General features: G+C 43.0%; 3 protein-coding genes, 1 long non-coding RNA gene and 1 other non-coding gene across 20 annotated transcripts in view; 4 read left to right on the top strand and 1 right to left on the bottom strand.

Annotated features, from left to right (window-relative positions):
- The window catches only part of LOC120093601 (uncharacterized), a 13,292-nt gene extending 11,299 nt beyond the window's left edge, over positions 1-1,993 (top strand). Inside the window, exons 2-3 of the long non-coding RNA XR_010053309.1 lie at positions 567-633; positions 816-1,993. This is a non-coding gene — a long non-coding RNA (uncharacterized LOC120093601). The remainder of the gene's footprint in view (positions 1-566; positions 634-815) is intronic.
- Positions 1,994-31,203: 29,210 nt separating this feature from the next.
- Positions 31,204-120,463, top strand: Cpsf6 (cleavage and polyadenylation specific factor 6). 14 transcript variants are annotated; one of them, XM_063263234.1, is made up of 13 exons: positions 31,204-31,470; positions 33,163-33,301; positions 43,978-44,344; positions 53,290-53,499; positions 55,002-55,105; positions 57,643-57,788; positions 58,576-58,749; positions 58,876-58,986; positions 59,414-59,918; positions 60,216-60,331; positions 61,429-61,582; positions 64,347-64,539; positions 70,989-75,807. In XM_063263234.1, the coding sequence occupies exons 4-12, from the start codon at positions 53,386-53,388 to the stop codon at positions 64,534-64,536; spliced, it is 1,614 nt and encodes a 537-aa protein (XP_063119304.1). In that variant the 5' UTR covers positions 31,204-31,470; positions 33,163-33,301; positions 43,978-44,344; positions 53,290-53,385; the 3' UTR covers positions 64,537-64,539; positions 70,989-75,807. The 14 variants fall into 14 exon arrangements, with proteins under 14 accessions (XP_063119304.1, XP_063119303.1, XP_063119305.1 ...); XM_063263235.1 differs by having other exon boundaries at positions 31,232-31,470; positions 33,167-33,301; XM_063263233.1 differs by lacking the exon at positions 33,163-33,301 and having other exon boundaries at positions 31,214-31,470.
- LOC120093975 (small nucleolar RNA SNORA48) lies at positions 102,736-102,877 on the top strand. The gene has a single exon (XR_005487683.1). It is a non-coding gene; the product is annotated as a small nucleolar RNA SNORA48 (small nucleolar RNA).
- Positions 120,464-120,854: 391 nt separating the features above from the next.
- On the top strand, positions 120,855-126,200 carry Lyz2 (lysozyme 2). 2 transcript variants are annotated; one of them, XM_039078440.2, is made up of 5 exons: positions 120,855-121,069; positions 122,598-122,762; positions 123,376-123,507; positions 124,604-124,682; positions 125,420-126,200. In XM_039078440.2, exons 1-5 carry the CDS (start codon positions 120,934-120,936, stop codon positions 125,484-125,486), a joined length of 579 nt encoding a protein of 192 aa, XP_038934368.1. In that variant the 5' UTR covers positions 120,855-120,933; the 3' UTR covers positions 125,487-126,200.
- Positions 126,201-138,562: 12,362 nt separating this feature from the next.
- Lyc2 (lysozyme C type 2) overlaps positions 138,563-143,808 on the bottom strand; it is a 7,344-nt gene continuing 2,098 nt past the window's right edge. Inside the window, exons 2-5 of one of the 2 annotated variants that reach the window (NR_172125.1) lie at positions 142,021-142,185; positions 141,276-141,426; positions 140,082-140,160; positions 138,563-139,345 (exon numbers count right to left, since the gene is read on the bottom strand). Coding sequence is in view for 1 of the 2 variants with exons in the window: in NM_001394393.1 (NP_001381322.1) it covers positions 139,279-139,345; positions 140,082-140,160; positions 142,021-142,185 (311 nt within the window). In the remaining variant the exon portion in view is untranslated. The remainder of the gene's footprint in view (positions 139,346-140,081; positions 140,161-141,275; positions 141,427-142,020; positions 142,186-143,808) is intronic. The other variant, NM_001394393.1, reaches the window with a different exon arrangement.

Genomic DNA, 143,808 nt, shown 5'->3' with positions numbered 1-143,808 from the left:
GCAAAGATAAGGTTTTACAATTTCTAAGTTACTCAAAAATTTCATTCTGCTGGGTGCAGTGGTGCATACCTTTCATTCCAGTGCCCAGGAGGCAGCAGAGGCAATCAGATCTCTGTGAATTTAAGACCAGCCTGGTTGGTATGTAATGAGACCCAGGCTAACCAGGGCTATACAGTCTCTCAAAAGACAAAAAATAAAAAATTTAAAAAAAAAGAAAAGGGGAAGAAAAATATTTTGTCATTGAATTAATTATGCCTTTACAAAACAATTAAAAATTACAGATGTGTGGGGTTGGGGATTTAGCTCAGTGGTAGAGCGCTTGCCTAGCAAGTGCAAGGCCCTGGGTTTGGTTCCCAGCTCAAAAAAAAAAAAAAAAAATTACAGATGTGGATCAATGAAGCCAAAGGCTACCTGGAGTCATTTTTCTCTTGATCAATAGAATACTATGTAGACAGTGATTTGTTTCCAATTCCTTAAAGTCTCCTATACCACACTCCCCTCCCAACACACACACACACACACACACACATCAAACCACAAAATGGAACATGTCTTTCTTCTGATAGGATCCTGGTGTGGTGGGAATGCGGCTGGCAGCATGTCATGTGACCTGGAGCATCGGAGTGAATCCAGGTATTTCTCTGAACTTGCCACCTTGCTCCATTTAAAGCCTTCCCTAAGACAGGAATAGTCATCTCTCTGATCCATTGCCACCTGCCCTGACGCTTTGCCACCTGTACCTCTGCCATGTGACTGAGCCCCCATTAGATTCCCAAAGACAGCTGTGTTAGTATTTTCACCATGATGTCCTACAGGAGCAAGCGAAAGATACCAGGAGCAAAGCACAGAAGCCAATCCAGGTGACAACCATCACGAACCAGACTCCGGGATGGACTGAATAACTAACACACTCAGATGCTGCTGATCCCAAGTCAGACAGGCAGGGGCAGCCCAGAAGTCACTGGCAACGATCAGTCTGCACCTGGGTGGTTCCTAACCATGAGAAAAACAGCTTTGCTGTTTAAGGAGATGATCTTGGATCTTCCATTGACCAACTGGGTAATTCCCCACAGGGTGTATTCAATTCCTCTGAAGTAGGTCCCCATTTGCAGGAATAAATAAGCCCCACTCCCTACCTCCCACCCCTCACCCAGTGCTAAGTAAGACAGGAGTGGTTCACCTTTCCTGCACCTCTTGGGATCAAGCCCTGACAAATGCATTCCTCTGAATTCTTGCTGCGGTCACAAATCCAGGGGCCCTCCGCGCTCCCCAGCCTCTCCCTCGTTCTGTTTTTCGTCGTTGGACTAGCACACCATCTGTCGTAGTCAGACATTCCACGCACCTTATGGGTTGCTATTAGGCTCTCAGTGTTGAGCGAAGTGGGCGTGTCCATCACTCCCATGAAATTTGCAAGTCAAATTAGAGAAACAAATAGCCAATAAAAACACTGTTAATGAATACTGTTAATGAATAAGCTGGAGAAGACGCTATGGAAAAGAAACACCAGCCCTACTGCAATCAACACCCGAAGCATAGTGCTAAAAATGAGAAGTTAAGTAGATAAAGGGAATGTGAAGAAGAGGGATGTAGGGAACTGAGAGAAAGCCTGAGGAACCCGTTAGTGTACAGACTATTTGGGGGGGATTTGGACTCTGAATTAGAAGAATGAGAAATCACTGAAGGGCTGTTGTGATGATCGTTTGTATATGCTTGGCTCAGGAAGTGGCCCTGTTAGGAGGTGTGGCCTTGTTGGAGTAGGTGTGGCTTTGTTGGAGTAGGTGGGGCCTTGTTGGAGTAGGCGTGTCACTGTGGGTGTGGGCTTAAGACCCTCACCCTAGTTGCCCGGAGTCAATCTTCCACTAGCAGCCTTCAGATGAAGATGTAGAACTCTCAGCTCTTTCTGTCTAGTGTTGCCATGTTCCTACCTTGATGGTAATAGACTGAACCCCTGAACCAGTAAGCCAGCCCCAATTAAATGTTGTCCTTTATAAGAGTTGCCTTGGTCATGGTGTCTCTTCACAGCAGTAAAACCCTAACTGAGAAGCTGTAGATAATAAAAGTGGGCTTGAATTTTAACCCGGGCACACATCCCAGCACAGCACCACCCCTTCCCCAGCTGCCACACTTCACCCCTGCAAGCTTAGGGGCAACACATTGCACTGGTGAAGGAGTAGAAATGGAGTAAATGGCAGGAAGCCTATGGGCAGGGTAGGGGCACGTGACCTCCTGAACTGGGCCAATGAGCACAGTATGCTGTACTGAGCGCTGCGATGACAGGCTGAGCAAGATGGATTCAGTCTCTACCTCAGTCCAGCATGTGAGAAAGTTTGTAAGTCAGCCGTCCAGACAGGGATACATACAATGGGAGTGGAGATGCCCTGGCTGTCCCAAAACTCATTCTGTAGAGCAGGCTGTCCTGGAACTCAGAGATCGGCCTGCCTCCACCTTCCGAGTGCTGAGATTAAAGGTGAGCTCCACAGCATCTGCCAGGGACTGGAGTTCCCTGAGTTTATTCTAAACAAGAGTTGTAAAATACCCATGCGGTATTCTATCCTTTTCTGGGCTGGAGCCTGGCCCTACACAGCCCTTTCAGATAAGCCTTGCTCCTTGAATCCCAGCTTAGAGGCTTAGGGATCTCACCTCAATGCTAACTGTATTTCAGAGTACCTCTTTGGGAGATTTTAACTTCTTTGAAAAGAAGAAATGGGCACCTGCTTAGCTCTACAATTCCGGTCTGTACCTTGCTTCTCTTCTTTGCAAAAGAACCCACTGACTGCTCAAGCATGCCAATTAGGAAAACCTGTGATAACGGCAGGTTCAACCAGGCTAGCATCACAGCACCTGACTCACCCAGTGAGGGCTCCCTAGCATCCCCAGCACCACGTCCACCAGGAGAGGGGTGGTTTCCACACATCCCCAGAACCGATTCACCCACCAGGCCAGTAGAGGGTGTTCGAGGCTCCTGCTGAGTCCCATTGGCTCCAACCTAAAGACAGGAGCACCCTTCCTTGACCTATGATGGGAGACGCATTTTCACTAAAAACCTTCCCTTTCCAACTTCTGGAAAATAGGGAATTATATGTTCTTGTGGTAGTAGACTAATGATTGGTTTGCTGAATCATTTTTACCATGGTGAAACTGTCTTAATACTTTAATTAATGTACAAGGAGGCAGAGGGAGCTAGCACTTTCAAGGGCTCTCACATCAAAACCACATTGACACTCTTTTCTGAGATAGGTGTCTGTCTTAGTCAGGGTTCCTATTCCTGCACAAACATCATGACCAAGAAGCTAGTTGGGGAGGAAAGGGTTTATTCAGCTTACACTTCCACATTGCTGTTCATCACCAAAGGAAGTCAGGACAGGAACTCACGCAGGTCAGGAAGCAGGAGCTGATGCAGAGGCTACGGAGGGATGTTACTTACTGGCTTGCTTCCCCTGGCTTGTTCAGCTTGCTTTCTTATAGAACCCAAGACTACCAACCCAAGGATGGCTCCACCCACAATGGGCTGGGCCCTCCCACCCTTGATCACTCATTGAGAAAATGCCTTACTGCTGGGTCTCATGGAGGCATTTCCTCAAGGGAGGCTCCTTTCTCTGTGATAACTCCAGCTTTTGTCAAGTTGACACACAAAACCAGCCCTTACAGTGACTTTCTGGAAAGGACAGAGCTCCCATGGTTGTCACATTAGGTTTCAGAGCACGAAAAGGAAAGGTCAGCCTGTTAAAACTCCAGGGATCATGAATGTAAGCTAGAATAGAGAAAGAAAAAAAGATGAAATTCTACAATAAGTAGCAAACAGATTTTCTGTGCGTGCGTGTGTGTGTGTGTGTGTGTGTGTGTGTGAATAGATTCACATGATAGGCTGCATGGTAAAAAAAAAAAAAGAAAAAGAAAAACCTCTCTGAGTATTTAATGTGTATTGCTGAATGATAATTTACACCAGTGATGTCTGTGTACTCGGCAATTCATGCAAACTTAATAATGAGAAGCTTGAGGAGAAAATAAGACTCTGGCTCACTTAGAATAATGATTAATTCCCAACTGTAATTAGCACCTCAGAAGGTCTCAACAGAGATGCTAGCTGGGTATGCAGTGGTGACGTAACTCAACTGACTATGTCTGAGCCATATTGATGATGTTGGGAGCAGGGTACAGACTGTCTCTTTCTTTAAAAACATATTGATTCATTTTGTGTACACATATTGGAAAGAAGCAAACTCATGGAGGTCAGAATATAACTTGTGACACTCGGTTCTCTCCTACCATGTGGATCCTGCTCGAGGCTCAGACTCAGGTTGTCAAGCTTGATGGCAGGCGTGTTTACACACTGAATCATCTCACCAGCCCTGCTGATGCTGTGTCATGGTTGCCCATGTGTATGGGTATTTTGCCAGCATGTGTGTCTGTCCACCGATACATTATGCCTGGGGAGGACGGTGGGTCCCCTGGAACTATATTGACTTGCAAGCTGCCATGTGGGTGCTGGGAACCAAACCTGGGTCTTCTTGAAGAGCACTTGGCAAGTGCTCTTAACTGTTTAGCCATCTCTCTAGGCCTCTCTCTATTCCTTTGTTTTATTTTTTTTAAGGATGACAGGCCCAGCAACTGGTCCATGGCTTCCATACTGACAGATCAAGAACCAATTGGGGAACAGGACCTTAACATCAGCACTGCCCCTACGCAAGGGTTCAAACACTCTCCAACTCTTTTTGAAGAGGTCTTTGAGTACTTACCTTCTGACTTTCTGACTGGAGTATCTGTGCTTTCCTGTTATTGGGGTGCACTGCTACTGGGACGAGAAGTGGTTGTCCTCCCCATAGCTTCAGAAACAGAGGAGAAATGTCAGAGGCCTATAACAAGGCCTAGGTTATCGGGTTGCCTCCAAGAAGGCCTGACTGTGTGTATGCCATAGCAAACACTGTCCCAGAGCCTTAAACCCATCTGCCATCTGGATGGTAGGCAAGCACCACCACTCCCAGTCTTCATTCTTTTAATTTCAAGTGTGTTGAATAACAGTGAAGATCTATATTGGCTGTATGGAGAATATAGAACTGGGCAAGAGCAAGACCAGGCTGAAGTCAGGCTTTTAGAAGGATGGGCTGAGACGCCCAACACCTGGGGCTGATGGATATAAAGAGCAGGCAGTGCTTCCCAACCGTAGGTACCCCAGACTTGGTTAGAGAAGACGGTGATCTGTGGTCAGTAACAACTAAGCTGTCAGGAACTCTTTAAGAACATGGTAGCCAGAGAGAATGCCACAACTAGAGAAATAGATGCTGCTGGTCGGGATCCTGAGCTAAGGAACAGAAAAAGAAAGGACTCTCAATTCTAGCTGCACATTAACCACACTGGGTGCTTTGGTTCATGGTTGGTTTTGAGACGGTATCTGTATGTAGGCTGGCTTGGTCTTGAACTCGCAGAGAGACACCTGCCTCTGCCTCCAGGTGCTAGGATTAAAGCTTTATGCTACCTTGACCTGATGAGATTTAAAAAATTCAACAACAAAAAACATGTGAGACTCTCATGACATAAATTCTGATTTAGACTTAATTGATTTGAATGGAGTCCTAATCACTTGGAAGTGTGTGTGTGTGTGTGTGTGTGTGTGTGTGTGTGTGTGTGTGTGCACGCGTGCACTGCCATATTTTTCTCAGGTTGACAAATGTGATGGCACAGACATTTAATTTTAGTGCCCGGGAAGTTGAAGTAGGAGAATTACAAGTTTGAGGCTAGCCTGGGCTAAGCAGTGAGTTTGAGATCAGCTGGGATATATGAATTGAGACTGTCAGAGGGAGGGGGCAAGAAGAACCAAGACCCAGAGACCTCAAACACACTTTTAAACCTGCTAAAACTAGAAATGAATATCTACTTTGAAGAGACAGGATCTCGGCATGTAACCCAGGATGACCTTAAACTCACTGTATGGCTCAGACTGTTCTTAGCCTCTTAGTGCTGGAATTACAGACTGCGTCAGCGCCAAATTCATTTCTATTTCTTTTTTTTTAAAGATTTATTTATTGTATATAAGTACACTGTCGCTGTCTTCAGACACACCAGAAGAGGGCATCAGATCCCACTGTAGATAGTTTTGAGCCACTATGTGGTTACTGGGAATTGAACTCAGGACCTCTGGAAGAGCAGTCAGTGCTCTTAACCACTGAGCCATCTCTCCAGACACATTTCTACTTTTTTATTCACTTATTTATTTGTTAAATTATTGCCTTAGACACAGGGTTTCACATCATTCTTCTGGTTGACCTAGAATCATTGTGTAGACCAGGCTGGCCTGAAACTCATATAGATCTCCCTACCTCTGCCTCCCAAGTGCAGGGATTGAACGTACAACACCACCCCCCACCATTTGTTATTGTTTTAGATGGGGTTCCCAACTGCTAGTCTGATGGTCTGCATTGACCAGTGGTAGATATCCAGTAGAAGGCAGATTCTCTCCATGGTTTATCCATATCAGTGAAGGATTCATGAGAACTGTCCTGACCAATAGGAGCTTCTGGTTTTACTGCTCTCTGAAAAAAAAAAAAATAACGGTGGAGTTGTTGACAGGAGGAAGGATTCAGTAAACATTCAGTGGGTGCCAGACTTAGTACAAATGTCCTCTTGGACATCATGCAGAGGACAAGGAAATTAGTTATTTTTTTTCTATATAGGAACTGTCCCCACAGGACCTCAGTCTTCTCAGTGCTGATACCTGAAGGTTGCATGGTGTTTAAATGATTCTTTTTAAACTGATACAAAATTTCTATTACTTTGTCAAGGACTCTGGTGAACTATATAGACAGCTAAATTTTTTTTTTATTGATCCGTTATGAGACAGATTCCACTCACTCCGGGACTTCAGACCAACATTGCCATAAGCTGACATCAATTCAAATATGATTTTATTATGGTTTCCAAGCGTGACTTCCGAGGCTCTAGAAGCAAATGTACTGTTTCCCCCACTCCCTATGGGTTTAAGCAAGAGAGGCTGTCTCAGGTGGGACCGCTTAATTGGTAACCTAATATCTGTTTACAAAAATTGGATGTGCAAGACACTTTGCTTGCCCAAGTCACCCCACAGAGAGGTTTGACCTTAACTGGCTTCCAAATCTCGGTTTTTGCAGACAAAAGGTTAATTAGCACGCACCATGAAATGAAGTGGTGTGAGAGGATGAATGCTGCCTCTCTGAGACCTTAGGCAAGTGTGATTGATGTGTTAACTGTCAACCTGACAGCATCGGGAACCACTTGGGAACTTCACCTCCAGGTGCACAGCTAAGGGGATATTTGGACTCTGGGCGTGCCTCCAGTGACTATGTTAATCAGGTTCATAGAGCTAGGATGACACTAAAAGTAGGGGGGCACCATTCCCTGACTTGGGTTCCAGACTATGTTGAAAAGGAGAAAGCCACCAAGTCCATGCGTCCCTATCTGCTTCCTGGTGCAGATGCAGTAAGACCGAGATCCGGTGACTTCCCCACAATGACTGACATAGTAGGACTGTGACCTGGAATAAACCCCTTCCTTCCTAAATCACTTTCCCACAGCAACAGGAAAAAAAACTAAGACAGCAAGTTATGAAACGTGGTTTGTTCTTGACCCGCCTTGTCTGGGTCACTGAGGAAAGGGGTAGAATCCTGCTGGTAAGGCATCCAGCAGTTTCCAAGAAAGAGAAGGTAGGTAACTTACCAGTGCCGCTCTTTCTCTCTACCCTTACTCCTGCTGTCTCTTTCCACACCCTGAGAACATTTCTAGAGATGATCCCATGGCCAAACAGCTTGAAGAAGCATCACTATGTCTCAGTGGCTCCCTAACCTCACCAAGAAAGTGTAAAGTGGGGGCTGGGGATTTAGCTCAGTGGTAGAGCGCTTACCTAGGAAGCGCAAGGCCCTGGGTTCGGTCCCCAGCTCCGAAAAAAAAGAACAAAAAAAAAAAAAAAGTGTAAAGTGAAAATTCACACTAATTTGATTCCAGGTTTTGTTTGTCCCACATCAACTGTTCTCCTTCGTGTGATTATGAAGTGTGACAGCCCTTCTCACACCTTACTTCCTCTGCCTAAAACTTCCTTAGGGCAAAGGAATCTATGCCCGTGCCACTAAAAATCATACGTTGGCCCCTTATGCCTCGGTGTGATAGGGTTAGTGGTGGAGACGCCAATTCATGCCGGATTTGAATATATTGAAGGCAGATTTATTGTGAAACTGCTCTGGCAGCACTGAGTTCACTAGCCCCAAGGACTGAGGGCCGGGAGTCGTGATGGAGCTGGTGGGTTGTGGGGAGGGAAGAAAGGACTTCCGAGCAGAGAGAGAAGATAGGAGGAAGAGGAGGCAGAGGGTGGAGGGTGGGGGGCGGGGGGGGGAGAGGGAGAGGATGTCTGATTTACACAGGGAAGAGCCTGAAGGGGAAGGGCAGCCCAACCCCTGAGCTGGAGAGCTCAGGGTTGGGGGCAGGGGATGCCAGGTAGGGACTGAGGGATGCCGGGAGATCCTGGAGGCCAGGCCGGCTTCGTTGTGTACAATATGCATCTCAGTCCCTTGTCCCAGAACGAAAACCACTTCATGAGAACAGAGCCTTCTGCATGGCTTTAGTGCCCTTATGAAAGGGCTCCAGAAAACTCTGCTGCTGCTGTTTGAACCATAGGACTACACGCTGAGCTAATGACAATCTGAACTAGGAAGTTTGCTCAGCCACTGGGATGACTACCCTCCCCCCCACCCCCATTGCATCCAGCGGCCTGTAGGTATGTCCCCTTATTTTCAATTGTCAATGGCTGAGCAGAGCAGAGAATTAAAGTGCTGGCAGAATGTTTGGTATTGTCCTCTTACCATTACCAGCTTTCTATATGCAAATGTTTGTCCTTACTCAACCTGCCCAAAGGAAGCTTCTCCGAGATTTTCAAGTTAAAAAGCAAACTGTTGGCATTTAGTCCAGGTTCCACCCCACAGTTACCTGGCAACAGCCTTGTTTGCCTGACACACAATAAAAGGGACTGCTTGCCCCCTTCGCCCCCTTCTCTCTGTTGCTCTCTTGCTCTTTCTCCTCCTCTCTCCCCATTCCCCCTCCCCCCTCTCCACCCCTCTCCACGTGCTCACAGCTGGTCTCTCTCTCTCTCTCTCTCTCTCTCCCCACCCTGCCCGTCTTTCAACTCCCCTCCCCATGCCCTGAATAAACTCTATTCTATACGATACCATATATAGTATAGTATATATGGTTCTCAGGGGGAAAGGATGCCTCATCATGGGCCTACAGAGGCGCCCCCCACATCATACTGTGCGTCCACCAAACATATCCCTGGCTTCTCTTTCTGGAATGTGGCTTTGTGGAGAGTGAAGAGCTGGCAGCCTGGGGTGGGGTGGGGGAACTGAGATGAAGGGACAGGACAGAAGGAGAGAAACAGGGAGAGACACAGGAATTGGAGTTAAGGTGATAGCCTAGATTCTGCTTCAGCAAAGGCTGACAGCCTTAGTATTTAAATGTCTCCAAGTTTTTATTATTAAACCTCAAGCAGGATCGCAGAAAGTCCCCACAATACTCAGCAGTCACTTCCAGGTTCCAGAACTCAAAGAACTAAATGTTTACTAAGTTTAAACCACTCAGTTCATACTAGTTTCTTATAGTCTCTGGAAAAACACTAGGGTTAAAAACTTCTTGGTAACTGTTCATCATACATAGTTGGAAGCCACTAGATAAAAATAAATAAATAAAAAACAAAAAGTAGAGGAGACTAGGTAGATATAACAAGAAAATTAAGATAAATATAGTGTTAGGACTTGTAGGGCTAGCTATTCGTTGGGTGGACAGGGAGGCAGAAGATTTATAATTGCATTTTAGAGTGTCCTAAAGTATTTTTGTATATGTATTAATTTTACTATACTATTTTTAACTCATTAATAAGTAGTGTATCAGGGGTTGGGGATTTAGCTCAGTGGTAGAGCACTTGCCTAGCATGTGCAAGGCCCTGGGTTCGGTCCCCAGCTCTGAAAAAAAAAGAAGAAAAAAAAAAAAAGAAATAAGTAGTGTATCTCAGAGATACCTGAGGTCTCTAGGAAGAAAGCAAAGTACTATTGTGAGCATGGCTGGCAGCTGTATCAATTAACCCCAAGATGTCTAAGAGCCCAAACACTATAGACATTCATTTTTCACTGTCAGAGCGACAGCCACACAGCTCTAGGTGAGTCGGAGCTGGAGGAATGAGGGGAGGGAAGAGCCCCTGTTCTACACAGTCACTTACGAACCAAGGTGGGTTGGTTTTCCATCTTTAGCTTGTGGTTCTGAAGGTCACCATCCAGAAGGCAGGAAAAGAAAGAACTCGGGGGAACCATCCAGAAGAGCGTTATTAGGAGACTCACATCAGGCTGTGCACTTCTGCCCACAGCCGTAAAACTCAATCTCTCGACCCCACTCAACTACAAGGAAGCCTGGGCCATACGGTCCCCATGCATTCTCTATGAAAGGGAGTGCTGGATGGTCAGCAGCTATGGGTTACCATGGATCCTTCTTGAAAGACTCCAGAGACAAGAAGAGAAGATGGGTTGGGTGCCTCTCTTGACTGCCTTTTACTTCTGTAGAAATGCAACAGCCCTAAGTTCACCAACCGACAACACTGTGCCTTGAGTGGCCAGTACCTGAGCTTGTTTCTGAAGTCATGGGATTGAGAGGTAGACATAGACCCAGTTTGTCTCCGTTTAAGGACCAGGCCTGATTTAGAAAAGAAGGTCATAAGACACCAGCTCCAGGAACAGACCATAAAAAAACCCAGGACAAGATCATAAAACCCCCTCCCAAAGACCAGCCTGGGGATAACCACAAGAATGGGGAAATATCTTATCTCAGAATGGGCCATCTGTGTCTAGAAGCCCTATCTCATCCTATGGCTAAACATTCATGACATAAGAATGCAGACCACGGGGTTGGGGATTTAGCTCAGTGGTAGAGAGCTTGCCTAGCAAGTGCAAAGCCCTGGGTTCGATCCTCAGCTGGGGGGGTGGTGGTGCAGACCAAGACCTCCTCCTGTGACCCCCTCACACCCAGCAATGCAATTTTAGATAACCTAGTCCTTTTAGAGATTTTCCCCAGTTGCCTATTATTTTTATTTGATGTATATGAGTACACTGTAGCTAGCTGTCTTCAGATATACCCCACTACAGATGGTTATGAGCCAACATGTGGTTGCTGGGAATTGAACTCACAACCTTTGCAAGAGCAATCAGTGCTCTTAACTGCTGAGCCATCTCTCCAGCACACACACACACACACACACACACACACACACACACACACACACCTGCCCCAGTTCTCTATAAGAAGGTCTGTGTGCCTTTATCTGGGGTCACCATTTCAAAGAATAGTGCCCTCTTTCAAAGACCAGCCCTCTTGTGCTGGTTGTTTCTGCAGAATAAAAGTTCTTTGCCTTTGCCCATACTCTCTGAGTCTGAGGTCTCCCTTCAGTGATTTTTCAGACCCTTACAGGGATATAGGCAAGATATCTCAAGAGTACAAAGAGATGAACGCCTCACAAACAAAGTCGAAGGTGGAGCGGACCTGGCAGGTAAGAGGCCTCCCCACAGGCAAATAGCTCAATATATTGTAGTATATTTATAAAGTTGAGATAGTACACAGCAACAAAGCAGGAAAATGAAAATATATTGGTACAAGTAACACATAGGCTGCATACATATTAAGTTGATTAAAAATTAAATTTAAAAAACCATCTATACCTGTACGCCATTTAATTTCACAGGAATAGACAAAACCAATCAGTGGTGACCAGGCATGGTAGCACACACCCGGGACCCCAGCACCTGGGAGGTGGAGGTCATCTTTAGCTACAGAGCAAGTTTGAATTGAATGTGTGGTATGTAAGACCCTGCATTTTTAATGGCCCAGTGGACAATCTATAAAACCATATGTCCACTTTAACTGAGTTTATCAAGAATATATCAAGCTGGACTGGAGAGATGGCTCAGCGGTTAAGAGCACTGACTGTTCTTCCAGAGGTCCTGAGTTCAATTCCCAGCAACCACATGGTGGCTCACAACCATCTGTAATGGGGTCTGATGCCCTCTTCTGGTGTGTCTGAAGACAGCAACAGTGTACTCATACATAAAATAAATCTTTTTTTTTTTTTTTTCCGAGCTGGGGACCGAACCCAGGGCCTTGTGCTTGCTAGGCAAGCACTCTACCACTGAGCTAAATCCCCAACCCCAAAATAAATCTTTTTTAAAAGAATTTTTAAAAAAAGAATATATCATGCTGAAGGAAAAGAATAAACAGCAGGTACAAGACAGACAGATAGCAAGGACTCATCAAATTGGGTAGTCGAAGCATTTAGCAGGGGCTGGAGAGATGGCTCAGTGGTTAAGAGCACTGGCTGCTCTATCACAAGTCCCAGGGTTTGAATCCCAGCACCAGCACGGTGACTCACAACCATCTGTAACTCAACCATCAGTTCCAAGAGATCTGAGGCCCTCTCCTAGCTTCCAAGGGTACTACATGCTTGTAGGGCACACATACACATAAAATAGAACAATTAGCAAACATCAACGAAAGCCCCACTGAGGCAGTCAGCTGGAGTTCCTACTGTAGAGAGTCCCCAGCAAAGCAGAGTGTCCCTTTGGGTAAAGGTTTGAAGTTAAAGGATAATAAGAAATAGAAATGACATCGAGTCCGGTGCTCACAGGGTCCTGCAGAAGAGCAGGCCGATCCTGATTGATGTTCGTCTCCACAGAGAGTTTCGCACGAATGGCGGAACACCTGGGTTCTCTCAGCACAGGTATTTTTGTATTGTGGGATACACAATAGTAATTTCTGTTGGAAATGGTCTGTGCTCTAGTTATCTTCAATAATGTTATTGGAGGTTTTGATGATTTGATTGTTTTTGAGACAGGGTCTCACTATGTAGCCCTGACTCACTGTAGGCCTGGAACTCACTTGGTAGAACAGGCTGGTTTCAAACTCACAGGGATCTGCCCACTTCTGCCTCTTGAGTTCTGAGATTATAGGTGGGTACCACCACAGCTGGCCAAACATAGTTTTACTCTTATGATATTGTTTTCTACTTTCCATGTCAGCATTAAGGGAGCCACCCATCCCCACACAAGGGGCCTAGGAGAACGTAACGGAAAATATTTTAAAAAATGAATGTACCATCCACGTTAGCACAGCCTTCTCTGGCCCCAGCAGTGGCCTCACCGTCTCCATGGCTAGCCCCAACAGCAACCATCCATCTCGATAAGTTCCCGGGGTGGGTTGTGTGCCACACTGGCCCTATACAAAGACTGCCCATCTCCTGGTTAGCTGTCACAAATCCCTGTAACCTGGCAAAATCAAAACTCAAAATCAAAACAGAGGCTTGCAATTTATCAATCAGCTTTATATCAGTAAATTCCCACTCCCCAAAAGTCCACACAATGAACTCAGAGCCAATTGATATTGGTATAAACTGCCCACCTAGGTAAGACAAATTGTCCTGTAATTATCCATCCCTTATAAGATATTCTATTTAAAGCCACACGGATCAGGGTCATCCTTCTCTTCCTCCATCTTCTTCCTTCCTTCTCCCCTCTCCATACTCTCTGTCTCTAAAATCCTCAGCCCACCTTTCTTTTTCACTGCCCAACCACAGGCCTTGCCTTATCTTGTGCCTGCCCTCACCTGCCGATAGACATCAACTCATAGGAGAACACTTTGAGACGAACTGATAGCCAGGGCTCCATGATCTGTCCCAGCTAAAACAAACACAAACAAGAGAACTATAATCCACTATCCAATAAAAAAAGAAAGGAAAAGGAAAGAAATCTAAATCCTTATCAATGGTAGCAGCCATTCGACTAATGCTTCACTCCCAGTGGGGGTGGGGGACAGACTGAGAAGCAAAATGAATCCGTGTGCTGACGGCACAAGTGTGTGCAAGGTGCATGGAATCATTCCTTAACCGACTCAGGGTCGTGTTTTATAAAAAAGAAAGAAAGAACCAGGATATGTTTGGCAGAAGCGGTATGGTGAGGTGGAAGGAGGTGTCTCTGTGGGCCCATGCTGAGGTATCCCTTCCCGCTGAGTGACCAGCCATACGACAAAGTATGGAATAGAGGTTATTTAGGACATGGGGAGGGGAGTTGAGGAGGGAGATAGAGAAAGGCAGAGAGGGAGAGGAAGAGAGAGGAAAAGAGAGAGAGAGAGGGAAGGAGGGAGAGTGAGAGAGGGAGGGAGGGAGGGAGGAGCCCTCGGCTAGGAACACTTGGAGAAAGGGGGCAGGGGAATGGGGAGAGAAGGGACAGAGAGCGTAAGAGGGTAAGAGAGAGAGGGGAGGGGGCAAGCAGCCCAGGGACAAGTGCCCGGGAGTCACGCACAATTGGCTGTTGCCAGGTAACAGTGGGGCGGAGCCTAGAAGGAATGAACGCTAACACTCCTGATTGCGGCTTTTGCTGCCTGTATATTGTCCCTCTCTGTATACATTTTAAAATGTTGACAGTTGTACTGTCACGGAATGTTTGGAGAATGAGGGGACCACCTTTGCCGCAAGCCTCGGGGAGCTGAAAACAGAAGGTGTGGGGGTTGCAAAGCACTTCCCATCCTCACGGACCACACCCTGCCTAGCCTCTCGGGGTGCAGGGCCTTGGTGTGCTCTCAGGACACCTGACTGGAAAGCTGGTGGAGTTGAGGTCCTGGAAGCTCAGGATTCTGTCAAACACCCCTCTGATCATTCTTGGCTCCTTTGGTGACATAGGAAAGGAACAATGTAGACTCAGAACTCCTGGGATTTAGAGCTAAGATCCAGTTTCATGGTTGTGATACAGGGTTGGAGTTTTAATTGCAGCGGCCAGTAGTGGAGATCTGGGATGCAGTTAACTGTGAGCACAACTAAGTCCGGACCGGAAGAGACAACTAAGTCCGGACCGGAAGAGACAAGCAGGCGGCCTTCCCCTCCCTTTGGCTACAGCATCCTAAGACTACACTGAAATTTGTGGTGACCCTGGGGGTCCTCAATGAAGGGTGGGGCCCAGAGCACCCCTGAAGCATTTCATTTATTGAGGAGCCTCGATTTAAATGAAGCAACAGGTGAAGTCTTTCTGACGCCACCACTTTTATTCAAAGTCTAAATAAATTCTTCTATAATGTAGCACCGTGAAATCACTGAACTAGACAGCTCCTTAGGTAGGAAAAAAGGTTTATTGGGGTTCAAAGTTGCCAAGGTCATGGGGTGGGGGCAGACAGATGAACAAATGATGGGAACGCAAGCAGGGTTTATATGACAACGGGTGGAGTCCTTGAGCTGATGCAGGCTGAGAGTCAGACACCCTTGCTCAATGTAGTAGACCTTTGGGGTGGTTTAAGGGGCCTGCCTGGTAAACAGAAACCGACCGTTAGGCCCCTGTTTACTCAGTAACAGTCATCCCGTTAACCCAGCCAAAGTCCTTCTGTTTAGGACGTTGTCACCAGCACTGCCATTTGGGTGCTTCCAGCCACTGTCCAACTGCAGCTGCATGAACAACCCGGACTGAACTACCTTACTGAGCCCCAGCCACCAGCCACACCGCCATGAGCTCTCAGCACACTAACAACAGATGTTTCCAAGAGCGGATCATCCATCCCGAAGACGTTTTTTGGTGCCTAACTCGTTTTCCCTTCAAAACTCCTAAAAGAAATTTCATTTGATAGCTAAACCACACACTAACTAGCACCTAGCAACACTATAAAACAACCATGCTTCCCACCTTAGCAGAAAATATATATGATCTGTTTCCCACCCATATTAAATCTTCCATTTCATCCGCACTTTGAAAGTTTCCAACTCAGCAGTATTTCCTTGGTGGCTAATAAATTGCTTCCAGTGAGCTATGAAGCTCATGCTAAGCCGAGTTCTCTACCTGTGGGTAGAGACCCCCAGGGGGGCATCGAGTGACCCTTTCATAGGGGTCAGTATGTCAGATATCCTGCACATCAGATCTTTACATCACAACTCATGGCAGTAGCAGAATTACACTTATGAAGCAGCAACAGAAATAATTTGAGAGTTGGGGGTCAGCGCAGCACGAGGAACTGTATACTTCAGGAAGGCTGAGAACCAGCTATGCTAGAGGTTCCTACTACAGCACGGAGCTGTGAGAAAGCTCTTTGGAATTCGCTGTAGAATAGTATCCAGGGCTGTTTACCATCTCCCCATAATGTTCCAAGAATAAAGCAGCAGATCTTAAAGTTAATTTCCTCTACATCTTAAGCTTTTGTAGTCAAGATAACCATGCTTGGCTTCCGTTTCTTTCAGCAGAAAACCAAGTACCAATTTGCAGCTGGGCTTAGATAATTAGGTGTTGTCTTATTGCTTGCGTATTTCATTCCATTCAGCTAGCTAACTTCTGTTTGCCGAATGTACGTGTCTCCTGATGCTGGCTTTATTTATTATTTATATTTCCTATTTGGTACATGTTTTATTACAAGCTTTCTCAAATCCCCGTGGAGGAAGACATAATAATTATAAGGCAAGAAGCAGACGAATATATAAGTAAATCAGTCTTTTGAGACCTCGCCAAATTATAGGCTTCCTATACGCCTGATTTAATGATTCCTTCATTTGCTTCCAGACGTGGATTAAGCATCTATTATGTCTAGGCAAATTATCACAGCCGCAGCTGAAAGAAAGCTTGAACCGGTTGTCCTTGCCCTTAGCAAAACAGAATGCCTGAGGGATGTCCAAAAGCTTGAGGTCCAGTGGCAGCAGCTGGTGATTTCAAATGGTGCCATCTCTGAGGTTCCATAGTTGTCATGAAGCCAGACCTCTCGATCTTTTCAAAAATAAGCTAGGGAGATGGTAGGCACGAGGTGATTCCCAGCCGGGAACGTCTACAAGTTTGAATTTGTTTAGTTCAAATTTTTTAAGCATTTGAATAGTTCAGTTCCTCTAGTTCTGGAAAAAGTGTCGGTAAAGTCGGTACCTCGGAAAGCCTTGCTGTTTCTACACTGACGATTCATTTATCCTCTACCGGCAGCAGTTCTCAACCTGTGGGTCGCGACCCCCTTTAGAGGTCAATGACCCTTTCACAGGGGTCTCCTAAAACCATTTTTAAAAATCAGATATTTATACAACGATTCATAACAGTAGCAAAATTACATTTATGAAGTAGTAACCAAAATAATTTTATGGTTGGGGGGGGGGGTCATCACAACATGAGGAACTGTATTGAAGAGTCTCAGCTTTAAGAAGGTTGGGAACCACTGATCTACCAAGGCTGACTCTTGCACCACTCTGGCTTTGACTTGGCCACTAGCTTCACTTTCACACACATTTTTGCTTCTTATTTAAGTCACCTGCAGCCTTCATTTACACATCTGTCTTTGGGGCGTGCTAGACCCTCCAACCATGGAAACCCCCAGCTTATCTTCCTGAAGATTATATGATAAATACAAACTTCCCTGTAACTTTTGTCCTCCTATTCTGGGTACATCATTCTAGACGTTGTGCTGACCTTTGCTAGTCTTTGCCAGCAGGGGGCGCTCTACGCTTGTTGCCGGGAATGCCTTTTACTTCCTGGGATTCCCCCCTCCCCGCACCCCCCCCCCCCGAGGGATCGTTCTTCACTAGTAACATCTCTGGCAAATGGGATTAATACTCCCCATTCCTTGGAATCTAGATAACAAAGATGTTTGATTTGCTAATGTAAAATAAAACCATGCCCAAGCAACGCTAGCCCACAACTTCAGCACCACCCTGAAGACAGATCTCTGAGCTTCTCCTCAAGTTCTCCACACACACCATCTACCTTCCTTCCCCAACATTTCCTTAGCAAAATATCCACGTGTAAGAACTATCTGCACCTATCTGCACCAATAGCTGGTTGGTTGTTGTCATTTAGTTTCTGTGCATGAGTGTTTTGCCAGCATACATGACTGTATCGCCCATGTGCCTGGTACCTTCAGGGACCAGAAGAGGTCACAGGACCAGTTCTGACTGGAGTCAGATGGTTGTGAGCAGCCATATGGGTGCTGGAGATCAAACCCGGTTCCTCTGGAAAAGCAAGCAATGTTCTTTTAAAAAAATTTTTTTTTAATTTATTACATATGTAAGCACACTGTAGCTGTCTTCAGACACACCAGAAGAGGGCATCAGATCTCATTACAGATGGTTGTGAGCCACCATGTGGTTGCTGGGATTTGAACTTGGGACCTCTAGAAGAGCAATCAGTGCTCTTAAGCACTGAGCCATCTCTCCAGCCCACAACCAATGGGTACCCATTGAAGAAGTTAGAGAAAGGATTGAAGGAGCTGAAGGGGTTTGCAACCCCATAAGAACAACAATACCAACCAACCAGAGCTCCCAGGGACTAAAGCACCATCCAAAGAGTACACATGGACAGACCCCTGGCTCCAGCTGCATATGTAGCAGAGGATGGCCTTGCTGGGCCCCAATGGGAGGAGAAGTCCTGCCAAAGCTGGACCCCCCAGTGTAGGGGAATGTCAGGGAGGGAGGTGGGAAGGGGTGGGTGGATGGGTAGGGGACACCCTCATAGAAGAAGGGAAGGATGAGATAGGGGATTTATGGATGGGAAACTGGGAAAGGGGATAACATTTGAAATGTAAATTTAAAAAATCCAGTTTTAAAAAAAAAGAGAGAGAGAGGCTTAGAACGGCAGCACAAACCACGTTGTGGCGGAGAAAACAAGGTTTACTGGCATCTCACTACTCCGATGGCCTTGGCTTTAGTTCCACCATCGAATATTGCCCAGGCCGGTGCAGGTTTTTGAGGAATCCACAAGCTTTTCCAGAAACCCTAGAAGACATCCTTTTGGGACACAGCTACAACCAAAATGCAGGAGCAGCCACCAACACATAGGGACACCCAGCAAATGAGTTTGGAGCTGAGAGTGGTTGTCTCAGTGAAAGTCGGCATGAGAAATGGAGTCTGGTGAAACGGGAACACTATCCACTCTACTCTCCTACCCGACACGCGTATCTTATCTCCCAGAACTCCCTGCTTTGCCTGACCCTTTGCTTTGTGGTATTTCTGTTTTCAACCAAGGGAAACACTTTCCCTGGATGATCTCTTCTACTGTCAAAGGCTTAGAAGCCCTCCATGTGAGGGTGCCCCGCAGAAGAGGTGATGTGAACTGGAGAGATGGCTCAACAGTTAAGAACACTGGCTGCCCTTCCAGAGGACACAGATTCAATCCCGGACACCCACACAGTGGCTCACAGTTCCAGGACTTCTGTGTCCTCTTCTAGACTTTGAGGACACCATGCATACACGTGTTATGTAGACGTACATGCTGTCAAAATACCCATACACATAATATTGGAAAATAAATTTTAAAAAGTGATATTTGGAATTTGTTTCATAATAGTCTAATGGAGAGGTCCAGTTGCCTCTGCCTCCCAAGTGTTGGGGTCACGGTGTGGGCCACACCAGTCTCTATATGAATTGTCTTAAACTCAATCTATGCAAATTAAGATAAAGAATCGAGATGTATGGTACCGGATTGATGTAAAACTCTGGGGGCCCAAGTCCCTTCTACTTCGGCAGTACCAGGAAGCAGATGGCTCATATTGTTGGTATCAGGAACTGCTTCTGTCTCCAGCAGTGACCTTACCTGGTCAACGCTGCATCTGTTGCCATGGTAACAGCCACATATTCCCAGCATACCTTTGGTTCAGTTCCTACCTTCACCCTGGAGCATTACATGGCATATGTCAAATAAAAGGCAGAACTTTCCTGTCCCCTCTCTCTTCTCTCTTCTCTCTTTTCTTCCTCTCTTACCCCCTCCATCCCTCTGTCTCCGCCATCCCAATAAACCTCCTCCCTGTGAGAGCGTGTTGGCCCGGTTTGTCCCAACGTGAGCCTCGATTTCGAGTGTTTTGCCTACATATATGTACCATGTGCATGTCTGAACCCCAAGGAAGTCAGAAGAGAGCGTTGAATCCCCTGGAACTGGAGCTGTAGATGGTTGTGAGCCACCATGTGGGTGCTGATAACTGAACCCGAGTCCCCTGCAAAAGCAAGAAGACAATAGTTGACATTTTGACCAGAATGAAAGAAGAAAGGGAGAAAAAATACTACTGCCGTTAAGGATGCCATCTAGATGTTATGAACATGAATTCAACTCAGAAATTAATCCCATAACCACATAATTTAGTTGCAAACAAAGCCAGGTTCTTTCCCCACAGCAATGCAGCAAGCTAAGTTTTTTTGTTTTTTGTTTTTTTTTTTTTAAAGATGGAGTGTTGTGTTTTATAAAACAGAAAAAGAAGCCAGGGGTATGTTTGGTGGAGGCGCGGTATGGTGTGGAGGAATGGGGTGCCTATGCCCGCCCATGCTGAGGCCTCTCTTCTTCCTGAGGTATCAGCCATACATCAGATATAGTATGGAATAGATAGAGTGTGTTTAAGGCACGGGGTGGGGAGTTGAGAGCGTAATAGAGACAGAGAAAGGTGGGGGAGGAGCCGTAGAGAGGGAGAAGGGGAGGGGAGGCAAGCCATGAGCAGGGTTAGGGACTGGAGAGAGAAGGGACAGAAAGGGTAAAGGGTAAGAGAGTTGGAGAAGACAAAGCGAGAGGAGAGAGAGAGGAGAGAGAGAGAGAGAGAGAGAGAGGAGAGAGAGAGAGGAGAGAGAGAGAGAGAGAGAGAGAGAGAGAGAGAGAGAGAGAGAGAGAGAGAGAGAGAGCACGGAGGGGACAAGCAGCCCCTTTTACAGTCAGGCACACCTGGCTGTTGCTAGGTAACTGTGGGGTGGAGCCTCGAGGAAATGCCAACATGAAGTACCACTATGCTGCCCACGCTGGTCTCAGACTTATGGGGCTCAAGGGATCCTCTAAACTCAGCCAGGAGTCCAAGTGCAACTAGAGGCAAATACCACTGTACCTGTTTTTTGAAGTTGTTTCTATACTAAGAAGAAAGGGATGGACCGTGACAACTGATAGTCCCTGGCTTGTTTTTGTGATTCTCTTCGCCCAAATATCCATTTCTTCCCACACTTTTTTTACTCTTTGTAAACTCTCATCCAGTTTCTGAGTCTAGACTATCGCTTTTGGTTGTTAGAATTTAGATTTTTTTTTTTTTTTTCGGAGCTGTGGACCGAACCCAGGGCCTTGCACTTGCTAGGCAAGCGCTCTACCACTGAACTAAATCCCCAACCTGGAAACAGGGTCTTATATTGCCTCTGCTAGCTTTTTTTTTTTTTTTTTTTTTTTTTGTTCTTTTTTTCGGAGCTGGGGACTGAACCCAGGGCCTTGCGCTTCCTAGGTAAGCGTTCTACCACTGAGCTAAATCCCCAGACCCGCCTCTGCTAGCTTTATGGTCAGAATTTAGCCCAGGTAGGCCTTTAATCCACAATGCTTCTGGGTCAGTATCCCTAGTGATGGGATTAGAAACATATGCCACCACGTCTGCATGTTTCCATCTTCCCGCCCAGCTTTAGGTCAACTTGACACAGCAGAGAGGAGCGATCCTCGACTGAGAAAATGTCTCTGCAAGATAAAGCTATAGGCAAGCATGTTAGTCACTTTTTTTTTTTTTTTTTTTTTTTGGTTCCTTTTTTCGGAGCTGGGGACCGAACCCAGGGCCTTGCGCTTCCTAAACAAGCGCTCTACCACTGAGCTAAATCCCCAACCCCGTTAGTCACTTTCTTCCTCCGGAGCTGAGGATCGAACCCAGGGCCTTGCGCTTCCTAGGCAAGCGCTCTACCACTGAGCTAAATCCCCAACCCCGTTAGTCACTTTCTTCCTCCGGAGCTGAGGATCGAACCCAGGGCCTTGCGCTTCCTAGGCAAGCGCTCTACCACTGAGCTAAATCCCCAACCCCGTTAGTCACTTTCTTCCTCCGGAGCTGAGGATCGAACCCAGGGCCTTGCGCTTCCTAGGCAAGCGCTCTACCACTGAGCTAAATCCCCAACCCCGTTAGTCACTTTCTTAATCAGTGAGTGGGTGTTTCTATCCCTGGGCTGGTGGTCCCAGATTCCATAAGAGAACAGGTTGAGCAAGGAACAGGGAGCAAGGCAGAAAGCAGCATCCCTTCATGGCCTCTGCATCAGCTCCTGCCTTCAGGTTCCTGCCCTGTTTTTCTTCAGTGATGTACAGAGAGATATAGCAACTTAAAATCCTTTACTCCTCAAGCTTCTTTAGTTATGGTCTTTTATCACAGCAGTAGCAACACTAACACAGCATCTTAAATATACCCTGTATGGTCATGAAGCCTTTTGTCCCCGATACAGCAAGTGTTCATTCAGAGGGACCTGCGGGCGGTGAGCACACCCTGAGAACTCAAACATCATCAATGATTGGTCCAATGACCGGTTCATAGCTTAGCGAAGTCCCGCCCTTACAGGGGAGGGGCAACAGGAAGTGTAGTAGGCGAGGCCCAGTTGGAGAACACTCCGGTTTCCGGTTTCCGCGTCTTACAACCCTTCCTTCTCTGCTGCTTTGCTAGCATGAGCTAAGTAAGCAATTTTGCTCCAGGATGCTCCTAACTGTGCTGTTCTGCCTCCTCACTGGCCTAAAAGCAACGGAACCAGCGTGCCATCGACTGAAAGTTCTGGAAACATGAGCCCAAACATCCTCTTTGTCCTTTACATGGATTTAATTTTAGGGGTCGTGTCGTAGCCATTGGAAGTGAGCACACTTACTATTTCTTTTTTCTTTATATATGATTCCTCGAGACCTGGAAACTTAGAATTTGGATGGTGAGTCATCTGCCTCCAGCGAATTTTCCTAAGTTAAAAAGAAGAAATAGGGCTTTTTTCCCCTCAAGTTTCACATGTGGCCTAGGCTCATCTCAAACTTCTGGGTCCAAACAATTCTCACCTCTCAGTCCTTCTACCTCAGTCTATCGGGTAGCTAAAACTAGAAGCAGTCATCCATCGTTGTGGGGAGCTAGAGAGGCCTTATGTGAGCGTGTGTGAGTGTGTTAAGAGTGGCATGTCCTGGGGGCTGGAGAGATGGCTCAGCAGTTAAGAGCACTGACTGCCCTTCCAGAGGTCCTGAGTTCAATTCCCAGCAACCACATGGTGGCTCACAACCATCTATAATGAGATCTGATGCCCTCTTCTGGTGTGTCTGAAGACAGCTACAGTGTACTTATATATGTGAAATAAATAAATCTTTAAAAAAAAAATGAAGAGTGGCATGTCCTGATCAAATGTGTATTGTTTGACATGGGCACAGCCATGTCTAGAAACAAATACTCAGACCCACAGACAGGGAAAAGGCCCGCCCTCACTCACAGGATAAAGTTGAGAGGAATTTCAAACCCAGCCTTTGGACCAAGAGCAAATGTATCCTAAGAGTGTTTACAAAAAACTAGGGGCTGGGGATTTAGCTCAGTGGTAGAGCGCTTACCTAGGAAGCGCAAGGCCCTGGGTTCGGTCCCCAGCTCCGAAAAAAAAAAAAAAGAACCAAAAAAAAAAAAAAAACAAAAAAAAAAAAAACAAAAAAAAAAAAAAAAACTATCTTCCTTCTTTCAGCGTTTTCAACCTGAGACTGTTCCCATGCACAGACCTACAGAAGCAAGCTAACTCCTCCCTCCAGTGCTATCCACAATAAAAACATCCAGGTTCCAGGTTGCTGCAGTAGTAGGTGTCACTCCATTAGAGTGCACACCCATGTGGCCCCTGCGAGTATCTGGGTGTCTTTTCTTTCTTTATTTCCCCCACCCCCAGTCAGGGGTCCCAGAGCAAGCTGCGTAGGAAGTGGTACACCATAGAACTCTGCTGCTGCTGCTGCTAGTATCACTTGCTGTTTAAAAAGAGCATTAAGAAGTGCAGGGCTGCGTTGGGGATTTAGCTCAGTGGTAGAGCGCTTGCCTAGCAAGCACAAGGCCCTGGGTTCGGTCCCCAGCTCCGGAAAAAAAAGAAAAGGAAAAAAAAAAAAGAAGTGCAGGGCTGCTTTTGATTTCTTACAGTCCTCGAGTTCCACAGCATGATTACTGCGCTGACTTCTGCTCTGGTAATGGAATAAGTTTCTGGTTCTCCCACTTAGAATGTCACGCAGACTTATTTCCATTCGGTTTAACTCTTTCTGGCTGCCTCCAGTGAGACAGCCGCACTCACACAACTGGCTGAGCTTGAGGCTTCTTTGAAAACACCTTTAGAGCTAAGCTGCCAATCTACCTTTTCTGCTGCGCACAGATGTGCTCCTCCAGACACTCCACCACCCCACCCACCCCAACCCCGCTCCTCCCAGTTTCTCCTGCTCTGCCGCTCCTTTTGATGAACCACATCCTGTACAGAAATCCGATAGCCTAGATGCTTCCTATTTCTATATTTTACAGAGCTGTTCCCGAAAGGTGACCTCCAAGGCCATGACTACGTTATTCTTCTGAATGTCAAAGAAATAATGGTGCTGTTAAACGATGCCTTCTCCACGTCTAGTCCCGTCCTGGATCATTTGATGGTCACTGCTCTCATTCTAGTTGAGCAATTTTTGCTCACGGAGTATTTATTTTGTTTTATTTATTTTTATTTTTTAACTTTTTCACTTTACGTCCTGCCCCCTCACGGTCAGCCCTTGCCACAATATTTAACTGTTCCCCTTCTCCTCTGAGCTGGTGGGAGCTCCCCGGGTATCTCCTCACCCTGGCACTTCAAACCTCTGTGAGGCTAGGTACTTCCTCTCCCACTGAGGCTGGCACCATATATTTTAATGACATAGACCATTAACCCATTATCAATACGGTAGAGAAGGCCTCTGGGGTAATCACACAGAATTTTTTTGCATGGAAAATACAAGATAAGCCTACTTTCAAGCACAAAAATACAATACTATAAAAAACATTGTCAGGGACTGGAGAAGTGGCTCAGCGGTTAAGAGCACTGACTGCTCTTCCAGAGGTCCTGAGTTCAAATCCCAGCAACCACATGGTGGCTCACAACCATCTGTAATGGAATCCTCTCTCCTTGTGTGTTGAAGACAGTGACAGTGTACTCATAAAATAAATAAACAGATCTTTTAAAAAACATTGTCAGGCAGTGGCATACACCTTTCAATCCCAGCACTCAGGAGGCTGAGGCAGGCAGATCTCTGTAGGTCAGAGGCCAGCAGGATCTACAGAGTAAGTTCCAGGACTGCCAGGATTACACTGAGAAGCCCTGTCTTTCTTAAAAAAAAAATCAGAATAGATAATATATGCATTAGACTGATGAAAAATTTCTCGATGTAGAAAAACATTTATATGCTTGGGTGGAAAAAAGGATGCTTATTATGATGCCATTTAGACACATTTTATTATTGGATATTAAGTATATAAAATAATGGGTCTAGTGCTCTTTCAGACATGCATATACTTTGAGCATAACAACCTCCATCACCTTCTGACGTCTCCCTGTCACTCCCAGTCTCTTCCTTTAGGGGTCCCTCTATTTCCACACAGCCCACACTCAGATTGAGAGAAAACACACAAGGCCTGTCTTTCTCAGTCTACTGCTCTTTTCGGTGTCTTTGTTTTCTGGGGAGTCTAAGGTAAGACAGGGATTCTCTGTGTAGCTCAAGCTGACTACAAGCTGACTACAAGCTTGCCATCCTCCTGTCTCAGCTTCTTACAGGCTGGGGTTCTGAGCATGCGCCACAGTATCTGGCTAGGATACACTTTCACAAAAACACAATGCACATTTATGTGTGTTCAATAAAGTGCCTGGAAGGATAGATATGAAGTTGTCTTAGTGTCTTACTGCTGTGAACAGACACCATGACCAAGGCAACTCTTTTTTTTTTTTTTTTTTTTTTTTTTTTTTGGGAGCTGGGGACCAAACCCAGGGCCTTGCGCTTCCTAGGCAAGCGCTCTACCACTGAGCTAAATCCCCAACCCTGACCAAGGCAACTCTTATAAAGGACGACGTTTAATTGGGGCTGGCTTACAGCAGTTCAGTCCATTATCATCAAGGCAGGAGCATGGCAGCATCCAGGCAGGCATGGTGCAGGAAGAGCCAAGCGTTCTCTATCTTCATCCGAAGGAAGCCAGGAACAGACTGAGCATCCTCAGGCAGCTAGGAGGAGGGTCTCCAAGTCCACCCCCAAAGTGACACACTTCCTCCAACAAGGCCACACCTTCTAATAGTGCCACTCCCTAGGCCAAGCATATGCAAACCATCACAGAAGTGTTATTTATAATGCTGTCTTCCCTTCTGCTTTTAGCCCACGCATCTCTATAATTATTGCATATCAGTTTTCTATAGAACATAAATGGACACAAAGTTATTTCCAGTGAGTGGAAGAGTAAAAGGAGATAAATACTCAAGAAGATACACATGTTAATACTAGTTATTGTACACAATGACTTTTTTAAAGAGTTATTTATTAATTTTATGTTTATAAGTACACTGTAGCTGTCTTCAGACACACCAGAAGAGGGAATCAGGTCTCATTACAGATGATTGTGATGTGGTTGCTAGGATTTGAACTCAGGACCTCTGGAAGAGGAGTCAGTGCTCTTAACCACTGAGCCATCTCTGCGGCCCAGAATGAGCTCTTTCATGTGCTCAAACAGTTCTTTGAGAAAGATACACCGGTGGCTTCATTCGTATTTGTGATTTTGTCTCCTAAATTCTCTCTGACTTACTGTTAATGTAGCTGCACTATTTCCATTTTGCCTGGTGTGTGCTTCCCTTACCTTGCTTGTATCCAGCCCGTCCCCCTTTAGTGTTGAAATGAAGTTCTGGCATGCTATCTAGGCTGGCTTGTAGGATTTCTTGCACCAGCCCTCTAAGTGACCGAGAACAACAGTGTGCCACTGGGCCCCGGGAGCTTTTTTTGAATGTGTGTTTTGGTTTTGGTTCTAGTTTTTTGAGTTAGGATTTCTTTGTGTAGTCCTGGGTGTTCTAGAACTCACTGTGTAGACCAGGCTGGCCTCGAACCCCCCAGAGATGTACCTGCCTCTACCTCCCAAGTGCTGGGATTAAAGGCATGTGCCACCACCAGCCAGCTATCACCCCTGTCCTTATTGATGTCAAGTCTATATATTATGTCTGTAACAGAACCAGTGTATAGGTTATTTCTATTTATCCTACCATGTTTTGTTATATGATTCTATAACTCTATTGTGTAACATTTATATTCAAGGCAGTAAAAGAGGATTGAGGAGATTAAAGGTTTTATCTCGATATATTAAAACAATAAAAATAGTCTCTGAGCCAGGGAGAAGGTGGTACATGCCTTTACTCTCACCACTCAGAAGGCAGAGGCAGGTGAATCTCTGGGCGTTCAAGGTCATCCTGGTCTACATAGTGAGTTCCAGGGCAGCAAGGGTTACATGGAGAAACCCTGTGTCAAAAACCAAAAGAGAAAAAGAACGAAACGACAACGACGACGACAACAACAACAACAACACAGCAAAAATATTCTCAGTGTGCTCCTAGCAGAATTCCAAGCGGGATGCGCTCCTTTCCAGCTATTGAAGTGCTTTGGTAGTGCCCCACCCCCAACTCCCCTCCATCCCCTGCTTCCTCAGCTTCCTGAGCCTTGTAAGTTTGGTCGCTATCCTGAATTTCCTAACTTTAGCATCTGAGTATCAGCAGCCTCCCTCCTCCCTCAAGCAGCCAACCTTTCAACTCAGAGGAAACAGGATTTAAGGTCAATCAGGAGCAGAGTGGTACAGGAATTTTACTCCTTAGGCTCTCCGCGTCGTCGTCGTAAAGGCTCAGTTGGGTCATGTGACCCCTTCCTTGCAACACCCCCTCGCTCCCTCCATTCCCCCTTTCTCTCCTCACAGTTACTGCTAACTTTTTGACTCTCTCCCGGCAGGCGGCTCCTTGGTGGTTGCTTGTCCTATAGCGTTTCATCATCTTTCGTTACTTTCTTTTAGACCTGACATATACCCTCATAAGTGGTTACTTCATCAAGGTCTCCTCTATTTCACCCACAGGGAATGCCACTTGCTTCCTGCCCGGTTTTTGGCTGACACAAATTCCGAGGGATTTTCAAAGTAACAGCTCCACTCCGCTCACGGATTATCAGTTCTCTGAACACATAGCTCGTAATTTGAGTTGATGCTTGCGAAGCAATTACCTCAGGGACTGGTATAAATTGCTTTGTACTCAATAATTGTTGGCTCTTTTCCATCCCCTTGTCACCAATAAATGTTCCACTTGAGGGAAGTGTTATTATCTCTCTCTATTTTTTTCTCTTTCGAACAGGTCAACTGCGGTTAAGCAGCTCTTGCTTAAAGCAGTTCAGCTGGGAAGTGCGGTGGTGGCTCATGCCTGTAGCCTTAGGTCGTTGGCTGAAAAAGAACTGCTTCAGCCCAAGAGTTAGAAATCAGTCTGGAAAACACAGTGAGACCTGCTTCCAAAAATAAATAAAGGAAAACAAGACAATACCTGCCCTCCAGGAAGAGCGGCAGCGTAGGACCTCAAAGCGAGATGGACCACACATCTTTCCACACTGTCTCCCACTATGTCAGGATGGAATCTTCTTGACATGGTGGTCCAGACTAAGCTAACGTTACAGTTAAAAAAAAAAATTTTTTTTTTTGGTTCTTTTTTTCGGAGCTGGGGACCGAACCCAGGGCCTTGTGCTTCCTAGGTAAGCGCTCTACCACTGAGCTAAATCCCCAGCCCCACAGTTAAAATATTTTACGGAGTAGTAAAGTGAATACATTCTTTTGTTATTTCTATGTGCTTTTAGTTATTATATGTGTTGAGGGGAAAATATACAGTATGGTTTTGTCTGAGGGTTTCATTGCTGTGAACAGACATCATGACCAAGGCAACTCTGAGGAAGGACACCATTTAATTGGGGCTGGCTTACAGGTTCAGAGGTTCAGTCCATTGTCATCAAGGCAGGAACATGGCAGCATCCAGGCAGGCCTGGTGCAGGAGAGGGCGCTGAGAGTTCTACACCTAGATCTACAGACAGCAGGAAGAGAGACACACACTAGGCCTGCCTTAACTTCTGAAACCTCAAAGCCCACACCAGTGACACACTTCCTCCAACAAGGCCACACCTCCTAACAGTGCCACTCCCTGTGAACCTATGAGGAACCATTTTCATTCAAGCCACCCAGAGTGTTTATGGATGTTGTAAAGATGTTTCTGCCTAGGATAATAGTTCTGTAGTTTGCCATTTTGCTAAGTCCACTTTCCTCTGCTGTGCTGTGTCGTGGGCCCCCTCCTCCGGCTGTTCTCCCTTTTCTCCCAGGTAACCCTGGCCGTGTCCAGTCTGCTTTTTTTTATCCCCCTCTCTTCTCTGGACTCTTCCAGTTGCTTCTGGATATTTTCTCTCTTGTAGACAACATCTTGCCCTCCCCCTCATCATGGAGCAGCCATTTTGGCCGTTTCCTTACCACATCTGTCACATACAACAATTAAGCTAGTTTTTTACAGAATAGTATTTGTAACCGCTCCCTTATGTTTTAAGCACTTTCTGTTCCTCACATCCCTAGTGCCTAGGACAACTGAGCAGGTTTAGATCTCACTACGTCTCTGTTCCTCCGATCAAAAAGGTCTCCATTTCTCTCAGCATTTGTGTCTGACTGCCTGTCAGAGCCTTATCAGGAGTGACCCATGGACTATTTACATTCCCTCGGACAAGGGGGAGGGGAAGGGCCACTGGACTCTCACCTGAGACTCCAACCACTCCTCTCATCTGTTTGAATGTGATTCCACTTTAGGGTCTCAGGAGGTGCTGCAGTGGTTCTCAACCTGGGGGCCCTGACAGCTTTGGGGGTTGAATCCTTCCACAGGAGTTGAACATCAGAGATCCCACATATCAGATATTTACATTCTGATTCATAACAGTAGAAAAATTACAGCTATGACACAGCAATGAAAATAATTTTACAGTTGGTGTCATCACCACCACGCGAGGAGCTGTATTAAAGAGGGGCAGCATTAGGGAGGGTGAGAACCACAGTGCTACCATATATAAGTCCCAGGAGGTTGGTTGAAAGGGTCCTAGAGGGTTGGGGATTCAGCTCGGTGGTAGAGCGCTTGCCCAGCTCCGGAAAAAAAAAAAAAAGAAAGAAAAAAAAAAAGAAAGGGTCCTAGCATGGCTTGTAGAGCTAAGGGGAAACTATCATCCTTGCTAGGTCAGGACTTTTCCAGTGCCTCTACTTTAGGGTCACTTTCACTACTGCCAGTATTCCCTTACTCATGCTCTGTGAGTAGCCCCAACAAACTTATTGGTTCCCCAGGCTGAACATCACTGAATTGTACTTTGGTTTGTCGGTGGGACCTTATGAAGGGTAAATGTTGTCTATACCTTCTCGGGGAAGAAATTCTCACAGCAAACATCCTTTGGATCCAAACTAAATGTTCAACATATTCATATTGCACTCAGATCGCTACATAAGATGACGTCATAGATGGGAAAGAGAGATGGAAACAATTGTCTCAAGCAAATTGTGGAAGCTACCGGTGGAAATGAAGGTGCTTTAATCAATAACTCCCTTAGCTTCCTAGTAATCCATGCTATAGAGATAGGTTCTACAATATTGAATATTAAGGAGATTCTTTTAAAAAATGTTTGTTTAAAGATTATTTTATTTATTTATTTATTTAAATATTTGTGCTCCATCAACATGTACACCTGTAAGCCAAAGAGGGCATCAGTTCCCCTTGCAGATCCTGAGCTGCCCCGTGGTTGCTGGGAATTAAACTCAGGACCTCTGGAAAAGCAACCAGTGCTCTGAACCGGAGTCTCCAGCCCCTTAGGGAGACTTTTTCATGTAGGCCTATCATTGTAGCATCTGGAAGAGTCTAGAGCAGTGAGAGAGAAAGAAGTAGACTGAGGAGCTGGAGACATGGCTCAGTGGTTAAGACCACTGACTGCTCTTCCAGAGGCTCTGAGTTCAATTCCCAGCAACCGCATGGTGGCTCACAACCATCTACAATGGAATCTGTTGCCCTCTTCTGGTGTGTCTGAAGACAGCGACAGTGTACTCACATACATAAATAAATACATCTAAAAAAAAGTAGACTGAACATGGTGAGGGTTAGGAGAGGAGGAGGAGAAGGAGGAGGGAGAGAGAGAGAGAGAGAGAGAGAGGATATCAAGAGCAGTCAATCAGAGTAGGTGACAGAGAGTAGACGCCTAAGAGAGGAGAGAAGAATAGCCTGATAATGAGAGGAGCAGCTGGAGGGTTTGAGGTGGAGGAGGAGGTACGAGAGCTAGGACGCTAGTGTGGACTCTGAATGTGTAACAGGTACCTGTGCTGCTGAGGGAGCCTAGAGGCCAGCGTTCACCTTGAAACGCTGAGTGATGTCACAAACGCTAAGTGATGTCACAAACGATAAGTGATGTCACAGGGAGCCATTTGTCCCTTCCTCCAGAGGTAACAGAAATGACTCCGTTTGGCAGATGGGAACCAGTTTCGTAAATTCCTGAGGAACTCTGGCTTTTATCTAACCACCAGAAATCCTACAGTCCAGTTTAAGATCTGGATACGGATTTAATATTTCTGGACATTTGGACGACCCACGAGACCTAAGAACAATAAACTGAACGTATAGTGGATCATGTACGATACACAGGATGGCCCTATCAAAGGACAATAATCACAGTAAAGGTTTGTGGACTGTAACTGTTGCAGCATAAAATACCCAAGGGATTTTGGGTTGGTTGATTGGTTGGTTTGGTTTTGTCTGAGACAGGGTCTTACTGTGTGGCTCTGACTGGCCTGGAACCCGATTTGTAGACCAGGCTGGCCTTGAATTCACAGGGGTCTATCTGCTCCTGAATACTGGATTTAAGATCTGCCCATGTGTTGCTCTTAAACTCCTAAAACCTATTATTTTTATTGTTATAGCTAATATCAATAACAAAGGTAAAAAAAAATAAAAGGGCTGAGGTATCCTTGTGAAGAGGTGCTGAAGCACTGAGTGGATGTGTAGGCTTTGGATTAGCACACCCATCAGAGCTGCAGGCAGTCATGATGGGGCCTTGAAGCTGGGAGAGCAAACCTTCAGGTTAAGAGGAACCTCATTAGAAGAGACAGCAGCTGGGGTTGGGGATTTAGCTCAGTGGTAGAGCGCTTACCTAGCAAGTGCAAGGCCCTGGGTTCGGTCCCCAGCTCCGGAAAAAAAAGAAGAGACAGCAACCATGCACAGCGTTATTGGGGGTGGGGTGTCCTGGAGGGAATTCAATTCCTGTCCAATTCCTTTAGTTCCAAGGAATGAAGAGTTTATTGCTCCTACAGATTTGAAGGGAGGAAGTTTGCACACTCTACTGGCTGCTTTTATGTGTCACCTTGATATCACAGAAAAGTAGCCTCAGTTGTGGAAATGCCTCCATGAGATCCAGCTGTGAGGCATTTTCTCAATTAGTGATCAAGGGAGGAGGGCCCAGCCCATTGTGGGTGGTGCCATCCCTGGGCTGGTGGTCCTGGGTTCTCTAAGAAAGCAAGCTGAGCAAGCTGAGCAAGCCTGGGGAAGCAAGCCAGTAAGTAACATCCCTCCATGGCCTCTGCATCAGCTCCTGCTTCCTGCCCTGTGTGAGTTCCTGTCCTGACTTCCTTTGGTGATGAACAGCAATGTGGAAGTGTAAGCTGAATAAACCCTTTCCTCCCCAGCTTGCTTTTGGTCATGATGTTTGTGCAGGAATAGGAACCCTGACTAAGACACACACCTTGGGACCTAACCTAGGTGCCAGAAGTCACAAGGCAGAAAGGCACTAGGTAAAAATAAAGTTATATAATTTGCCAGGCAGTGGTAGTACACACCTTCAGTACTCACACCTAGGAGGCAGAGGCAAGTGGATCTCTTGGGTTCAAAGCCAGCCTGGTCTATAGAGTGAGTTCCAGGACAGCCAGGGCTACACAGAAAAACCCTGTCTGAAAAAAACAAAAATAAAGTTATAATTCAATGTTGTCTTGGGTCTGGAAGTTCTGGAAACCAATTGACTTTAGCTTCAGGAACTATCCAAGTTTGACTAACATGGAAAAGAATATTACACGGTGGTGTGACCATGGCTGACAGGAAGTTAACCTAAGGAGGAACTGTAAGAATTAGAAGAGTGGGGGGCTGGAGAGATGGCCCAGCAGTTAAGAGCACCGACTGCTCTTCCAGAGGTCCTGAGTTCAATTCCCAGCAACCACATGGTGGCTCACAACCATCTGTAATGGGATCTGATGCCCTCTTCTGGTGTGTCTGAAGACAGTGACAGTGTGCTCATATACATAAATAAATAATCTTTTTTAAAAAAGTTTTTTTTTTCAAAAGAAGAGGAAGAGTGTAAGTAACAAAGAACATTTATTCCAAAGACAGAAATATCTGGAAATTATGAAAGAAATGAAAGGATGGGCTGGTGAAAAGCAGAGAGAAACCGAAAGGTAACATGAAGAAAAGTAGCAGGGAGCTCAGTGCTGTAGGAAGGGAGAGGAAGCCAAAACCAAGTACAAGGTGAGTCAGACGTCCCTGGAGAAGAGACCGGCATTCCTAACCAAAGGGCAACACAAGACTTACATCTCGGGAGGTGATTTGCTGTCACGGTGGCTTCTCCTATGTGGCAAGTGAACATTGGAGGGGACATCCATTTGTACAACCTTTGTTCTGGAGTACTACAATCAGATGCCGGGGGTGGGGGGGCGGTTGTTTGAGACTGAGCTGCTCTGGAGAGTGAGAACGGTTGCAACTCTGAGAATCTGGGTGTCAAACCTGGCTGGGCCACAGGACGAGATTGTAAATACATATGCACCAAATGTTGGTCCGGCCAAATTCATAAAATGATCGCTACTGGGTATAAAAGGACAGACTGGTCCAGATACCACGATAGGGGGAGACGACAATACCTCATCTCCACATCTAAATCATCCAGCTAAAAATTAATAGCCGTCAGCTGAACCACACCACAGATCAAAGCGTTAAAACAGACACCCACAGAATATTCTAAGAGCTATGGCTTACAAATTCTTCTCAGAACTTCATGGAACTTTATTCATATAACATTCTAGGTTATAAAGGAAGTTTTAACAAATACAAAGGAATAATGTCTTTTTTATTTTGCGTGCGTGCGTGTGTCTGTGTGTGTGTGTGTGCGCATGCGTGCGTGCATGTGTGTGTGTGTGTGTGTGTGCGTGTGTCTGTGTGTGTGTGTGTGCGTGTGTCTGTGTGTGTGTGTGCGTGTGTCTGTGTGTGTGTGTGTGTGTCTGTGTGCGTGTGTCTGTGAGCGTGTGTCTGTGTGCTTGGAGACATGTTCTCACTGTGTGGCCTCGTTGGCCTGAAACTCCCAGAGCTGCCTGCCTGTCTCTGCCTCCTGAGTGCTTGGATTAGAGGCATGCATGATTTTTACTATCTTATTAGATGATAATAGAATAAAAATGAAAGCAAATAGCAAAAGAAATAACAGGATACATACAAAGACATGGACATTGAGCAGTACACCTTTCATACCAAAAAGTTTTGGAATACAGTAAACCATTTTTTTTTAAAACAAGATCTTTCTATGATGTACTTAGAGAGTCTATGTAGCCCTCGCTGTACTGGAGCTCACATAGCAGACCTGACTGGCCTTGAACTCAGGAAGGTCCATTTACTTCTTTTTTTTTTTTTTTTTTTTTGGTTCTTTTTTTCGGAGCTGGGGACCGAACCCAGGGCCTTGCGCTTCCTAGGTAAGCGCTCTACCACTGAGCTAAATCCCCAGCCCCGGTCCATTTACTTCTGCCTCTCAAGTGCTAGGATTAAAGGTATGTGCAGTCACATCCAGCAACAGTAAGCCATTCTTTTATTTTTAAAATTTATTTTGTGTGCACTGGTGTTTTGCCTGCATGTAGGTCTGTATTAGTCAGGGTTTTCTAGTGTCACAGAACTATGGGTAGTCTCTATATAGTAAGAGAATTGGTTGATGACTTACAGTCTGTAGTCCAACTCCCCAACCATGGTCAGCAGCAGCTGTGAATGGAAGCCCAAGATGTAGCGGTGGCTCAGTCCCACAAGGCAAGGAAGTGAAGAAGAGAGTCTTCCTTCTTCCAAAGTCTTTATGTAGGTCTCCAGCAGAAGGTGTGACCCAGATTAAAGGTGTGTGCCACCACGCCTGTATCTGGGACTTGCTTTGTCCCAGATGACCTTGAACTCAGATCTTCTTGCCTTAGTCTCCTGGGATTCCTAGCCACTTTGCCTCAAGATCTCCATGCCAAGATCCAGGTCAGAAACTTGCATCTCCCAGCCTCAAGATCAGGATCACAGATGAGCCTTCCTGTTCTGAATTGTAGTTGATTCCAGACATAGTCAGGTTGACAACCAGGACTAGTCACTACAAGGTCTATGTGAGGGTGTCGGATCCCCTGGAACTGTAGTTGGAGTCACAGACAGTTGTGAGCTGCCACACAGAGGCTGGGAATTGAACTTGGGTCCTCTAGGAAGAGCAGCCCAGTACTCTTTTTTTTTTTAAAGATTTATTCATTTATTATATATGAGTACACTGTAGCTGTCTTCAGACACACCAGAAGAGGGCATCGGATCCCATTACAGATGGTTGTGAGCCACCATGTGGTTGCTGGGAATTGAACTCAGGACCTCTGGAAGAGCAGTCGGTGCTTTTAACTGCTGAGCCATCTCTCCAGCCCCTAGTAGGTCATACCTGTGAGCTTATTTTAGAAAAATCATAGAGAACTGAAGTAAATCATGTAGTGTTGCATCCGTGGTAAAAAAGTAAAGGCAAACTCCAAAGTGGTAGAAAGAGACTGGTGAGATGGCTCAGCGGTTAAGAGCACTGACTGCTCTTCCAGACATTCTGAGTTCAATTCTCAGCAACCACATGAGATTATCTGTGATGGGATCTGATTCCCTCCTCTGGTGTGTCTGAAGATATCTACAGTGTACTCCTGTGCATAAAATATATAAGTAATTTAATAATAAGGGGGGAGCATGGTAGCCCATGCCTTTAATTCCAACACTGGGGAGGCAGGCAAATCTCTGAGTTTGAGGCCAACCTGGTCCAGAGAGCAAGTTCCTGGATAGCCAGGATTACACAGAGAAGCCATGTCTTGAAAAACAAAACAAAACTAACTAACTAACTAACTAACTAATATGAGGATATAAATAAATAGGAGATTAAAGCATTAATTTCCCAACAAAGAAAAGCACAGAACCAGCTGGATTAATCGCTGAATTTTACCAGAATATTAAAGAATTGCTAATGTCAATGTTCCTCTAATGATCTCATATTTTCTTTTCCTTTTTTAAAGAGATTATTTTATGTATGTGAGTACAGTGTAGCTGTCTTCAGGCACACCCTCAAAGGGCATCAGATCTCATTACAGATGTTTGTAAGCCACACGTGGTTGTTGGGAATTGAACCTAGGACCTCTGGAAGAGCAGTCAGTGCTCTTAACTGTTGAGCCATCTCTCCAGCCCTCATATTTTCATAAAGGGGAAAGACCCATTTCCAAACACACTGTATGAAGCCAACATTATTCTGATACCAAAGAATAGGCAATGGTTAGTCAACAGCACAAAAAGAAGACTAGGTTCAGTCTCCCCATGAGTACAGGTATAAAGGTTCCTGGTGTAATATACTTTCAAACAGAATTCAACAGCATATTAAAAAGACCCCAAACCATGATCGTGTTGGTTTCCTTCCAGGAATGCAAGGATAGTTCAACAGTCAATAAGTGAAACTCAGTACATCAGTAGTTGCAGGGACGGAAATCACATGATCTTGTCAAAAGGCACAGAAAAGGCCTTTTGCAAAGTTCAACATCCCTTCATGATGGAAAGTCTTGAAGTAATGAATACAAGTAAGCACAATAAAAAGTTATATATGGGGGCTGGGGACTTAGCTCAGTGGTAGAGCACTTACCTAGGAAGCGCAAGGCCCTGGGTTCGGTCCCCAGCTCCGAAAAAAAGAACCAGAAAAAAAAAAGTTATATATGATAAGCCTATAGTCAACGTTATGGTAATTGGGGAAAAAAGGGGATGTGTTCCCTCTAAAATCAGGAATGAGACAAGAGTGCCCCTGCTATTGATGGTCATTGAATATACTACTTGAAGTCTTTTCTTTTCTTTTTCTTTTTCTTTTTTTCGGAGCTGGGGACCGAACCCAGGGCCTTGTGCTTCCTAGGCAAGCGCTCTACCACTGAGCTAAATCCCCAACCCCTACTACTTGAAGTCTTAGCCAGGGGAATGAAGCAACAGAAATTAAACTGATACAAAAAGGAAAGGAAGAGATGAAATTATTCTCATTTGAGGATATGATCCCACACTTAAAAGATCCTAAAGATCCTACCAGAACACTTTTATCTTTGTTAAACATTTTCAGAAAAAAGCAGCCTATAAAAATCAAAATACAAAATCGATAGCTTTAAAAATATTTGTCTGTCTGTCTGTCTGTCTCTCTCTTTCTCTCTCTGTATGTGTGTGTGTGTGTATTTGTGTGTGTGTGTGTGTGTGTGTGTGTGTGTGTGTGTGTGTGTGTGCATATGGAAGTGCCATAGTGCACACATAGAGGTCAGAGAACAACTTGTAGGAACAGGTGGTCTCCTTCTAGATCCATTGTCAGGGTCAGTGCTATCTGGCCAGCCCCCAAATCATAGCGGCTGCTGCTACTGCTGTTGCTGCTGCTGTTGTTGTTGCTGCTGCTGCTGCTTCTGCTCTTCCTCCTCCTCTTCCTCCTCTTCTTCCCCCTCCTTCTTCTTGCCAATAACAAACATGTTGAGAAAGAAGTTGGAAAATGGTTCTATTTATAATTGCTATACAAATCCAAAAAAAAAAATTTTAAAAAAGAAAGAAGAAAAGAAAAAGCCCTTAGGAATAAACACAACCAAGGAGACAAAAGACATTTGCAATGTAAAAAAGTAAACACTGATAAAAATGGAAGACACTGCTGGGTCGTGCGAGGTGGTCCAAACGGTTAGACCCAGCACTCAGAGAGATCTGCTTGCCTCTGCCTCTTGAGTCACTACCACAGGGCTAGTTTATTTAATAATTTTTTTTTAATGGAGGCCGCGAAGCACGCGACATGACAGGTGCAGAAGACAGGACAACTTGTGGGAGTTGGCCCTCTACTTTTACCATGTGGGCTTAAGGAACGGCAGTCGGGAGATCAGGTGCTTGGCTGGAGACACTGTCACTCACTGAGCCAACTCACTGGACTGACGCATAGGAAAGGTACAGCCCAATGTTCTGACTGAAACCCAGGCCATATTCTGGCCCAGAGTAGAGACCTGAAGAGTCATTGACCTGCAAGCATCCTCAAGAAAGCCTCATAGACAGGACTGACTGGGATTCCCAGCTGCTTCAGATGCTGGTCAGGGAGGAGCTGCTTGTAACACTCCACAGTTGCTAGCTTAATAAACCACTGTCTTAGTAACAGTTTCCATTGCTGCAATGAAACACCATGACCAAAAAGCAAGCTGTGGAGAAAAGGGTTTATTTGACTTCTTCTTCTATATCCCTGTTCATCACCAAAGTCAGGACAGAAACCTGGAGGCAGGAGCTGATGCAGAGGCCATGGATTGGTTCTGCTTACTGGCTTGCTCCCCATGGCTTGCTCAGCCTGCTCTCTTATAGAACCCAGGACCACCAGCCCAGGGATGGCCCCACCCACGATGGCCTGGGCTCTCTCTCGTTGATCACTAAAGAAGAAAGTGCCTTACAACTGGATCTCCTGGAGGCACTTTCTCATTTCAGGTTTCCTCTTTCAGATAACTCTAGTTTGTGTCAAGTTGACAGAAGACCAGCCAGCATAGCCACCTTCTTCAAGGTGCTGATCTGTTTTTTCAGACAGAGTTCTCAGTAAGGGCTTAGGAGGGCCAGCCACACTGCTGGTTCTTGCTGCCTCAGTTGCTGGGTGATTTACATCTTCTGTGGAGTGGGTGACCTCAGAAATAGAAGCTGAGGGTAGAAACAGATTTCTGCAACCCTCTCTTGGAGGAGCCAAGTCTTACTTGTATCCCATTTCTCAGGTCTCAGTGAAGGACATGTTACTGGACAGACACACACACACACACACACACACACACACACACACACACACACACACACAAACCAGGTCCTTGAATAATGAAGACCACTCCCAAAGGTGGAAGATGGGATAAAGGTGGAGATACAATAGCAAAACCAAGCCATCTGATGCCGACAAAGGTGTCAAAAAACATACAGTGGAGAAAAGGCAGATTTGTCACCAAACCGTCCTCGGATAAACAAACACCCACCTACGGAAGAGGACAATTAGATCCCTGTCTTATACCTCACAGGAGAGTCGATTCCAAACAGATTTGAGGCCTTAGTTTAAGTTCAGCCTGAACCTACAAAAGCACTCGAGGAAGACACCTCGAGATGCAGGGTTTGAAAAGACCTTCTGAAAAGGACTCTCATCCCTGGAATAAAAGCAAGAATAACAACTGGGCTCGCATAAAAAAAAAAAAAAAAAGCGTTTGTGCAGTAAATGAGAGAGCCAAGTGCAGACGAAGAGGCAGCTGGCAGAATGGGAGACAAACCTCCCTAGTCCTTTTATCTTCCTTGGAATTAATATTTAGAATACATAAAGAATTCATAAAACTAAAGAATATACAAGTAGTCAATGAATATGTGAAAAAAAATGCTCAGTATCTTTAGCCATTAGGGAATTGCAAATTCAAGTCACATTTTGGGAGGTTGGCAAGTTATCCCAGTAGGTTAAAATACTCGCCGCCAAGGCTAACAGACTGAGTTCGATCCCTGGACCCCCAAGGTGAAAGGGGTGAGCCAGCCCCTCTGCTGCTGTCATGCTGCTGCCTCTGAGCACACTCCACCTTCCCCAGATGGACTGACGGAAGCTTTAAAAACTACATAGCAATTCTATTTCACACCTGTCAGGATGGCTGATCAAGAAATCAAACAACAGCAAATACTGACAGAGGGGCAGCAGGATATCCCTACTCACAACAGCTAAGTTTTGGCGTCAGCCTAAGTAACCCCGACAGATGAAAGGATAGAGAAAATATAATGAACACAAAATGGAGTTTCATTTGGCCATAAGGAAGAGTGAAAATTATGTCATTTGCAGGAAAACAGTTGTAGGTCACATTAATAAAAAATTAAGCCAGATTTATAAATCAAATATTCTGTTTCTGCTCATATCATATGTGGAATCTATCTAGATTAAAAAGATGTAAAAGACACCAGCGTAGAAGGGAGACTACTTGGGAGGGGGAAGAGGACCAGCGGAATGAGGAAGGGATGTACAAGAGTGGATAACAGGAGTGTGTGGAAACAGTTAAAGTATATGATATTTACGTATGAAGATGTCAGAATCAAATCTCTTAGCTTTCACGATGAATAGTCCTACTTTTTAAAAAATGAGGCAATTAGTTACTCTCTCCTTAGGTTTGTAACTGGGACTAAGGCAGCTGCCTGTTTTCTTGCACGGTCATTATCCCTGAATTGAGGTAGCTTTGTGGTATGACGTATAGATGAAAAAGGAAGGGCTGGAGAGATGACTCAATGGTGAAGAGCACTGGGGGCTGGGGATTTAGCTCAGTGGTAGAGCGCTTGCCTAGGAAGCACAAGGCCCTGGGTTCGGTCCCCAGCTCCGAAAAAAAAAAAAAAAAAAAAAAAAAGAACCAAAAAAAAAAAAAATGGTGAAGAGCACTGACTGCTCTTCCAGAGGTCCTGAGTTCAATTCCCAGCAACCACATGGTGACTCACAACCATCTGTAATGGGATCCGATGCCCTCTTCTGGTGTGTCTGAAGACAGCTATAGTGTACTCCTATGCATAAATAATTCTTTAAAAAAAACGAAAGAAAGAAAATAGGTAGATGCATCACAGAACATTGGGACTATCTTTCTACTTCTTTCTGACTCTCTAAAGTATTTTGGTAAGCCTTTGATTGCTTAGTTTTTGTCAACTTGACACAAGTTTGCATTACTTGGAAAAGGGGACCTTCTATTGAGGAGTTGCCTGCTAAGATTGGTCAGTGGCTAGGTTCATGAGAGACTATCTTTTTAAAAAAAATATTTATTTTATGTATATGAGTGTCTGTCTTCATACACACACCAGAAGAGGGCATCAGATCCTATTACAGATGGCTGTGAGCTAGCATGTGGGTGCTGGGAATTGAACTCAGGACATCTGGAAGAGCAGTCAATGTTCTTTTTTTTTTTTTTTTTTTTTTTTTTTGGTTCTTTTTTTTCGGAGCTGGGGACCGAAACCAGGGCCTTGCGCTTCCTAGGCAAGCGCTCTACCACTGAGCTAAATCCCCAACCCCGCAGTCAATGTTCTTAACCACTGAGCATTCTCTCCAACCCCGGTGAGGGACTATCTTGATGACAAATAATGTATGTGTTGGGGAGTCGTCCAGCCTACTTTGAGAGGCACCATTCCTAGGCAGCTGGACCTGACCTGTATAAAAACAGACAGACAAAAAAGTGTAATACAAATAAACCCTCTGTGCTGGCTGCTCTGAGTTGTCACCTCTGTGATGGCTATTCTTGGTTGTCATGCTGACTCCATCTGGATTTAACTAAAACCCTAAAATATCATCCCACACCTGTGACAGACCTTTTATTAAATGGAAGTGGAAAGATCCACTTCTTATCCAGATATTTGAGGGAGGAAGACTCAACTTTAATCCAAAGATAGGAAGACCCACCTCTAATCTGGGCCACACCTTCTGACGGAAACCTATATAAGAACACAGAGAAAGGAAGTTTTTGCCTTTGCCTGCTTGCTTTGCAAATGGATAGCAGTCCATTCCTACTTCTTCAGGATTCTAGTATGTATTGAAGACCAGCTGAGACATCCAGTCTAATCTGGATTCTCAGACCCTCCATTTATAGGAAGCCATTGTTAGATTAGTCTGTAGCCATTGTTAGACAGTCTGTATAGTAGGTTCTACTAAATCTCCTTTCTATATATTTAAAGAGTCATTCTACAAATTCTGTTACTCCAGAGAACCCTGAATAATATACCATTTCTTTCCTAAATTGCTTCTGGTTAGAATGTTTTATTGCAGTAACAGAAAAAGTAACTGGAACAGCCTGATAAAATTTATATTGAGTTTCTGACCTGCAGAACTGAGGATAAAAAATAATCTGTATTGTTTTGGTCCCTAACAATGTTACTAAGTTGTTACAGTAGCAATATGAAATTTAACACAGGGTAGTGATAAGGTCATCTATGTGCAACATATAACTTACTATTGTATTTCTCCTAAGGACATTTGGACTTTCTGTACTATGTAGTCTTGAGACAAAAAGATTTTAGAATCTTCTTCAAGAAATTGAGATGTAGGGCTGTAGAGATCTTTCAGTGGTTAAGAGCAACTGTTCATCCAGAGGTCCTGAGTTCAAATCCCAGCAACAACATGGTGGCTCACAACCATCTGTAATGAGATCTGATGCCCTCTTCTGGTGTGTCTGAAGACAGCTACAGTGTACTTATATATAATAAATAAATAAATCTTAAGGAAAAAAAAAACAGAAATTGAGATGAGCTGGGTGGCAGTGACAGCCCTCAAATCCTAGCCCTCAGGAGACAGAGGCTATCCTTGTCATCACAGTTCCAGGACAGCCAGGGCTATACAGAGAAACTGTCTCAAAACAAAATCAAAAACAGCCTCCTGCCCCACCAAATAAAAGACTTGTCCATGGTTATTTGGCTAGTCAGCACGGAGTAAACAAACCTGTTTCCAATCTTTTACGAAACAAAAAGGCTGGTATGTAGAAGTGGTAGGGAAAGACACGCTGATAACCTTTCTCTTAGTTTGACCCCAAGGAGGCCCACAGTGGAGCCAGGGAAATGACTCTCAATGACATTCATCCATGATCCACAGCATGGACATGACCACACATCCATGCGTACACACAGTAAGCACATAAGTAAACATAAAGGAAGCGCTGGACAGAGTCCTATAAGGACTGAGGAGAGAGTAGACTAGCTCCCAATTCCTTGTCCCTTCTCCTACCCCCACATCACAAAAAACACTTCTCTATCTATACCCTTCTCTGCCTTCACACACACAAAAAAATGATTTGTGCAACTTGTGACTAGGTGTTTATGGATTAAAGGAGAATGGAAAAAAATAAGTGTTGGAGTTATTATATTTTTTCCTTTTTATTTTTCACAAATATTTTAAAGCTTGAAAATTGTCAAGTAAAAAGGTACTCTGAAAGTTACATCTGAAAAAAATAATTGAAACATTTTTTCTATTTACTTATTTATTCTTATTTACACAGGGTCCTGTGTAGCCCTGGCTGTCCTGGAGCTCACTCTGTAGATCAGGCTGTTCTTGAACTTTGGAGACCCAACTGCCTCTGCTTCCTGAATGCCCCAGAGCCTGACATCAAAACATTCTTAAGATAGTGTATGAGCAATCATCTGGCAGAGAAGTAGAAAGGATAGGACCTCTTTCTCAAAAGTGAGTCTACAGTCGAGGGAATTATCAGATCTCAAAATGTAGCTGAGGGATGAAGCTGTGTTTTTTTTACTGTTTTGGTTTGTTCTGGCTTTTGAGACAAGAGTTTCTCTGTGTAGCCTGGCTGTCCTGGAATTTGTTCTGTAGACCAAGCTGGCCTGAAACTCACAGAGATCCACCTGCCTCTGCCTCCCAAGTGCTGTGACCACCACCACTCAGAATGCATTTGACTTCTAATTAAGCAAAATTTGGAGTTTAGGGCTTTTCAACAGTGGTGGTCACCATTAAGTCCTGTTTTCCTGTTTGTACAATGCTCCATAGTGCTGGATTCTCTTCCAGGGTAAGGGTCTGAGTCCCAGCACCCATGTGATGGTTCACAACCCTATCTAATACCATCTTAGTCAACTGATACTCCTTTTTTGGGTCCTCCCAGGTCACTGCACATGTGTAGTACACAGACTATATGCAGGCAAAACACCCCAACATATAAAAAAATTAAAAAATGTTTATTCAGATTAAGAGGTTAGTCTCTGTGACTGCAACTTTTACAAACATAGATGGTTTTTTTGATGATTTCAGACCAGTCTGATCTGGTGGTTTTTTGTTTTTGTTTTCTTAATAAATGTTAACTTATTTGTTTGGCAGGGTTGGGGTGGAGGTAGGAGTAGCTAAACAGAGGTACTGAGTAGATCAGAGGACTATTTTAAGAGGATTTGGCTCCATTCTCTCTATTCTCCTTCAGAGTGCTGGGGGGCACTGAATCAAGCACGCAGGCAGCTGAGTGACCTGTTGAGTTTTTAAATGGAAGGAAAGAAATGGGTGGAACCGTTGGAAATAGAGATCTCTGAATCATCGGTGTTAAAAGGCGTGCACCTTTACAAGTCATGTAAACCCAGTTAAGTAACTTAAGTTCTATGAGACCTTAGTTCTCTCATCTGTAAAACGGGTTGCTTGGACTTCACTCCACCTTTTTAATTTCGCTTGTAGCTCAGCATTCTGAACCCAGGAGTTAGTTGATTTAGGATACATCTACTCTGTTGTATGTGCTCTAAAATGAGGATAGAAGACTGAACGATGCCTGGGGACAACCTACCACAGACATAAAAAAGGTAAAAGCAAAGGCAATGGGGGAGGAAGGAGGAGGAGGGAAGAAGCGAAAAGATGCTTACAACTACATAAAGATAAGAGATGCAAACGTGCAATATGCAAATAATTCAAGGTAACCACAAAATTCAGTTGTCTGAAGAAGCAAAAATAAGACATTGACCAGGGCATCACATTCTGTTTTTAATTGTGTATACATAGCTCCCATCTCTCGAGACCTTGGAAGCAAAAAACGTAGGAAAAAATAAGAATACATACACACACACACACACACACACACACACACACACACGCACACGCACACGCACGCACATATGCAGTTTGAAAAGACATTCTCTGGAAATAAGCGGGTTTCATGGCGTGCGGGATGGCGGGGAAATCACGCCCTTCCCCAGCCGCGGCTCAATCCTGCACACAAAGGAACTAGTTAGCGCCTCAGAACCGCCACGGACCCTCAGCGGAGTCCTCTGTCAGCACCAGCGGGCCGCTGCACCCTCGTCTCCGCCCCTCGGAAGTGACGTAGAGCGCCCCGCCCCCACCGCTAGATCCGCTGCTGCTGCCTCGGCGGGCCGACCTGCAGGAGGCGGCGGCGGCGGCGGCCGAGGCCGAGGGAAGATGGCGGACGGTGTGGACCACATAGACATTTACGCGGATGTGGGGGAAGAGTTCAACCAGGTACGTGAGGGTCCAGGCTCCGCCGCCAACGCGGACGGTGCCGCGGCCTGGACGCTTGGCTGACCAGGGCCGTCGCGGCCCGCGAGCCGGCTTCGCTGCAGACCGTGCGCCCTTGGCGCCTCCGGGCCGCGCCGCCGTGCGCGACGTCCCCTCACCCCTTGTTCTCGCGCGTCGTTTTGCGGGCCGCGGGCTCTGGAGCGCGGGGCCCGGTCGCCGTGCAGCGGCCGCCGCCGCCCGCTCCTTTCTCAGGACGGCTTCACGCCCCATTGTTGGCTAGGTGGCGGGCGCTTCCCGCCGAGCTAGGCCGCGTGTGCGGGGCGGGGAGAACGGGCCGCCGCGCCCCCTCCCCCGCTGCCGGCCTGAGGGGAAGCCCTGGCTGGGCGCGCGCTCGCCGCCTCCATCCCGTCCCTGCCTGCCGCTTCGGGTTCCGATTCCTCCCGCCGCTCCATTTTGTGTCTCTGTCCGCGCACGGTCGCCTCATGGAAGGCCGCGTTCACAGCCCTTTGTATCCCGCGCGCCCGCTCTCCCTGGGCTCCTGCTCGCGTTTGCGACGGATTTCGGTGTGGCGCCAGGTCCTTGCTCACCGGTCCCCTAGGGGATGGCTGCTTAGGTTTGGTTACGTCTGCAACAAGTCATCTGACTTTTGGACCCACCGATCGCGTTTAAAAGTCGGTACGGCGGCCCACCTTGGTAGTCGAGGACTTGCAGAGCCTCCGAGGCCCAGTCCTTGGCCTTTGTGAAAAAAAATATCGCCAAAGACTTGGAAGCGCGGTGGTTGGACAGAACAAAAAGATGGTGGATGCTGGTACCTAGCTTAACTGATCAGAGAGGCTGAAACGGAGACCGGCCGCCACTCGGTAGTGTAGCTGACAAGTCGTTGTGGACGTGACTGTAGTTTGAAAGCGAAGTGTTTGCCCTGTGGGCTCTGCTTCACGGTTTGAAAGGCTGGAGAAAGTGAGACGTGTAACGTTTTCCGGTCTCACCGGCCTCGGATACACAGAACTTGCTAGTTCTGTTGTCTGGTGATGAATATCCTTGAAACGGTTGATTGCCAGAGTTTGTAACCTCTGTTTAGCCTTTTACTCTCCTCATATATTTTTTTAAATTGCATTTCGTATATTCACGTTTTTCAAATTACATCCAACCACATTAACAAATTCCAAGGTTCCGGTGAGAACCTTAGTAAAATGCCATTGGTTTATATTGTGTTTGCCTTCTATTTATGACTAGGGATATAAGACTTAAAAACAGTGGAAACTCTTAAATCCTTACTGCTTTGTTTTTCAAGAATGTGCCTTTGGCTTAAATATTAGAAAAGAAAAGCAAATTTTGACAGGGTTTTAATTACTGCTGACAAAAACAAGAGTTTCTCTGTGTAGTCCTGGTTGTTCTGGAACTCATTCAGATCAAACTGGCCTCGATCTTAGAGATCCTCCTGCCTCTGCCTCCCGAGTGCCTGGCGAGATTAAACTTTTTTTGACACCAACGAAAAACTACAGGCCGTGTTTTTTTTTTTTAATAAATGTAGCTTTTCATTGACTTGTGCTTTTAGCATTGTATCTGATATATGGTTGTGTACTTTTATAAGTAAAATCCTTGTAGGTTTAAGTAGGTTAGTTGGGAGATCTAAGTAACTTTTCCCAAACCTCTTGTTTGGGTAAGCAATCTGCCCCTGAGCTATAGCCTCACTGCAGAGTTGTTTGCTACTGGTTGCGTATGATTGACTTCAATTATGCTTGCTCTGAATTACCGAACAAAAAAAGTAGCCACAAAAAGATTGCCAGTTATTTTAAGATTTGTTTTCTGTAAGTGTTACTATCATTTTCTGAGATCCTACCAGAATTAAAAGAAACAACAAAAGTATTGACTTAATCTTCTGATCTCCCTCCTTTTGTTGTTTTTTGTTTATTTGTTTTTTTTTTTTTTCCCCATCTTGTAGCTCTGGTTGACCTAGAACTTGCTGTGTATTCCAGGTTTACTTTTTTTTCTTTTTAATTTGTGATTGCACCTGCTGCCTCACCGGCCAGTGCTGGGATTACAGCCTGTGCAATCTGTCTGCTCTCTTGCTCGTTTTCCCCCCTTACTGTTGGGAGTCTGCACTCAGGCCCTTGCACAGGCTAGGCACTTGACTCCTGTGCAACATCCCCAGTAATCTGTTCTCTCTTAATAGGTGATAACCTTATTTTTACTAGCTGCTGTAGTAACCAGTGTGATTATTTGATTGTAATTGAGCAAAATATTTTTCAGAGCTAATCATTAGACGTTTTAAATTGTTTTGGGTTCTAAACATCTATAAGTGTTTGTTTGTTTTTTTTTTGTTTTGTTTTTTTTACCTTTTTCTTTATCTTTTTTCCTTTTTTTTTAATTTTTAAATGTATGAGTCTTTACTAGCATACATGCCTGCGCTGTGTGGGTGCCTGGTGTCAAAGGAGACCAGAAGAGGGAGTTAAGATTTCCTGGAACTAGAATTACAGAGAGGGTTGAGAGCAACCATGTAGGTGCTGGGGATTAAATGTGAGTGCTCTGAAGAGCAGCCTGTGTTCTAACCCTTGAGCCATCTCCCTAGCCCCTAAGACATCTTTTGTTCTCTAGTGTGAGCTGCAGTTTTAATTGTACTTCGAAATTCTCTCTAGTCGCTAGTCTCTTTTTACTATTTAAAATAGTATACTTTTATAAAGCCTTTTGCATTTTGGCAAAGCACAATAAATTGCAGAAAGTATGAGACTGAGTATTAAGCTTATATTGGGGGTAGGATGAGATTTAGGTTAGTGTATTTACTTTCTTTACTAGGTAATTTTTTAAAAAAAGATTTATGTATATGAGTATGCTGTCTTCAGACACACCAGAAGAGGGCATCAGATCCCATTACGGATGGTAGTGAGCCACCATGTAGTTGCTGGGAATTGAACTCAGGACCCCTGGAAGAGCAGACAGGGCTCTTAACTGTTGAGCTATCTCTCCATCCCCTTTACTAGGTAATTTTAAGAATGGAGAATAAAGATGAGAAGGTTGATTCCTAAAAGCTTTTATCATGGACAAATTTGAGAGTGCTTGCTCATTGGAAGGAGAATATGAATTACTTCTGAATCTACACTGCTTGTACTGACTTTGGAGTTACAAAGAAAGCAGTCCTTCCCATCCCAAGATGTACTTTTCTTTTATGTTTACGGATTGTTTACATGTGTGTGTGTGTGTGTGTGTGTGTGTATGTATGTATGTATGTATGTATGTATGTATGTATACCTTGTGCATTTCTGTTACCCATGGAAGGCAGAAGAGGGCATCAGAACCTCTGGAACTGAAGTTACAGATGGACCATAAAGGTGCTAGGAACTAAACCAAGGTTCTTTAATTAGGCATGCTTAATTTATATTCTGTACAATCAAATAATATATATTTTGTTTATCTGGGGGTCAGTCAGAAGCAGTTTATGTAGTGTAGTGTCTATCAGATTGTGGATATGATAGCAAGAAGTACTGATTTAGTTACCTGCTCACCTAACTTTAAAAGCAAATGGAGGCAATGGCTGGGGTTGGGGTATCAGTTTGTAAGTAAGGACTTAGATGTCCGTCCCCATAAGTCTAGTTTTATTGAGTGAATCATTTCACTTTATACTTAGTCATTGTATATTCACTGTAAAGCATCTATTACCCTGCGAAACTTTATGATATGCTTAATGAAAATAGCTTAAAGATAAATCTATAGAGGCTGGAGAGATGGCATAATAGTTAAGATCTAATTTAATATTTTACAGGAATTATAAAATTAATCCCCTATCATATCCATAATGTGATACTTCTGGGAAAAAAGAATCCACACTTTCTGTAGCCTAGAATTCAACTGGAATCAAAAGTACTGGCTGGGTGAAATGCACTTATACCGCATATGTACAGGCTTCTTGACATTGTTCCTTAAACCAATACAGTCAGTAACATTTACAGTATGTTAGTTTAAAAAAACCTTGAGATAATTTAAAGTATGTGAAAAGATGTATAGCTTATATGTAAATACTGTATCATTTTATATAAGAGGGTTAAACATTCTGAATAGATTGGAGAGGATATGTTGGAACCAGTTTCTTGCTACTGGGTTTTCCTCTTACATAGTATTGAGTACATTTTGTCATGCAAAGTATAGCTCCCCTTCTCTTATAGTGAAATAACTATCCTTTAAATGGAATGACTTAATGCTTTTTTTCAAAAAGATTTATTTACTTATTATATATGAGTACACTGTAGCTGCCTTAAGACACACCAGAAGAAGGCATCATTATAAATGGTTGTGAGCCACCATGTGGTTGCTGGGACTTGAATTCAGGACCTCAGGAAGTTAGGTGCAGTCAGTTCTCTTAACCACTGAGCCATCTCGCCAGCCCTAATGCTTTTTTAAATACAGAGTTGGTTTTTTTTTTTTTTTTTTTTTTTAAATAGGTGCTGTCCTTTACTGGTAGTACCAATAGTGCACAAATGGTATTAACTGTGATTCTAGTGTGTCGTCTGTCAGGGAAAATGGGTATTTTAATGGCTCTATCAGGATAATCCCAATGATGGTAAATATTATATGCAGTTCATCTGAGGTAGTAAAAAAAATATGGTATGATTGGGGGAAATTGTGTAAAAATCTTGAAGGGAAATAGTGCTAATGAAAAAGATTAAAACATTTCCTAAGAAAATGAGTGAGATATTGGTCATTTTTCTGTCCACCATACTTTTAAGTCTGTTCTTTGACTGGGAAACAGTTTTGTGTATCATATAGGAGGAAAGCAGTCATCCTGTAATGCAGAATCTTGAAAGAGTGACCCCTCCCTTTTTTCTTTTCTTTTTCTTTCTTTCTTTCTTTTTCTTCTTTTCTTTCTTTCTTTCTTTTTTTTTTTTTTTTTTTTTTTTTTTGCAGCAAAGGCTTGCTTGCCTTTTGTGTCCTAGGCTTGCTTTTGCCCCAGTGTCCCAAATGCTAGAATTACAGGACCTTCAAAGCTGGGCTTAACAACCATTACTGGGTTTTGATGCCTTGCTTGCCATTAGAGTGATTATAGTGATTCAGAATAGTAGGGATTGAGAAAAATTACTTTGTTACTCTTTTCACAAACCTTAAGGGCTGTTCTTTTGTTTCATTTGTTTGTTTTGTTTTGTATCTTTGAGACGTGGTCTCACTGTGCCCTGGAAACCATTATGTAGACCAAGATAGCCTCAAACTCACAGATCATCTACCTACCTGACTTGCCTCCAAGTGCCGAGATTAAAGGCATTGACATCATTCCCAACTGCCTAATAGCTGTTCTTTCTAGATATGCACCTTTATTGATGATTAGATCCTAGAATCATGAATAAGGCTGGGTGACTTTTGGAATCTGAAATTTCAGATGTATTGAAATTTTCCATTTTTGAACACCATTGAAATGTATTTGAAAAAAGACTTCACGTGGCAGAACTTGATGCTATTGATTGCCTTTCCCAGTGGAAAGGCTTTAGTTTATTTAGTAGGTCTTCAGAGCTCATTTTTATTTGACTGGTGATAGGCATTTTGCTTAATTTCAGAGTATATACATTTTCTACTTGAAGTAGTTACACTTGAATGTATTCTAGATTTTTAAAAAAATAATCTAAAAAGGGAAGAATACGGATACTTTTAAGTATCCTTTGAGGTGCTTTCTTAGCAATGGCAATATTTGTATCAGATTCATTAATTTTTTTTTCACCACGTCCAATGTATACCCTTGGGGTTAAGAATACTGTTTGAGGTCTTAGAACACAGCTAACTAGTCCATGTGGAGATCAAACCCCAGGACCATGGTCTCAATTAGCATCACTTTAACCACTTGGAAGCAATCCAACAACCAGACAAAATGGCTGATTATGGTCTTCCTCATGAATGTGGAAAATATGTTTGGTGTCACTGTAGGAAGTCGTGGGCATAAAAAAATAGCAATTGTAACGCCCAGGTTAGTGTAGCTTCAATTGTGGCTTATAAATGATGGTCTACTTATATAAACATTTTCACTTATTTATAACTAATGAAAAATTATATCTTAATCTTTTCCTGAAAGTAGAAATTTAAAAACTTTTAGTCTTGGTTTCTTTTTTACTCTCCCTCAGACTGTAATTTGTAATTAGTCGCTGCTGCCTGTGTGGTAATTATTCACAACTGCCTGTGAATAATTATAATAATTTTACTTGATGTTCAGAACCATGATTGTACAAGTGCCCAACTACAACGTTTCTTATATTTTTTAAGAATATGGAGCTACTGTTGTAGCCACATAACCAGAAAAGGTTCAGCTAACATCACAGAGCTTACCCTCCTTTTTTCTGAGTTTTACTGTCAATGCAGTTTGAGTAGCTCCTTTGTGTGATAAAAACTCATCACTGAGGTGGTATTTTAGCATTGTTGTGCATTAAAATCAATGGCATCATTCAGTGACTTATCTTAATTTCTGCCTTTTGCTGAAGGTGGCTTTTCTTTGATTTACCTTGATAACTTAAGTCTCATTAACTTACAGAATTATTTAACGTGTTAGCTCTTATTAACTTGTAAGTCTTAAGAGTTACAGACATCCTGCTTTGTGATAAGTAAATATGTAATATTAAATTTAGAAAGTTACATAGTTCATTATTAATGGTTATCTAACAAAAAACAGTGGAAAATTGAGGTCTCTATTGCTTTGTGAATATTGTTTTCTAGGTTTTTTTCTTCCCTTTCTCTTTAAAAATTAAGTCTTTTTTTTTTTGGCTTTTTGTTGAAAAGTGGAACAATAGCCATGCACTCTTGGTGCCTACAGTATCTTTTGATCATATAGCAAATTTTTACTTGGTCATCATTATGTTCTCTAAAACTAGCTCTTGTATGCCATTTATATGCCAGTTCCTAGTACATTGTACACATGAGAGATTGTTATGACTAGCTATCTCTCTCTCTTTTTTTTTTTTTTCTTTTCTTTTTTTCGGAGCTGGGGACTGAACCCAGGGCCTTGCACTTGCTAGGCAAGCGCTCTACCACTGAGCTAAACCCCCAACCCCTAGCTATATCTCTTAAGTTGCATTTTTCTCTCTCAGATTTCCTTCAGAAGGGTAGAATAGTTCACATTGATATTGGTAGGATAATTTGGTCGTGGAAAGGGATGTTGAGAAATTGAATTACTTTTTTCTTCCTCAGGTCACTTTCTTTGTTCTTTTCCTCTTCCTGGCTTATCTGCTAGGCATGTGAGTGACATCCTAGCAATGCTTTGATTCTGCTGGTGACAGTGGCAGTTGTACTAACTCCTATGTGTATACTTTTCATTTGCTAATGTACCTGGCTAGATTTTAAAAGTCAGGTAAGGGGTTGGGGATTTTGCTCAGTGGTAGAGCGCTTGCCTAGCAAGTGCAAGGCCCTGGGTTCAGTCCCCAGCTCCGGAAAAAAAAGAAAAGAAAAAAAAAAAAAGTCAGGTAAGTAGTAGCTCTTTGTTTACTGAGAGTAATACAATTATTGCAAGATATTATTTGAATAGCTTTATGTATTTTTTTTATTTCACTAGATAATTAAGACTTTGAAACATGTATATATCATATCTATCTCTATGTGTGTGTATTTTAGTCACCTATGGCTTAGCTTATAAAAACATTAGTAGGGGTTGGGGATTTAGCTCAGTGGTAGAGCACTTGCCTAGCAAGCGCAAGGCCCTGGGCCCGGTCCCCAGCTCCCGAAAAAAAGAAAAGGAAAAAAAAACCCATTAGTGTTCTCAGAGTAGATAAATAAGATCTGAATACCAAAGAAAAACTGGTGTCTCACATGTGGTCCGTAATAAAGACTTATAATAATACCTTTGTGTGTGTGTGTGAGATGGTATTATGACAAATACTCTTTGGAAACTTGTCTATTTGCATTTATGTGTGGTTATTTTTAAGAATATTTTCAAGGAAGGTATTAGTTAAGTCACCAAGAACACATCTATTATATAAAATAAGAAGAGACTTGTATTAAGATCTTTGGGCCTTTTCCTGTCTGAGATTTTTAAAATAAGAAAGTTGAATGAGGGGCTGGAGAGATGGCTCAGCGGTTAAGAGCGCCCGACTGCTCTTCCAGAGGTCATGAGTTCAATTCCCAGCAACCACATGGTGGCTCACAACCATCTGTAAGGAGATCTGATGCCCTCTTCTGGTGTATCTGAAGACAGCTACAGTGTACTTATATATAATAAATAAATAAATCTTTAAAAAAAAAAAAGAAAGTTGAATGAATCGGTATTCACATTTATTTACTATTCTGACTCATATAATCTAATGTTATTTCTGTATCTTAGGAAGCGGAATATGGTGGGCATGATCAGATAGATTTGTATGATGATGTCATCTCTCCATCTGCAAATAATGGCGATGCCCCAGAAGACCGGGACTACATGGATACTCTTCCACCAACTGTTGGTGATGATGTGGGTAAAGGGGCAGCACCAAACGTTGTCTATACTTACACTGGAAAGAGAATCGCATTGTATATTGGAAATCTAACATGGGTAAGTAAACACAGATTGTTGGCAGTCATTTGAACTGATCTAGCAGTACATGGTTTTGCCCAGCTTTTAAAAAAAATAGACATTACAATATAAAAAAATTAATTTTTTTCATGTTTGCCCAAGTGATGAGAAGGGCAAAACCAACTTCTTTTAAAAAGACATTGAAGTTAATATAATTTGGAATTTTGTAGCCTGGTTTGGGGATATTCTACTTGAGTTTGCAATTGTGTTCACTCACCCTTTTTACGTTCCTACCAGTTTCACCAAGAAAATTGTTCACGCAGGAACTCAAATTAGGAATTTAAGGTTATGGGACAAAGAAAGATAAAATGCCACTATAGTTTTAAAAATATTCCTTATTCTAATTCATATTATAAATTTAAGTTTCATTTCTGACTTTAATTTGAAATTAGTTAGAAGTTGTTAGACACTTTAAAATATTTGTTGCCTGGATATATTTTGTATTTTAATTGTGTTGTTGATAAGATTCTGAGACTATTGGTAAAATTCCTCATGAGCACTTGTCTGTTAACATCAGACCCTACAGTCACTAAAGCAGTTCTAGAAATGTCTTTATCTCAGCTATTATATTGGAAAGTTAAAAGTTATAGCAACATGTTGACTTCTACTCTGCTTATAGAATTTTATGTGAAAATATTTAACTTCACATCGTTTTATTGTCTTGATTTTATTTTATGTATATTGGTATTTGTGTATGCATGCTGATGCACCACATGCATATAGTCATTCAGGGGCCAGAAGAGGGTATCAGATTTCCTGGGACTGGAGTTACATGGTTGTGAGCCATTTTGTGGATGTTGGGAATTGAATTTGAGGTCCTCCATGGGGCCTTCTCTCTGGCCCTCACATTGACTGAGTCTCCTGTCATCCAGTCTGAACAGTCCTCACAAAATTGGAGTAATGGCAGTGTAACTTGAGATTTAGCTGCTAAATAATTGGTGGTCCACACCTTTAATCTCAGCACTGGGGAAACACAGGCAGGGGGAGCTCTGAGTTTGACGGCCAGCCCGGTCTACACAGTTAGGTCCAAGATTACATAGTGAGATCCTGTCTTAAAAAAACAAAACAAAAAATGGTGTTTTTGCTGGGTTTGGTGGTCCATGCCTGGGGAGGCTGATCTTGAGTTCCAGGACAGCCTGGTCTGCACAGTGAGTTCCAGGACAGCCATGGCTACACAAAACCCTATCTCAAAAAAAGTAAAAAAAGGAATTGGTATACGCTTATGTTTCGTGACTTTGAGTAAGGGGTTTATCCCAGACTCTGTTGCATCTTATGAAAATAGTGACTTAGGTAAGAGTTAAATGTTTGATATTAAATTGGTATTAGTTACCTACTGTAGTATGGTAGGTACTATACAGTATCTCTACTTAGATTTGCAAAAATAAAAAAATTTCCTTTATCACTTGTTTACCTTTAAATGTTAAATTCAGTAATAAAACCTGAATATGTCTTAATGGCTAATAAGGGGAAATGTCTTGCAGTGGACAACAGATGAGGACCTAACTGAAGCAGTTCATTCTTTGGGAGTAAATGATATTTTGGAGATAAAATTTTTTGAAAATCGGGCAAATGGACAATCAAAGGGGTAAGAATTTAATTTTTCCTAATGTAATCTGATAGTGACTACAAGTTAGTTTGCCTTAAGTTCAATGCTGATGACACACATGTGGATGACATCTCTGCACTGACAGATGGCTTAGGTAGTAAAAGTCCTTGCTGCACAAACCTGACAGTCTCAGTTCCTAGGAAGCCACATGAACACACTAGGAGGAAGATCTTAGGCAGAGGTTCTCACTTGAATTTTCTATTTTCTGATTTTTAAAAACACACAGAAGCTGCCTGAGATAGGACTGGACAGACTAGGCCTGTTTCCTGACTATACTGAGTTCGTTCTATATACTATATGTTCCTAAGATAGAAACAACTAGGCTAAGAAGTATTATTTTTGTTGTGATTTAAGTGATAAGGAAGTGTCAGATGGTGGTGGCACAAACCTTTAATCCCAGCACTTGGGAGGCAGAGGCAGGCAGGAGGCCAGCCTGATCTGAAGAGCAAGTTCCAAGACAGCTAGAGCTACAGAGAAACCCTGTCTCAACAGCCCTACCCCCATACACCCCCAAAAAGAAAAAAAGATAGCGAAGATCTGGGTATTTAGCTTGGCGTTGGAGCCACTTGCCTGATGTGTGGGTTTGATCCCAGTACCCTAAGAATAAAAGTGATGGAGACTAACTGAATAGTGCAACCTAGGCATCTTGTTCCATTTCTCTAAGATTATTATATGAGCATTGTATAATGCAAGTATCTAAAAGTAAGAAAGTGAATGTGTTTTCTATGCTTTCCTCTAAAAGATAGTATTATAATTCATATTTAGTCATGTTTGATTGCAAAGAGCAGGAGAAATGCTTGTGATAAATACATCTTTTCTTATTTTTGTGTATTGTTGTTTCTACTTGTGCCTCTTAAATAATACAGTAAGCACATAATTGGATCTTTTTACATTAATTTATTTTGCATGTGTATGAGTACAATACAGTACTTACAAATATATATTTACAAAGTTAAGCAACCATTGTAATTCTTCTAATTTCAGAATATTTCATCACCCTACCAACCCCACACCTCCACAGAAACCCTATGTCTGTTAGCATTAATCCCCAGTCTCCCTTGTACCCTTTGCTGATAAGCATTCATGTACTGTCTACTTCAGAATTTGCCTATTCTGGGTATCTTATAAATAAATTGTACTGGATATTTTATAATTACAATAATATTAATATCCCATGTGTCTGACTTCTTTGACCTGGTGTCATGTTTTCAAGGTTCCTCTGTGTGACAGCATCAGCATTCCTTTTTATACCTGAATGATAATCTCATATAATAGGGTAGCACTTAATGAGGAATATCCATCTGCTGAGGAATGTGTGGGTGGTTTCTACTTTTAGCTGTTAATGTGGTCAGCCTTAATAGTATACTGTTTTGTGTGAACATAAAGTTTTGCTTGTTTTGGGCATATATCTAGGAGTGGAGTTAGTAGGTTATATGGTAAGTGTGTTTAACTTTTGAAAAGCTGCCAGATTGTACATTCAACCATGCAGAAAGAAGGGTTGTAGTTTCTCATTACCTTACCAGTACTGAATAGCTGTGATTTTGATTATAATGGGAAATTGCATCTCTATGGTTTTGATTTGTACCTTGGCAGGCAGTGATACTGAGCATTAGTTCGTTATTTTATGTGTACAGGTGTTTGGCCTCATAGCCATGCAGACCGGAAGAGAGAATTGGCTCTCTTAAAACTGGAGTTATGAATGGTTGTAAGCCACCATGTGGTTACTGGGAATTGAACTTAAGTTCTGGAAGAAGTCAGTGTTGTTAACTACTGAGGAATCTCTCCAGCCCCTGAATAACTTTTAGTGGCAATAAAAAGTGACAACAACTCCAGTGCCTGCTACCTGATAGGTGGGCTTAAAGCAAAACCAAAACTGATATCTATAATGGAACATTACTCAGCCATGAAAAGGAATGAATTAATGATGCATGCTATAACATGACTAGATCTTTAATGCTCAGTGAAGCTGGTTGTAAAGAATTTCATACTCTATGAGGCATATCTATAGAGACAAAATAGATTCATTACTCCGTATGATTAAGAGACAAGAGTAAATAGGAATGTTGGTAGAGGCTATATCTTTGTTTTGGGTAATGATGTTATAAATGAACCTTCATGATGTTTGTAAAACACATGAATATACTTTAAAAATTATTAGAGTGTACATTGAGAGTGGATTCTGTAGTATATTATAAAAAGTAGTCCAAGTTTGTGGAGCCTTAAATAGTTTATTTTTTCTTCTCATAAAAGTAAATTAAGGGGCTGGAGAGATGGCTCAGCGGTTAAGAGCTGGTTGTTCTTCCAGAAGTCCTGAATTCAGTTCCCAACAACTACATGGTGGCTCCCAACCATCTGTAATGGGATCTGGCGCCCTCTTCTGTCATACAGGCATACATGCAGGCTGGACACTGTACATAATGTTTTCAAAAAAGATTAAGACCGTTTCTTTTTTTAATCAACAGCAACATTCTCAGTTCCTCCTTGCTTTTTATTCTTGCCCCCTTAACATCTTTTAGATTTGCCCTTGTTGGTGTTGGATCTGAAGCATCTTCCAAAAAGTTAATGGATCTTTTGCCTAAAAGAGAACTTCACGGTCAGAATCCTGTTGTAACTCCATGCAATAAACAGTTCCTGAGTCAGTTTGAAATGCAATCCAGGAAAAGTAAGCAAATCTCTCAGCAGCCTTTTTAAAAATGTATTTAAGCAGTGTTGCTGTCATTTGTTAAATATTACACTTAGGAAGTCATGTTACTATTTAATTTTACATGAACTTGATTTAATCATTGCTTATGACTATGGGTCAATATACTGGAAACCCACTCCCATTCCAGTTTTTTCTAGATAGACCAGTCAGTATGCAACAGTTTGAAAGCTCTCTGGTGCTGACATTCTTGTCCTGCCACTCTCATCCTGGAGAACAGAAGCTTCGTTCTAACCTTAGAGGAGGAGCCTCTACATGTATTATCTGCTCTGGTGGGGGAGAGGCTAATGAAGTAGTTACTGGGTTTTCTGCTTGCTACCAAGACCTTTTGCTGCTTGGTAAAATAAATATAGAAGACACTTGTTATTAGTAGAAATTCAGGTGGTTGTTTTGTTTTTTGGGGCATTTAATATAAGATTTATCTGAAGAATATATTACATGGCATAAAATAATCTGTTATTGAAATTAAGATTTCTTTTGAAGATTTTCTGTTTTGGCTATTGCAGAGTACTGGTATTTTAAAAGCAACTTGTTTATCTCTCAGTAGAAATACATTTAAATTTGAATATTTTAAGACTAGGAAAATATTTAAATAAATGTGAATGTTTTCCTTGCCAAGTACTTTAGGTCTGAGGCATCTAGAAATTGATGAGTAGTATAAATGAACTTTGAAATAGTCTCTAACAGCAGTGGTTACAACTCAGACACTTTTAATAAGTGCTATTTATGAGTATTTGGATGTTTGCAGCTACACAATCAGGACAAATGTCTGGGGAAGGTAAAGCTGGTCCTCCAGGAGGCGGTTCACGCGCAGCATTTCCACAAGGTGGTAGAGGACGGGGCCGTTTTCCAGGGGCTGTTCCTGGTGGGGACAGATTTCCTGGGCCAGCAGGACCAGGAGGGCCACCTCCACCTTTCCCAGGTAAAACTTTTTAAGTTATCATGGAGAAAACATGTCTGCCTAATACCTCTTTTCCTTTCTCTCTTTTTCAAGTAATGCATTATTAACGTGACTCACTCTCCTTGTTATGCTATTTTTGGAACCCAGGAAATTTGATCAAGCATCTTGTTAAAGGAACTCGGCCTTTGTTCCTGGAAACTAGGATTCCATGGCATATGGGGCACAGCATAGAGGAAATACCCATTTTTGGCCTAAAAGGTCTTTATTTTTCTCCACACTTGCTTGACTTTATATATAGAATATTTACATCCGTCTTATTTTCTTACTTCTTAAAAAATCCTTTCAAGACCATTTTCCCTGTTCCCTTGTAGCTTGGCATCAGAGTAGAGTGTAAAGTGGGCGACTTCCCTGTGAGAAGTGTGCGCTGAGAGATGGAAACTCAGTGTTAAAATCTTACCAAGTTCTCTGTGTAGTGATTTTCTGTAATCATAATTTGCACTAGTTAAATTTGTAAGGAAACTAAACTTTATCTTTGTAATTATTAGGGCATTACCCTGTGGGTTTCATTCAAAGAGCGAGTCATGGTTTATAAATTCTGCTTTTAGAAATGTATTCTTGACATGTAATGGTTAAATATCTTTATTGAAGTGATTTTTTCCCCCCTTTTCTCTCCTTTATTTTATAGCTGGACAGACTCCACCACGTCCACCTCTAGGTCCACCTGGCCCACCTGGCCCCCCAGGTCCTCCACCTCCCGGTCAGGTTCTGCCACCTCCTCTAGCAGGACCTCCTAATCGAGGAGACCGCCCTCCACCACCAGTTCTTTTTCCTGGACAACCTTTTGGGCAGCCTCCGCTGGGTCCACTTCCTCCTGGGCCTCCACCTCCAGTTCCAGGCTACGGCCCCCCTCCAGGTCCACCGCCTCCACAGCAGGGACCACCTCCACCTCCAGGCCCCTTTCCACCTCGACCACCAGGTCCACTAGGGCCTCCCCTTACACTTGCTCCTCCTCCACATCTTCCGGGACCACCTCCAGGTGCCCCACCACCAGCTCCACATGTGAATCCTGCTTTTTTCCCTCCACCAACTAATAGTGGCATGCCAACATCAGATAGTCGAGGTCCACCGCCAACAGACCCATATGGCCGACCTCCACCATATGATAGGGGTGACTATGGTCCCCCTGGGAGGTAAGTTAAACATGGAGTACTGAAACTCTTTAGTTGGTAAAAGATAAATTACTATGAAGTCTTTTATATTTTAGAAATATAGTTTTTGTCCTGTAGAAAGATCAGATTTCTAAACTGCAACAAATTCAGCTAGAAAAGGAGAATTTGATGTGATAGGGAAGACAGCTTTTTCCATCTGGAAAAGTAACAACTTCTCTAAAGCAAATGCCAAAAGCTGCTTATTTGGAGGTGTTTACATTATTATTAACTTGAGAACTTTTGTTAAGTAACAACATATCATTCCTTTGTCTTTTGTAGGGAAATGGATACTGCAAGAACACCTCTGAGTGAAGCTGAGTTTGAAGAAATCATGAATAGAAATCGGGCAATCTCTAGCAGTGCTATTTCAAGAGCTGTATCTGATGCTAGTGCTGGTTTGTATATTTGTTTCAGTCTTCTTTCCTATTTATGTTAAGAATCACCCTAAACCCAGAGGCTGGAGAAATGACTTAGCTGTTTAGAGCTGGCTGCTTTTCCAGAAGAACCCACCATCTGCTAATTCCAGTTCCTGGGGATCCAAGGCCCTCTCCTGCTTACAGTGCAAAGATAGACACGTGCCGTCAAAATACCCATACACAGAAAATTTAAAATTAAACGCAACCCAAAGCTAAGTGCAGCATATAAAGAATTTTCTTAATTCTTATGTAATCTGTATAGTTAGTCCCAAATCATCTGTCACTTAGTTTTAAAGTATTAAAGGAAGATTGTAATAGGAAGACTGCCAGTTTTGAATTACTAGATTTAGATTTAAATACTTATTGGGTGGAGAGGTGGCTCTGTGGTTAAGAGCACTGGTTGCTAGTGCTGGAATCCATTATCCTTCTTTTTCCTCAGTGGGTATCAGGCACACACAGGGTACACAGAAATGCATGCAAACAAAATGTCCATTTACATTAAGTTAAAAATAAATTCCAACTGGGGATTGGAGAGGTAGCTTAGGAGTTACACTGGCTGCTGAGATTGATTCCCAGCACCCGTATGGTAGCTCACCAACCTTTATAATTCCAGTTCCAGGGAATCTGACATCCTCTCTGGCCTCAGTGGGCACCACTCTTGCTTTGGATACAAAGACATATGTAGGCAAAACACTTGTGCACCTGACACGATATAAATATGAACTTTGGTGTTTTATGGTTCAGAGCCCTAGAGATAGCTTATTCATTCCCATATTTGCAAAGTAATAACTGTGTCTCTTCATGGCAGAATCAATTGTATTAGCTTCATGAAAATGAGAGTCTTCCAAACTCCAAAAAACTGAACAAAAGTCATTGTCTGTGGTCATCTGAAGATGATTTTCAGGTCAGGCGGAGATGACATATGCCTTTAACCCCTGGACTTGGAAAGTAGTCAAATTTCTGAATTTGAGCCAGACTGCTCTATAGACTGAGTTCTAGGACAGCTTGAATTCATCTCAAAAGATAATTTGAAAACAAGTTTTTTTTGATAATTAACCTTTTCTTTTCTCCTGCAGGTGATTATGGGAGTGCTATTGAAACATTGGTAACAGCAATTTCTCTAATTAAACAATCCAAAGTATCTGCCGACGATCGCTGCAAAGTTCTTATTAGCTCTTTGCAAGACTGCCTTCATGGAATTGAGTCCAAGTCCTATGGGTCTGGATCAAGGTAAAATGTTCCTGTGTCATGTATTTTTCACACACACACACACACACACACACACACACACACACACACACACACACACACACACACACACAATTTTTGGGGGCTTGTTTTTTCTTTTGGTTTTGTTTGTTTGTTTTGTTTTGTTTTTTTGGTTTTGTTTTTGGTTTTTTTTTGGATCTGGGGACCAAACCCAGGCCCTTCACTGAGCTAAGTCCCCAACCCCTTGTTTTTGTTTTTTTAACTCAGATATATTGGTGCTTCCTGAAATACTTAAATGCAAGGAACTATATGGCTTCTCTTCACTCATAGACATCTGTATACAGTCAAGCACATTTGAGTGATGTAATCTTTTCTTTGATTCTCATAACTCCCATTCTTACTCACTGTTTTCTAGCCAAATGGGGCTCCCTTCTCGTGGACCTCTTAAGCATTTGACCACCTTACTGATTTGTGCTTGATATTCCTCCTTGGAACTACTTTTCTTGCTGTTTTCTTCCCCTAAACATTTATTTGCCTCTGTATTTCTTCATGTTTTACCATAATCTAGTCTGTCAGAATCTATTTCACTTGTAGTATTTGCTATAGCCATCTATTCATTATTGAATATGCCCATTTCCTAGTGAACACATGTTGAACAATGGTAGGGGCTTTACCAATTAAACACTGCTTTAACAAGAAACAGGATGTGTTTGAAAGAGTTATGAATGACTGGTTATTTTGTAATACGGGTGGTTTTATTTTAGATTTATTTTGTATGTATCAATGTTTTTCTAGCAAACATGTATGTATTTCTCTGGTGCCAGAGGAAACCAGAGGAGAACATTCATTGAGTCCCCTCAAACTGGATAGCTTTTATGTGGGTATTGGGAATCAAACCTAGGTCCTCAGAGCAACAAGTGCTCTGAACCACTGAGCTATCTTTTCAGACCCTGTGTTTTTGTTTGTTTGTTTTTAAGATTTATTTATTATGTATATGAGCACACAGTACTCACTCCAGACACGCCAGAAGAGGGCGTCAAATCCCACTACAGATGATTGTGAGCCACCATGTGGTGGCTGGGAATGGAACTCAGGACCTGTGGAAGAGCAGTCAGTGCTCTTAAATACTGAGCCATTTCTCCAGCCTCTTGATACTATTTTTTAAAAGTTACTTTTAAAAGCATTTTTAGCAATTTTGAAATTTATTTATTTTGTGAGGTAAATGTTTAATCTTTACATGATCTCTTTTGAGACAGAGTCTCATGTACATGAGGCTAGCCTTGAACTTACAGAGAGATCAGCTTGACTCTTCATTCTTACAGAGCCACATTTTTTAATATTTTGACTTCATATATGTGGATATTTTGCCTGCATTTCTGGCTATAAACTACCCATGTTAGGTACCCACAAAGGCTAGAAAAGTGCCTTGGATTCATTCCCAGAACTAAAGTTAGAGGCAGGTTTGAGCCACTGTGTGGATGCTGAGAATTGAACCTGGATTCTGTGGAAGAGCAACCAGTGTTTATAACCCTTGAGCCATCTCTCCAGTTCTCCACATGTTGTTCTCTCTGTCCTTAGTATGCTTTTTCTGGAGGTAGTATCTTAATTGAGAGCAAGAAGTTCATATTGGTCAGTTTTTACTCTGTTTCTACGTTTTTGGCTCATTATAAGTATCTCTGAACAAATTTGTCATAACTAGAGGTTGTGTCTTGCATTGTCTTCATTGTGGGAACATCTAGCTTGATGAAGAAGCTTGCACTTAATATTTAAGATTAGGTGCCCGGTTCAACAATTAACGATGAAATATTATTTAAACTAATGGAATTATTATGAGGTTTGGTTAGGATTTTTGGGTTTTTAAGATGAGATGGCAAAATTTGCACGAATTTACTTTTCTTTATTGTTTCATGGGTTCTCACTTAGAAATTGCAACATGACTTTTTTTTTTTTTTTTTCACTTAAAGGAACAATGTCCAAATTATCAACATCATTTTCTCCCACTTTGGTGCTATTGTTAAGTAATCCAAGGAATAGTTAAGTATAAGCACTGTGCCACCGCGATGATTCTTAAGATGGATACTGAGTAGTTAATGGGTAATAACATTTAGTGTGGGTGCACTAGGCAAAGGGATAGTTGACAGTGCAGGCAGGAAGGAGCAAGAGGACAAAATATTTCATCATGATTGACTCAGTCTAGGTGGCCTGGGTCCTGGAAATATGACCAGGGGCTTCAAGGAAATGAAGAAAGGACAGACACACTTAGATACATCCAGGGTTCTACTGCTGCAACCTGGAACTTTGAGGTTGACCAGTACAGTACTAGGGCAGGGCCAGCTAGTCTAGGTAGGAGGTCTCTCTAGAGTACCAGTTACTGACTGAAAAACCTCCCAACGGAAGCCGCTTTTTGTAGTCTTTCTGTGCAGTGATCTTTTCATAAACACTCAGCTCAGGTTCCTCCGTGTAGCTAGCCACTGCTGTATGGGAATTATCTTTGCCAGGGTTCCATGGGGTTCAGCTAGGTAGGGCCTTGGAGTTCCCAGATACATGGCCCTGGTAATAATGCGTTCATTCAGAATTCATTCACTAGGAGCTGCCTCTGTTCCTACCCTAATCAGAATGGCATATGATTGTTTTATTTTTGAAACTTTACACTTAATAGTTTTAGGCTGGTGGTCTGTAGCTGCAACCATGGAAAGTAAAACTAGTGATAAAGGAAAGATAACTGTATTAAATATCTTGTGAAGCTTTCAGTTACGGACAGCATTAATCCAGTAATTTCTTTTAGAAGACGTGAACGATCAAGAGAAAGGGACCATAGTAGATCACGGGAAAAGAGTCGACGTCATAAATCTCGGAGTAGAGATCGCCATGATGATTATTACAGAGAGAGAAGCAGAGAGCGAGAGAGACACCGGGATCGCGATCGGGATCGTGACCGGGAGCGCGACCGAGAGCGAGAATACCGTCATCGTTAGAAGGTGGGCATTCCTTTTTATTATTTTATTTATATGTGTGTGTTGTTAACAGTAATTATAACTCCAAGGCTGTTGTTTATACAGTAAATATACCTACATTTTAAGTGGTCCAAGTACTTGTTCTGATTTAATCTTCTGGAAACATCTGAAAACAGGTAAGCCATCACAGGTAAATAATTTTGACCTTTTCCTCCTTGAATATTCATGAGTTATCTCTGACTTTTAGATTTCAGATTTTCATAGTCTTAAAGCAAGAAAAATAATCAAGAGGACTCATTATGTACTTCTAAATTTGAAAATTGGGATTCTTGTAATCACATACATTGTTTGCATGTGATTTTAAAATATTTATAAAATATTTATGTGCTTGGATTTTTAAAAATAAAATTTTTATTCTTCCTTCCTAGAATTAATTTAATTTGTCCCTGAAACCTTTAAAGAAAATCTAATACTATAATAGGTTACAATACAAAAAGATGTTTTTCAGCAGTGAAAGAGGTTTTTTTCCCTTTTAAAAATCACTTTTAGATGAGAATTGCTAGCATTTGATATTATTTTTAAAGGAACACTATCTTTTATTTGCAAAGAAAGCATAAACTGGATTTAGGGTTCATATCTAAAAACTTAAAATTGTGCCAAGCCATACATCCCAAGTGAGAAATACTTGGGAATAATTTTCTTTGTTTCATTCATAAACCATGATCATTGTCTTTTTTTTCTGTATTTTAAAATTCCTGTGTACATTTTTTCATAAAGTAGAATGAATTGTCTGTTTATGCTTCATTTTTACATGTAATTTTATTTTCTATTTGTGAGCAGTGTTTACTCATGAAGAGTGGGACAAGAGCACTGTGAATCTTGAATGTGGCAGGTTATCAATTCTGTAAACACATTGGCATTAAAGTAGATTCAAAACAAAGCCTTTATAAGTATACTTAGAAGTAAATTTTACAGAAACTTACTGAAAATCCAGTCTGAAAATTGTTAATATTTAAATTGTAATTGGCTTTATCGTGTATAATTTTGTGACTAGTAGTTTCTTTAATCATCACACACATACACACTCACCCAAGATCCCTTTTGAAAAAGAAAAAAAATGTAAGGTAATTTTTATGAAATACAAGTTTCATAACAGTTTAAGGGCTTTATGAAGTGAGGAAACCCATTTTCTACTTTGTCTTACATCTTGAGTATTTATCAAAACCTTTTTACTGGTTATATGTTACACTAAAATTTTAATTTTTAAAACATTTCTCTATTTTAAAATTACTAGAATTGGTACTGTTTGGATATAAAAATTGGTTATTGTATCATACAAATCTAAACTAAATTTTAAATGAGGTTTTTTTTTTTTTATTTCTAGTTAAAGTATCCCTTAGGGTGGATTGGGATCAAGTTAATACTTGAAATGTCTAATTATCTGTTATTTGGTAAGGTACCAAGTTTACAAGTTGTATTTTTATTTGTTTGTTTATGTATTTATTTTAGACTTTCCAGTTTATCCACCATCTTATAGTTACCAAAGATATGATAGTGAAATTGGATACATATTCAGTAATTTAGTGTGTCCATCAAGGGGCCTCTAAGCCAGTTCATACGTAGCTTTAATTAGCAGTTTTTTTTTAAAAACAGGTTTTCATAAAATTAATCTAGTAAACTAAGTATGCATTGTTAATTTTACATTGAATTTACACTGCAGTCAAGAGTAATCACCTAACTATGTCATGATTCGAGTCCCACGTCATTCAGACATTAACTACAGTTTCTTAGTATGCAGTTTTTTGCAATCAGTGATGTATCATTTCCCAAATCCCATGTTTTGTTTGTACATTAACCAGAATTGAGATTGAGTTGTAATATTGTTATGTGCCTTCTTCATCCAAGCAAAATTTTACAAGTATTTACAGTGGGGGAAAGAAAAAAATATGTTTTCCTGGATTATTGTACCTTTGCCGTACCAAACAGTATTTATTGTGGAAGTAGATGTAAGAGGGTGGGGTGGGCATAAATACATATATTGAAGTGCAAATCTATTTGCAAATTTTATTACCATTATAAGGTCTGTTGACCTCTTTAGAAGTTTTTAAATATGAGTCCTTTTGAACGTCCTTGTAAATGGAATTAGAAGTACTTCACCAATAAAGTGAATGTCAGTCTCTGTATAAGTCGATGATGTAACATACTGTCAAGTGATGGTGGTGGTGGTAAAGGGCAGGTTCTGGAAGTGTGATGTTGACAGCTGTTAATGTCTGTCCCATCCTAAGTTTTTTTGTGTTTGAACTGTTGAGTAATGTTAATTGCATTCTCATTTGAAAAAAATGTATTAGTTTTTCTAAAAGTTTTCCATATCGGAGTTCAAATAGGTAATAATACTTCAAGAAAAATAACAGCTTTGTAAATTTCAATGTATAAATGCATTGTGCTTCATATTCTGTAATTTTTGCCTCTATTCTCAGACCACTCTGAGCAAAATAAAAGCTGTAAGGTTTTGTTCTCACAGGAATAATGCTACTGTTCAGTCGCAGCCGAGCTCCTTGCCTTGGTTGTGTTGCTCTGACAACTTGTTTAGAATAGCCCCACTCAGCAGTTTGTGTTCACAACTGAGTTCTGTGTACTGAAGAACAAAGAAAGCACATTCCTTTTCTAGATGCTTTTTATTCAGGGTTTTCTTACTAATTTATGAGATTCTCATGTTCTCAAATGATTACTTTTCCCCCCTAAGATACTGTATTTGGAATCTGGGTTATAACTCTAAGAGTATGGGCGTGTGATTACTTCTACCATAAATGTCATGTACTTGGATTTAATTACTGCATAGGATCTAGGATACTTTGTGTTTTTATCCAGGTTATTATATATAGCTTGTGTTAATTTGGGGGAAAGTCCAAAGAAAATCATTTCTTTTATATTAAGATGTTCCATCTTGTTAGGAGTGTTATGTTGAGGCTTTTATGAAAATTAAATTCTTTTTTATTGCCTGGTGAATGATAACTGTCTGTTAACAAGATTTCCAGAGTACTTCTGCAAGTCTTAGATGACGTGTTGCTACCTGCCTAGTGTCCCCGAGTTGCTCTCTTGTGGTTTCCATATATCAGCCGCTCCGCTTCATCTCGCCATGCTGGCTCTCGTTTCTTTTCTGATTTCTCAGAGTTTTAGTATGTGTAAAATCTATCTACTGTTTTTCTTGATGTGACAAGAGAGGGTAGAAAGTGGCCTCTTGGGTGGATATATAGTCTGTTTTGCTCACTGTGGTTTAAGAATATAGTTTTGTTTATAAATAATTGATGTTCTGTCTTAAAAAAATTCAGTGCCAGTGTGAGTCACCTGCCCTCACCTCATCTCAGTGTGATATTTTTGCCATTGTTTAGTTTGTATATTGGATTGTTTGGAATACATAATGTTTTAAATAAATTCAGTTAGTATTGTTTAAAGGAAACCTACTAACCAGTAAGAGTAGAGTAACACATTCATGTTCTGTAAATTTATGCTTTTGTGTTCTGTAGTTAGCAAGTTCTAACTCTTGACAGTGGGTGAATTCTAAATAACAACCAGCTTATTTTGAAATATCCATATTTTTTGAGTGACTCTCTTTGGCACAAAGTTTTTTTTCTTTCGTTTTCTTTTTTGTGATGCAGTATCTTTCTGTGTAGTCAATTGCATAGGATTCTTCATTGTGTATTTTGTACAGTAATAAAGTGATTTAGTTGAAATGGGGTAAGTATGTTCAGAGAAAAGGGGCTATGAACTTTTTTTGTTAACATTAGTAATAAATGGATTTTTTTTAATGTACTGTGTTTTAGTCAATATAAGAAGAAACTCAGGAAGAGTTAATATGTTTAGATGCTTCTATTGCCTACCTCATGCCCATTCTTCATTAAGGAGAAATTTTCAGATATAGAAATATAGATTTTATTAATTTAAAAGCAATTGCATTTCTAAAATTATGTGAGGATCCTTCAACACATTACTATGAAAACCTGTAAGAGCTGAGTGTGATAGTGCACACCTGTGACCTTAACACCTAAAGAGACTACTGATGCAGGAGGATGCTGTGAGCTTCAGACCAGCCTGGTTTACATGTGAAGTTTCATGCTAGCCAGGCCTCTATACTAATACCCTGTTTCAGAAATAAGAGCAAACACTCAACATAAAAACCTATGAGAAATCTTTATCAAATAAATATTCAAATGTTTTACTTAAAAAAGATTAATTTACCATGAGTTTTAAAATATGAATAATACCAAGATTGCATATATAATTAACAAACACTCAATTTGAGTCGCTCATAATTGAGAGTTCATTATCTCAAAATATAGGCATTTCAGTCTATTCAAATTTTACTGCTTGCTTTAGCTTGCAGACTCTAAGGCTAGTTCATGTAACAGCTGTTTGTGTAGGTTCCTTTTCATAGCTGACAGGTAAAGCAAGTAACTGTGTGGCTTTGACATTACAGATTTGATCAAATGCAATTTTGAACATACGGGCATCAAATGTATTTGTTACTTTTAAGCTTTTTAATATCTTTGTTTATGTAGATGTCTACTTAGACATTCGAGTCTATCATATGGAGTTGGATTATTGGAAATGGGTTGTATTGCCTTCAAATTTTGCTTCCGTTTGAGATTGTAAAATTTGTGTTTATGTAAAGTGTTTAGAACTAGAAATAAAAGTTTCTAAACTATTCCCTAAATTTTATGTCTGTATGGTAAAATTTGAAGATTTATCAATTAGTAAAGACCTATCTATAATCTAATGAAGCAAAAGATGAGTGCTTTGGTTCTGCATAAACGTGTGTTTTATGACCTCACGACAGGATTTCCTCTATACAAGTAGTAAGTTTCCATTGGGGTCATGGTAATATATATACCCCGTGGCTTTTTGAAAGATTGATATCACCCTACCCCCTCACCCGGGAATTGTAACATTAAGTAATTTTTCTCTTGGTGACTCATTCTTCATCCTTTATAACAAAACAAAAATATTAGGGGAGATAACATTTCTTTTTTAGTAGGGTTATGAATTTTCCGCAATCTTTTTTTGTAGATTAAAATACCTGCCATATCTTTCTCTAATGTTTTTAAATGTCACTAATGCTGGAAGTGTTAGTGTAGGTAATGGGATTAGTATGTTGTGGAGTCCTGAATTCAGTCTTTAGCATCAATCCCAGTAAACAAAGATATCTACCAAAATTTTAACCTGTAAAACTAAAACATTTGAAAACTGATGTTGTAGTTTTTTTCTGTTAAATAATTCCTCTGTATAAGCCTATCAACACATCATGAAAGTGAAGGTACAAAGGGTGATTTCTAGAATAGTTTAAATGACTCTTTAAACAAGGTAGTTGAAAGACTCCTTTTGTACTTTTAAGATTTAAGGTTTTACTAGGGAGGATGGATGTGTCTATACACACTGATATTCTTAAGATTCTCCCAATAGAGAAATGAACACAAAATTCATAGTTGTTACCAAAATTCATCCTAATTATAAAACAAAGGATCTTTCAAAATTATTTTTATGACAGAATGCCACTAAGTATTATGTGCTTTTGAAAAATATTAAAATATCCCTTAATATTTCTATTTTAAATATTTGGTATAAAAGTGATCGTTTTTAAATTAATGATTTTTTTTGGACATTTACTTGACATTTACATAAATATGTATTCCTGAACCTATAGTATCAATTTTATTGTTGGGTTCCCCTCTCCCTCTTTATGTAAGTTTTCGATGAGACTCATCATTGTAGATACTCATTAGTTTGTGTTGGGCTAGTGGATATAGGTGAAGTAGAAGAAAGTAATGTCTTAAATTGTATTGTGTCTAAAGATTTGTATGTGGATGTCATATCTAATGACCATATTGAGGTATTTACTTATAAATTCTGTAACATGGAACTCCATTGGTTTATAACAAATTGGCAGAAGTTCGTGTATGCTGTCAAATACAGTTAATTTGTAAATTTCACTGCATTTTTATATTCAGTTCAGCATTTGTTAAATACATTGATATGTGGATGAATGAAAAATATCTACATTCAAATCCAAGCATTTTCCCATTTATTTTGTAGTGTGCATATTTTAGACAATGACTTACGGTTGTTCTCATCATCCCAGAAACAGTAGCTGCTGTTTTTTCATTTGTTACTGTGACTTTGTTCTTTTTAAAATTACCATTTTTGCACAAAACAGTGGTCTTCATATGAGAATCACTAAATTTCAAAGGAATTAATACGTAAAGAATGAAATATAAGAATTTATTTTGAATTTATAAATTCAATTTATAGGAGCATTTCTCCATCATGTAAGCAGCTACTGTTTGAGTTACTTTTTATTTTGTGTTAGAATCCCTAACAGTGACTAGTTGCACGACTTGTGTATGTATAGCTAAGCCAACATTTTTTTGTGTATTCTGGGGAATAGCAAAATCTACATCACAAATTTTGACACATTACAGCTGAAGGAAGAGGAACACCTTCCAAGACAAAGCAGTCTTCACGGGGAAAGTGACGCTTGTCCAGCAGTTTGCTTCTTGATTGAACTGAACCTGTAAGGATTCATGGATAAACTGAACAGGAATAGATCTGAATAAAGCAAATCTGCATAAATGGTAACCAGTAGCTCTACTTTTATTTTTTATGTTGCTTAACTGTTTTATTTGAAGGAAACTGTGTGATTTAAAAAGTTAATAGCTTTTGCAACTTTATTACTGGTTATATATTTGGCCATTATAATGTGCAAGCAATTGGAAAAAGTCAAGTAAATGCTTGTTTTTATAGTAGTTTGTTCTTGTTAAAATGTTCATATGATAATGTCTGTAAACAGCACCAATTTGATTACAATAGATGTAGTGTTGTAATAAACTGTTTAATGGGGCTGATGTGTAAAGCTGTTCAAGTTATTTGATGTTTACACCTCAGGGAAAGTCTTGTGTTCAGCAATATCTAAAGATAATGTTACTATGACAACATTTTTACTGTCCTTTAAAAAAGCATTGCAATAGCGTGTTTGGATATGCATCAATCTAATCTTGCGTTCAGTGAATTAAACATGACTAATTAAGTGTCTATTGCCCTTGATTTTGATATTAGAATAGGTGATTACATGGGTATTTAATATTTCTATATTCTGCTTTTCTAGCTGTTTTTACCTAGTTAGCTTGTGATTTTGCTGAATGGTATGTAAACGTGTAAAAACTGAAATCTGACAGAGCAATCCATTCAATGTGTTAGGGGTCAAAAAATTGAAGGTTGTAACATTTTTGGTAAAAATTCATGTATTTGCTACAGTAGTGCAGCTTAATTACAACCCAGATATACTGAAATGAAAATTGTGAACTGCTAGCTTTTAAGATAGATTTTGATAATTCTGATTTCATGCAGTAATTTACTGTTTCATGCTGATGGTGCCATAGGCAGTGTAATTATGGCCACACAGCAAGATAAATGAGTAAAGAAAGCCCTAGTATTGTACTTGATAAAAATTTCTGAGGGGTATGATGTTTATTAACATTGGGTTGTATTCTTCAGTGTGAATAATGAAAAATTATAGTTACACTGTCTTCATGGTTCGAGGAATTCTGTGTATATTCCTGTAACTTTGTTGATCTATGCTTGATTAGAGTTAGTTATCAGTTGTTTTTTTTTTTTTAATCCAGCCTTAATAAAAGGTTGTATTAAACACACCTGGCTAGCATGTGTTCTGCAAAATTAGCAGAAACAAACTGTTAATTTGATTGCCTATTTTTATAGGAAGATAAAAATCTGAATTCCTAAAGAATTTTTAGATAAAGTCCTTAAGCTAATTTGTGTTAAATATGTTTTAAAAGATCTTAAAGTTTACCTAAATTTAAGCGCAGTGCCTAAGGCATGTACCATAGGTCGAGAGTGTGCAGCTTGAGACATTTGTACTTTTCTTCTTCAGTTTCATCCTTTCTGCTTTTAAAATACTCAAAAATATCCATACCACTGTCAGTTCATTTTAAAACATTTTGTGAGCAGAGTATTTTTTGCAAGGGATCATTGGTGTTTACCCAAACTGTTGTTAGCTCTCAGAAATGATTTTTCTTAAGTTTTAATCTTGTTGAAATGCAATTACCTTTTGATTTGAGAGTTGTATCAAAATCTATTTTGTTTTGTATATAGGTATTGTAAGTTTTTGTCATTTCTTAGCTTTTTTAATAGTTTAATTACAATACCCTAATGTGAAGCCGTGTGGACATACATGTGTTTACAAGGGAGATTAAGATTAGTTGATAGTGAGATTAAAAGGTAAGTACAATGCCCATAGATAGAACTTCTCTGAACATTTTTAAAATGGAATCAAAAATACATATACTTGAAATGAAACTGGAGATTTTGTACTAATTTTAATCCTTTATTACCTTTTTTTCTTTTTTAAAAATGAGTTGGAACTCTTATTGCTCTCTGTATGTCACCCTCTTGCCCAGCTTATTCTATTACCTGACTTTGGACGCAGACAGAGTGGACTAGCATTGTTTGCTGCTGCTAGTCCATTATTTTAAGTGTTGTCAGGAAGAAATAAAATAACCTTGGTTTGTCTAGTTTTACAGTGTCTCCTCCCTGATAACACATGAATGTCAGCAGTAAAAGTAAACATTGCAAACCTTGTTTTATTTGTCAAAGCCTTCTGTTGTTGAGGAGTCAGTTTCATTTGAAAACTGGTTTTTAATGTGTAAAAACAATCCAAAGAGATAAAATTTTACAAAGACACCAAAAAAAAAAAAAAAAAAAAGGAGAGAGAGAGAGATAGAGACAGGCAGACAGACAGGCAGGCAAATGAACTAAAGAGAAGAAAAAGTCAGAAGAAAAAAGGAACTAGGGAGAGTTTTTAAGAAATTGTGGTTCATATAGTGGCAGTGAAAGCAAGCTTGAGTTTGTCTTGAATCCTAGCATTGCCTAGTGCTGTGCAGTCACATTCCTTGCAACTAGTAGTTAAAATTCCAGATGCTTGGTAAAGCGCCCACATGGTATTTCTCCTGGAGCAGCACTTTGAATTCAATATACTGCTTTGAGGTAAAGGAAATACATTTGTAGAAAGGATTCTTTCAGTGTACATTTACATGTGTGTATGTTTTGTCAGCTTTCATCAGCAAGATGAGCAAGATTTTAGTGACTTGCTATAGCTATTGATCATACATGTTAGGCCATTTAATGTCTCCTTAACCTATAATCTTAAGCAGTTAACTACAATTTGGAATTTACAAATAGCATGTAGCTTAAGGTATTATTTTGATTTGATTCTCCTATGGAGACTGTTGCTTTAGTTTTTACTAGTTTAAAGTCAGTTCTAAAAATAAACATGGAAGTTTTCATGAACGTTGTATAATATTTTATAGTAAAGGGGGGAAATTGTTGAAAAGGGTAAGACTTTCTCTTTCCCTGTGTTGAAATGTGCCAATAGCCTAAGTACATTCTGTTTCATACAATGAGATGCTACTGCAGGACTCCGATTGGAGTGCTCTTAACATTTTAGTTTTGCTACCCAAATGGTCATTGCATTGTTTGTATCTTGCAAGGTGGCCCCAATATTGTGTTTTAAGCTTCAGCTTAAGTTATTTTAAGAGGAAGTTTATGTTCTGATTCTTTACTGAGAATACAGTGTTGAGATTCTTGCTATTGCACAGATAAACTGATTTTTAAATTTTATTCATGAACTTCATTTGCATCCCATGGGCCTCTGTAAATGTTTCCCCTGGTTGTGTGTTCTTACTAAATGCACGCTTTTTCATTGTACATACTAGACATTTTTTTGTGCTAAAATATATTAAGTAGGGTTTTTGTAGCAAAGCATTCTATTTTTATGTTCTTATAGTGTATGTGTTAACATTAATATTCAGTTTAAACACTGGTGTATTTATTTTTAGCAACTTGACTCCTAGAAGCCTTAGACTAATTTTTAAATAAACATTCAACCAAAAATTATGAATTTCTTGAGATGTGGCCTTATATGTGGTGTTTTCTGTGTTCATATCGTGAGATTTTTTTTTTAATTTAGATTTTATTTAAATCAAGATTTAGAATTAGTTTCATTTTAAGTCAAAACAGAAAGTGTACCATGCGTCTAGGCTTCTGGGAGGAAGTTCTTACACTCTTCTTTCTTAGCATTAGAAGGAAGCAATATGAATTTATGATATTCTCAATATCCAGGCCATTGTATTATGTCCAGGTTGCTTTAGCTTGGTTTTAGCCCAATTTAGGTTGGTTTTAGCCCAATGTTTCTTTAAAGTTCCAGGTAGTTGGCATTCACTGAATATATAGCTACTACGGTTTTCATATGGGGCGTATGAACTCTTGGTTACATGTAGGCAGATTTTAAAGGCTTCCTGCTACATTAATTATGTTGTAACGGGAGACATCTAAAATATTAGGTAGCATTGAATTGAAGTCACACAGGTCTTGAATGGTATTCGTGGATAGTAAATACTACGAGCAGTTTCCATATCAAAGTACCCTAAAACTCCACCATGGGAGTAAATCACACTCACTTCATGATTGGATATACCCTTCATTTTAGTAAAAGTACTTCATTTCAAAAGTTTACACTTTACTGTGTAACACTTCTCAGCATTTCTGTGTGCAAATTATTTTAAAATTCAGTGATAATTCATGGTTTTTTTTTTCATTTTTTTACTTTGGAAATTGTAGTACTCAGGTGGTATTTAATGAGAAATGATCATTTGAGGTGAATCATAATGCATTTTGAGGACTGCAACTATAACATTTATGACTTTAGCCTTAAGAAAAGGTCTATTATTCCTTCCTTGCATCCCATGGTATATTAGCAAATAGTTTACAGCCCAGCACAGCCTTACAAAGTTGTTTTACAAATTTTTATGGAAAACCCTTAACAATTAAAAAAATTGTATCATATTACAGTACCTATGAGTTATGATCCCCCTCTGTAAATAAGTTGTCTAATACCAGAAGGCCAAAGAAAGTCTTGATTTAGCTATTGAATGTGGTGACTTCATAAGATTTCTGTGCAAAAGGTAAGGTGATATTCCATTCAATAGGCATTCTTTTGATGTCCATGAAAACTAGACTTCCATATTAGCTTCTTTCAAAAGGCTCATTCCCATTTTATTAAAATGTTTGTACTTGCAAATTTGTGTTTAATGTTTACTTTGTCTTTTCTTTCTTTAGCATTTAGGTGACTGTTCAGCAGTTTTCTATATGGCCATTGTTGGCCTTAAACTGCGCTAGTAACAAGCATGGTATTTATCTTGTATGGAAAATAAAAAAGTTTTCGTAAGACTTTGCAGTTTGCTCTTTTTGTTTGGCTTATAATTTTGGTAACTATTTCCTTTACCCTTGAATAATATCTATTGGGGAAATGCAATATGAAAGATTAGACTTTCATGTATATTTTGTCTAAGTCAACACTTTTGAGAGTGGCTATTTTCTCCTGGCATATTTTAAAAGTTTAAATCCATTTCGTATGCATGCATGCATACATACGTGCATGTCCAGCCATGGCCCAAATGTGGAGGTGGAAGGACAACTTGCAGGGGTTAGGTGGCATCAGCTTTACTTGCTTAGACATCTGGCTAAAATATAGTTGCCTCATCTTAAGAAGATTATGAACCTCACTAATCCTTTAGAATTAACATTTTTGGATCATAGCAACATACTTTACCAGTTAACTTAGGAACATTATGGGACATACTTTTAAAGAACAGATTAGTTCGTCAAATATTTGATCCACTGGGGCTGGAGATATAACTCAGTTGGTGCAGAGTACTTGCATACAGCGCTGGAAGTCTGGGTTTGATACATGGCACCAATAAGAGCTGACGCAGTAGGGCACATCTGTAATCTGAGCACTTGGGATCAGAAGTTTCCTCATCTGATGAGATTCAGGCCGTCTTTGGGTAGTCTTTTAACAAAGAAAGACATATGTGATATACAGTTGAAGCTCTGAACAAATTCTTATGTGCAAATACTAATTTCTCAATAACAATACTAAGCAATTTGATTTCTCAGTAACAATGCTAAATAATTTAGATTGAAATAATGCAGGTTGCCGGGGTTGAGGATTTGGCCCAGTGGTAGAATGCTTGCCTAGCAAACGCAAGGCCCTGGGTTCGGTTCCCAGTTCCAAATAAAAAAAAAATAATAATAATGCAGGTTGCCATCAGTGCTTGTGTAGCATTTTAGGTTTCTTTATGCATTTTTTTAAAAAAAAATTATTTACTTTATGTATATGAGTACACTGCAGCTGTCTTTCAGACACACCAGAAGAGGGCATCGGATCCCTTTACAGGTGGTTGTGAGCCACTATGTGGTTGCTGGGAATTGAACTCAGGACCTCTGGAAGAGCAGTCAGTGCTCCTAACTGCTGCGCCATCTCTCCAGCCATCTTTATGCATTTTTAAAGTTGCATTTTTTGGAATAACTTGAGGCGCTTTTTAGCCTTATGTAACATCAAAGAGCATGTAACTGTAAAGTTAGTGGGAATATCTTGAGTAAAGAACACATCAAATTAAAAAGGAACCAGCCACAGCCTGCATTGCTTCACATTTAAGTATAGATGAGGATGACATTGAATTTGCGATCCTCCTGCCTGCCATGTTTAAGTGCTGTCATAACAGGCACAGTGCCATTCCCATTTTCTGCAGAGCTAGGGACTGAAACCCAAGGCCTCCTGCATGATAGTCAAGCACTCTAACAACTGAATTACAGCTCCCACCTGGGTAAAGCTGTGTCTCCCTGCTAAAGAAGGGATTTAAGATGATTTTCCTAGTCTTCCTATTTGGGTTTCCTAACCATGAAATAGGTACTTTATGGGCCTTTTCAAAAGTCCATAGAGTCAGCTGGGTGTGCGGTACTGTGTGCCTGTAATTGCCAGCACCTGGAAGTGGAAGGCGAGACTCAAGTTTGAGGCCAGCCAAAGTAAGTTAGCAGTTATCTCTATTTTTGTTGTGCAGGCACTTAACCTGTCAGATCAGAGGACAACATACAGGGTCAGTTCTTGCTTTCCACTTTTAGATAGCCTCCCCTTGTCTCTGCCAGAGTGGCACACTCCGCCTAGCAGGTTTGTGATCAGTATGAGTGCTGAGATGGAAAGTGCACGCCACTGTATTCTGGCTTTTACTTGGGCTTTAGGAGTCACACACCATCGGGTTTCTGTAGCCAGTGCGGTTACCCAGGTAGGCCCTACATTTAATGGGAGGAAAGTCCCCACACTCAGTTATGAAAGCTTTAGCTTCTTTCCTGAACATTATACTACTGAAACCCGGAGAGTTAGGCCTGGCAAAGAGGGAAGCTCCTAACGGACCTGTTGGCAGGAGAGTTCAGTGTGGTAGGTAGAAATTTGAAGGATGCTTGATTGCCTGAAGCAGGTGTTGAGGAGCATGGGAGTCATGGGGCTTTGTGGTGTGAGGAGAGAGTTAACTCCTGTGGATTGCCTCTGTACACAAGCACAGTTGCCCACACCTCCCAAATTCCCTCAGTGTCTCAGGGAGTGAGGAGTGTGTGTGAAGTGGCAGGATTCAGTTAGCATTTCAAAGCATCTTTACAGATTAAATTGGGAAAGAGATGAGGGAGGTAGGACAATGAAGTTTACTACTTAATCAGGAGATGAACTACAAGGGAGAGAGTGAGGTAGCATAGAGTGAAAATGAAGGGCTTGTGTAAGGCTGCAGCAGTGACGATGGAGTACATTGGAAGACAAAGGGTGCACATTTAGTATTTTTGCTTTCCATTTTATAATCATGTAGTCATGATTTTGAAGTTGAGAACTGGGGTTAAATCTTAAGTTATGTAACCTTTAGTTAAGATGGAGATAAATTTGCTAAGAACTTGGACCAGTGGTAAAAAGGAAGGTCCATTGCTATGGTCATACTTCTGTTTTAGGAAGCAAAGTACTCATCGAGTTCAGTAGTACTGAGTACTACTTTCTTGGATGGAAACAGAAAAGTTCTTTCAAAGGAGAATAAATACATCAAAGCTTATAGGTTTGTACTTAGGTGGTAGGAAGTTTACAATATTTATTTGAAGTAGAAGTTGAGAATACCATCGTGTAAGTGTGGCTTATATTTAGGAGAAGTGATATTCTTAGCTCTATTAAGGCTTGGCATGCATCGAGGTTTAGGCTTCATTTATTTGTGGCAGTCCATTTGCCTGCATCTGTTTCCCAGGAGGAGATAAATGCATAAAGCTGCAGACAAGCTGTCACCTTAACTTGCACTTTGGTGGTTGTCGCCTAGCCACAACATACAGCTTACCCATTTACTCCCTGCCTGAGGCTGTGCGTTACAGAACTGCTTTTGTACTTTTAGCCTTTCATTTTTCCCTCACACTTTATGGAAGATTTTACAATAAAAAGCTCTGAGGAGTTGTGATGGGCAGAAAAATGAGTGGAAGTTAGAAAATACTCTTGGGATTCTCATTTTACAGTTATTTGTCCGTCCCTATCACACTAAGTCTTATTTTTTAAGTTATATTGATAATTAAACTGAAATTAGGAATATGTTTATAAATATTCACTTCCAGAAATCTTGAGTACCTATTTACATAGATCTTGTGAGATGCTTTGTATTTAAGTCAGGGTATAGTAAGCAGCTCAAGTAATACTTCATTTTCTTAAAGTATCATACAAATATTTATGCAGGACAGAAGAATTGGCTTAGCGGTGAAGAGTGTGTACTTTTCTTGGTAAGCATCCAAGATTGGTCCTCAGCATTAGTATCTGGTAGTATTTAACCTCCATGGACACGTGCGCACACACACACACATATATGTGTACATAATTTTTAAAATTTTTTAAATATTGGTACTTACTCTACATTGCTGATTAACTGTCAGATACCAGGTAGACAGATGGGTATAAAACCTGGGGAAGGGTCTAGAAAGATGTCTTAGCAATTAGGAGCACTGGCTGTTCTTCCAGAGAATTCAGGTTCAATTTCCAGTACTCCGTGGCAGCTCACAGCTGTTATTCCACTTGTAGGGGATAGAGTGCCCTCTTCTGCACTCTGAAGACACAAGGCATGTTCATGGTACATAAATATGCATGCAAGCAAACTCTTAAATAGTATAAATCAAAGCTTATACAAGTTTAGAGTGTAGAAAATTGAGCCCTGTGTTCCCCTGGAAGCATCTCACTCATCCTAGGAACACAGCTGGTTTAGAAGATGTGTAAGTTAGGATGCTCAGCCAGCAGCTGCGTGCATTTACTGGTGGGTGGCTTCACAGCCAGCAGCAGGTCTCAGGTTATCCTGTGAGCAAACGAGCTCCTTAGAGAACTCACATTCCTTAGAAAGGTAGGGTGTATATCTGTACACAGAGACTACAGCTCATAGCCCATTTTATTGGGCTGGTTTAGATTAATGATCTGAGGAGAGTATACGATGATGCAGTTGTTTTCCGGTTATTTCCCTTGCTCACACACATAATAACTACAGAACATGACATCCTTTATTAGGCCCATAACTGAACTGTCAAACGAAATGTAAAATTCACATTTTTTAAGATCCTTAGTGTGTCTGTCTTTGTTTTTGAGTACTCCCAAGGGAGTTTAGTCTTCCTAGTTTGCCTTGCCTTTTTTTTTTTTTTTTTTAACTTAAATGGCTGTAAGTTGTACCTTTCTTTTTCTTGAGACTGGTCTTCTCTGTATAGCCCTGGTTATCCTAGATCTCCACCAGGCTGGCCTTGAACCCAGAGAGACCTGTCTCGAAAGTGCTAGAATTACAGTTTCTACTTCAATCCTCCCAAACTTTTTTGCTTAGTGGCAAAATCCACAATAGGAATCTCGAACTTAACCTGCTGAGACTGAACTCTAATCATTGGTACATCCATCTCAGCTATGCGTTCCACTGAGTCTAACATTTTAGTTGCTACCTCCTAAAACTTGGAGAGCTCCCCTTGATCCATCACATTTCACATTCAACACATCAGCCCATCTCCCATCAATGAATACCCAGGACCACTTTCTGTATTCATACTGCTTTCTGCCTTGATACCACACAGTCTCTATAGTACATATATCAGAATCCTGCAGTAGCTTGCTCCCTGTTTCAGTAAGGCTGTAGTGCTAAGAACTTCCTTTCTGAGCTCTAGGTCCTTTTTCTGACCAGATGATCTAATTCATCTCTTGCCCACTGTGCTCAGCCTATTTCTGCCTTTTTTTTTTTTTTTCCTGTTTTTCAGACAGATCAACATGTTCCTCCCTTTGAATCTTTGCATGGTACATACCATGCTCTCTGGAGTATTGTGGGTGTCTATGCTAGTGTTTCAAATTTATCCTCACCATTCAGTCAAAATAGGGTTTAGCAAGTAAATACATATGCAAGGTCAGAGGACTCAGTTACCTTTTTGGTCTCAGTCACAGGCCTCCTTACATGTAGGGAATTGAACCCAGGACCCTGGACACACTGTGCTGTACTGGTCAGCCTGGAGTATGTAGTGAGTTCCAGGACAGCCAGAGCCACGTAGTGAGACCCTATCTCAAAAAAAAAAAAAAAAAGTTAATAAGATTTAAGACTCATTGATGTTGGGCAGGGGAGGTGCCTCCCCATCATGGGGCAGAGATCTGTGGATCTGTGAGTTTGGGGCTAGCCTGGTCTACAGAGCAAGTTCCAGGGAAGCCAAGTTGTTTATATTTACATTCTGTTGCTTTGCATAATACTGTGGCAATCAAGGAAACGTTCTGATAGCATGTTAAAGTAGAAACAAACAGTCTAAAGCATAGTACTTGGACTATAAATTTTTGGATGCCATTTTCAATGGTTGTCAACTTTATAAAGTTTTCTCATTAAAGGTGTAAAAATGCAGTAGAAAATGGTCTATAGCAACATTGACACCAGTTGGCCTGGGAACTGAGTTCTGCATTACAATTATCAAATATAATACACACTACAGGTTTGCAAGTTTGTCTTTTCTGTATTTTTGTTTGGTTTTTAAAACAGGGTTTCTCTGTGTAACATCCTGGAATTTGATTTGTAGACTAGGCTGGTCTTTAATACCATGCCTGGCTTTGTTTGGCTTTGTTCTTTTCTTTCTTCCTTTTTTTTTTTTTCTTTTTTCTTTTTTTTCCGGAGCTGGGGACCGAACGTAGGGCCTTGCACTTGCTAGGCAAGCGCTCTACTACTGAGCTAAATCCCCAACCCCTGTTCTTTTCTTTTCTTTTTTTTTTAAAAAGATTTGTTTATTTATCATATGTATGTGAGTACACTGTCACTGTCTTCAGATACACCAGAAGAGAGCATCGGATTCCATTACAGATGGTTGTGAGTCACCATGTGGTTCCTGGGAATTGAACTCAGCACCTCTGGAAGAGCAGTCAGTGCTCTTAACCACTGAGCCATCTCTCCAGCCCAAAATGTGTAGCTCAAGCTGCTCTCAAACTCCTGCCCCTACCTCCTTCACCAAATCCTACCTGCATGCGCTACCACAACAGGTTTTACTCTTAAGATAGGATCTCATTCAGGCTGCTTTTGAATTCTGAAACGTGCTTCTACCTACCTCCTAACTGAGAATCAGAGACCACCCCAGCCAACCCATTTTTAGACTACCTGTAATGCCCATCTGATACTTAAATTCATATACCATAATTTAACCTAGTTCTTACCATTGGCTATCTAATCATCTCTCCCCTCCCCCTCTCAGGGATCACTGTGGTATTTGTTTATCTTAGTGCAGATCTCTTCTAAAAATCACTTCAATTACCTGAAAACGAACAGTTGAGGCTGGAGAGATGGCTCTGGAGTTAAGAGCACTGTCTGCTCTTCCAGAAGACCTGGGTTCAATTACCAGGACCCACATGGCAGTTCACACCTATCTATAACTCCAGTTCCAGGGCATCTGACACTTTTACACAGATAAACATGAAGGTAGAACACCAATGAACATAAAAGTAAACTATACATTAAAGTGAGCAGGTGAAAGTTTTGAACACATTAAGTTGCCCTGGTGATTAATTTTTTTAACATACTTTGTTTTTTATGGTAGTTTTGCTTTGTAACATGACAGATCCAGTATATGGCCGTACAATATTAAGCAAGCACTACCAATTGAGTGTTAGCCCAGTCATCTTTACTGAATTTCTAGCAATACACTGCCATCTAGTGATAGGTTTGCATAAATTTTGTAAATTGTGTGAAGGTTTTAGTCCAATATTTTTCACTGGGAAAACCTTTCAGTAAAGAGATTCAGGATCTGCTGGGCATGGTGTGCACCCAAATCTCATCATCCGAATCTGTGAGTTCAAGACTGTGTGGTGTACATAGGACGGCTGGGGTTGTACAGTGAGACCTGTCTAAACAACAAAGAGACTGAGAGCGTGTGATAGTTAGCACTGGTTGTTAACTCTGCAGGATACAGAATCACCTGGAAGGAAAGCCTCTGGCATGTGAGGGACGATCTAGGTGAGTACCGTAGTTTGGGGTGGCTCCATTTCATGAGCTGATAACTGCTGCTGGCTCTGATGGTCCTGACTGGGCTGTGCTCTGACCCGCAGCTTCATACTCTTGCCTTCATATCTTCCCCACCATCTTGGGAATCCTCTCATACTACATTCAAGTAAACACTTAAGTAGTCTTGCTCGGATATTTTGTTTTAGCAACAAGGGAAGCACTAATATAGAACCCAAGTTATATGACCCCAAAAGGGGCAGGCTCATGTAACAGCCTAGAAATTACTAAAAGTGCTTTTAAATCTATAGCCTCTTGAAGAGGTGTGTTTTACTCACAGTAATAAGCTGACTCTCCTGGTGATGTCATTGGGGTTTTTACCTGTCTTACTGAAGATATTTGTAAAATTATGCAATATACATGAAGTTATTTAAAAGATTATTTTGATGTTAAATACATTATAGTCTTAGAGAATACATTTAACATTACTTGGAGATTTTGTCCATTTTTTGAGTTCATTCTGGGACTCAAACCCAGGGCCTTGCAGGTAGTAGGCAAGTAAGTACTCAACCACTGAGTAACATTCCAGGCTGTCATTTAACACTAAAAGATAAGCAAAAGGTAAACATTTTGACATTTACTTATTGGGAACCATGTTTCCTATAGTCAGAAGGCAATGTGAGAGAATTGGTTCTCTTAGATGTGGGGATCTCTGGGATTGAACTCAGAACATTGGGCTGAGGTTAGTCCAGGTTTGGGGTAGGGGAACAAGTGCTTTAACCACTGAGCCATTGTACAGGTTTATAGTAAGAATTCTGGAATTTTGTTGCTTTAAAAGCACAGAAATAGCCCAGTGTGGTGACACATGCCTTTAATCCCAGCAATCAGGAGGCAGAAGTAGGCAGATCTTGTCTACAGAGTGAGTGCAGGACAGCCAGGGTTGCACAGTGAAACCATGTCTTGAAAAGCATAACAAAACCAAAAGAACCCAGAAATACAAGAATGTGTTTTTGTTTTGATCCTGGTGTGGGGATATGGGGCTATTTCAAACTGACCACCACAGCTGGAATTTGTCTGGTGCAAATTGTCATAGCAAAGGCATGGGGTTTACTAGGTGTAGGTAGTTCCAGGATTGTCAGTGGTTAGTGTTCTGGGAGCTTTTCAGAGGGTATGTAAATGCTAGGGCCCCAAGAGCTGGATTGGCGGTTGGTGGTGGTTCAGGGGGGTTGGTGCAGTTTGTTACTAGTCCTGCTTTCAAAAAGAAAAAGAAAGCAGTCAGGGAACCCCCTGCCTTTCTCTACTCTTACTGTTGGGGAAGGAACAGCAGAGGGTGGAGTGGGATTAAAAAGTAGGAAGAACTAACAAAGTAGTCCAGCTACAAATGGCAACCAACCATAAAGAAAAAAATGGGAAATTTGATTCCAAATGGTAGTGGCAGAGGACAAAGGAAAAAAAAAAAAACCAAAAACATTTGTTGTAGTGACTACCACTGGCATACAACCAACTTCGGTTCCAGAGGGGATTTTCTGGGTTTTTAATTTTTTCTTTTTCTCCTTTGTATATTCTGTTTCAAAAAAGAAAAGAAAAGGTTGGAAGAATGGCTGAGCAGTTGGGAAATTTTGGTGTGGAAATGGAGGGGCCGGAGAAACAAAAAATGGCTGAATGGGAGAACAAAAGGGGTCACTCTGCCCTCTTCTGAGGTGCTGCAGAGTTGCCAGTGCAACTGGAGAGGTTACTGACGGAGATGGAAGCTCTTGGGAGGAAAGGAGCACCGGAAGAGAACAATGAGGCTCAGTCCTGGTGACTGAGCAAGAGAGTGGGCGTTCCCCATGGGAGGAAAGAGGAAAAAAAATTGTCCTGGAGGACTGTGAGGTCTGAGAAGCACTGAAAGGCTGGAGGACAAGCTGATGAAACAGCCAGTTTTGAGAGAAAGGGTTAATCCTAAACCAGCTGTGCTGCCAGAGTGGGAGGAGGGCAACCGGAGGTTATGAGATCACTATCAACTTTCCCAGTATTTTCTTTTTTTTTTTTTTTTTTTTTTGTCGGAGCTGGGGACCGAACCCAGGGCCTTGCGCTTCCTAGGCAAGCGCTCTAACCACTGAGCTAAATCCCCAGCCCCCCCAGTATTTTCTTTAATGGTGTGGAACAAAGGTTATGACAAGATAGGATGTATCCTATAGAAATAGTAGGTCTAAAGGCATTTTAAAGAGGCCATGGTTTCATTTGGATGCAGTCGCCTTATGTGGAACAAATTCTAAACTGAGTTACTCAACATAGAATTATTCCCCAAGACTTGAAGGACTGATAACAGCAGTTCTAGAGGCTGAGCCACAGTTGCAGTGGTTAGCACAGTAGAGGGAAGAAGCTGTGGACACTGAACAGCAGAACACGGAGGAGAAGGTATAAACTAAGGACAGTTGCTGGGTGAAGGGTGGTACTGTGGTAGATGAAAACAGGCCCAGTTTGATGATGTTTCTGTACAACAGTGCCACTGAGTGGCTTTAAGTGCTTGGAATAAAGGTGAGGAGCCAAGGTTCACCTTGTTTACAAAGATTATGCAAGGCTCTCAAGAAACCGTCATTGATGGTTTACAAAGATTAGTCTCAGGCTGGAGAGATGGCTCACTGACTGCTCTTCCAGAGGTTCTGAGCTCAAACCCCAGCAACCACATTGTGGCTCACAACCATCTTTAATGAGATCTGATGCCCTCTTCTGGTGTGTCTGACGACGGCTACTGTATATTCATATATAATAAATAAATCTTAGAAAAAAGATAAGTCTCCCCTGTGAACCAAGATGTATCAGACTCTGTTGCAAAGCAGAGGTTGATATAAACCTTGGTGTATGAGAATGCAAATATTGAATGTAAAAAAAAGTTATTAGAACATTAAAAGCATGAGCAGTGCCTACGGATGAATGGATAAGAGATACGACCAATATTGATCTGAACATGTAATACACTAGGTCAAGCTGTAGTTAGAGGTCTCCAATATCAAAATGCCCAGTGCTTCCATTGTGGGAAGTATGGCCATTTGCGACAGAATTATGAACAGGGCATCTCTAAAGGGCAATGATTTTTCTAAGTATAATCCAAAAGAAGGCCTATACTTCCGGGGCTTATGCAGGTGATGTTGCAAAGATGTCCAGTGTACCAGTGAGTACATCCAAAGAAGATGTTCAAGGTAATTTCTTACCATTAATGACCATTTTGGGGGTTGGGGATTTAGCTCAGTGGTAGAGTGCTTGCCTAGCAAGCGCAAGGCCCTGGGTTCGTTCCTCAGCTTCGGGAAAAAAAAAAAATGACCATTTTGTTACCATATCCAGTTGCACCAGGGTGGCCTTGGGAGCCCAGCTGCATACCTGAAGCAAAAAGTATGAGTCATTTGAGCCAAGGAGCGACATGCAGAAGAGGAGGTGCAGGCATCATTGCCCTGGATAAACAACTCACTCTATGTCAGAAAATTGAGTGTTATGAAGTAGCTATTGGAGTTTGTGGTCCTTTGCCCTCAGGGACAGTAGGAATAACCTAGGGAAGGAGTGGAGTGACTTCCCGAGGATTCGTTGTGCATCCAGGAATTCTAGATGAAGGTTTCAAAGGAGAAATAAAATAGTGATCTGCGTCAAAAGAGAGACGCAATTTAACACAGATGGTAGAGTTGCTCAGCTGCTACTGTTTCCCCACATCAAAGGCAAAGCCAGTCCAGAAGAAAGAGCAGGAGAGGTCCACTTAAAACCTTGGTCACTGAGCCAAAAACTCTTATTTTCATGGAAAATGTCTGTTTATAATTTCCCACTACACCCAGCATAGTTTAATTAATGGGGAAATGACGTGAGGATTCTGGAATTTTAGTTTAAGACAGAAATATAATGTGTTTTTGTTTTAATCCCAGGTGTGGGATATGGTGCTGTTTCAAACTGACCACAGCAGCAGACTATAATTTGCCTTGTGCTCTCCTAGAGGTGTGGTTTTGTCAGCTGGAGATAGTTTCTTTGACTGTGTGCTGTTTGGAATTCTGGGAACTTTTCAGAGGCTACATAAATGCTAGGACCCCAAGAGGCAGGTTTGGTGGTTGGTGGTCATTCAGCAGGTGTTGGCTGCAGTTTGTAAGTAGTCTTGTTCAAAAAAGAAACAAAAGGAAAGAAATTAGACTCAGGGATTTCTTCTGCACCCCACCCTACCCCCCCCAGTCCTCTTTCTCCCCCCCCCCCCCCGAGCTGGGGACTGAACCCAGGGTCTTGCGCTTGCTAAGCAAGCGCTCTACCACTGAGCTAAATCCCCAAACCCAAGGACCATAAACTCCAATGGCTACTTTATAACACTGAATTTTCCCAGATTCAGTGAGATGTTTACCCATGGACAAGTAAAAATTGTGAAATGGGAGTGGGGGAAAGGGTGGGAAAAAGAACTCACAAAGTAGAAAAGAGGAAACAAGAAAAGAAAATTTAGATTTAAGACTCTGTCTCCCCTCTATCCTTTCTCTCCTATCTAGTGATAGGGGTGACATGGGATGAGGGAATAAAGGGTGGGAAGAAGAACCCACAAAGTAGCAGAGACCAGCTACACAGGTTCTCATTTAAGGTTTTGGTTTTTAAACAAGTGTATGCTGTCCTAAGTTCTGAATAAAATGTAAGAGTCTGGACTTAACGCTTTTGGAAGATTTGTTTGCTCTTAGCCCTAGGTGAAAGTGTGTAGATCTATCTTCTTGAACCAGGGAAAGACACTTCTCCCAATGACAGAAGCGATGATTGTGCAATATGTCTGCACATTGAAAGAAAGCATTGTGCTATCTAAGAAGAGATAAAGACTAACATACTGGGCTGTCTAGAAGGAGGTAGAGACTATGTATACCGACCATTTTTCTCAGAGCTGTTGTATATGAGCATCAAAGCCCTTTTGGGCTCCTCATTTTAAGGAGTAAGGATGTGGATTTGTTTTATCTTGTAATCAAGGGAGAATGTTACAGGAATTCTTTTTTAGGAATCATTTGCAAATACACAATGTGAACTACTAGAATCAAAAACTGAGCAAGCGGGTTGGGGATTTAGCTCAGCGGTAGAGCGCTTGCCTAGGAAGCGCAAGGCCCTGGGTTCGGTCCCCAGCTCCGAAAAAAAAAAAAAAAAAAAAACAAAAAAAAAAAAAAAAACAAAAAAACAAAAACTGAGCAAGCTCAGTATACAGGATTAATTTAGAAACCAATGTAGCCAATGTTAAGTTTGATAACTGCAAAGTCCTTTTTGCTGGAAGTTTTAAACTTATTGGAAGACATTAAGATAAATGAAAATTGGTGCACGTGCTTTGTTAGGAAGAGATAGTATTGTAATACAATTTCTCCTAAATTAGTTTTTAGAATCAAATTAAGTTGAATTAAAATCCCAAAAGATTTTGTTACAGAGTGTAAGAGTCTGGTTCAGGGCTGGAGAGATGGCTCAGCTCTTCCAGAGGTTCTGAGTTCAATTCCCAGCAACGACATGGTGGCTCACAACCATCTGTAATGAGGTCGGATGCCCTCCTCTGGTGTGTCTGAAGACAGCTACAGATACAGCTACAGATGTATGCATACGCATACATACAATTAATCTTAAAAAATGTTTTTAGAAAAAGAGTCTTGCTCAGAACTTTATATGGGAGTTGAGAGGCAAGTGAGTACTAAGAGGAAAAATATGAGGTAGGATTGTTTAGGGAGTGCCATGGCCTGCAGTAAGTAGGACAGCACAGTCTCCGTGCATTAGTAGGGAGGTTACAGGAAACAGTATGGACAGAAGCCATTCCTGTGAAGCTGATTGTGGTAGAGTGGGAATTGCTGAAAAAGCAGAGGTTACCACATGCTATATTATCTCATGTTATATAGAAATATCAACTCTGGGGAGGCCAAATAATTACTTGATGTTAGAGGCAAAAATAAAAGGAGATTAAAAATTAAAATGACCTTGAAGTTTGGGTATTTTTGTTTGCTTATTCAGACCAGTTTTACATTGTAGCCCAGGCTCCCTTGAAACTAATTTTTTAACTCAGGCTGGTCCCTTAACTAGTCCCTGGAAGTCCTGAAATTGACATCGATGAGCCACCACAGCTGGTGCAAAAGAATATTTTTAATACACGATAGTAAAAAGGGACAGTACTAGCTATTGAGTACATTAAGAACTAATGATAATTTAAATCGGGAATGGAGGTAAGGTCCTATACTGGGAGAATATTTGACATACACAACTCACTAAAGACTAAGTTTATAACAGGGCTGAGGCCACAGCAATAATAGAGTATTTGTGTGCATAATGCCTAGGTATGGTCTCCAGTGTAAAAGTGGGGGTTCTTCCTGTCCTCAGGCTCCCAGAATAACAAATTGTATTTCCAAACACCTTGGCCATAAGCTTTGGCTGTCCCCCACTAGCTCACATACTAATCATCCCGCTTTCTATTGGAAGGTCTGCCACACGGCTGGTTACCTCCGGTCAGCTTCCATGCTTCCGCCCTCCTCCATGTTCCCAGACAGTGCAGATTTATCATAACAGGGAAAGGCTAGTTGAAACCTTGAATAGCAAGTCAGGTGGGAGGCTGAGGCAGGAAGAACCCCACCTGACAAAAGGGGAGGTGTGGTAGAGGGGACAACAGATATGAATTGACTCTGTACAGAGACAGTCCTTAAATGTGAGACACAACTCATTAGAAATCTAGGAATGTGGGGGTTGGGGATTTAGCTCAGTGGTAGAGCGCTTGCTCTGGGTTCAGTCCCCAGCTCCGAAAAATAGAAAAGGAAAAAAAAATCTAGGAATGTATGTTAAGATCACAGGTGCTATTTTACAACCATAAGATTGGAGAAAATGCTTAAGCAGTTGTGTATTTCAGCTCAGATATGGTGCAATAGAAAACAGTATAGTTGGAAGTGTAGATTGGCCTAGCATGTCTTGTATGTGTTGGAGGAATTTGTCTTCACGTAAGAGATACTTATAAGAATATAGTATTGTAATATCTTAAAAGGGGGAGGGGGAACAGCTCAAGTACCCAGTGTAAATAGTATAGTCATATAATAAAACATTTTGTAGTCTGATACCATTAACTCTTAACTAGGTATACCAATACATAGGAGTCATGAAATTATCTTGACTTCAAGAAGATAGAAAAATTCTCAATATTCCATTTATGTACATTCCCAGAAAGGCAAAATTGCAAATATGGTGGGTTTTATATTAAATAATATAAGAAAGTAGTACAAGAAAACGGTGAACAAGATCAGCATGTTAGTTGTAGGGCAAGGAAGTAGAGGGGTTCATCCAGTCAAGGAGAGCCTCGGAGACTACATGTGTGTCCTGATGTGGCTCTCATAGGAGCTCCCATCTTCTATTTCACTGCCTGAGCTGCAAACAACATTTCCACGCATGTGTGTGCACATGCACATACATGCATATATATATATATATATATATATATATATATATATATATATATATACAGTACAATAACCTATTACACAAAATGTGTTCTAGACAATTTAAGCTATTGTTATGCCTAGAAATGATAGAAGAAATCTTAGATATTTCTCCCAAAACATGACAAAGATACTACTTTAAAATAATTCTTTGCTCAGAGAATTTAAATGTGGAGAAAGGTAAGTTAAAATGATTTAAAAGTTACTCTTACTTTGAATTTTTATTTCAAATAAAATCAAGACGTATGTTTCTTAGGAATGAGATTTTGATGCTGTTTTTCTTTCAGAGTAGCCCTAAGGTTATTCTTCAAATAGCAGTGGGTAGAGGAAAATTCCAGTGCTAGACTGAGGGTCAGGACAAGTGCAGCTAAGGGATAGTAGGTTTGAGCCAGTGGCAAGTAAATCTAAAAAGCCTCGGGTCTCATATGATGCCTCAAAAAGTAGCAGCATTCATTCATTCTGACAGGATAGTGGGACCTAAACATGCATCCTGTGCATCATCAGCCTCTCCTCAAGCATAGTGCTGGAAATGTTCTCTGCGAGTTAACGCTGACCAGAATCTTTCCATGTCAGACTATTTCTTTCCCAGGAGAGACTAGTTTGTTTCCTCCCTCCCTCCCTTGTTTTTTCTCCAAATACTACTTTGAGTCCAAGCACTAGCATAATTATGAAAGGAAAATATACCCAAATCAGTAGTACCACATGTAGACACTAGGTGCAGCTCTTGTGCTGTGATCACCGTAACATAAAGCAACGTGAATTGAAATCTTAACACATTTATGTTTAAAGGACACATACAAGCCCAAAGAGGTCACCTTCCCAGAAAACGCTTTCAAAACACCCGGACTTTCTATCCAGGCTATGGGAAGTTTCCTATATAAAACTAGACCCTAAAGTCTGGGGGAAATGGTTGATTTCTTCAATACTGAAATCTCAACAAAAATTAAGACAAGAGTGGAGACATGACCTGTGATGATTAGTCCCAATTGTCAGTTTGAGCTAGGACTTGGAGATAGGGCCCTGGGCATGCATGCCTTTGAGGGATTGTCTTAGTTAGGTGAGTTGAGGTAGGAAGACTTTCCCACAGAGGGTAGCACAGTTCCATGGGTTACGGTCCCATATTGAATAAAAAGGAAGGTAGCTGAGCAGAGACATTCATCTCTGCTTTCTGATTGGATGCAAGGTGATGAGCTTTAAACTCCTGCTATCTTTTGTCCTCTACGTTGAACATGAACAGCGAGCCAAAACTAAACCCTTTGTCTCTTAGATTGCTTTTGTCAGGGTACTATATCACATCAGAAAGTCAAGACGCTCATTTAAAAGATGGGTGTGGAAGATGCCTTAGTTGGTAAAATGACTGCCATACAGGGTAAAGACCTGAGTTTAAATCTCTAGCACTAGCATTAAAAAAAACTGGCAGTGGGGGGTGACGTGGTGTGGTTGCTTATGTTTGTAACTCTAGCGCAGGGTTGGGGAGGAAGGGCAGAGCCTTCTGACTTGCCATTCTAGGTATTCAGTGAGTACTGAGTTCCGTGAAAGATGAGGTGGAGTGCACACATGCATACTGTCTAATTAGGGTTTACTGCTGTGAACAAACACCATGACCAAAGCAACTCTTAGGAGGAAAACCATTTAATTGGGGCTGATTTACAGCTTCAGAGGTTCAGTCCATAGTCTAGGCAGGAGCATGACAAGCATCCAGACAGGCATGGTGCAGGAGTTGCTGAGAGTTCTACATCTTTGTCTGAAACCGCTAGAAGAAGACTGACTTCCAGGTAACTAGGAGGAGGTTCTCAAAGCCCACACCCACAGTGACACACCTACTCCAACAAGGCCACGCCTTCTAATCATGCCACTCCCTGGGCCAAGCATATTTAAACCACCACATTCCACTCCCAGGCCCCTATATCCCTGTTTCAAACATGAGTCTGGGGGTCATACCTAACCAGAGCATAATGCAAAATACATTTAATTCAACTTCAAAAGTATCCATATTTTATAGTGCTCTCAACAAAAAAAATCCAAAGTTAAAAGTCTCTTCCAAGATTCATGCAGTCTTTTAACTGTAATCCCCTATAGAGTCAAAAATACTGGACCAAAACAAGACAGAAAACCACCTGGGCAAACCCCACATCTCTATGTCTCATGTCAAAGGGCTGGCTCTTCAGATCTCTAACTCCTTTCATGCTTGTTGACTGCTGTTGGTAGATCTGTCATTCACTAGCAACAAATTTCATTCTCTTGGACTGGTTCCACGCCCTCTTAGCAGCTTTCCTCAGCAGGTATTCCCATGCTCTGACATGGCTAGCATCTTGGGTTATCTAAGGCAACTTCCACTTATTCCAATGTCTGGGATCCACACTTGATCTTCTGGGCTCCTTCAAAGAGCTTTGGTCACTTTTTCAGTACTGCACTTTATAGCACTCCAGGCTCTGGTTGACTCCGAGATTCCATTGCTGCTGCTGTTCTTGGTGATCATACCACAATACTGGCATCTCTTAACTCTCTGGAGTCTTCTGCTGCAACTAGGCTTCACCAATAGTCTTTTATAGGCTCTCTTCATGGTGCCAAGCCTCAGTTTCTTGGCATGACCCATTCATTCTTGGGACATCACTGCAACTGAGGCTGTGCTTCCACCAATGGTCTTCCTTGGCCTCTCACAGTGCCAAGCCTCAGCTGCTCTCCATGACCCCTCATGCCTTCAAAACAAGTACCACCTGGGTGACTCTTACACACTACCAGGTGCAGCACGAAGTACAACCTTGACTATCTCATTTCCCAGAAGACTTCACCTCAATGATACTGGTCTCTTCTTAATCACTACTAATTTCTTAGCTCCAGTTAACCAGCATCAATTGTCCCAGTAGTTCGTTCTATTTTTCACTCTAAAGCCAGAGCCACATGGCCAAAGCTGCCAAGTTCTGCTGCTTGCTGGAACATGCCTCCTTGTTCTATTACATTATCACCAGCTTTCTGTTTTACATCCCCCTCACTGCCTAAGCTTGGCTATTCTGGAACTTGCTCTGTAGATTGACCTTGAACTCAGAGCTCTGCATGCGTGTCTCCTAGGTGCTAAGATTGAAAAGTATGTCCCGCCATGCCTGGACTTAAGCTGTTCTCTATTAGCACTTACTCTGTGGTGCTCCTTACTTAACTGGGTGGGATCTTGCCCCAACGTCACCAACCCTTTAGTCTGTTTATCTCCTGAAATGTAGGATTTAGCTCCATTGCACTTCCTGGTGCCCTTTTACTCCTTGATCCATACATTTTGTACTTCTTTTCTCTTTAAGCTTGCTACTTTTCATTAAAAATCTTTTAGTAAGAGTGAACTTTAGTAACCACACAACAGAATTTATACCAGGCTGTTTTGAGAATTCATTGTCAAAGCAATTACTCTAAATCTCTTCACCTTAGCCTTCTCTTTGGACAGTGGCAAAAAGCAGCCACATTCTTCACCAAAACATCACAAAAACAGTCTCTAGGCCACACACTAAAAGTCTTGTCCTCTGAAACCTCTTGAGCTAGGTCCCTATAGTTCAAAACACTCAGCAACGCTATCTTCCATGCTTCCACTTAGGACCCATCAAGCCCCACTTAAAGCATTCTGCTGTTCTACAAAGTTCCAAAATCCACATTCCTCCAAACAAAAGCACACTTGGGCCTATCACAGCAATACCCTACTTCTGGTAATAATTTCTCTCTTAGGGTTTCACTGCTGTGAACAAACACCATGCCTAAGGTAACTCTTATAAGGAGAACATTTCGTTGAGGCTTACAGCCTCAGAGGTTCGGACCATTAAGGTGGGAACATGGCATCCAGGCTGGCATGGTTCAGGAAGAGCTGAGAAGCCTTTATCTGAGGGCTGCTAGAAGACTGGCTCCCACATGATTAGGAGGAGGGTCTCATTGCCCACCCTCACAGTGACATACTTTTCCCAACAAGGCCACCCCTTCTCTAACGAGGCCACATTAATAGTGCCACTCCCTGGGCTAAGCATATTCAATCTCTCTCTCTCTCTCTCTCTCTCTCTCTCTCTCTCTCTCACGTTTCCAGAAGACAACTTGAAAAATGTGTCAAAATTATCACAAGGATGCTTTACAAATTTAAAAGCACAGACAACTAAGAAAAATCAGGAAATTCATATATGAAGAAACTGAAAATGTCAACAGAGATTAAAAAGTGTAACAAAGAGCAAAGCTGTCATGAAACTAAAGAATCTATCACTGTACTGAAAATCTTGCCTTAGGGATTTGGTAGCAGATTTGAACAGGCATGTATTAGCTTTGCATAACTATAACAAAATATAAGCATCATTTTTTAAATTGGCTTACAATTTTTGATGTTTCTATTCAAGGTTAGACAGTCCTATGGCTTTGGATCTCTGGCATTAATACTGAATGGCCATGGTGGAGTTCATATAGTTAGGGGCCATCTAGAATAGGCTGAGGCTAGTAGGTGGTCTTCCTGGAGGTGGCCCACCATTTTTGCATGGTGTGCCATGGGTGAGCTTGATGGCAGGGTCCCAAAGAGACTCCATCCCAGAATTGCTTCTTGCAGCTGATATGCCTTTTCGGTCATTATTAACATAATAATTCCTGGGCATTAGCCCACCCTGTTGATCAGATTTCCCACATGTCAACATAAAGATGAACTTCCATGAATTAATGCTGTTTAGATGAATTAATGATTCTATAGAATTCCTTATTTCGATAATTTTAGGAAGAAAGTTTTAAGAGATGGACTTAGTTGCTTTGCTAAAAAGATGTACTAATGTCAGAATCAAGAATAGAATGTGCCCACTCCTTACTAAAAAGAGAAATAGACTTGGGCCAAATTTGTGTTCAAGGAAAAACATTTAGGTCCAAGGATAAAGCCACAAGTGTGCACCATGATAAGGCAAGGCCATGTGAAACTGTTCCTTTGAACTTATAATGAACATATTAGAATGAAACTCTTGCTTTGAACTTAAAGTCAGCATCCTCTGTAATTCCCATTTTATCTCTGAGGTAATTTGCTAAAGAAGTTTTTATCTAAGAAGGTATGAAAAGAAGTAAAGTTGTTGGCTAGATGGTTTGGTTGGGTGTCTCTGCCCCATCTATCCATCCCTGTGTATATGTCTGTGTATGTGTGTGTGTGTGTGTGTGTGTGTGTGTGTGTGTGTGTGTAAGCATGCATGAGTAGTGGTGGAGAGTATGAGACAGGTGCCTGGGCCCAACAAAACTGTGAATGTGTTAATGTGTGAGCATACGAATGAAAATGAAAATGTATTTGTGAATGTCTATGTGTCTGTGCATATTTGCCTGTATAAAACATCTTATTTTCCTTTCCTTCCTCTCTGGTTCACAAATTGTTAAGCAACCAGGGCAGTGAAGGGCTTCTGGCTGCCTGACCAGAGCAGGGAGCCCTAGCAATAAATTCTTTCCCTAATCACCCTGTTGTTAGCAACAAGTGTCAATAGATCCAGAGACCTGTAGCCTCAGAGTCTGGCCTCAGAGTAACTTAAGTCCAGATAGGCATTTGCTATTATAGAAAGCAACTTCTACATTTGCAAGACCAAGTCTTGTCCCTACCAGTGTCCTTCAGGAGGACCCAGCCTAGGCTAAGCTCCCAGCAACACATGTTGAAGTAAATCATCTACACAAGGCAGGCAGCAGCGAAGAGATCAGATGACATACATCCTCTATTCCCTTTTCAGGTTAAGGGAACTAAAGAACTTCCCGTAAGCTGCTTTTCAGTCTCTCCGGTCTTTCAGTAGCACCACACTGGGGACCACATCTTTAATATTTGCACTTTTGGTAACACTCATCCAAACCATAATGAGGTAAAATAAAGATTCAGTGAACCTGCCGGGCACACTGAAATCCCAACTCAGGAGGCAGAGGCAGGTGAATCTCTGTGATGGAGGCCAGTCTGATCTACAGAGTTCTGGGACAGCCAGAGCTACATATTGAGACCCTGTCTCCAAAAAACAAAAAAGAATCAGGAAAACTAACAGGCAACAATTTTTGAAATTACCAGGGCAGAGGAGGACAAACAATGAGGAGAGCCTGTGGCACCAAGGAACTGAACAACAGGCACATTACGGACATGCAGGGTGAGGAGGAAGCAGAGAACCTACTTGAAGATCAGAGAGAGATGGACACACGCACAAAAGGCGCTCGGATAACTTCACAGGAATAAACCATAGTCAGACTGCCAGAACCATAGAGAGGATCTTAAGAGGATCGAGAGAAAACATGTACAAGAGAGGTCCTGATAGATTATGAAATTTCTCGGCACAAACATTGTATATAAGAAAAGAATGATGTGAAATATTCAAAGTACTGTCAGTCAAGAATATACCTAGAAAAAATATTAAGAGACTAAAGCTACTTTGGGAGACCTAGATAAACAGAAACAATTCTTACTGCAATATCACACATAAAATACTAAAAGAAGTCCTTTAAGAGACTTAAATATCTATGAATTTTGGTATCCATATGGGGATCATGTCCAAATACCACTGTACACATGTATAACCAATCTTGCTTTTAGATTAAAATAAATGTATGGGTGTTTTGCCTGCATGTGATTGTGTGTGTCATGTGCATGCCTGATGCCCATGGAAGTCAGAAGAGGTCATGGAGTTACAGATGATTGTGAACCACCATGCGGGTGCTGGGAACTCAACCTGCACCTCTGCAAAACAGTCAGTGCTCTTAACTTCTGAGCTATCTCCAGCCTCCAGCCTTCTTCATGTGTGCATGTGTGTTGTGTGTGTGTGTGTGTGTGTGTGTGTGTGTGTGTGCTCAACACACAAGTATGTACACATGTTCAGGAGCACATATGCCACAACTACACATGGAGATGTCAGTGGACAATTTAAGGGAATCACTTATCTTTCCTTCCTTACACTGTGGGTTCCAGTGACAAAACAGGTCATCAGCCTTGGCAGGAAGTACCTTCACACAATCATTTCCCTGCCCCGAACATGCAGCCAGTCTTAGTGTAGTGTAAGTGTAGTATGTTTGTTTGCTTTCTGTTGCTTTGATAAACACCATGTTAAAAAACCTGAGGGAGAGAAAGGTTTATTGGCTCATACTTTTAGGTAACACTCCACCCTGGAGGGAAATCAGGGCAGGAGCTCAAGCAGGAGCAGAGGCAGGAAACCATAGAAGAAAACTGCTCGCTGACTTGCTTCCTGGCTCAGTTTTAGTTTCTTTGGGGGATGAGAGAGGTGGGGAGGTTGGGACAGGGTTTTTTTTTTTTTTTTTTTTTTTTTTTTTTTTTTTTTTGTATAGAACTGGCTGTCCTAGAACTCGCTGTAGATCAGGCTGCCCTTGAACTCAGATCTACCTGCCTCTGCTTCCCAAGTGCTGGCTTTAAAGGCGAGTCCCACCACCACCTGGCTTAGTTACCTCTTACAGAGCCCAGGCCTACTTGCCTAGGCACACTTCTGTCACAGTGAGCTGTACATCAGTGTTAGGATCCAAGAGTTTGGGAAATAATCCACCACGAAAACCAAGTTCAAGCCAACAAAAATGTCTCTATTCAGAAACTGATATATCAGGGAAACAGCTGGGTTTGGGATCTAAATCATTGGGAGGTGGGGCAGGGGGAACAACACAGCACAAAAAAACCATAAATTAGGTATGATAGGAGCGGCCAATCAGGTACATGCATGTTGTATGTTTCTAACCATTTTTCACACCAGACATCTGAAGTGGGTTACTACCTGTCAGTACTTAGATGGCTTGGCCTGGAGAGAGACCAGCTGCAGGGTTTTAGTCCTGCCCAGATGCTGACCAGCAAAGTGTAGGGTAAGATGATGTTGTGTAAGTCCCTCCGGCCCATTCTTAGAAGTTAGTTCAGTACAAAGTGGAGACTGTGTACAAGATAGAGTCTCTGAAGTCGAAGGGGCCGCCAACATTACCAATCAAAATGTCCCTACAGGCCAGCCTGAGGGAGAAGGTTCTTTAGGTGAAGTTCCTTCTTACCAGGTGTGTCTGTTGCTATCTGAGATTAGCCATCACAACACAGGATCCCGCAGAGATTTCAAAGGTGGATAAGTAAGCTGGGTGGTGGGACCCACACCTTTACACCCTGCAGTTGGGGAGGCACAGGCAGGTCAATCTATGAGGCCAGCCTGGGCTACACAGTGAATTCCAGGACAGCCTGGGCTACACAGAGAAACCCTGTCTCCAAAACAAACAAACAAAAAAACAAACAAAAAAACCAAACACCCTGGGAATCTGAAAAGATGACTCAGCAGTTAAAGCATATGTTGTTCTTTCAAAGGACCAGCATTGGGCAGCTTACATCTTTTGTAACCACAGCTCCAGGGAATCTAACACCCTCTTCTACCTCCACAAACAACACACACACACACACACACACCCTTTAAAATTATCTGTGGCCTGGAAGAAATTCTATTCTCAGCTTCATTTTGTGGCAAATGACTGTTAATGGAAAAACTCCTGGTTGCTTGAGGTGTAGGGAGTAACTTAATGTCGAATGTTCAGCCCTTTTTAGCTGTTGGAACACTGAGGAGGAAGGGTCAGGAAGATACAAAATCTAAAGTGGGAGGGAAGCACTATTTTCTAGGCACATGAGAGTTGCAATAACCGTGAAGTCACGGCAGCTCTGGTTGCCTGTCCTGGGCCTGCAGGAGCCAGACTGTCACCATTTGGTCTGTACGGAGGAAGCAGCCACTGAGTGTTGCACCTCCATGGAAGATGCCGGCTATTGATATATACTTGGGGATTGTGAGTCACTGTCTTCGGGAATGTAGACACTAGTGAGTTTACCAGACCTCAGCCGCTAGTTCTATAGCCTTGGTCATGGGTCATTTACAAATTGTTGAAAACATCTCAGAGTCTTCAAAGTGTAATTTCAGTGAAGCCGTGAAGTGGACACTGGAGAAATAAGCTTTATAGAATATAAATAACTGAATAGGATAATATAAATGAGTGGTGCATCATCTTTTAAATATATTTTCGTGATTTCTGGGACCTGGAAAGTTCCAGATCAAGAATAGATGGCCTCACATGACTGCAAGTCAGAAGCAGCCGGTGAAGCTGCTTATTCTGAAGAGATCGCTTAGGGACATAGCAGCAAGGCACCTGGAGCCAATTTTGTATCACACAGGAACTGTGATTTCTAAAGGTGCTAATTCAGCTGCAGGTGACTTGTTCATGGTAAGATGATGCTGGGAACTTGTGGGTTTCAAATGTTTATATCTGGATTGGTACCCTCCCTTATTTTCCTCCTCTGCTGCACAATTACTGACCATAATTATTAGAAAGTCATGCTTGTTCTTCTGCAAACTCCTCTTCATCTCATAGTCTATGTCTTCAACAAAGGTTCTTATTTACATAGGGTGTCAGTCCTCTGGGCTCCTGCTTCATCTTTTTTTTTTTTTTTTAAGATTTATTTTTATTTAGAAGAGTACATCGTAGCTGCCTTCAGCCACACCAGAAGAGGGCATCAGATCCCATTACAGATGGTTGTGAGCCACCATGTGGTTGCTGGGATTTGAACTCAGGACCTCTGGAAGAGCAGTCAGTGCTCCTAACCACTGAGCCATCTCTCCAGCCCTCCTGCTTTATCTTGAAGCTGCACTCCAGACAGCTCCCAAACTGATGCATTTCCCATAGCTGTTGCTTCTCTTGTTATACTTGTCCTTAGGAAGGGCCAATAAATGGTCCTTTTGCCACCAAGCCGCAACTGTTGCTAAAGACTATGGAAGAGGTTTTCTGCTTGTTTCTCTGTTGCCAGGACGCTGATTGTGTTGTTGTTGTGTCATGCATCAACGTGGTAACCCAGGACTGACCACTGAAAACTGAGGCTCCCATTCAGCCCCAGTGGAGATGACAAAGGTGAATCCTTCCATACCAATCTTGTCCTTTCCCCAACAAAACCTGGAAAGGCCCTCTCTTCCACAGGCTCTCAGCGAGCGTTTCATACAGAAATCCCGCCAAGTTGTTGCAGTAATGGAATAACTAAAGAATTCAATGCCTAACCAAAAGGAAACTCAGCTAAGAGAAGCTGAGAAGGTGGCACAGTTGGGAAAGTGCTTGTCACCCAAGCATGAGAATCTGAGTTCAATGCCCGGTGCCCACATAGAAAGCAAGGCAGGGTGGTGCAAACCTGTAATCACCATGCTGGAAGGAGAGGCAAAACCAGTGGGTTCCTGGAGTTCAGGTCATTGGTAAACAAAGCTAGGGAAATCAGTGAGGTCCTACTATTGCCATCTGACTTCCATAGATGTGTACACACACACACACACACACACACACACACACACACACACACCAGGAAAAAGAAAGGAAACACAAGAGAAGCATAGAGCTACAGACAAGGTTCCAGAGTTTGAGGCCAGCCTGAACTTCAGAGGCAATTCAAGGCCAGCTACTGGAGACCCTAACTAAAAAAAACAGAACAAAAACGATGTAGAAACCAGAGAGAGTTAAGGAGGCCTTCTGGGGGAGGAAGAGGCCACAGCTGCGCTCACCATTGAAACAGAAGGAATCGCCCATTATAGATTGGGGTAAAGAGAAGCTGACCTATTTTTAATTGAAATGTAATGGCCATTTAGTAGCAGAGAAAGTCTACATCCAAACACTCACTGTGTTTGTTTAAGAGTCAAAGCTTCTTACTCAAGGGGAATGGGCAACGACAATAGAAGTAAAGAGGGAGCCCCTCTTGAGGCGTGTGGTCATTCTGTTAGTTCAAAGAACTTCCTGAAGGCACAGGGAACAAGGAAACTCGAACACTGAAGATGTCTATTAAAATTTAAGGGGGGAAAAACCGGATCACTGCAGTTCAGACAGGATGCAAATTACTAAGTGTGAGGTAAGGGTAAGCAGAGACGCCAGGTCCAGAAGGAGGGGGCTCCAGCTCTTCTCAGTGCTCAGTGTGAGGGGCTGCAGAAAACTCAACAAATGTAGGACACCTAGGAGCCCTTTAGGGCACAGAGTTCTGCTTCAGTACGTAAGGAAGAAACTGTGTGCCTCTACCCAGTGTAACACCTTTATCTCAGTTCCCTGAGAGGCCAGGACAAGATTCACAATGGAGAAAAATCATAGGTGTGCAAACTGTAGGAAACCATTCACGCGTCCTGGCCCCCTTCAAAACTATGTAAGGGTTCACAGCAGAGACTCTGATTGCAGAGCATGAGAAGTCCAAACTGCAGCGCGCTGTTTGCTTAACACAGGGTCTCTCCACATAGCCCTGGCCATCCTGGAACTCACTGTGTGGCCTCAAACTCACAGGGCCACCTGTCTTTGCCTCCTGAATCCTAGGACTAAAGGTGTGTGCCGCCACATCTTTGTAGTAAAAATTAAAAGGATTAATTTTTCTCCACATCTTTCTAGTAAAAATGGCGATATATAATAAAAGTTCCATCAATATAACACTCTGGAACCTCTTTAGTCTTCTCTGTACACTTTGGAAAGAGACAGAAACATTGATTAAAATAAATCTAAAAATTATTTCTCCTACATGTGTGGACACAAACTGCATCAAAACCTTGTCAAAGTGAAAAATAGTACAAAATTGTCACTGTTCTGTGACAAATTTCAGTGTGCTGTGAAAATCCTTCATAGGGGCGTAGGAAAGCAGCCACCGAAGGCCAGAGGATGGGTGGGCAGTACCTGTGCTAGAGGCCTCCGCTGACAGAAACAAAGCCTAAACTGAAGAACAGAGACAGCAAAACAACTCGTTAGGCTCCTACTGTGTCCCCACAGTGGCAGGATGTTCACCTGTGGTTCTGAGACGGAGTGACAGGGCCTAAACACAGGGAGATGGAGCTCCGGGACATCGTTAGTCCTCAGATGGAAGGCTCTGCTGGAGGAAGATCCCTCATGACCTAAAATAGCGAAGAGGCAGAAAACTTAACAAACAAACAAACAACCAGCACAGCCAGCCACAGCTCAGTTATGACTTAATTTCATCCCAGTATTACAGAGAAGGGTGGAAACCACCTTCAGTCAGTCACCATAGAGACGAAGTTGCTATTGCAGTTGATATTACAGTTTTATTTCTGGTTACTTAGTAAGCTTAAATGTGTGTGTGTGTGTGTGTGTGTGTGTGTGTGTGTGTGTGTGTGTAAAGTGGATTTGGATTCATATGTGCATATAATTTACTCAAAATAGATCATAAACTCAAATGTGAAACTTAAAGCTTAAATAAAATTTTGAAAGAAAACAGAGCCAAAAAAAATAATCTTTGGACTAAAGTAAATACAGCCCATAAAAGCAAGCTATAGATTAGATCTAATGATAATTAAAAACCTGTCACTCTTCCACAGCTGGTGTTAGGAAAGACAAGCCACACAACAAAAGAGAAAATGTTTACTTACAATGCACAAGGCAAGTACCTGTTTAAGTACTTTAAAAACTGAGCAATAAGAAATAATAACCCCCAACCCCCCTGGCAATGGGCAAAGAGGCACCTTGTTGTTAATGGTGTTGTTCTTCCATCAGTCAGGTAGAGGGTGCAGTCCTATGTTCATCCTAGATTGATGCCTGGCTTGGCGGCCAAACCTGTCTTCTGCCTAGGACTCATTAAAATAAAAACAAATTAAATCTAGGCTTCACAGCCTGGAGGAGGAGGAAGACAAAGATCTGTGGACTGCCATGCCACTCACAGACACACCCTCCCTGGAGATCCAAGGCGGGAGAGGGGTAGCCTGTTGTGAGTGACCAGCCCCACCACCTGGGACCATGCTGGGGTCCCAAGCCAAGCTGCTGCTAAAGGCTATGTCTGAGTCCGTGGCTGTGCAGTGGCAGGAGACTGTGTCAGTGTCCATGTGAACATGGGAATGTACCTGGTCACGGCGATCTGCAAGAACCACATGGATATCCAGGGGCTCTGTATAATTGGACCCACCTCTCACTGGATGTGTCCTTCTGGAGAGCTGGCTCTGTCTCTCACAGGCAGGAGCACTTGCCCGGGCAGCACAGTGAGGCTGGCCTTGGTAGCAGGGGTGTGGATAAGCTGGCCCCCAGGGTGTGTGTGGGAGACCTGAACCCACACTGGTCTGCCATGGGGTGGGTGCAGGGATGATGCCCTGCCTTCCTTGCCCTCACCATCTGTAGCACTTGGGTGAGCTGTCCTTGGGGTCATGACAGCAAGACACCGTTTTACTCTCTCTAGACACAGCATTTGGGAGAGTAGGCCCTGCACTCCTGAGCAGCACAGTAGAGCCAACCCTGATGGCTGGGGTTCAGGTGGTCTGGCCCTGGGTCATAAACAAAGAAGAGTTAGGCTCCCCACTCCTCTGGTCTGAAGTGACCTGTGGAGTTGAGGCTGGGTAGAGGAGATGCTCTCTACCCCCTATACCACCTAAACACCTGAGGCAATCAGGAGCACTGACCCCTGGGCCATGAGAACCGGTAAGTGGGTCTTGTACCTCACCTGGGCCACAGAGTGGAGCTGGCACAGGTGAGTCATTCCTGGGGTTGTGAGAAGAGCTGGCCCAGCCCCCAACAGGCCGCAGTACTCGGGAGAGTGGACCCTGACCCTTGAGTGAGCAGTACAGTAGGGCTGAATCTGGAGGCTTGGGTGTGGGTGACCTGACCCAGAGGGCATGACCCTGCCTCCTGCCAATTGGCTGGCTTAGCTGCCACGGTGCTGGAGAGTTCACCCTAGTGGTGTGATAAAGGAGAGCCTACAGGCTGGTCACTCAGCTACCACTCAGAATCAGATCCAGGGCTCTGAATTGGCCCGCCCTAAAATCTGCAAAGGATCGCCATGACACAGCGCAGCAACATGATAACCAGGAGTCCGATGAGGATCCAATATTGGTGGTGTCACAGAAGCCAGAGATCTCTAACCAGACCCATGAGTCTTTGCAATGAACATTTGCAGGGGAAGATGTGTGGAAGCGGGTTGTACTGTGGGGCACACATACACTATACACTACAGCTCCCATGATGAGATGGCTCCTGTGCTTAGTTGTATTTGTCGGCTGGTTATTGTTTGTGTGTTTCACTTGTGGGAAGGGGAGACTGCAAGGGTGAAGTGCAGATGTGAGGGGAAGGCGAGAAGAGCAGGACCAGGATGATTGGTGTGAAATCCACCAAGAATCAATAAAAGTTTATTTTATTTTATTTTATTTTATTTTTTTGGTTCTTTTTTTTTCGGAGCTGGGGACCGAACCCAGGGCCTTGCGCTTCCTAGGCAAGCGCTCTACCACTGAGCTAAATCCCCAACCCCAAAAGTTTTTTTTAAAAGAGAATAAAAAAGGAAAAGAAATACTTCCTTTGAAGGGACAGTATTTCTATAGACACTGCCAAATAACATGTGGATTGCACATGCAGTCAACATCATTAGCTACTACAGAAATGAAAGTTCGAAACATGACACATCACTGCACACCTGTTCAAATGGCTAGAGTGAAACAGGCTGCATGTGGTTTCAAGCAGGCTGAAAAGTGTAAAAGAACCACTTTTACAGCCTGATGGTGGAAACGTAAAATGCTAAAACACATTGGAGACTGGGTTAACAGTTTCTTTTAAAAATCAAGCATATTGTGATGGTAAGGAGATGATTCAACGTGCCCAGGAATTAGGCAGTGTAACCCTCCTTTACGGGGACTTCTCATCAATGCGCAACTGCCATTTGTTGCTTCCTGATGGCCCCTTTTACCCTCTCGGAAAGGTTATCAAAAGGGAATGGTGGATTCTTCTTTTAAAAATGGGAATTCCTATTTAGAATAAATGGTAAAGAAGCGAACCTAAATGAATGTTTTAGCTTTTCTGAACTGTAGCTCCACCCCCTCCCTGAAGGACCCCAGGTTCTAGCTGCTTCCATCCACACCCACTTGTCTCAGGCTGCTGTCTCAGAGCTAGGTTCTCCTGCTCGCCTCCATCACTCGTTGTTGCCCCACAGAAATCGAAAGGTCAGGTCAGATTTGCCATTACTTTCTGTCTTCCCATATAAGCAATAAAAATAATTTTGTACACTTGGTATCTTTTCCCTCCTCATCATCCCAGAACCATAGTCACACTTAGGAATGTTTATCTATTGCTTCTCTTCAAATTTAACAGTAATTTCTCAATGAATGATTTCCAGTCATTTGCCCCTCTAAGAACCTATGAATCAACCAAAACATGAAGTTTGGACTGGAGACATGGCTCAACAGTTAAGAGCATTTGCTGCTATTGCAGGGGAACTGAGTTTGAGTCTTAGTGCCCATGACTGACAGCTTACAACAGCCTGTCACTCTGGCTGCACAGGGGCAGGGGTGGGGAGTGTCCAACACCCTCTTTTGACTTCCATGGGCACCACCATTCACATGCACATACCCACACAGAGCTGCACACATACACATAATAAAAATAGAATACTTCTTTTAAAAATCATGAACATTCTGCTTTCATTGTAATGATCTTGTGATGCAAATATATATGTTCATTTTTATCTACCACAGAGATAATTGTTGATAACCATCCAGGTGATTTATTTAGTGATTTGTTTATTAATACATTAATGTTGTACATTAATAGAAATGCCCAGCTGGAGAGATGGTTCAGTGGTTAAGAGCACTGACTGCTCTTCCAGAGGTCCTAAGTTCAATTCCCAGCACCCACATGGTGGCTCACAACCATCTGTAATGGGATCTGATGCCCTCTTCTGGTGTGTCTGAAGACAGCTACAAACATAAACATAAAATAAATAAATCTTTAAAAGGATAAAAGGAAAGAAAGAAAGAAATGTTCGAGTTTCTCTAACCACTGTCTTAGAAAGAAGTTTGGCTGAATGCAGCGTTATTGAGTAACTGTAGTAGGAATTACCCTAACTTTCAGGAAAGACACCTTCAGCCCTGTCATGGTTTCAGGTCCTGCTACGTCCAAGTGTGGTGCTGAGCAACTCAGCCAGGGCTGCACAAGTGCTGCGCAAGCATTGACCAGCGAGCTTCAGCCTCAGCCCAGTTCTTGGTTTCCTGGTTTTTAATATTGTAACTTTCATAACTCAGGTTTATATCACATTACTTTATGTTTATAGCTACATTTAATATTTTTGTTTATTGGTTGTCTTGAGACAAGACATAAACCAAGGCAAGTTTAAATACACTGGTGGGCACATCAAAGAGGTGGTCATGGGAAGATGGGGGAAGCTTGTCTGTGACTCTAAGATGCTGCCTAATGCTATCTGCATTCTTAGTTTTGGGGTTGGTGGAAGATAGTGGATCTCCCAAGTAAATAGATTCCGAAGGTTTTTATCTCTTAGTTCCAACACAGAGGTGGGCAAGGAATGGCTCTGCTGGGGGCTAAAAGTAGTTGATTGTGTAAAGGTAAGCAGCCCCAGGCTGTAACACTCCCCGCAGTACTGAATTCTAATCAGGCTCTGCAGGAACAGCTTCTTTTTAGGAGTGTTTGTGGACACTCTAACAAAAGCCATGTGTGGTACTCTGTTAGTACCAGCAGCCCTCATCTCTAGGCTAGTTAGCCTTTATCAAAAGAGTCATGCCTAAGGCTTATGACTTTACAGAGAGTCTCTTCTCTGTGTGCTTTCTGTATGTCAGTGTTTCCTGAACCCAATAAAAGCCTTCCTTGACTACCTGATTTCTGTCTGCTCCTATTTTCTGAATCTGAGACTTTCCCTGGTGCTACCTGTCACACTCAAGAATTTTCCTGCCTTTTATTCTCTAACTGGCAGAGAGAATGACCTTGATCAAGACCCCTAGATGGTTTCTTTTTTGAGACCTCCTCTCAGGATTTCTTCTGTGGAACATTGACTCATAAAGTAAGTATAACCAGACCAAATCCTAGAAGGACAGGAAGACATGTGACTATTGGCACCTTTTGCCTATACTGAAATGGGATGTTTTGAGGCAGGGTTTCTCTGGGTAGCCCTGGCTGTCCTGGAACTCACTATGTAGCTAGACCAGGCTGCCCTGGAACTCACAGATTTGTCTGCCTCTGCCTCTCCAGTGCTGGGTTAAAGGTGCAGTGTGTCATCTGGCAGGCTTAATGGAAGGTAATTTTGCTCTCTTCTCTCTAACAAAGAAGGTCCCCTTAGACAATTCTCCTTCTAGCCCTAATGTCTGTGTGTCATAGGAAGGACTCCTTAGACAACTCTTCTTCTAACCCTAATGTCTGTGTACCATAGGAAAGCAAGTTAAACTGTTCATGTAGAAACCTGTGAACACGGGGTTGGGGATTTAGCTCAGTGGTAGAGCACTTGCCTAGGAAGCGCAAGGCCCTGGGTTCGGTCCCCAGCTCCAAAAAAAAAAAGAAACCTGTGAACAGAAAATAAAATGTACTATTAGCTTAAAGCTTGACTCCAGCAATGTTACCTAACTCCTCAGGTAAGCCAATTCCAGGTGCTACAAACAGGCCCACTCAGTGGGAAGTTACCTTTGTGGAGACAGACAAAACCTTGTGAGGTACCGAGCCTGGACCTCCCATCCTTTCCCAGTCCCTTTTCCAAATCATTAAGGGAGACAGGCCCACTATTGTTTTGACCTAAAAATGATATGATGGCTACATTTCTTCTCCCTCCCCTTCTAAAAGTAATCTGAGGGAAACCTCACAGATTGTAGCTGCTCTTTCAGGTGCCTGTGGGTCCTGCTGACTCCATGAAGTCCCTCCACAGTTTCTTTGTTGTGCTCTTTTAGGCCTACTTGCCTTGGCACCAGCCGTGTTGCCTATGTCCACACTATCTAAGGCGTCTTTTTAAGAGAAAAGGTGTAAATGTTCCATCTCCAAGATGTGTGACCCCCACAGGGCCTTGTGCCGATGGAGTGTGGGATCACTTTACCGTGAGGAGGAGCTCACCATGAGCAGAGAACAGCCATGTGGTTTGCTACCATTAGCAGCAGACTTCTGTAAGACGGAGGCCAGCATCTTTGCTGCTGGTGATAAAGAGGGGGACACCAAGTGGATTCACCACCATCTTGCTGAGTGTAACCACGTAGTATAAAACAAAATGACCTCGTCCATAAAGCTTCCAGATCTGACCAAGGCCTCTAGGGCTTGCTGTAACCCTTTTCATGTTGGACTAAGGAGGTGACACAGATGTCCAAAGTGCTCTTTCCTCCTATTTTTGATGTTTAGTTGTGTTTTAATTTTGATAGGATGTTTTATATAACAAAATTTACTGGTTTCTAGAGGAGACAGAACTAAGGGGTTTCCCAGTCCCTCATACGGATAATACGTAAATACGTCAATAAGTCACCATGCGTGTACATCATGCTTTCTTCCTATCTGAACAATGACAAATGCAATGTGCCTCCAACACTGGGCCCCTAACAAAAGGAGCTAACGCCTTTGAGATCTGTGCAGGTCCAGGGTTGAATCTTGGTAAAACAGGTCCCAATGGGGACCCGAGGGATAAATGACCAGATGCTAGACAAGCTTCCAGAGGGCAGCCCCTGCAGCCAAGGCAGAGTCAGCTTAAGAAGAGGCTGGAGTCTGGTGCCTCTACCTGCGAGGGAAAGTTATCCCTGGCCCCAATACTCCATTGTTTCACACCTGTCAGCTTTTGTTCCAGCCCTAAGACACCCTGGGGACCCTTGCCTTTGCATTTCAGTTATAGTAACAAAGAGAAGTTTTTGCATTTTAAAGATTTATTTATTTATTTTATGTATATAAGCATACTGTCGCTGTCCTCAAACACACCAGAAGAGGGCATTAGATCCCATTACAGATGGTTGTGAGCCACCATGTGGTTGCTGGGAATTGAACTCAGGACCTCACTGAAGCAGCTCTGGAGGTGGGATTTGGATTTCCTGCTTACAACTCAAGCATGTTTGTCTCAAAACAACCTCAAAACCCCTGTCGTCGCAGTCTGGACCTCTGAGTATGACACAGAAGGAGCAGTAATATAGCCCCAGGGTAAAGGCGTTGCGCCCCTGGGACAGTGAGTGGCTAAACTCTTCCCAGCACAGGTTGCTATCATTTGCCTCTTGATTTAGAGACCTCTGTGGTAAAACCCAGCTAATGGCCTGCTCACCTGGAGAGGACAGAGAGGGGTTTCTGCCAGGGTGAGCATTGGTAAAGCCCGGACTTTGGTTTGTCATTGGAACTTAGTCTACCCCACCCCCAAATCTCACAACAGATTGGCATCACTGTGTCTCGTAGTATTAAAAAAAAAGAAGAAGAAGACAAATGTTAGAATGTGCAAATAAATAAATTTTTAGTAAAAAGAAAAGCCTTGTGTATAAAGATTAAAATGACTAGTTTTTTTTTTTTTTTTACAAAAACGAAAAAAAGGTAAAAAGTTTTCACTAGCTATGAGGGTTTGAATAAAGTATTTACAGTGTGTAAAACCTAAGATTAGATAGGAACTAGCTTTTTAAAAAAAAAAAATGTGTGACTAGTTGGGCTGGAGAGATGGCTCAGGAGTTAAGAGCACTGACTGCTCTTCCAGAGGTCCTGAGTTCAATTCCCAGCAACCACATGGTGGCTCACAACCATCTGTGATGGGATTCGATGCCCTCTGTGTCTGAAGACACATACATTAAAATAAATAAATCTTTTAAAAAATGTGTCTAGTCAAGTTTAAAAACACCAGCTGTTACAACTGACCCTCTGGGTGTCCATGGAGACACCACTGACTGGACTCTAGCCAGTGCCCAGTCTACAAAGAAAAGGGTCAACCAGGGGAAATGTTTCCTCCACCCTTTTGAGTGAAACGGTGATTAAGCAAGGCTCTTGAGATATCCTCACTCAGATGGACTAACTGGTAGGAAGAGACTACAGGAGCCAGGGGGTCCTCCCAAGCCTGGGACCTCTAAAGACCAATGTCAACTGATTGGACATTGAAAATGAGTCATTTTGGTTACTGTCTTAAATAGCCAGTAGAGTATAACCAGAGAGAGAATGATCAGTATTCGTATATATTTTAAATCCGTCTAGGGACTGGAGTGCTCAGCATTGTACTTAACCATGTGAGATATTATTTGAACCGTTGTTTCTCACAAATGAATCTCTTCTTGATTAAAAAAAAGATGTTTTTTAAATCAACTATGAAACGCTTTTTCTGGAAGAGTAAGTAATATGTAATGTCACATTGTGAACCCTGACTGCCCATGTTGGTTCCTTGGGTAAAGGAAGCTGCCAGAAATCCTGCTCTCAAACTCACAAGCTTGGGAAACTTATTCAGGATTACCTGAGTGGTGTCTCTGGGAAATTGCTAGGCAATCCTATAAAAAAAAAGGCCCAATTATATTTTTCTTTTAGATTATCAATTAGATTCTGATGTCTGGTTGTGACCTTAGTGAATGGAATGTGCATTTCACTAAGATTTGACTCTTAATGTCCACTCCCACTGGACATTATATCTGGTGCATGGGCAGAGGCACTGTAGTCTGGAGGGTCTGACCAACAGGGCACATTTTTTAACTGCCTTCTCTTATATATGTTTCAGTCATTTGCTCCACATGCAGGAGTCTAATGTAACCAACAATTACTGTACAGTTACACTTTGACCTATCAAACAAAGCTTATGTCCCTCTAGATCTAAGAACCATTTCTCTGACCTTACTCTTCTCCAGAAGTTTCATACATGGTCCAGCCAGTTATGTGATTACATTATCACCTTACTAACTAGGACTTAACTTATGCTAATCATAGTGTCAAAGAGTTTCACTCATTATCTTTGTCTCTTAAATGTTGCCCCTGAGGTTGTAATGGAGGAGACCCTATGGTCAACTTCTGAACCTACACTAGCCAGTGAAAAGTCTCAAGCACTTAAGCCAAAACCAATGGCCTCCCTCAGGGTATGCATCATGCAGTGGACAGCAGTGGAAAAGAAATAACCAGGCTTGCTACACCTGTGTCAAAGCCTACCATGAGTTCTTGGGATGGTTTTCCTGCCTGTTCTTTTCTCCTTAATAAGGGCAAAAATGCCATGACTATTTCCCAAACCACACTTTCAGTAGAGATTATAGGAGTACTAAGAGTCTCACTCTGTGTGTTATACATGCTACCTCCCTTACATAACATACTTCAAGCGCCCATGCTGCATTATATTCTGGATCTGCCATCTGCTAAGTTTTATGGTGGCTCCTTTGATCGGCCCTCCTTTGAGGTGCTCTGCCTGCTGCTCCTTCTATATCATCTACTTTGCCAGCTTGGAAATAGAGCTTTCCCCAAACCTTTAATAGTTAGGGTGACCTCAGGGACATAAGGAACTAAGAGTTAGACAGATTCCCTGATGGGCAGAAAAATAGGGAGAGGGGCTGTGTACAGGTCATAAAGATGGTGAACTTCCAAGATGGATGACTTCTTCCTTACCCTCCTGACCTGAGACAAAAGCCAGCAGCTTAAAACAAAGACCTGTTGGGCTTTTCTCCTGCCAATAGAGCTCCTACTGATGAACTGGCTCAAAAAGTTCAAGGCCATACTAGAACATGTTCATACAACAATTTAAGACAAATCTTTCTTCAAACTGACTAACCCTAAATTAGGGAAGGAAGACCCTTCAAAGACTTAAAATGAAAAACCCTTCAAGGAGAGGCTAGGCTTCAGCTTCCCAAGTCCGCATGCTGTTTGATAGAAAATCTTGTCTCTCTGTGTGCCTGCTGTATGTGTGTTTCCTCACCCCTAATAAAAACATTCGACCTCCATGAAAGTTTTTTTTTATGTATAAATGGTGTTGTGTTTGTGAATTCAATTTCCACTTGACTAAGACATAGACTGTTCCATGCAAGCAACTGGACGTCTCCCAGAGCTGTAGGAGAGAGGATAGGCAGAGTTAAGGTGGTCAAAGTAAGCACCTGACCAGCCTAGGAGCTATCAAGAGTGCAGTGGTGGATTGCTTGCCCAGTGTATGTGGGGACCTGTGCTTCATCCTAAGAATCTGAAAACAAAGGACCTTAAATTACTCTGATTATCATTGACCAATTAACTTAAGAGTGATGTCTAAAAGGAGGAGGCGGCCATCTTCTGTTGTATGAATAGATACAAATTACTGTTGCAAAGAAGTTGGCTAAGGATGTGGCTCTGTGGTAGAATGGGTGTTGAGAAATGAACAAAACTGGATTTGATCCCAAGTACCAAGAAAAGGGGGAAGAAAAGAAGGTAAAGCACTTTATGGTGCTTGCTGAGTTTGCCTTTCCTCGGTCTCCCCACAGTTTGCACTCTTATTGCAACTCATTTGGAAGTTGAACTTAACACTTTTTAGTTCAGTGAAAGTGAGTTTAATGAGTCTACTGTTGTGTAGACACAAGTGAAAACATTATGTGGAACTTCAGATACAACGACCACACAGAACACAGAAATGAAATCTTGAAAACAGGAAACGAAAAATGGGAACATTTCAGATCTTTGCAAACAAGACTGGATTTCATAACATGTTTGAAAATTTACCTAGAGATTGCACTATAATTTCACAATGATATTTCTTAATGTGAAATACCCAGTCATTGTGTAAATCCAGAAGAGGCTTTTATAACATGACTAAAGTAGGAAGGAAACATCTGAGTACAATGTGCAAAGAGGAAGACTCTCAGCCAAAGTTCCTCTTGCTTTGGTCCTGAAAGCTTAAGAAAACAGAAACGATGGAGAATTGAGAAAGTGCTCATAAAGAGAGGTGTAAAGAGCTGCTGAGTTTATCAACGGCAGGGATGTCTATCCACAAACACTCTCCAGATGCTTAGTGCTATTCTCTACACTAGACAGATATCTTAAAAACAAAACCCACAGCTTAGATTTAAAAGAAAATTGTTAGATGCATTTTGTTATTTGATGTGTGGGAGTGCTTTGCCTGCATGTATAAGCATGCCTGCTACCCTTAGAGGTCAGATTCTCTGGGACTAGAGTTACAGACAGTTGTGAACCACCGTCTGGGTGGTGGGAATTGAACCCCGTTTCTCTGCAAGAGAAGCAAGTGTTCTTAACCACAGAGCCAACTGTGTATCCTAAAAACTCACGTCTTTAAGTATATAGATATAGATATAGATGAAAAGTAGATTGATAGAGGGATGGGTAGATATAGATACAGAGCTAGCTAGCTATAAAGCTATATAGATATAGATAGATATTGATAGATGTAGTGTGCAGAATGGTGTGAGGAACAGAAATCAGAAAAGGGAAAGATGGATGCCTTACAGCGTGTAGGGTGAGAGCTGGGATGGATAGACACCTTAGGTGTGTCAAGGGTTAGAACTGAGTCCCCAGAGAGCATATTCCCCTTCCAGTTCTATTTTACAAGGATGTGTGACAGATGCAAAAGAGGAACGAAACGACCTGGAACCAAACCCGAGCCGCTTCCAGCACTTCTTTGAATATGATTCTTTACTGCCCCCATACAGTACACCTACTATTCATCTGTAAAGTGTATATTTATGCATATGACTTTTGTGAGAATTTTAAAGTTTAAGTAACTGCTCCTTTGAACATTTGATAATTAAAGGTATTATTTCTCTTTCATTTATAATCATACAGTCTAGATAGTGACCAACTCTTTTTTTATTTTTTTATTTTTATTAGATTTATTTCGTTACTTACATTTCAAACATTATTCCCCTTCCTGGTTTCCTGTCCATAAGCCCCCATCCCCTCCCCTCCCCCATATGGATATTCCCCCTATACATTCCCCTTATTGCCCCCCCCCATATTCACCTGCACTGGGGTCCAACCTTGGCAGGACCAAGGGCTTCCCCTTCCCCTGGTGCCCCATCAAGGCTATTCTCTGCTACATATGCAGTTGGAGCCCTGAGTCAGTCCATGTATAGTCTTTCTGAAGTGGTTTAGTCCCTGGAAGTTCTGGTTGGTTGGCAGTGACCAACTCTTGACAGTATACTTTAAGAAATGTCTCCTGATGCCTCTTATTCCCTCCCACAGCCCAATATGCTCTGGCACCCAGATATGTCAGACATATAGCAGCTCTCTTAGAGTGATTGATACAGGATTTTTAGGAAAGATTTTGAGCCTCTCACTCCCCAGTTTAGTGTTCATAAATACTTTCTGCTTGTCCTTGGGGTTAAGTTGTAGATTCCATTGCTTTGGGGGTTCAACAGTTAGGTCTGACCCTGTCCCTTCAATCCCCTCTTTCTTGCTGTTCAGTAGCTCTCTGGACTCTTCTTAATCTTCCTCAGCCTTTCCTTGCCACCCTCTTCTTTTTTCCTCTAAGATTTAGTTTTATTTTATGTGTTCAAATGTTTTGCCTGAATATATGTGTAGCATGTGTGTGCCTGGTGCACACCAACCAGATTAGGACAATGAATCCCCCGGGAACAGACCTTACAAGATGGTTGTGAGCCACCATGTATGTGGTAGGAGCAAACCCTGGTCCTCTGCATGTTCTTAACTTCTGAGCCATCTTTTTAGTCCTTCCTCTAGTCTCTTTAACATGCCCCTTCAGGCCCACTCTACCTAAATTTCCAAACCTTTTGAAGGGACCTTTTATCACATTTTGTCTCCACTCAGAAACTAGGCCATAAACCATTTGATCCAGTAGCAGACCCCAAAGTTCAGGAAGAAGACAATAAAATCCATCACTTGAGGAACAGCTTAAAGATGGCCACATGAATAGGAGATATCTTATCTCAGGATAAGTAGGCCATCTGTGCTGGGCAGCCTATCCTATAGTTAATCATTCATGACTCAGGAGTACAGCCCATATGGGGTATCCAGCACCTATTAATGAGGTCTTAGATTACCTAACTCTAACAATATAATAACAAAATGTTTACCTCTCTTTTAAGTATAAGTTACCTTGAAGTAGCCTTTGTTCTATCTCTGCAGGAATTGCACTGGCAGCTCTAAGGTGAGGTCTCAGGAAGAAGGGGAGGGAGGCCTGTCCCTGCTCTTTGTTCTCAGCACTTGTATATCTTTCACAGTGCATGATCAAATCATTAAAAAGTTCATTACAAGTTTGCACATAAATTCAGGTAATAAATTGAATAAGAGGTTTATAAAATAGACTTTCTACATGCCTATCCACTAGGAGTAATTATCTGGCTAAACATTCATCATTTGTTACTAGGTTTACAGGCTCATGGAGAGTTAAAAACACAACTAAGTTGTCCTTGAAGGTTTGTATAGATAAACCCATTCAATATTTTTATCTTCTGTCCTCGAACCTAGAGTGCAAATCCTTAGCTCCTTCTTTGTGTCCTTTGGTTAATGGTTTTTACAACCCCTTGGAATGTGCTTTGGGTTTTAGATGCCTGTTTGTTTTCTCTGAAGCAATTAACTCATGTACTTAAAGACTGGCAGAGTCCCCATTGCAGTTTTGACATTGGGAAAGACTTAATAACCCATTCTGTTATAAAAGGGGCTCGAGCGTCTCTGTTTGGGTTGCCATTCTGAAGCAGTGATAACACCTGCACGCTGCTTATTTCTGCAGAATAAATGTTCTCTGCTCTTGATACTATTTGAGTCTGGGGTCTGTATAAGTTCTACGAAGGCAAAGGCATTCTGGTTCCCTAGCAACAATTAATTGGCCAACATAGGCAGTTAGAGTTGCTTACACCTCAGAACCAACATTGCCCACTGACAGCATTAGGCTGCAAAGGTGCAAAGACACCCCAAATAGAAAGCTGTCAAAAGCTAGTTAAGAGCTTAAAACCAAGCATGTCTTTCGCAAAACTGGTTCCACATTTCAAACACATCTACACAAGGGTCTTAACATTCAGTATCCTTTGTACCAAAATGTTTTTACTTCTACAACTGTTTTCAGTGACTCTCCCAGATGTGTATGGCATTGCTTCCATGCCTTTTCCACATGGCCATCTTTCTCAATGCTGATCACCCTCCCTTAGCTCCTTCAGCAATATGCATGACTTGTTCTTTCTCAAATTAGTAGAAGAGAGGGTTGGGGATTTAGCTCAGTGGTAGAGCGCTTGCCTAGCGAGCGCAAGGCCCTGGGTTCGGTCCCCAGCTCCGGAAAAAAAAGAAAAAAGAAAAAAAAAGATTAGTAGAAGAGAAAGTTGCAAGCAGGAAAGTGCAACAGAAACACTCTCAAAACACTACTGAAGAAAATAGGAAAAAACATTGCTGTCTGATGGCATGGAAATGAGTTTCAGAGACCTAGTTGATTTCCACAGGCAGAGCAGGAGGGGAGGAACGCAGGGATTGAGGAACTGTGCAGAGAGAGTGAGTGTGCAGCAGCAGTGGCGAATTACGAGGGCCACTGGGTTGGGTGGTGGTGTCAGTGCATAGCAGGATCTCACTGGGCTACAGATGTTTTTCAGGCTACCATGTTTCCACAGCCAGCTTCTGAGTCTTGCTCAAAACTGCAGCACGGGGTTAGCAGTGCAGTCTAAATAATTCCTTTTGCTTGGTCCCCTATAATATTCTTACAGTAAACCTGATTCCAAAGGCAATAGTAACTAGATGGTAGCCAGTATTAAGCATCAGTGAGTTCGAGGGCAGCCTGGTCTATAGCTTTGCATGGTGGCAGAAGGCCCAGCTTGCCAGCATCTCCATCTAGTTTTCAGTGAGAACAGTTTCAGTTGCAGTTACTGATTACTAAAAAGCCAGAAAGTGGTCATTAGTCTTTTAATAAAAATACACTGCTCTAGATTAAGTGCACTCAAATTATGTACCATTTCCTATCAACCCAGTGCAACTCATTTAGTTGCTGTGTATGCACTGGGGTCAATGATTGCTAAGACAGGAAGCAAATCTGACCCAGAATGCATAGGGGTGCTGGTCTTTTGTCACAAAATTATTGTCCATCTAGATGAAGGATTGCTCCACAGTGGAGAAAGAACCTTTTAGCATCTGGTTTTCTCTCAGGTGAACAGAAAGGGCTATTCTACCCCTACCTCCTTCGAATCTTTTCTTAGAAACTTTGCTGCCACAACACAGGTGAGGGTGGGTCTTCTGTATGCCAGACCATAGCATCTCCAAGTAATGAATGGAGTGCAGCTGCCCACCCGGGGTCTCCTGGGGTCCTCAACAGCCACAGGACATAGGCCTACAACACCATCTTCACTCTGACAAAACACACCAGAGACTAGCTTTCGGCACCCCAGGGAATCTTGATTTACAATATCAAGGATTTTCAAAAGCTGTTTGCTTTCTTGCCCTCCCCATCCTTATATAGTGACCCAAATAAATTTTAATTATTCACTACTAGTAGAAAATAGAGCCAGAGGTGTAGGCAGGTGGATCTTTGTGAGTTTGAGGCCAGCCTGGTCTATAGAGCAAGTTCCAAGATAGCCAAAACTATACAGAGAACCCTATCTCAAAAACCAAACAAACAAAAATCAAACAAAAAAAAAAATAAAGAGCAAGAGCGAGAGCAAGCGAGAGAGAGAGCGAGAGAGAGAGAGAGAGAGAGAGAGAGAGAGAGAGAGAGAGAGAGAGAGACTAGGATTGAAGGAATAGCATTACAAGACACTCAAACACCTAGGTTGCCTGAGGGTACTGGGAACTTTAGTCACGAGACCAGAAAGTCATCTACAGAAAAACAGTTTATTCATGGGATTCCCAGGCACCATCTCCCTTCCAGTTTCCAATCTCATTCTAAGTATGTCCTGGTTTATAATTTATATTTTTCTTTATTCTTTATTACAGAGGCTTTGCTTGTTCCATACATGTGGTATTCTTTCTGATCTCCAAAACATTCATTCTAATTCCTATTTTTATTTTGTGCTGCTTCATTTCCTCTTCCAGTGGTTCTCAACCTTCCTAATGATGCGACCCTTTAACACAGTTCCTCATGTTGTGGTGACCCCGACCATAAAATCATTTTCGTTGGTCCTTCATAACTGTAATTTTGCTACTGTTGTGAATTGTAATGTAAATGTCTGGTATGCAGGGTCTCTGATATTGGGAAGGGGTTGTACCCCACAGGTTGAGAACCATTATTTAGTCCCTCTTCTCTGTTTTGTCCTTCCGGCACTGGCTTTCCTCTAGTGTCTGGTGAGCTTTGGTTGACTGTAAATAGTCTTAAGCTCCGTGGAACCGAATGGAAAGTCTGAGCAGGGTGGGGCATAGCAGAGGGAATTGGGCAGAACTTGCTATTCTGGACCTGAATGTTAGCAACAGTAGGACAAAAGTTACCCCAGAGGGGGATCCTACTGGCTCCTGCCTGGGAGATAATCATAACAGACAGAAATCAAGGTGCCCAGAACTCAGGAACGGCTGATTCAAAGTGAGGGGCTTTGTGGCTCACATGAAATCCCAGTGCACATGAGGCTGGGACAGACAGAAACGCTGAGCACTCAAAAGGTGAACTTGACAGCGAGTTCCAGGGTCGCTTGGGCTAGAGTGAGAACTCGTCTCAGTAACAACAAAGGAAGGGGGCGAGGGAATGGCTTGGGACTTAGACTGTAGACTTTTCTAATTTCCCTATTTAACATCTGCCTTTTTCTGTGACTCACTCCTCCTGCCCCTTTTCCATTTCTTTGTTTGCTAAGTGTGTGGGTTTAGAAATGCCTTATGGATGTAGGCAGCACTGTGCCACCAACCTGCGTCTCAGACCGCAGCTGTGTAATGAATGGTGGACAAGTCCAGGGTCTGTAAACCGTCATTCCCAGACGGACTCCCATCTTTCTCTGCAGACCGAAGAGTCAGCAGGCTGGTCTCCTGTCTGGGGGTTTCACCCCTGTACACGGAGATATCCATTCGGTCTTACTTCTCCTGAACTGCCGTGCAGCGTGGCTTCTACACGTAGCACTTGCTAGGCTGTAGGTCAAGAGCCAGCTTGCTTTTTCTTGATTTTTCTTCCTGTACACGATTGGTGTCCACTCTCCTATTGTACCTTTATCATGGAGTATTTTGTTTGTTTTTGTTTTGCTTTGTTTTTTGGCTTATATATTTAAAAATATTTCTTTTTGTGTATATGCACGTTTTGCCTGCTTGTGTCTCTGCTGGTGTGGTGGAGGCAGAAGAAGGTGTCAGACCCCCTGGACTGGAGTTATCAAGAGTCACCACGTGGGTCCCTCTGCTTGGGTTTTGAGCTCCCTCACTGTGGCTCTCAGGAGGCGCTCCAGCTCCTGTGCTCAGATGAATGCCTACCTCAGCTTCCAGAGTATGTGCTAGAAAATGTCAGTCAGCTCCACCTGACACGTGCACTTAAGAATCTTTTGTCAGTATTTTAATGGCATTTGCATGGGAACTGAGGGCCCAGCCCTCCACCCACAGGGCATTCTTAGAAACATAAACTGACAAAATCTTTGTCTTTTACATGGATTAGCATTTTAGATGTTAGTCAAAAGTCAACTAAAAACTCCATGGAGTCCCTCTCCTAGGCCTGAAGCCCCTGCCACTCTGCATAGGCAACCATTTTCCTCCACATCTGGCCACAAGGAGGCTGAATAGATTGTGAGTCAAGAGTAAGCAAAAGGTAGCTGTGCTTCATGCTGTGGAAATGTCCACAGTCCCAGCACTTAGAGACAGACACTGGGCCTACAAACCCTCAGCCAGCCGGGGCTACATAACAAGGGCCATATGACAAACAAATCTGGGAAATCTCACTACCTTTCTTAAAGATAGCAAGATTCAGGGGCTGGAGAGATGGCTCAGCAGTTAAGAGCACTGGCTGCTCTTCCAGAGTTCCTGAGTTCAATTCCCAGCAACCACATGGTGGCTCACAACCATCTGTAATGGGATCTGATGAACATTTCTGGTGTGTCTGAAGACAGTGACAGTAAATATATATTTAAAGGATACACACACACACACACACACACACACACACACACACACACACATCCACAGGGGCTGGAGAGATGGCTCAACACTTGAGAGCAACCATTCCCCCAGAGAACCCAGGTTCACACACCAGCACCCATGCAGTTGCCCACAGCTGCCTGGGACTCCACTCCAGGCATCTGACACCCTGTTCTGGCCACCAAGGGATCAGGCACATAGAGGACACACGGACATACGGGCAGGCAAAAAGGCCTATATGCATAAAATGCAAATAACGGTTGAAAATCAAGAAAAAACATTCCAGTTGTCATCACCTCTGTATCAGGAAATGAAAACTTTATTTAAAAAATAGGCGCAGCTCCCCGAGATGGTCGCTCTTGAAGTCTGCGCATAGCTGGCTGTCTGTGTTTGGTTCCGTTTGATGTTTTCCTTTCTAATGTAGAGAGGAGATGCCGAGCGCACAGTGTGAAAGGGGCAGGACAGCTGCGCCCAGTGCACCGCACTACACTGCACAAAATGAACCAGACCACGAAACACTCCAGGGCAGGAGTCAGCTAAGCGTGTGATGACATGTGATGCATCCTTCCTGAGAACAGGTACGTGTGGCAGGTCCACCGGGGGAAAGATACACACGAAAGATTAAAAACAAATCAGTGCAAAATGTCGGATGCACACAGAAATAGTTTACTATGAAGGCATGCTGGCGAAAGGAGTTCTGGTTTTAACTGCAAGTACTAGTTACTTTTTTGCCTAACTTCATAATCAAATGGAAGAAAAATGCCTCCTTTAGAAACTGAAGTACTTCCCCATTCTTAATGAGACAAAGCTTTGAGCAATTTAAAATAAATACTGTTATTCCTGGGCCACCAGAACATCACTCATCAGATATATGGGGAAAGCACATCAGATGCTAAAGTCCACAGATGGAGGGACTTCCTGCTTTGCACACAGCTCCAAAGTAGGAAGCCACAAGCTGTCAGGAAAGGAGGAACTTGGAGGATGCTTAAATAGCAGGCAGGCTTTCTCTAGTCAGCCGGCAGCTGGTCCAGCTTCCAGTCACCATGAAGGCTCTCCTAGTTCTGGGGTTCCTCCTGCTCTCTGCCTCTGTCCAGGCCAAGACCTATGAACGCTGTGAGTTCGCCAGAACTCTGAAAAGGAATGGGATGTCTGGCTACTATGGAGTCAGCCTGGCAGACTGTAAGTCTCTCTTCTTGATGCCTCCAGCTAAACTTTTAGAACAGGGACAAGGCAGCAATGGGTGACCAGAGGGAACTGCACAACACGCTCTCGTGTTTCTCGTGTTTGTTCCCTGTGTGTTTGAGTTAATTTGACTAAAAGCAACAGTCTTTGTCTTTTGGATCAGAGATGCTGGGTGAGGACTTGGAAGGGACTTTGTGTGCCATGCTAAGGCGATAGGACCTGAGGTGCCCATGGACTGTCACTAGGTTTTCCAGTTGCTTCAGACTCGGCAGCCCATGAGAAAGGGGGCTGAGAACAGAGGGGAGACTCAGTCATTCAGAACTTGGGGTCTGAGATCCTGGACTGCCATGGTATTTGTCTTCCCTTCTCTTACCATGGTGGGCAACTTTTGAGATTAAAAAAATTTCAATTTTTTTACCTGTCTACACAGGGCAGAGGGCTCAGGGCTCATATTGACCTCTACTTGCTGTGTAAATGAGGTCCTCGGGATCTGAGTATAGAGAGACTTAGTGGTGTTCTTCACTCTGGGGTGGCCTTTAGTTTCACACAACCGAAGATGCAGATGAGGAACAGTTCTTATGCCTTCTACCATCTATGTTAGCACAATAAGATTCGGTTCACGTGGTCCCTACTCAACAGAGAGATGTACGTGTGGGTGGGTGGATGGATGAAATTGCAGAATAGCCTTTTCTGTTCTGATATTCTTGCTTTCAGTATTCCCATTAGACATTCGTGATGGTGCACACTCCCAAAATCCAAGCAATGGGTTGCTGAGGCAGGGGATTGCAAGCTCAGCACCAAAGAAGGATACTTAGGAACACATAGTAGAAGAAAGGATTCCAACTTAACATGAAACTTCACATTGGTTATAAGAACAATCTCTCTGACAAAATCCTTATTTTTCTAATATTAATACTTCTAGCAGCATACATATTTCATATTAATTTGTGCCTAACTACTATTTGCATTTCTATTTTAGACAGAGGTGTCTTAAAGGATGAGATGGGGCGTGGGAGGGTAAAAGCAATAGAAGAAATAGCTATTTTATTTGGAAGGGGCATGATTTCACTTTATAGCACTAACTGGCCTGGAACTTGCTATGCATACCAGACTAGTCTCAAACTCACACAGATTCACCAGCCTCTGCCTACTGACTGCTGGGAATGAAATTGAGCACCGTGACAGGTGTATGTTTTTAAAGTACCTTAACCAGGTTATTCTTTGTGGAAATTGATTTGTCCTGAAAGGGGTTCTCTTTGGGACACTTGAAATCACTTGCTGACTGGGCACACCAGTTCCACCTACTAAAGGGCAGAGGCAGGAGGATCACTTGGGACCAGAGACTACGCTGGGCAGCACAGCCAGACCCAGACTGAATAGTGGAGCATCTTATATAATTTAACCACATAATTGTACTTGGAGTACATCACTTCTAAACTACAGCCAGCTCAAAATTCTGATTTTGGTATCAAATATAGATCATTTGCTGTTGACGCTTATGGATAAATTTTCTCTTTCTTCTCAGGGGTGTGTTTAGCTCAGCATGAGAGCAATTATAACACACAAGCCAGAAACTACAACCCTGGAGACCAAAGCACCGACTATGGGATATTTCAGATCAATAGCCGATACTGGTGTAATGACGGCAAAACCCCAAGAGCAAAGAACGCCTGTGGGATACCCTGCAGCGGTAAGACAAGGCGGGTTACAGTGGCAGCCAACAAGCCATCTGCTCTAACTGCAAGAGCAGAGACGCTGTGCAGGAGGCAAACACTGGGGGAAGCATCAGGAGCCTGGGGAAACTGCTTTACTGTTAGAGTCGCTGTTAACTACATCAAAATTAGCCAACTAAGGCATTAGGTTGTGGTGTAGTTTGGGGATAGAAAGCTCTGTCAGAGGGCCCGTGGTCGCACTGCCAAACTCAATGAATGAATGAGTAAAACGAAATAAGTAAAGGCTGGACAGACAGTTCTGAAGGAAGAGTCATGCCGGTTTGACCCCAGCAGCACAGAAAAGCTGTTTGGTGAGGAGCATTTGTAACATCAGCACCCGGGAGTGAGACACAGGCAGGGGCGTGGGGCTCACTGGCCAACCCAGCACAGCCTGCTCTGCAAGCCAGGTCCCAATGGCAGACCCTGCCTCAGAAACACTGGGACTGCTCCTGGGGCAGTCCTCTACAGTGACCTGTATGAGTTCCTGCTCTGTCAAACTTGGTTGCTAACTTTCCTGAGAGAAGATGGACTTGGGGCGTTCATTCTTTGCGCCTTGCTTAGTCTGACTGAAGGAGCGTTCTGCACACTCAGCTGTAGTCACCGAGAAGAGTTCGAAACACCAGCAAAGGAGAGACATTCTCAGCCTGGGAACTGCGAGCATCCACTTAAGTGGAAGCCTTTGGGAAACGCTCCTGCGGAATGTCAATCCTGCTGTCCATACATGTAAGGTTATATGATGCATGTAAAGTTATATGATGCACATATGCGCTCATGTGAAGACACATGACGATTTTACAGTTTTACATAAATTATACTTACACAGATGCATGACATAGCTATCACTGAAAAACACATCTGCGGTAACAAATACTGACCCGGAATCTCATCTTTAAGAGGGAATAAACTTACGGTAGCAACACCGTGCTTGAAGACAGCAAGCTCTAGTCCGATGTCTTAGAGCAGAGGGGCTCCTTGTTCTACAGCAGATGCAGAGTTAGGAAGAGAAAGGCCTACACGCTGCTTTCTTTTCTAAAGTATTGATTCATCTTTATGTGTGTGGGACTTTTGCCTGCATAGGGGTCTGTGCATCAGTGAGCCTGGCAACTGTGGAGGCCAGACAGGGCTCCAGAGCTCCTGGAACTGGAGTTACAGACAGTTGTGAGCTGCCATGTGGGTGCTGGGAATCAACTCCTCTGGAAGAGCATCCAGTGCTCTTAGCCAGTGAGCTTCTCTCCAGCCCCTGGTTTTTCTTTAGGATAAATTTTCACTGGTGGATGCTCAGGTGACAGGTCTCTGTCTGCCCTGTTTTCCAGTGTGTGAATGGAGAGGGGCTTCCCTCACCCTAGCGCACAGACACACAGCCTCCAGTGTGTCCTCACCACCCAAAAGGCTTCCTCAGTTTTCATCAGGGCTGGGATGCTAAGAACCCAAGTAGTTACACAGGCTCAAACCCACGACCACTCAAGCATATCCTAGACCCACCGGGGACCCTATGAACGAGAAATAGGGTGACTCACACCAAGTCACACAGAAGGAGCCCAGCTGCTTTAAGACAGAAGACTTAAGTGTGCTGTTTCAAGCACAGAATATTGCTACTGTAATTTTATTCCCTCGTTAAGATGTGAATTCGGGTCAGTATTTGTTACTGCAGACATGGTTTTGAGAGAGAATCAAGAGACTGTCTCCAGCAATCACGCACGCACAGACACTTGGGAAATAGTTCCTTGAATTCCCTGCTCACTGCCCCAGAGGAAGCTGGCAGGATCTGACCTGAAGTGGTTCTATAATGTCCTTGACATTCCTCACTCCTGTCCTTCAGCTCTGCTGCAGGATGACATCACTCAAGCCATACAATGTGCGAAGAGAGTTGTGAGGGATCCCCAAGGCATTCGAGCATGGTATGTTGGGACTTTGGAGGGGAATGGTTGGCTCTGTTGACATATGCTGTCTCAGTTAGGCTTTTACTACTGTGAACTGACACCAGGACCAAGGCAAGTCTTATAAGGACACCATTTAATTGGGGCTGGCTTACAGGTTCAGAGGTTCAGTCCAGTATCATCAAGGTGGGAACATGGCAGCATCCAGGCAGGCATGGTGCAGGAGGAGCTGAGAGTTCTACATCTTCATCTGAAGGCTTTAGGAGAATCCTGGCTTCCAGGCAGCTAGGGTGAGGGTCTTAAACCCATGCTCACAGTGACAAACCTACCTCAACTGGGCCACACCTCCAAATAGTGCCACTCCATGAGCCAAGCATATTCAAACCATGACATAAGCAGTGTGTGCCATTCTGAGAACTGTGGGTACAGTTGGGAGCTTTTCCTGCATCATCACTTTTAGGGAATTCCTCCAGGTTTTGAGAGCCCCCCCCCCATGAGACTACTTCCTTCTCAGGCCTGCAGATGAGTTGTAGAACCCGTGGGTTCTACAACATCAGAGCACAAACAGCTATGTAGACCCAGGCCCACAGTCAGTAGCCTGTTCTGGGTGCAGGCACAGCGTGCATCACAGCAGCTCTTGGCCCTGAACCCAATCTCCTTTAGTGTCATGATTGCAGTATTCTGTCCCCAGGGTTTGAGTGTGTGCACCAGAGGAGACACATGTTAACCATTTATCCCCATGTTTCTTTCCTCTACAGGGTGGCATGGCAAAGACACTGTAAAAACCGAGATCTATCCGGGTATATTCGGAACTGTGGAGTCTGACCGCAGTGCACTTCTACTCAGCTCACTCTGTCTCTTTCTCACTGTGGGAGTAGCTATGGGAAAGGTCACACTTCCTTGCTTTCCCCTCAAACCAACAGGGCTTTCACTTCTCAGTCTCCCAACGCACTGCACACTGCTCCCAGCATCCCGCACAGTCTCACCACACACATCTCTGCACATCAGGAAGTAATGCACAGTAGGCTCCATCGGGATCCATCTTCATCAGCCCTGTGCCGGATACAAACAGCACATATTTACAGGAGACGAGTTGATCTTGGGGAATGGCAGTTGTGTGAGTGCCAGGGCTTTGTATAGGCTCAGCACCCAGTTAGAACAGCCTCTGTGGTGGACCTGGAGGGCTTTTGAGGGCCCAGGACTCAGTGGATGAGAACTGAGACTGCCTGAACTCAGAAACTTATGAAACGTGTGAGCTTTCAAAACAGTATCTTCTTAGAGCTGGCCTGTTTATCCTGCCTTCAAAATAAATTCTCAGCCCGTATGCCCGTCTGTTTTAACCCTTGAGAGGATGTTCCCAGTCTTGTGAGGTGCTCAGGGGGACCAGTGAGCTGTGCTTGTCCATATCTTTCTTAAGTAGCTTCATGCACACTAACCAACTCTGAGACAGATGAGCTTGTAACACCAGACAATAATCACTAGAACAGATCTAATCTGATAGAGAAAAAGTATAATTCTCATTAAATGATTTTCAACGCACAGGTTGTCTTTTCTTTACTCTGAAATGGTGTGTGTCTGGGGGAATTGTTTATGTGTTGGGGAAAAAGTCAACTTGACAGTCTTTTTTTTTTTTTTTTTTTTTTTGGTTCTTTTTTTCGGAGCTGGGGACCGAACCCAGGGCCTTGTGCTTCCTAGGTAAGCGCTCTACCACTGAGCTAAATCCCCAGCCCCCAACTTGGCAGTCTTAACTGGGCCTACACTCTCATGTACACTTAACCAGTTGATCATCTGGATAAAGTTCAAAGCCATCTGGCCAATCTTCCTCCACCCCTCAGTGGCCCTTGAGAGAGTCAGCCACTCCTGCTTTCGGAGTTACCCTAGCCCAGCCTCATCCCCAACGTGCTGCTTCTCTCAAGCCTTTGCTGGCTCTTAGACTGCAATTTCCTTTCTCGGTGTGGGACACTAGGGCTCTATCCAGTAACAGTTTTACTTTTATTTATGATATATTCACTTACTCCCCCCTTCAACCACTTACCATTAAGCACGATCTGAAGATAAGAAATGAAAAAATGCCGGAATGAATACTGGCTCTGTGAGAATTTCCTAGCCTATCCCAAATGTGGAAGCCTCTATGCCCTGCCCTGTTCTCCCTGGCACATCACCTTCTCCAGGGCAACTGCATTGTGAATTCTACACACTTCCTAGTCTCTGAGGACCACATCAGCTATCAGCTTCACCTTGCCAGCATCTGCATGCTTATGTGACAGTATTCAGGTCTTAGTTATCTTAGTTTACTGAATTTTATAATAATCCTTTCTCATTACCTGCTGTTAGTGTGCGTGTGTGCGTGTGTATATGTCTAAAATATAATGTATGTGGGATTCTGTATACTAGCTGTGGTTTCCATCTCCTAATCTCACCATCAGAACCAGAACCAGCAGCACCTTGCATGTGGTTTGCTAACCAAGAATGGACTCAATACACTTCACTTTGCTTTATCGTCCACGTTCAGAGCATCGTTAGTTAGCTGTGCTTCCCCTGAGGCTTGAGGCAACGACAGCCTTTTCAAAAGTACCAGCAGCTCCCACAGCTTAGAGCCTCCCAAGATCTTAAGAAACTGCAGTCAGAAAACAGGGAGTGGGGAGCCACAAGTCTCCTTCCAAGTCTGGCGACCTGAGTTCAAACCAGGGATGCCCATGACGCAAGGAAAAAATGCACTCCAGCAAGTTGTCCTCTGACCTCCATGAGCACCGCAGACACAGCACATATGAGCATGTGCACATAGACACATAGACACGGAGCTGTGTGGGGGATGTTTTGGAGCACTGTGTAAAGATCGTCTCTGCCTTGTTCAAATGCTGGTGTCTGTACACGCAGAGATCTGACTGCAGGCCAGATACTGTTAAACATCACCTGTAAACATCTTCTCCATCACCTTCTGATGGGTCTCCTAAGAGCTGAACGACCTATAGCTAGGCAGGAAGTAGAAGGTAGGACTTCCGGGAGGAGAATGGAACTGTGGGAGAGAGTGTGGTATCGGAGAGGGCAGTTGTGGAGGAAGAAGCAGGCTGGCACTGAGGAGAGGTAAATTATGAGCCATGTAGCAGAACATACATACATACCTACATATATGGGTTAATTTTATACACACACACACACACACACACACACACACACACACATATATATATATATATATTGGGTTCATTTAAGTTGTAAGAGCTAGATGGGAGCAAGAGTAAGCTAAGGCCTAATGCTATAATTAATAATATAAGCCTCTGTCGTTATTCAGACCACACCAGACCATCCCTGCCTGCCGAGAGGAACAAGTGTGGAGAGATGGGAAAGAAAGAGAAGCAGGACAGTGCGTACACTATGAGAGGAGGAGCTGGAGATGTGCGAGTGATTAGAAACGATGGGAGTAGCCTACACTGCTCCCTGAGGCCATGGTTAGGTCTTGACCTGCGCTGCCACTGAGGGCAGTGTCTGGGTTTGTGGCAGTGGGGGTCTATGTCGATGTTACCCTTTTACTACCAAAGGCCATATGGACATCTCTGTTCTGGGCTGCCACCTGGGACTATGTTTATGTCCAAGGCATGCCCAGAGCTGGCTATGCCCCTCAATGGCTGCAGCACTTGGGAGAGCTGGCCCTAGTTGTGGTATGTGAATACCAGAGAGCTGGCCCCGCCCCTCGGCTCGCCCCTCAGCTACAACACTCCACCTGGCAGCACGGTAGAGTGGCTCTGCACTTCACCTGGGCAGCACAGTAGAACTAACCATGGTGTCATGGGTGTGGGTGAGACCTCCCCATCCTTGACAGCCATGCTATAAGTACCTATGAGATGGCCCCGCCTCTTGCCTAGGCAGCTTGGGAGCGCTGGCCCCACTCCTTGCCAGTTGCAGCACTTGGGAGAGCAGGCCAGGAACCTCACCTGAGCAGCAAAGGCAGAGCTGTCCCCAGACCGCCTGAGGGCAGTGTAAAGTAACAGAGTAAGACTCTGTCAGCTGCCAGAAATGGCCTGTTTAAGAATGGAGGGATTATATCTGCAGCAGGGTAACTAGTTTTTAAGACACATCTGTGGATTCCTCACCGTGCTCTGCGCAGGGTGTGGCCCCGGGTGGTGTTGAAAGGAAGGAGTAACGAGTAGAAGGGACTGCCGTAGAATCTGCATCTTGTTTGGATTTAGCCAGCTTCCTTCTGTTAGGCCAAGGGAAAATTACCAAGAAAGTTCCCCAAGAACGTACGGACCTGACTGTTGGTGAGAAACCCATGTTTATCCTGTCTTATTTGACAGTATAAAAAACACTCTTTTTAGAACTTTTGTCTTCATTTGAACCGTGTGTATGTGTGGCTGTGTGCATGAGTTAGTGCCCACCGAGGCCAGAAGTACTGGACGTGCTGGAGCTGGAGACACAGGCAGCTTCCAGCTGCCCAACGTGGTGCTGGGACTCAAATGTGCATGTGCTCTCAAATTCTGAGCCATTTCTCCAAAGCACTCTTTTTCATTTATTAAAGTTGTTGGAATCACTAGAATTATTACTGAATATGGTGGAATCTTCTTTTTGCATTCAATGCTGGAAGATAAATTACGGCATTAAAAGTTTTTCCTGAAGAGGTATGTGCCCAAATGGGTAAGAGTAAAACTGTTCTTGGGGGCTGGAGAGATGGTTCAGTAGTTAAGAGCACTGACTGCGGGGTTGGGGATTTGGCTCAGTGGTAGAGCGCTTGCCTAGGAAGCGCAAGGCCCTGGGTTCGGTCCCCAGCTCCGAAAAAAAGAATTAAAAAAAAAAAAGAGCACTGACTGCTCTTCCAGAGATCCTGAGTTCAATTCCCAGCAACCACATGGTGGTTCACAACCATCTGTTAATGGGATCCCATGCCCTCTTCTGGTGTGTCTGAAGACAGCTATAGTGGACTCACATAAAATAAATAAATAAATAAATAATAAACCTTTTAAAAATAAAAATAAAAGTATGGGCTCAGTCTCTTCTGAGACCCTACAACATTGAAATCAAGTTACAGGGGAGAAGTCATAACCTCAGCATTAGTCAGAACTAATAAGATGGATCTATCTAGATACAGAGGCTTACAGGTTGTGGTCCAGCCAGGCTAACAGTAGCTGTCTACCAACAGAATACAAAAATCCTACAGTTGTTCAGTCCACGAGGCTGGGCGTCTCAGCCTGTCTTCAGTATACATAGGAGTCCTGTAGAAGGAGGCTTTGAAGCCAGCAAAGGAACGGACTTGCTAGTGAGAGTGAGGGCAAGTAGGCAGAAAACAAAAGCTTCCTTCCTCCTTGTCCTTTCACAGATTATTACCAGAGGGTGTGACCTAGATTAAAGGCGGATCTTTCTACCTCGGAAGATCTGGGTTAAAGCTCGGTTTTCCCACCTCAAATGATTTAATTAAGAAGAATACCTCACAGGTGTACCCAGCTGCTTGAATTTAGTTAATTCCTGACGTAGTCAAGCTGACAACCAAGAAGAGCGATCACAAGGCCACACCCCTTGGAGGGAGAGTCCTTTTCCTCAGCTGTATGGCCACAGGTAAGGCATTTATCTAAGAGCTTATGAAGTACCTCCTACCCAAGCTCCCGTAAGAAACCCCAATCAAACTAATCGATATATGGACACTTTAGTGTGGTCCACATACAGTGGCATGTTTGTGTGTGTGTGTGTGTGTATGGTGAGTGTGCATGTGTGTGTGTGTATGTGTGTATGGTGAGTGTGCATGTGTATGCGTGCATGTGTTTGTGCATGGGGGTGCAGCTGTGAGAGTGCCAGGGTGTGCATGTGGAGGGCAAACCCCAGGTTAGTCCTTGCCTTCCCCCTTGAGACAAATTGGTTTTGTTTGTCTCTGATGTGTTCACTGAACTGGGCCTGCTTGCTGCCCTCCCCACCCTCCACCCAGGCCAGGCTCCCAGGATTCTCATATCTCTACCTCCCATCTTGCAGAAGGAGCACTTGGATACAGTTGTGCCTGGTTTTGGATAAGCTCCATGGAGCGTCGGGCCCCCTGCCAATGAGGCCATCTCCCAATTGCTAATATTCCCATCCTAAAAAGATAAAATGGGGGCAAGGCCAGAAAATATAAGATGCCGAAGACCAGCCTCAGTTGTTCCGGGGTTCTCGAGAATGGGAGGATTGGATCAGGGTGAAATCAGAGTCTCGGGCAAGGATGCCGGTGCAGGCTGACAGCTGACTGTTGTTTTGAAGCTGAGCTTGGAGATGGCTTTCAGCTTCTCTCTCTCCCTCCATCTCTTTCTCTCTCCCTCCCTCCGAGTTCACCTCAGTCTTTTTTATTGGTTACACATTTCCTCGAGATACCTTAATACATAATCAAAAAACCTTTTCATTATTTTCCTCAAACCCATTGTTTTCCCTGAAAACCCTGTGTAACTTTCACCAGAAAGCACAATGTGCACGATGTCACAGTTCAGTGTCTGCAAAAGCAAGTTACACATTAACTCTTAACTCCCCGAAAAAACCCTCCAAATCGCAGGTCATCTGGGCATGAAGGTGAGGTGACAGCGTTCGTATGAGGACGGAAAGGGGTAAGACAGGCCAGGGTATGGTTAGGATTTTCAGCTTGTCTAAATTTGCAGACTCTCTCCCTCCAGTTTATTGATCTAATCTGAATATCTATGTCTTTAGTGCTTTTCAAACTCTTCCCATACGCAATATTGATTCTCTTGCGGCTTCCCCAGGGCTCCCTCACAAGCCCGAATTCTGTCTCTTAGATCCTGTACTCTAGTTTTCTTAGGCAGACAATGCCAGGGCTCAGATCAGAATGTTCCAATCTTTCTGGAAAAGGTCAGTTAGTTCCCTAATCCAACGGCCCCCTCGCTGGGTCCATCTATCTGTTCTTTATCTTTTTTATCATATATATATATATATATCTTCCAATTTTCCCCAATAATATTTCCAAATCAAACTTCCTATTATTACAGATCTCCTCCCCTAGAGGCCCTCACCATTGCTCTCTAATCCAGTAGACTCAGCTAATTTTTCCTCTATCTTGTCCCTTGTATCTTCCATGTACATCCCTGTTCTTAGTGACCCTGGCTCAATGTTCCCTTTCCTTGGGATCATCAGTTCTCTTAACTAAAACAGTTCCTTCTTCAAATATTTCCTGGTACAATGTAACCATCATGAGTTGGCTAAGATTTCCCAGAGAACAACTAATGCAGTCAGCCTCCACATCCAGAACCCCTTGTCCCACTGTGCCTGAGTTGACTGCTTCAATGACCAGGACCAGAACAGTTTGTTCCTAATAGACATCAGAGCCATTTCCTTCTCTAGTTTTGCCCTCAGTTTCTTTTCCAGAAATCTTTACCAAAGTTGTATTTGAGGACAAATGTAGTATAGAAAAAGACAAAACAGAAAGCATACAAGAAAGAGCAGCGCCATCTGTATACCAAAAAGCCAGAGTTGCCTTATTCAGGTTGACGGTGCTCCCGCAGCCGAAAGTGGGTCATGCAGCCCAGTTCACAACCATGTCACCCTGACAATAAGACCTAAGCGAGACCTAAATTCAGCAGTGCAAACAGCAAGTCCAGCAGCTCTCTGTGGTGCACAACTACCTCCAAAGACCACGGACAGCTGCACTTCTCCTGCTCATCCACTCAGAGTATACACAGACCCCCTCTTGGGCCAGCCCCATTCTATGCCTGCATCTTCCAGAGAGGCCAGACTCTCACTCTATGAGCCACAGGACACTTGGGGACTGGGAACAAACTAGCGGGGCAGCCGAGAAGAGGGGAGCCAGCTGGAAGTCTCCCTGTGAAGAGATAAACCCCCCAGATCTGGAGAGCAGGTTGCTGGCTCTTCATACCCCAGAGAAGAAGAATGGCAGAACCAGCCCGTGGCAGGACCAGCCCGTGCAGAAGAGAGCTGGAGATTCTGGCCTTGACAATCACTGTAAGCTTAAAGACAGGAAAACAGCTCACCGGTGGGCAAACCATGGGGCCCATTAGTGAACTCTCAGTGCTGAGAAAGGAAGAAAGGTAGGAAGGGGTGGAGTAGGGAAGTGAGGTTTTGGAGAAGAGGGATGGAGAGATAGTCACAGGTGAAGGCGGATGTATAATAGAAAAATGAAAGTAAAATGAAGTAAGTGAAAGAAAAATGAAGTAAAACTGTGCATTGTGAGCACTAAGCCAGGTCTGTCCTGTCTGTCTGTCTCCATTGTTATTGGTGTTTATTATTTCCATTTTTATTTTGTTTATGAGTATGAGTGTTTTCCTTCTATGTATGGACATCTGTGCACTACTCGAAGGCCTGGTGCTAGAAGAGGCTAGAAGAGGGGGCAGGACTCCTGGGACTGGACCACCATGTGGGTTCTGGGAGCCTGGGTCCTCTGGAAGAGCAGCCAGTGCTTGGAGCTGCTAAGCCATCTCTCCAGTCTGCCATTGGTGTTTCCTGAGACCAGGATTCACTTTGTGGCACAGGTTGCAAATCCTGGGGTTCATTTTGTATTCCAGATTGACCTCAAATTAAAGACAACTTTCCCATCTCCTCGTCAGATCTAGGATTACAGATGTTGGCAAACACGGATCTCAGCCAGCCCTTCTTCGTGTTCGACACAGTTTTCTCCCAGGCAGGAGCCAGCAGGATTCTTCCCTGAAATAAACTTCTAAAGCAAGAGAAAGCACACCACACTGCTAATATTTGGGCTCACAGTAGAACGGCCAGCTCTGCTCGGTGCCTCTCACCCCAATCACAGCCTCCTTCTCACTTCCTTGGTGATTAAGGTTTTATGCAGTAAACCTAAGATCGGCAGATACAGGACGGAAGCTACTGTCTGAAATAAGAAAACAGAAGAGAAGGGACCAGCTTGTCGGATGGGGAGAGCTTAGACGACAAAATGCAGCTAGCAAGAAGACCCGGGTTTAGACGACGAATCCACCAGGATTCACCAACCGGAAGAGTTATATTTAGAATGGCTGACAAATTAGGATGCCAGTTGCTGTGCCCAGCGATTGAGTTACCTGTTGATTCTAAACTAAGTTTGTGTGGTGTTTTCCTCCACACGGTGACTCAACTGAGCTCCACAGAAAGGTATCAGCATAACGGTGGCTTCATAGAACTCCCAGAAGTTAAAACTCCAGAGAACCAAATCACTCTATTAAAAATGGGATACAGAGCTAAACAAAGAATTCTCAACTGAGGTATCTCAAATGTCTGAGAAGCACCTAAAGAAATGTTCAAAATCCTTGGTCATGAGGGAAATGCAAATCAAAACAACCCTGAGATTCCACCTCACACCAGTCCAAATGGCTAAGATCAAAAACTCAGGTGACAGCAGATGCTGGCAAAGATGTGGAGAAAGAGGAACACTCCTCCATTGCTGGTGGGATTTCAAACTGGTACAACCATTCTGGAAATCAGTCTGGAGGTTCCTCAGAAAATTGAAAGTAATTCTAGGGCTGGAGAGATGGCTCAGTGGTTAAGAGCACTGACTGCTCTTCTAGAGGTCCTGAGTTCAAATCCCAGCAACCACATGGTGGCTCACAACCATCTGTAGTGAGATCTGATGCCCTCTTCTGGTGTGTCTGAAGACAGCTACAGTGTACTTATATACAATAAATAAATAAATCTTTAAAAAAAAAAGAAGAAAATAATTCTGAGGACCCAGCTATATCACTCCTGAGCATATATCCAAAAGATGACCAAACATATAACAAGAACACATATTCCACTAGGTTCATAGCAGCCTTATTTATAATAGCCAGAAGTTGGAGATGACCCAGATGTCCCTCCATGGAGAGCTGGATACAGAAAATGTGGTACGTTTACATAATGGATTACTGCTCAGCTATAAAAACAATGACTTCATGAAACTTGCAGACAAATAGATGGAACTAGAAAAGAGCATCCTGAATGAGGTAACCCAGACACAAGAGAACACAAACGGAAGTACGGGGACAAAGAGTGGAGCAGAGACTGAAGGAACGGCCACCCAGAGACCGCCCCACCTGGGGATCCATCCCACCTGCAGGTATCAAACTCAGACAATGTTCCTGATGACAAGAAGCACCGGCTGACAGGAGCCTGATATAGCTGTCCCCTGAGAAGCTCTGCCAGAGCCTGACCAATACAGACGTGGATGCTGGTAGCCAACCATCAGAGTGAACATGGGGACCCCCATGGAAGAGTTAGGGGAAATACTGAAGGAGCTGAAGGAGATTGCAACCCCATAGGAAGAAAAATATCTATTAATTGGACCACCTGGAGCTCCCAGGGACTAGACCACCAACCAAAGAGTACACATGGAGGGACCCATGACTCCAGTCGCATATGAAGCAGAGGATGGCCTTACCTGACATCAGTGGAAGGGGAGGCTCTTGGTTCTGTGGAATCTTGATGCCCCAGCGTAAGGAGATGCTAGAGCAGTGAGGTGGGAGTGGTCGAGTGGGTGGAGAAGCAATTCACAGAGGCAAAGAGGAGGGCGGAGAGGAGGATGGGATGGGAGGTTTGTGGAGGGGCAACGGGAAGGGGGAATATCATTTGAAATGTAAACGAATAAAATGATTAATTAGAAGGAGGAGGAGGAGGAGGAGGAGGAGGAGGAAGGGATCAAGAGGAAACAGAACAATACAAGTAAAACAATTACAGTGAATGTCCCCCCAGAGAGAACTGGGAAGGGGGCACTATGATAAATGGCCAGACAAAACAAAGGAAACCCTCCTGCTCGTACTCGTTATGTTCCTATCGATGTGATGGCCAAGAGAACTTATAACACTGAGTTAAATGTGCCCTACTTTTCCTATAGAGGAATTTTAATCCAGCAACATGACTGCTCTGATCACATCCAAAGATGTGATCTGACGTGTTTCTGCTCAGGTGGAAGGGTAACCTGGGGCTCAGACTCCCAGGAACCACACAGCCCCGAGGGGAAGCCTTCTCAGCAGAGGGGTTGCAGCCCCCAGGGGAGGGGATCCCTAGCTGGGCTGGGGAGCTAAGGAGCCTCAGCCCTGCTCCACTTTCTCACTCCTTCCCATCTCTTCATTGCTTCATGGCTTCTTCTGATGAGAGTCCCGCCAGGCAGCAAATCTCAAGAGAAAGATTTATTGGAGAGTCGAGGTTGTGGAGGGATGAATCCTGGGGTGGCTGCACTCTGCTCCCAGGATTGGGCAGCAGAAAATTGGACCAAGGGGCAGGGCTTTTATACGATTTCTGAGAGGGCGGAGCTTCTCAGGGCAGAGATTTCCAGAATAAGGATTGGTGGGATTTCAAATCCTGAACTTGAGGAGCTCAGGGATTGGTAGATTTTTCTGCTCAGGGATTGGTGGATTTTCCTGGTCAGAGATTGGTGGGTTTTCCTGCTCAGGGGTTGGTGGCTTTTTTTCACTACCACCATCTGCATTGGGGGTTATGGTGAGAAGTCCTTCTGGCTATAGCAGGTTTTTGCTGAGGTGCTGTCTCTGTGGGACTGTTGGGGGGGCAGGAAGGAGGCTGGAGAGGAGATGCTGCCACAGTGAACTGCTCCCATGGGACCACTCCTGCAGTGGTGTTTCACCAAGACTGAGGCAGGAAAGAAGGTGTCGCCACCGTGGACAGCTCCTGTGTCAGCTCCTGGCTGAGATGTCCCAATGCTGCCTTTTGACAAGAGCCACCATTTTTGACAGATCCTGCAGGGCATCTTACTCCAGACATAGGCGGGGCAGAAAGGAGGGGCTGGCCACAGCTTTGATGGATTTTGCAGAGCACTGCCTAGGGACTACAAGGCTGGAATGCAGATAGGCCCTTGGTACACGTCTTTAATCCCTGTGGCTGGAATCCTTTAGTATGTGTACATTTGATCCCAAACAATGACCTCTAACTGAGGGGCAGACAAAATGACAAATCAGAGAAAGATTTGACAGAATGAGTCAGAGACAGGATATGTGCAACTCTCAGGAGAAAAGCTATTTAAGAGCATTGGAGGGAGAGAGTCAATGCTGTTCAGTCAGTTAAGTTCAGTTCCCTTCAGCTGGTGCAGTCAGTTGGAAGTCAGTGCAGTGAGTGCAGCTCAGGCACTGCAGTACAGCAAGTGCAGTGAGGTCAGTGGACCAAGTGCAGTTCAGGCAGTGAGTGCAGTGCAGTGAGGTGAGTGCAGTGTGGGGAGCACAGTGTGGTGAAGTCAGTGAGATTAATGCAGGGCAGTGAGTGCAGTGCACTGAGGTGAGTGCAGTGAGGTGAGTGCAGTGAGGTGAGTGCAGTGAGTGCAGTGCAGTGAGGTGAGTGCAGTGAGGTGAGTGCAGTGAGGTGAGTGCAGTGAGTGCAGTGCAGTGAGGTGAGTGCAGTGAGGTGAGTGCAGTGAGGTGAGTGCAGTGAGGTGAGTGCAGTGAGTGCAGTGCAGTGAGGTGAGTGCAGTGAGGTGAGTGCAGTGAGGTGAGTGCAGTGAGGTGAGTGCAGTGAGTGCAGTGCAGTGAGGTGAGTGCAGTGAGGTGAGTGCAGTGAGGTGAGTGCAGTGAGGTGAGTGCAGTGAGTGCAGTGCAGTGAGGTGAGTGCAGTGAGTGCAGTGCAGTGAGGTGAGTGCAGTGAGGTGAGTGCAGTGAGGTGAGTGCAGTGAGGTGAGTGCAGTGAGTGCAGTGCAGTGAGGTGAGTGCAGTGAGGTGAGTGCAGTGAGGTGAGTGCAGTGAGGTGAGTGCAGTGAGTGCAGTGCAGTGAGGTGAGTGCAGTGAGGTGAGTGCAGTGTGGTAAGGTCAGTGAGATCAGTGCAGGGCAGTGAGTGGAGTTGAGTTCATTTGTGACTTCAGACAATTCAGTACACGTCAGTACGGGCAGCTGAAGGCCCAGAACAAGGAGCCAGAATATTAGAAGAGATTGCCAGAGTTAGTTTGAAGACAAGCAAAGCAATTCCATGTGAAGCTGAGAGAAGGCAGATTGAAATCAGTCCACCTTAGTGAGGAGTTTGAGCTAGGACAGCTGAGGTGTACTAGCTAGCCAGAATTCAGAGAGAACGAGAGAGGGTGGGTGTGTTCAGCAGTAAGTCTCCAAGAGGATAATTACATCTGGAGAATAAAAATTACTTTGACATTTTCCAGAGGACTAGTGTCCTTTGGAAAGACAAGGCATGGTGGCAGGAAGCTGGAGCAGCAGCTGAGGACGCTATCTCAATAAGTAGGAGGCAGAGAGCACTAACTGGCAGTGAAACAGTCCTTTGAAACTTCGAAGCCCACCCTTAGTGACTCATTTCCCTCAGCAAGGCCCATGCCTCCCAATCTTCACTAAGCTAACACCAACTGGAGAGCAAGGATTCAAATGCTGGAGACTTGCTAAAGACATGTCAACCAAGTCACCACTGTGTATGCATGAGAACGCATTTACTAAAGGACTAAGATTGACCGTGTTTATCCCTCCTATTTGGATACAGAACAACGTCAAATGCCCACTCCTGGACAGAATGGAGCTGCAGAGGACCCTGGGCAGGCACTGACCACAGTTGGCAGGTGACGGCTGAAGGAAAACCTCCAGCCTCCAAATGACAAACTCATCTGGACAGTGACCTCTGAGTCTACATTTCAGACGTGACCGTGAAAGAGTGAAGCTGGTCTCTCTTGGATGTTTTTTGAAAGGAAAAAGGAAAAAACAAAGGAGGTGGAGAGATGATTTATTGGTTATGAACAACGACTGCTCTGGAGTGAGGTTTAATTCTCAGCACCCATATGTAGGACTCTGTAAACGCCAGTCCTAGGAGATCTATTACCTTCTTCTGGATCCTGAGGGCATGAGGCATGTACATGACACACAGACATGCATACAGGAAAATACTCATGAACACAAAATTGATTTAAATTTTAAAATTTTCATTTCTCTGTGGTTAAGTGTAAGTAAGGATGTAGGCCCAGTTGACTTTTTTCCAATATTAAACAATTTCCCCCAGACACACGATTTCAGAGTAAAGAAAAGACAACCTGTGCATTGAAAATCATTTAATGAGAATTATACTTTTTCTCTATGAGATTAGATCTGTTCTAGTGATTATTGTCTGGTGGTACAAGCTCATCTGTCTCAGAGTTGGTTAGTGTGCATGAAGCTACTTAAGAAAGACATGGACAAGCACAGCTCACTGGTCCCCCTGAGCACCTCACAAGACTGGGAACATCCTCTCAAGGGTTAAAACAGACGGGCATACGGGCTGAGAATTTATTTTGAAGGCAGGATAAACAGGCCAGCTCTAAGAAGATATTGTTTTGAAAGCTCACACGTTTCATAAGTTTCTGAGTTCAGGCAGTCTCAGTTCTCATCCACTGAGAGTCCTGGGCCCTCAAAAGCCCTCCAGGTCCACCACAGAGGCTGTTCTAACTGGGTGCTGAGCCTATACAAAGCCCTGGCACTCACACAACTGCCATTCCCCAAGATCAACTCGTCTCCTGTAAATATGTGCTGTTTGTATCCGGCACAGGGCTGATGAAGATGGATCCCGATGGAGCCTACTGTGCATTACTTCCTGATGTGCAGAGATGTGTGTGGTGAGACTGTGCGGGATGCTGGGAGCAGTGTGCAGTGTGTTGGGAGACTGAGAAGTGAAAGCCCTGTTGGTTTGAGGGGAAAGCAAGGAAGTGTGACCTTTCCCATAGCTACTCCCACAGTGAGAAAGAGACAGAGTGAGCTGAGTAGAAGTGCACTGCGGTCAGACTCCGCAGTTCCGAATATACCCGGATAGATCTCGGTTTTGACAGTGTCTTTGCCATGCCACCCTGTAGAGGAAAGAGACATGGGGATAAATGGTTAACATGTGTCTCCTCTGGTGCACACACTCAAACCCTGGGGACAGAATACTGCAATCATGACACTAAAGGAGATTGGGTTCAGGGCCAAGAGCTGCTGTGATGCACGCTGTGCCTGCACCCAGAACAGGCTACTGACTGTGGGCCTGGGTCTACATAGCTGTTTGTGCTCTGATGTTGTAGAACCCACGGGTTCTACAACTCATCTGCAGGCCTGAGAAGGAAGTAGTCTCATGGGGGGGGGCTCTCAAAACCTGGAGGAATTCCCTAAAAGTGATGATGCAGGAAAAGCTCCCAACTGTACCCACAGCTCTCAGAATGGCACACACTGCTTATGTCATGGTTTGAATATGCTTGGCTCATGGAGTGGCACTATTTGGAGGTGTGGCCCAGTTGAGGTAGGTTTGTCACTGTGAGCATGGGTTTAAGACCCTCACCCTAGCTGCCTGGAAGCCAGGATTCTCCTAAAGCCTTCAGATGAAGATGTAGAACTCTCAGCTCCTCCTGCACCATGCCTGCCTGGATGCTGCCATGTTCCCACCTTGATGATACTGGACTGAACCTCTGAACCTGTAAGCCAGCCCCAATTAAATGGTGTCCTTATAAGACTTGCCTTGGTCCTGGTGTCAGTTCACAGTAGTAAAAGCCTAACTGAGACAGCATATGTCAACAGAGCCAACCATTCCCCTCCAAAGTCCCAACATACCATGCTCGAATGCCTTGGGGATCCCTCACAACTCTCTTCGCACATTGTATGGCTTGAGTGATGTCATCCTGCAGCAGAGCTGAAGGACAGGAGTGAGGAATGTCAAGGACATTATAGAACCACTTCAGGTCAGATCCTGCCAGCTTCCTCTGGGGCAGTGAGCAGGGAATTCAAGGAACTATTTCCCAAGTGTCTGTGCGTGCGTGATTGCTGGAGACAGTCTCTTGATTCTCTCTCAAAACCATGTCTGCAGTAACAAATACTGACCCGAATTCACATCTTAACGAGGGAATAAAATTACAGTAGCAATATTCTGTGCTTGAAACAGCACACTTAAGTCTTCTGTCTTAAAGCAGCTGGGCTCCTTCTGTGTGACTTGGTGTGAGTCACCCTATTTCTCGTTCATAGGGTCCCCGGTGGGTCTAGGATATGCTTGAGTGGTCGTGGGTTTGAGCCTGTGTAACTACTTGGGTTCTTAGCATCCCAGCCCTGATGAAAACTGAGGAAGCCTTTTGGGTGGTGAGGACACACTGGAGGCTGTGTGTCTGTGCGCTAGGGTGAGGGAAGCCCCTCTCCATTCACACACTGGAAAACAGGGCAGACAGAGACCTGTCACCTGAGCATCCACCAGTGAAAATTTATCCTAAAGAAAAACCAGGGGCTGGAGAGAAGCTCACTGGCTAAGAGCACTGGATGCTCTTCCAGAGGAGTTGATTCCCAGCACCCACATGGCAGCTCACAACTGTCTGTAACTCCAGTTCCAGGAGCTCTGGAGCCCTGTCTGGCCTCCACAGTTGCCAGGCTCACTGATGCACAGACCCCTATGCAGGCAAAAGTCCCACACACATAAAGATGAATCAATACTTTAGAAAAGAAAGCAGCGTGTAGGCCTTTCTCTTCCTAACTCTGCATCTGCTGTAGAACAAGGAGCCCCTCTGCTCTAAGACATCGGACTAGAGCTTGCTGTCTTCAAGCACGGTGTTGCTACCGTAAGTTTATTCCCTCTTAAAGATGAGATTCCGGGTCAGTATTTGTTACCGCAGATGTGTTTTTCAGTGATAGCTATGTCATGCATCTGTGTAAGTATAATTTATGTAAAACTGTAAAATCGTCACATGTCTTCACATGAGCGCATATGTGCATCATATAACTTTACATGCATCATATAACTTTACATGCATCATATAACCTTACATGTATGGACAGCAGGATTGACATTCCGCAGGAGCGTTTCCCAAAGGCTTCCACTTAAGTGGATGCTCGCAGTGCCCAGGCTGAGAATGTCTCTCCTTTGCTGGTGTTTCGAACTCTTCTCGGTGACTACAGCTGAGTGTGCAGAACGCTCCTTCAGTCAGACAAAGCAAGGCGCAAAGAATGAATGCCCCAAGTCCATCTTCTCTCAGGAAAGTTAGCAACCAAGTTTGACAGAGCAGGAACTCATACAGGTCACTGTAGAGGACTGCCCCAGGAGCAGTCCCAGTGTTTCTGAGGCAGGGTCTGCCATTGGGACCTGGCTTGCAGAGCAGGCTGTGCTGGGTTGGCCAGTGAGCCCCACGCCCCTGCCTGTGTCCCACTCTCGGGTGCTGATGTTACAAATGCTCCTCACCAAACAGCTTTTCTGTGCTGCTGGGGTCAAACCGGCATGACTCTTCCTTCAGAACTGTCTGTCCAGCCTTTACTTATTTCGTTTTACTCATTCATTCATTGAGTTTGGCAGTGCGACCACGGGCCCTCTGACAGAGCTTTCTATCCCCAAACTACACCACAACCTAATGCCTTAGTTGGCTAATTTTGATGTAGTTAACAGCGACTCTAACAGTAAAGCAGTCTCCCCAGGCTCCTGATGCTTCCCCCAGTGTTTGCCTCCTGCACAGCGTCTCTGCTCTTGCAGTTAGAGCAGATGGCTTGTTGGCTGCCACTGTAACCCGCCTTGTCTTACCGCTGCAGGGTATCCCACAGGCGTTCACTGCTCTTGGGGTTTTGCCATCATTACACCAGTATCGGCTATTGATCTGAAATATCCCATAGTCGGTGCTTTGGTCAGTAGAGTTGTAGTTTATAGCTTCTGTATCAAAATTACTCTCATGCTGAGCCATACACATCCCTAAAAAGAAAAAGAATTTTTATCAGTAAGTCGAGGCACCAAATCACTTATATTAGACACCAACATCAGTTCCTTGAGCTGGCGTGGGTGTGGCTGCATTTCTCAGGCTCTGGTCTCAAGCGCTCCTCTGCCTCTGCCCTTCAAGTAGGTGAAACTGTTGTGCCCAGTCAGCAAGTGGTTTTTAAGTGCCCTAAAGAATACCTCTTTAAGAGCAAACCAATTTCTACCAAGAATAAACAAGAGTTGGTATTCAGAAAAGAACTTTCATTTTGAGAGGAGGCTCACCTCTCCTCACAATGGCACGTGCTCTCCCCTCCACAGGTATACTCTGAAAAGGACGACTCATCTGGCAAAAATGTCATTTGCCAGATGAGTTCACAGCTTTGGCTCGACAAGATAGTGTGAACTCTGTTCAGTCCAACTTGGGTGAAAATTACAGGCAGCCCTTTGCTGTCATGAATTAGCAAGTCATGTGATCAGTTCCTTGTCTGGTATTGGCAGAGTTGTGAATGGAATCCCAGAGTTGAAATTAGTGCAAAACATTGTTTGGCCAGCATTTCTTTGGAAGTATGAGTCAGGGAGACCACATGTGGCACTAATGAAAACCTGTGTGTTCAGCACCACAGAATGCACACGACCCACAAAGAGATTTGCCTTCTGCTCTGCCTGGGCTACCTCAGTCTCCACACGTTGAGTGAGGTCTAAAGATCATTGTATTGAGGAAATCCTGAACTGCCCTTGGTGGTTGGAGATAAGGTTGAAAGTTACGAGAAGAGCAGGAGGCTGCTCCTCCGCTTAAGAAACTGCCAATGAGAACGTCAAGGACGGAAACAAGACTCCAATGTCACGAGTATCCAGTGTGTCACCTACAATGAAAGCCATGGTATCATCTAGGCCTTCCGTCGCATGCTGGGTATTACTCTGCTTAACGGGATCAAGCTGGTTATTTTGAAGACTGTTGGGCCTGTGGGAGGTTTTGATGTTCATTTCCAGTAAGCAGTTGGCACTTGGAGTCAGGCTCAAAGTAACGCAAAAGTCCCTAAAAAGGAGCTATAACCGTCCTATGCACAAGATGATGAACCTTAGGAGAATCACGAGAAACCCAGCGATCCAAAGACACCTATCCCTGCCCCCCGCCCCCAGCAAGGTAGCACATAAGACAGTCCAAACAAAGATGAGCCCAGTACCATTCTTGGCCTGGCTGGAACTCACAAACTCCAAGAAGGAAAGTGGAATTTGCAGCTCAAGGCAAATCAGAGCAGGGGGTCTGCAGGCAAGAAGCCAGTACACAGCAAGAAAAGAGGTCTAGGAGTGTCAAGAATCAGAAGAAGTCCAGAAAATGGATCCAGCTACTAAGAAACCAGCAGTGAGGAAACCTGCCACAGAAAAAAAGAACACTGTTTCACATGCTATTAAAACAGCTTCAGGGGCTGCGGAGATGGCCCACCCGTTAGAACACTGACTGCTCTTCTAAAGAGGTCCTGAGTTCAATTCCCAGCAAACACATGGTGGCTCACAACCATCTGTAATGGGATCCAATGTCCTCTTCTGGAGTGTAGGCATACATGCAGATAGAGCACTCATTTACATAAAATCAATAAATATTATTTTTAAAGCCTGCTT

The sequence above is a fragment of the Rattus norvegicus genome, chromosome 7 (assembly GCF_036323735.1).
Source record: "Rattus norvegicus strain BN/NHsdMcwi chromosome 7, GRCr8, whole genome shotgun sequence".
Taxonomy (NCBI): Eukaryota; Metazoa; Chordata; class Mammalia; order Rodentia; family Muridae; genus Rattus; species Rattus norvegicus.
Note: the sequence above shows the minus strand (reverse complement) of the source record. Positions and strands in the feature narration are given on the sequence as shown.

Excerpts from the sequence above, each read along its gene's own strand:
- Cpsf6 (XM_006241372.4), top strand. The coding sequence starts at position 44,955 with ATGGCGGACGGTGTGGACCACATAGACATTTACGCGGATGTGGGGGAA. Across the intron at positions 57,789-58,575 it reads TGAAATGCAATCCAGGAAAA|CTACACAATCAGGACAAATG; the intron begins GTAAGCAAATCT and ends GGATGTTTGCAG. Across the intron at positions 59,919-60,215 it reads GACTATGGTCCCCCTGGGAG|GGAAATGGATACTGCAAGAA; the intron begins GTAAGTTAAACA and ends TGTCTTTTGTAG.
- Lyz2 (XM_039078440.2), top strand. The coding sequence starts at position 120,934 with ATGAAGGCTCTCCTAGTTCTGGGGTTCCTCCTGCTCTCTGCCTCTGTC. Across the intron at positions 121,070-122,597 it reads TGGAGTCAGCCTGGCAGACT|GGGTGTGTTTAGCTCAGCAT; the intron begins GTAAGTCTCTCT and ends CTTTCTTCTCAG. Across the intron at positions 122,763-123,375 it reads CTGTGGGATACCCTGCAGCG|CTGTAGTCACCGAGAAGAGT; the intron begins GTAAGACAAGGC and ends CTGCACACTCAG.